Genomic DNA, 144,179 nt, shown 5'->3' on the forward strand with positions numbered 1-144,179 from the left:
GAGGTAATTTACTTTTCTTAATAATATGACTCCATTATTGTTAAGATAGAGATGAAATTGAAAATGGAAGGGCAACTGTGAGAGTTTTGAAAGAGAATGAGAGACAAATATTTGGGGATTACAAATAGAAAAGTTTGACTATAAACTTAATTGTAACCAATGACTACAATTTCACCAAATATCTTTTTATCGGGTGTGAATATTGATAAATTCACCTTTGAATAATATTTTCTTCTTATACCCTCCATACGTACAAACTTTTAGAAGATCAAAGAATGATACCTATATTGTCAATCAAATTTTTAAATTTTAAATTTTTGTAGTTTAAATTATGTGCAAAAAAATAAGTTTACGAAGATTGAATAATAAAAAACATATGATTGATACAAAATTTGATACGCATGTTAAGATCATAAAAGAACATGCCATCTAAGATTTTCAAAATATAGGCATATTAAGTTGTAGCCATTATTTGTCCATAATAAAATATTTATTTTAAAAAAACTAAGATATGCATATAAATGATGAAATTTCAAGCTAATTTTGTCAAATAACATAATTTTAGAAAAATTGTAGGAAAAAATATAATGTCAAACTTATTTAGTTCTATAGTACTTTTTTGGAACTCAAGTCAAGTGAAATAAACTCGAGTTTCAAGTATTATGTTCAAGGGAAATGTTAACCAATGCTTTTAGAGCATTGGTTTATGAGCTTTTTTTAGAAACATTTTATTGGGAGAATGATAAAATAATAAATATTGTTGATAGCTTTTTATATTTCCCATGAAAGTGGTATCAAAACTTTTCTATTATGGTTATTAACAATTGTCTAAAAAGCATCCGTTAACATATCCATTTAATTAGATTTCCCTATGTTTAATCAGATTGCTACGTGAGCCTATAATGCTTGCTTGAAACTTGAGTTTCGCTTGAAACTTCCAAGAGAGTGTTACATAATTAAATAATTTTGACTGGAAGTATTTCTCTTAAATTTTTCCTAAATTGTGTTGTTCGTCTCGAAAGGAAAGAAAAAAAAAATTGAAATTTCATTATCTATATATAAAAAGCGTCAATGGGCAATGAATAGTGTCTTTGGTTTATTCAATGGGTGAGCTGTTCTTCTCCTTTTTTTTTTCTTTTTTTTTTGAAGTACCCCAATTTAGTTTGAGTTTAGTTTAGTTTTTATTTTTATTTTTTAAAGATCTTTATATGCTTACTTTGTAAATTTATGTTGTAGACATACAAAAAGTGGAAAATGTATATGTAAAAACAATCAATGCTTATAATTATAGTGTTTGGTTTATTCAACTCAACATCCTTATAGCTACAATGTTTGTTTTATTCAACTCATGCTGTACTGACCCTTTTTTTTTTTTTTTTTTTTGTTAACATCGTCGGATGAGTTTTTTTATTTATTTTTTTTATAGACATATGAACTGTTAGTTACCCAGTTTATATACAATAAGTTAGTAACAGAGCAAATTGTCACAATATTTTCATAATTATTGAGGTGCTAATTCTTTATAGGTCAAAATAAAATATTATACTAGAATCAACTGTAACTAAAAATAAAGTTATTATGGAAAAAGAAATGATACATTCACAACATATTTCACAACACTTTCATAACAAATTATAGGTGGTAAATTGCTATTGGTTTTAATTTAAAATTACCAATGAACTTACTTTTTTGCCCACCAATAATAACCCGTAACAACTTATTATTGTTTCATATACAGTTTTCTTGGGTTGAGTTTTTGTATTTTTTTTATTGTATTTTTATCTTTCGCACCAGTTTAAATAAAAAACACATAGTTTACACTAAAAAAAAATATATAGAAACTTAAGATAAAAACACTTTTCATCCTTTATGTTTAGGGTAGTTCAAAATTCCTCTTTGAACTATAAAATCAAGTAATTTTTCCTTTAATATTTTGGAAAGTGTAAATATGTCATATTATTATTCTCTAAATTAAATCTTAATGAAAGCTTATGATTCTTAAAATATTCCATTGTATAATGTCTAAAATACTCCCACCAAATTTTAACATCCCAAAAATTTTCTTAATGTGTTTTGAGTTTTAGATAATAGCAATGCTTAGAAAGTTGTCGGGGACTTTTTTCCGATAAGGGCCAAAAATATGATATTAGCCCAAATCTCCCCTTGGGTTCTTTAGAAGTGTTTATTATGGAGAATCAAGCCCAAAATTCCAAATGTATAATGAACAAAAAGCTAATGGTGCTTTGACAAGAGAGAATCAAAAAGCTAATAAGAAAGGTGTAGAAAAAGCATAAAAACATAACAGGTTTGAAAGTTCAACCCACAGTCACCGAGAAGAAGAAATTGAGAGAGGTTGTGAGGAAGAGAGGGAAGGTTCCCCTATACCCATATTTCCACCCCTAAGGTTCATAATTGTGAGAATGTTTCTTGACTCAATGGGTTTTTGCTCTCAATTTTCAGCTTTATGGGGAAAATGTGATTCAACAGGTCTGAAACTTCGACCCATGGTCACCGAGAAGAGGAAATTGAGAGAAGTTGTGAGAAAGAGAGGGAAGGTTCCCCTGTACCCCTATTTCCACCCCCTAAGTTTCAGAATTGTGAGATTATTAACTAGCTGAATGGGCTTTTGCTCTAAAGTTTCAGGTATGTGGGTAGAACGTGGTTCGTTTATTTATGAGCTGAAGAGAGAGTTTTATATAGAGTTTGGGGTGTTGCTCTTGACTGGTTTTTGGGTAGTGGAAGAGGCTTTTATCCCCTATGATACTTAATGAGGAATGAAGAAAAGGTTACTCCAGACCGTCCATGATCATCCACACCAGCAGCCGTCCAGAAGAAAGCACTAAGACGAGGCCAACGCCCATGGTCGTCCATGGACGAAAACGCACACCATCACTCGTCCTAGGAAAGCGCCCATCCCTGTCCTGAAAGGGTTCGTCCATAAGAGGACCCCTGGACGAGATCTTTACACTTGGAATTACTGAATACATTTCACCACTCCACAACCTACGCATAACTTCTAATGACCGTTGAATGAGAAAATACAACTCATAAACGGTTGTAGAAGTTATCCCTGAACCCTCGCACCTCCTCAAATCCAGGGGATGTTACAATCTCAATAACTGTCCCTAGAACACTATATAAACACCCTTTCAGACCAGAAAAAATGTACGTTTACATTTCCCAAAAAGTTGGAACTCCAAAAATATAGAGAGAAAACTAACTTTGCCATTGGAGGGTTCTTGGCCGGCGACCCCGGTCACCTTTGATCGTTTTTCTTTGTTTTTCAGGCCATCGAGAAAGCAAGTGGTCCTTTCAAGTCCGAAGCATCCAGCCTATTGATTTTCTTTGCATCATTAGTTGGCGCCGTTTGTAGGGAAAAACTACTTTATTTGCTATTCTTTTCGTTCGACTATCTGTTTTTGTTGTCAATGATTAGCCTTTCCCAGACAAAAGGTTAAATGGTTCGAACAAGATCAAGGGCTACCAGCCCAGGCCACCAGGAGAGTAGGGATGCTTCTAGTAATCCCCTTCGCAATCGCAGGTCAGTGCCTGTCATGCAACCGCCTTCTATTCAACATATACAATCCATGGCTGCTGCTATGGCAGAACTGACCCGTCAGAATCAGGAGTTGAATAGGGAGATTAACCTTAGGAAGCAGCGCCAAGATGGGCACACAGAGGGACGAGCCTAGAGTCAGGAAGGCGGAGGAGAAAATGTCAAGTCCGAAAATCAGACAAGGGGTACCGCTTCAAGAAGAGTGCCACACTTGGAAAGAGAGATGGACCAGATGAGAAAAGTCATGGATGAGATGAGGGAGAACATGAGGCGGGCAAACCCAGTGGATGATATGGTTCACCGAACGGACTCCCCTTTCACGGCTTCCATCAACAGTTATCCTCTACCTCCGAAATTCAAAATGCCTTCCTTGGATTAGTATGATGGAAATCGTGACCCGTGTGACCACATTGCTACTTTCAAGACGACCATGCACCTTCAAGGGGTCCCAAACGAGATTATGTGCAGAGCCTTCCCCACCATACTTAAAGGACTAGCACGAGTATGGTTTAGCTAAATACCCCCAAACTCAGTGGGATCGTTTGAAGAGTTGAGTAAGTTGTTTGTCAATAACTTCATTGGAGGGCAACGCCACAAGCGTTCCTCTTCCAGTTTGCTAACCATAGAGCAAGGGGAAAACGAGAGTTTGCGGTCCTTCATCATCCGATTTAATAGGGAAGCTTTGACAGTAGAAGAAATGGATGACAAGTTATTATTGGCCGCCTTCCATAATGGGGTCAATTCTGACTTGTTCATCTATAAGCTTTACGAGCAGGAACCACAGACTATGGCCAAACTCATCCATTCGGCCCAGAATTTCATGAATGCTGAGGACACTATTAGAGCCAAGAAGAGAAAGAGAGCAGAACGCTCGGAAGTAGGCCACCAGCGTTACTCAGATCAAGGACCTTGTCTAAAGAAGGCCCGGGTAGACGAGAGGAAAGACAAGGATGGTAAGAAGGCAAGTTCCTCAACGAGGAATCAGCAATACACGCCCCTAACTATGCCACTAGAGCAGGTTCTTATGCAGATCAAGGATGATCCGTCCTTGAAGTGGCCGAATAAGATGAAAGGAGATCCTAACAAGCGCAATATGAGCAAGTACTACCACTTTCATAGAGCCCACAAGCATGACACGGACGAGTGCTTTGATTTAAAGCAGCAGATAGAGAATCTCATTAGACAAGGAAAGCTAAGGAACTTCCTTGGACAAGACCAGAGAGATGAGAAACTGAAAGCTAAGGTGGAAGAGTCATCACAACCCCCACTAGGAGAGATAAGAGTAATTATAGGAGAAAATTCGACAACGCAGTCATCCAAGTCGAGGAAGACATACCTGAAGGTGGTGCAAAACATTCAGCTGTCTGGACGACCTCCTAAGACGAGGGAAGTAGACGAGCAGGCCGTTACGTTCACGGATGAGGAAGCAGGACGACTTCACCACCCACACGATGACGCGATAGTCATCACCCTACTTATTGCCGACTACATGACTAGGAGGGTGTTGATAGACAATGGCAGTTCTGTAGACATTCTGTATTACCCCGCCTTCCAGCAAATGAGGCTAGGATGAGATCAGCTTCGACCAATGAATTCACCATTGGTAGGATTCGGAGGAATGAAGGTGCAACTAGTGGGCACCATCATATTACCGGTGGTCGTTGGCACATATCCACAACAGATTACCAAGGAGGTAAATTTCCTTGTCGTTGACTGTGCATCGTCATATAATGCAATTATTAGAAGACCAACTTTGAATAGTTGGAAGACGGTAACCTCTACCTATCACTTGTCCATGAAATTCTCGACCTAGCACGGAGTGGGCCAAGTACAAGGAGATCAATTGGTCGCCAGAGAGTGCTACTTAGCCATGCTGGCGACAGACGAGCATATCCAGGCAATGAGTATAGACGGGAGAAGGATCGCAGCGGAACCCACTGAAGTGTTAGAGGACGTCCCTTTGGACGAGAACCCGCCTGAAAGGTTCACCAGAATTGGGGCGAGCATGGAAGAAGGGGCAAAGCATGCTTTGGTCTGATTTTTGAAGAAAAGCCTCGATGTCTTTGCATGGAATCATGAAGACATGCCTGGCATTGATCCAAGTGTTATTACTCATAGCCTTAACGTGTGTCCCTATTCAAAACCAGTGCGTCGGAAGAAAAGGGTTTTCGCTCCTGAGCGAGACAATGCCATCAAGGAAGAAGTACAAAAGTTGGCTGCCGCGGAGTTCATCCGAGAAGTTCATTATCCAAATTGGTTAGCGAACGTGATCATGGTGAAGAAAGCCAACAGCAAGTGGCGAATGTGCGTGGACTTCACCGACTTAAACAAAGCTTGCCCCAAGGATAGTTACTCATTGCCACGCATTGACCAGCTAGTGGACTCGACGGCAGGTCACAGAGTGCTTAGCTTCATGGACGCCTTCTCAGGTTACAACCAGATAAAGATGGATAAAGCGGATCAAGAAAAGACCTCATTCATTACAAGCCAAGGGCTGTATTGCTACAAAGTGATATCCTTCGGTTTGAAAAACGCTGGGGCGACTTACCAAAGGCTGGTTAACCACATGTTCCGTCCTCAAATCGGGCGAAATGTGGAGGTTTATGTAGACGACATGTTGGTGAAAAGCCAAGACGAGGACAATCATCTGGACGACATTTAAGAGACTTTTGATACACTGCGACGGTACAACATGAAATTAAATCCAAGCAAGTGTGCTTTCGGAATTTCGTCGGGAAAGTTTTTGGGGTTCATGGTTTCACATAGAGGAATTGAAGCAAATCCGGACAAAATCCAGGCGATACTGAATATGGAACCACCGAAAAATATTAAGGAAGTCCAGTCTCTTTCCAGACGAGTCGCCGCCTTTAACAGGTTTGTGTCGAAAGCTACTGACAAGTGTTTGCCATTCTTTAAAGTCCTCAGGAAGGCATTCGAATGGACAGATGAGTGTCAAAAGGCCTTCCAAAACTTGAAAACATATCTCATGACAGCATCATTGCTGAGTCCGTCTGTACCTGGAGAAGAACTGTATTTGTACTTGGCGGTGTCCCCACATGCAGTAAGTTCGACGTTGGTCAGAGAAGAGGGGAGAATCTAGAAACTGGTTTATTACACAGACTGTGCGATGAGAGGGGCAGAAGGACGATACCCGATGATGGAGAAGCTAGCCTTTGCCTTGATTACGGCTTCCAGGAAGCTGAGGCATTATTTCCAAGCTCATATTATCAACGTCCTAACAGATCACCCCATAAAGAAGGCAATGAATAAGTTGGAAGCTGCTGGACGATTAATACAGTGGGCTGTTGAACTTAGCGAGTTTGACATCAGATACCTTCCAAGGAATGCGATAAAGGCACAGGCATTAGCAGATTTCATCGCAGAGTTCACCCCTGACCAGGATGAGCTAGATAAAGACGAAGGAGTTGAAAGGTGGGTTATTAATGTAGATGGATCGTCCACACTATACGCAGGAGGGATTGGAGTCACACTAAAGTCCCCAGAGGGTGACAAGCTGGAGTACGCGGCCCGTCTACAGTATCAAACCACCAACAACGAGGCTGAGTACGAAGCACTACTCAAAGGATTGGAATTGGCTAAGTCCTTGGGGGCGGAGTCGATAATAGTTAGAGGAGATTCTCAACTAGTCATCAACCAAGTAAATAGAATGTGCGATACCAAGGAAGATCGGATGAAGAAATACCTCAGCAAAGTGAAACGACTTGCACGAAAATTTTCAGCAGTAAGTTTTGTTCAACTCCCTAGGGAGGAAAATATGGAAGTAGATGCCTTGGCAAAAGCAGCTTCGGCAGGAGGAGTTACGGACGAGTACGACAACGTCCAATATATGCCAAGCATAGACTTTCCGTACATACAGCAAATAGGAGGGGGAGAAAATTGGATGAGTCCAATAGTAATTTATCTTAAAGATGGAAGACTTCTAGAAGACAAAGATGAGGCTAGGAAATTGAGGGTCAGGGCAGCCAAGTGTGTCCTCATAAATGAAGTGCTGTACAAGCTAGGTTTTTCTCAACCTTATTTAAGGTGCTTGGCCCCTGACGAGTCAAACTATGTTTTGAGGAAAGTTCATTCAGGAGCGTGTGGAAATCATTCAGGAGCGAGATCACTAGTCCATAAGATCGTCCGTGCAGGCTACTATTGGCCTACAATGCAGGCAGATGCTAAGGCCTATGTCAAGGTCTGTGACCAGTGTCAACGCTTTAGCAATGTCTCTAGACAGTCGTCAAAGTACCAGACCCCAATGATGGCCCCATGGCCCTTTGCACAGTGGGGACTGGATATCCTAGGTCCCTTCCTCATGGGAACCAGACAAATGAAGTTTTTGGTCGTAGGGATTGATTACTTTACCAAGTAGGTAGAGGCCGAACCCCTTGCAACAATCACTCAACAAAATGTTAAAAATTTTGTATGGAAGAATATTCTATGTAGATTCGGAGTACTTAGAGTACTAGTATCGGATAACGGACGTCAGTTTGACAACGCACCCTTCAGGAAGTTTTGCAATCATTTTGGGATCAAAAATTAATATTCCTCACCCTCCCATCCACAGGCGAATGGACAAGCAGAAGTAGCGAACCGATCCCTGCTGAAAATCATCAAGACTCGGCTCGAGGGGGCAAAAGGGATATGGCCAGACGAGCTACCAGGTGTTCTTTGGGCCTACAGGACGACTGTACGAACTTTGACAGGAGAGACCCCCTTTAAGCTAGCCTACGAAAGTGAAGCTGTCATACCGGCAGAAGTTCATATGGCAAATCATTGAGTGATAAAGTATCAGGAGAGAGAGAATGGGGAACAACTTCGTCTTGACCTCGATCTTATTGACGAGGTAAGAATGGATGCGGAGCAGAGGACAACAAGGTAGTTGCCCATGGTGAAACCTAGACAATTCAGTGTTGGGGACCTTGTTCTCAAAAGAGTCTCCTTAGCAACTAGGAATCCGGCTCATGAAAAATTAGGACCCAATTGGGAAGGACCCTACAGGGTAATCAACTGCAAGAGACAGGGGTCATACTACCTGGAGGCCCTGGACGGACGAAAGTTAGAGCACCCCTGGAATGTGGAACACCTGAGGAAGTACTATCAGTGATGAACTTGGACGAAATAATCCAGAGGCGTGGTTGATACTATGGGCAACTACAGCTACAATTTGTGTTTACTTATACCTACTGTTGTGTGCTTATTACTACTATAGTGTGTACTAAGAATAAAAAGTACACTAGTTCTTAAACTTTTGCACCGTCTACAGACTAGTTCACCAAAGACAAGGTTATGTATTTTCTTAAGTGTTTCAATAAGGCATCAGCTTCTAAAGCGTGCCATATTTGTGGACAATGTTCATGTAATGATATGGTTTGAATTTCTGATATACTTAATCTAGTTTCCATAATAATACCCACAAGGGGGGTAAAAGCCTAAGACGAATGAAAATCTCTGGACATAGGCATACTCATCCAAGCTTTCCTTTAAATGAGTATAAAGCAAAAATAAAAAGCCAAGGCCCACTCGTCTAAGAAAGAAGGCAGGCGTTAAGGCATAACGTTCCAAAGACGAGTAGCTAGCCAAGACGCCTCAATGTCTTAGGACGAGTAAAACATTAAAAACATTATAAGCTTCTTGCGAGAAGACGAGTAATAATTGCCTAAAGGACAAGCAAAAGTAATGCAGTCATCATTATTGTCCTAAGTGGGTCGTCCATAAGGAAATCACATAGACGATCATTCAACACTTAGAACACTGTTTAAAAGACAATAGCATAAATGGTGAAAATAATGGATAAGCTCGTCCATACAATAGGTGACGGATAAAGAAAAAATATTCTTTAGTCTAAAAAGGGTAAACGACCACCGTCCAAAAACCCTTATAAAATAAGCCTTAAAAGGCAATTGTTAATAAGCTCGTCCAGAACACTCTAGACGAGGTAATTGTACTCGAATACATTTTTTTTTAAAAAAAGAAGGGGTCCAAAAACAACGGACCAAAGAGAAAAGCAAAACAACAATAGCACTAGTTTAAAAAATTGTCTTCAAGAGGGGGGTCATCAACGTTGGGGTCGTCCTGAGATGGTTTGGTGGTGGCATCGTCCTCAATGTTAACATCGTCTGAGCCTGTTTGGAGGAGAGAACTTGTAGCAGCACCAAGGTTGAGTTTAATGGTGCTAAAGTCAACTCCAGGAAAGTTGTCTATAGCATCCATCCTAAAATCTTCAAATCTTGCTGCATAGTTCGTGTCCAGCAGGTCAGTAAACTCCTTGGACGCTTTGAACTCCTCCACTGCCTCGTCTTTAGCTTTCTTGAGGAGAAGACTCAGCTCGTCATTCTTCTTTTGAAGAAGGTCAAGACGGTCGTCCTTCGTAGCAGCATCGGATTTCAACTCCCCCACCAAAGCACTCAACCCCTCAGCCTCGTCCTGCAGTCGTTTTTAATCTCTTCTATTCTTTTCTCTAGAAGGATCCTCGTCCTGTCCATCTCCGTGGCTTGCCTGGACGCATCTATGAACTTCGACATTGCCTACATGGAAGATAAGAAGGTTCAAGAGATAAAAATAACAGTGGATAACATGGCTAAACCAAGACGAGACAAAGATGCTCACCTTAAAAAGGTCGTGGACACCGGAGTGCTCAAACTCCTTCAAAGACATGTCGTAGCACGCAGCCACGTCCTCGCTTGTTACAGCCTCTTGGAATCATTCCCAAGCCAAATCCTCATTCTCCAATAAGTTTTTAGAAATCCTTTGAGGAGGCTGGGACGAAGCAGGAGCAGGGGACTTGGACGGAGCGACGCCAACAGGCGTAGACGAGTCGATATCGACGACTGTGATGGACGGTTGGGAGGAAGGAGGGTCAGGCCTGGCAGTTTCGGGCCTGGACGACCCATGCTTAGTCGTTTTTCCCCGACGACTGGGTAAGCTTCCCAAGTCCAAATTTTTGGACAAGCTCGTCCTCTTGTCTCCAGCAGCAGGATGAGGCTGAGGTTGAGCTTTAGGTCTGGCTGTCACATCAATCACCTCATTTCCCTTATTTTCTTTCATGGTTGCCATTCCTGAAAAACACGTGCACATATATAAAAAAAAAAAAAAAATTTAAGTAAAGCACTCACGTCTACGGACCGTTTGCTCGTGCGCGAGGGCTTCAACAGACGGATTAGGGCCAAGTCCCCACCTGTGCAAGCGTCGAAGATTCACCAACGAGTGAAAATTTCTCTCGGGGTGTAGACGAGCCCTGTGGACGCGGTCATGGTGGAACTTACTCAAAGAAGGACGTCTAATAGCTAAAAAAAAAAAAGAGTAAAATTAAGGTTAGACCACTATTTAAGGATAAAAGATAACAAAACAAATAAAAAAGAATGAAGGAAAAACACAACATACCTTCTTGACGAAGGTTCCATAATTCTCCAGTATAAGGGGCAAATACATCTCTACCAACCTCGATAGGTTGCCCCGCCCAGAAACCAGAGACAAAGAAAAATTATGTCTTCCAGTTTTTGTCAGACGAAGGCAAAGACTTAATCAACCTACAGTCATTGCCCCTAGCTGTAAACTGATAAAAGCCTAAAGATTGACTTATCTCGGAGGGTTTATAACAGTACAGAAACTCGTCCACGGTGATAGGACGGTTCCCATCAAATACCTCCCTCCATAAAACTTGCATAGAGACAATAAGTCTCCACGCGTTGGGGTTAAATTGACAAATTCCCAAGCCCAGCCTAGTGAGCAATTCCCTAGCGAAGGCGTTCAAAGGAAATCTAAGCCCCCCTAGTAGGTAAGCTTCGTAAATACCTATCCCAAAACGGGGTTGGCAACACCATTCCCCTCGGACGGCTAACCTAGGATTCAGGTCGTCTGGGATTTGGAACCAACTCCTAAGAGCGTCTAACCTCTTCTCGTCCGTCTTAGAAGGGATTCTCATATCACAACTATATACAGTTTCTTCTTCGTCCAAAGGGGAGGACGGTGGGACGCTCGTCGAGGTATCATCCCCAGAGGCTGCCCTTGTCCTAATATTTTCCTGTAAGGTTTCGACGGGAATCCCAGGAACACCAGAGGTATATTCCTCTGTTGTGTGGCCACTACTACTACTACTATCGTTACTAGAAGTGCTATAACTAGAAGAATCATAGTACTCGTCTATGGCCTTGTCTACACTGTCGCTAGACGAACAGGTAGCCATTGTAGATGTCCTAAAGCTTAAAAAGGAAAGCTTGAGAGTGAGAGTAAAGGGAATACCTAGCTCTAGAAGAAAGATACTAAGGACGCTAAGAATACTCCTAGACGAGGCGATGGATGAGAATATCAAAATAGAAAATCTGGAAAAGTGAGAGGGGCACGAGAGGGAAACCACTATTTATAGGTAGAAAAGTCTCAGTGTTCACAACGTCGAGACCAATGAGACAGCGACACGTGGCATCTGCCTCGAAGAGGTAAGTCGACGTGACCAACTGCCAATGAAAATGTGACACGTGGTACGCTGTTTGAAAAACAAATAAAATAAAAAATAACAATAATAAGTGTACTTGGAAAACTCGTCCTAAAGTCTGGTGATATACTGCATGACCCTGGACGAAGGGGCAACTGATGAGGAATGAAGAAAAGGTTACTCCAGATTGTCCATGATCATCCACACCAGCAGCCGTCCAGAAGAAAGCACTAAGACGAGGCCGACGCCCATGGTCGTCCATAGACGAAAACGCACACCATCACTCGTCCTAGGAAAGCGCCCATCCCCGTCCTGAAAGGGTTCATCCATAAGAGGACCCCTGGACGAGATCTTTACACTTGGAATTACTGAATACATTTCACCACTCCACAACCTACGCATAACTTCCAATGACCGTTGAATGAGAAAATACAACTCATAAACGATTGTAGAAGTTATCCCTGAACCCTCGCACCTCCTCAAATCCAGGGGAGGTTACAATCCCAATAACTGTCTCTAGGACACTATATAAACACCCTTTTAGACCAGAAAAAATGTACGTTTACATTTCCCAAAAAGTTGGAACTCCAAAAATATAGAGAGAAAACTAACTTTGCCATCGGAGGGTTCTTGGCAGGCAACCCCGGTCACCTTTGATCGCTTTTCTTTGTTTTTCAGGCCATTGAGAAAGCAAGTGGTCCTTTCAAGTCCGAAGCATCCAGCCTATTGATTTTCTTTGCATCACCAATACTATTTTGGTGTTTTGACTTGGGCTGTTTTTGTTTAGGAAAGAGTTTGGTATGCTTTTAGCATGATTTTGGAAATAAAGTGGGTTTTCTCTAATTGGTTGCCTTTGGTCAGAAATTTCAGACCATTGGAAAACTCACCTAAGTGAGGGTTAATAGATGGAGTTGGCCAATGGAAGCCAACTATGTTTAAAGGAAAAAAAAAGGGTTTGAGTAGAAACTTTGAGCCACAGTTACCCAGAGTATAAAAGCTGTTTTGGGGTGAAAATTTTGGATACAAGACCTTTTCCATGAGCCTGAGGTGCTACTAGTGTCCCTTGTCCACTTGGTAATACGCATGAGCTGGGCTTATGTAAAAGATCTGAAAGGAACCGACTCATACCCTCCAAACCAGACCTCCTCAATTTCCTCCAATAAGTCGCATGAGCTTGGGCCATGCTTAAAAGAATAAAATATAATATAATACATGAATTGAGTCCACAAGGAAGTCGGGTTTGGTTGAATCGGGCTTGTAGAAAATGTGTCGCAAAAATGGGTATCAACAAAAGTTGAAATGGTAATATAAGATGTTTTATTTATTACCTAGAGAATATTGATTTTATAGGTTTATCTAATAGAAAATTCAATGACACATGCCTTTGGTTTTTTTTTTTTTTTTTTTTTCTTTTATTGCCTAAAATGGGTGTTCATTTAAAACCTAAGCAAGCTAAACATTGGACTTAAACTCATGTAGAATGATAAAGAAGAAAATATACTCATGTCGAATGATAAAAAAGAAAGTATAAATGACAAAATTTTCATTGTGTATGGTTAAAGATATTTGATAAAGAGTTTCATTTATAGTATATAACATCATTCATTATAAAAATTTAAATATTGTGACAATGTTTTAGCAAAACTTAGTTCCTTATTGTTGAAAGATGATAGTGTTCATTATCATTCTTAGAAGCTTTTAGTGAGTAGATATTGCCTTTAAATAAGTACTAAAAAAACTTATAATAAAATAGATAATTATATGTTAAATAGCTGGATCAAAATTCTTATAATAATAAGATTAATTTTGTATGAAATATTTTTCAAGCATATAACTTAATACTTCTTCAAATATAAATTTTATCGCCGGATATTAAAAAAAAAAAAAATTAAATTAAAACAAATAGTGGCAAAGAGAAGAGTGGAGAGTCGAGAGAGCAAAGGCACCATGGTGCGGAAAAACCAAACCGATAGCAGCGACGATGAAGACGACACCTTCTATTACCGCTACCCTTCTTCCTCTTCTTCAAACCCAGCATCTACCACAACCTCAAAACCCCAACATAACCCCAACACCAACGATAACAGAGCCGCCAAAACCAAAACCAAAGGTGGGTCTAAAGGGCTAGCCCCATCAAAATCAACGCTCTACGTATCAAACCTAGACTACACCCTCACCAACTCCGACCTCCACACTCTCTTCTCCACCTTCGGCAAAATCGCGCGCGTCACCGTCCTCAAAGACCGCGTCACCCGCCAAAGCCGCGGCGTCGCTTTCGTCCAGTTCGTCTCCCAGGACCACGCTCTCTCCGCGGCGCGCCAAATGCACGGGAAGATCCTCAACGGACGAACCATCTCGGCTTCCATTGCCGCCGACAATGGCCGAGCTCCTGAGTTTATTCGGAAGCGCGTGTACAAGGATAAGTCTCGCTGTTATGAGTGTGGGGACGAGGGCCACCTTTCCTATGAGTGTCCCAAGAATCAGCTGGGTCCTAGGGAGCGACCTGTTCCGAAAAAGCCACGTGGCGGTGGCGGTGGCGGTGGCGGTGGCGGTGGCGGTGGTGGGTTTCGGATTGGAGATCGTGGTTATGATGATGATGAGGAGGAGGAGGAGGAGGAGGAGGTGGTGGGATTGGAGGATGATAATTGGGCGTCGGTGGTGGACGGTGGGGCTAACCAGCGGTTATTGACTGATGGGGTTGTTGAGGTTGAGGAGAAGAAGAGGAAGAAGAAAGTTAAGAAAGCTAGCTACTTCAGCGATGAGAGTGAAGAGGATGAGTGAAAAAAACCAAATTTTGTTGTGTTGGGTATGCTTTAAATGTAAGTTTAATTGAACCTCGCTGGTTTATTTGATGTGCTTTAGTTGTTTGTACTTTGTTTGAATGTTTCCATTGGAATTACCAAGAGATGCCAATTGAAAATACGCCGGTTTAGATGGTAGTGGATGTCAAGTTAGGGAGTTTTGTATCGTTTGTTAGTTTTGATTTTTATCATTGACATATTTGAATGTGCCTGAATTGTGAAGATTAGATAACTTTTGGTTAATTTTGCAGAGGGTGGTTCTTTGAATGATGGGATTATTGTATGTAGAGCTATATATGATTGCGTTGGGAAACCATAACATTAGATTGGGGGAAATAGTTGAAATTTTCTGTACTGTACTCTTAGTTGTCTGGAAATTGGATATAGTGGGGTTTATTCTTTGTAAACTTGGAGTTACAGGAAGTTTGTAGGTATCAATGATTAATGGTTTTGTTGAGCAGGCATGTTACAGGAAGTGTGTCTCCTATCTTATGGATTGCTGTTTTAAGTATTGCTTTGCCTGAGTTGACTAGTCATCATGAAATACCGTCAACTCTTTGTGTATTAGCAATATATCTACAAGTGATTCATTAAAACATAAGCTTTCCCCTGTTCCTTCTTTACTAGTCTTTGTAGAAAAAGAGGTTTGAGTGAAGTTTTTAGGGAGTTCTCTTTCTCTGGGTTATATGCATTCTTTTTAATGTGGTTTAGATGTGTTTGTTTGGTTAGGGATTTCATATGTAGCTTGCAAAGAGATGTTATGTTTGTTTTCAGAGGCCTGAATAACAAACCAAGCTACTTGAGCCTGGGTCTAATTTGCTTGCTCAAATGTTTTGTTATTTGGATAAGTTTGATGCTTGTTTTGGTTTATTCCTTGAAACTTATGAACCAACTTTGTGTATGATATAGATGGTGACCTGGATGTTACTGCTTGCTCAAATGGCTAGGTTTGGGGAAATATATGATTTAGAGTCTACAATAGGGGATACTGGGTTTAGGTTTGTTGATTGATTAGGATAAACTTAAGAATGACTGAACTTGAGTTGTTTTGAATTAACCACTTTTTCTAAACAAAAAAGAATATGGTAGTAGTAGTTAGTCCTCTTTATGAGTGGTCCTTTGTGTTGGGTCTCATAGATAGCAACTCTATTAATTCTTTCATAGATTCGATGCATATGTAGATAGTTTTCCATTTGTGATTCTTTAGGCTACTTCGTGACTATTTTCATGAGGTAGTCTTGTTTCAATAAAATTAATTTTACCTATCTAAAAATAATACGTTTGGATGGGGAGTACAGTAGAAGATAAGATTTTATGTATTGACAATAGGTTGTACGGCTAAATACTGAGGAAGTTATCAGATAAAACATTGGTAATAATTAGTACACTTATGCTGCTAATATCAGGATTATCAGATATTGGGGCTAACCAAACCAACTCACTCTTTTGCAGGAGACATAATGCTGCATGCTGCTCATCATATTCTCCCAGCAAGGTTGCTTAAGACTCTGCTCTGAATTCTCAACAGAGCACATTTGTGGTTGCTGTCTCATGGCCAGTGTAGTTGAATATTGATGCTCTGGCTTAAATTATTTTGGATCATCTCAATTTTTTGGTTTTCTTTCTATGATGATGTAGGTGGTCCTTGTTCAGTCTGAAGTGTGAGCAGTATGTAATTTAATAGATTCTGTCATACTGTGTAAAAGAAATAAAGAAGCACAAGTTCTAGTGATTAGGGTTATTGTTCTTTTCTTTTTTCCTTTCGTATCGAGGCCTGTAGGATAGTAAATTCATGTCCTAGAGCAGCGGTCACAGTGGACATAGAGATGTGTATTCAAATTACATTGTACGCAAAGGAATGCAGGACTTCTATCAACCTTTACAATAACCGCTTGTCTACTGACTAGCTTGTAGTCTTGTACCTTTTGGCTGGTACCTACATTCATAGTGCTGACCTAGAGAAAAAGTTAAAGAAATTGTTAATTAATTAACACAGTTCATATCTTGTTATTGGATGGCGGCTTTGATTGGGTAAGACATCCATGTTCCACAGGTTTTGTGACTACTGATGGAATAGAAATTAGAAAGACAGGAATGTGTTTGTGTTTGTGTGTGTGTATATATATATATATATATATGATGGGTGAGCAATTTTATGTAACATATTTGGATCATCAAGCCAAAAACAATGTAAAGACAAGGTATCCATTTCAGCTTCTAGAGTTGCTTGAATTTTACACGTGCATTGGTGTCAACATCATAAGAGGATTCGGATATCATTTGAAGTTTTAATGACGTACAAAGCTTCATATTTACTTGTATGCTCTTTTCCTGCGATAGAACATAAGATGTTTTTCTAACTGAAAACTAGATGACCTTTTGCCACATCACTATATAAAACAATCGATCTCATGAAGAAAAGTGATGCTCTAGCAGACATCTGATTTGGATATGCCTATGTCGAACTGGGTTGCTTTGCAGTCTGCATGAAAATAAAGTATAGCATCAGTAACGAGATGAGATGATAACATAGAAACTCACATAGATATCAGGGAAATCTTTACCAGCATTTCATGGTCCCCCATAATCTCTTCTATCAACTCCTGGAGCGGCTTATCAGCACTATTGGGAACAAGTGCTGCAAATACGGCTGGTTCTAGTCCTGTATAAAAGGACAGTTTCAAATATAATACATAGATGGAAGCTAGCACAAGATATATTTATCAGGAACTGTATAATTGATTAAAAGAAGAAACACTGGAAATATGGTTTATCGCCATTAACTGTAATGATACTTAATAGACACAAGGGGTCACCCATTGAGAAGACCAAAGAGTCCACTTCCCTGAGCCAAATCAGGGTTTAGGAGGAAGGGGCATGTATGTGTATGTGGCAAACATTTGTCTTCATATAAATATACTGCAAAATGAAGTTTTGCATTTGGGTTTGGGTTTGGGTTTGGGTTTGGAGCATCCCTGTACAAGAAAACCACATGAAGAAATTGCTATGACTCTATAAGTTCACCCATATGAATTAAATGCATATACATATTCATCAAAAAATTTTTTTAAAAAAATGCATGTACATATGGTGGAGATAGATCTCTGTTCCACATATACCCAGACCATAATGCTCGTACTTGGTAACAAGTTCCAGATTTCAACATCCTTTTGTATCGATGCATCTGACATTCTTTCCATTTTAATTTTATTTATTCCTTCATATTAAAGTATTGAGATTGTAGTTTCTGGAACTTCAAAATTTTCAGGAAGCCCCTCTGGTCGAGTCAAAATTCTCAATTATGACTTCACTACCATTCAAAGTGAAATGTGAAGTTTACTAGCTTCATCTGGGGTTAGGAAAATTCCAATACCAGTTTCTGGAAAGGCATCGATCAACACCATCATCTCCTCTCCACTTAGACCAGATAAGAAGCAGATCCGTGGCAGTGACTTGGCTACCTGCAGAAGAAAATACACTGGTTACATGCATACACATATGAATACCAGTTAGAATTTAACAAGTTTTATAATCTGAGATGGTCCTTCATTTTATTAGAACCTAAAGCACTGCCTTCTCTTTCTGGGAGGTATTGGCTTCCGATCAATAGGTGAAATGCTTTGACTGCATCATTATTTGGTTGGTTCACATAATGTTGAGAAGAGAAGTTTTTGGCATTTGATGCTACGAAAATATTAAAAACAAGTATTTAGTAGTTTACACTTTCCATCCCAGTAAATAACAAAATTCAACAAATTGAATAATGAGATATTTATTTAGATACTAAGATGACTTTCCCTTTGTAAGAGTTTTAAGAGAAAAGATGTACTCGTTTGATGGTATAACAACAAGATATATTGAATCAAATGCTATTAAAACATGATTGGATTACTCAGCTTCCACTGAAACATGTTGGTGGCAAGATATGATAGGCAGGACATGGTAAAAAATTGACCATAATAGAATTATCAACAAGAAAAAAGTGAGTAGCAAGTTGAAGAAATCAACCTTTACTGCTTCCAAATGGGGCTGCCTCGTATTCATTGCTTCCCAAAGGGGACGAGTAATCATGTCTTCAGTACAAAAAATAATCTACAATAGTGAGCATCAAGCTCATTATAGAGATTAGGAGCACATTTAGACAAAATCATGTAAGTCTTAAGCATGGGGTTATGGTACTCAATATCTTCCATAGTTGTATAAAGTGAAAATTTCAAAATAATTAAGTCAGAACAGGATATCAATGGAAAAAGTTTAGAAAAAAGAAACAAATGATTTTTACGATTTTCAGGTTTACCCCTATCTTGAAAAAGTTCTCCATCAAGCTCATATAAAGTGAACACAAAGATATGGTATAACTATATACCTCAAGGAATTCACCATCCAACTCTTTCAAAAGCTGTTGTATCTGCATGAGGAAAACAAAAAAAGAATTGTAGTGTGGGTTAGAACCAATTTCTTGGGCATTAATATTTTTTAAAAAAAAGTCCTACAAAGAGGCAAGTAGCCAAGCACAGTCTGCTTCCTTAAATGAAGATTCATCTCAAAGCTGCATGGAAGTCATTCCTAAGGCTTACAAATTCAAATTCAGGCACCATATCTTCACCTTGACAATTTTCCTATCCCCCCCTTAAAAAAAATCATACCGGTTCACCATTTGATATTATTACCTTAGAAATAGACCTCGAGTTATATGATCATAATGATACGTGCTAACATGACCACTAAAGAGTGACAGAACTCTCTTTAAAAAAAATTATTATTATATATATTTATTTAAATAATTGGTCAGAATACCATTATAAATACCATGAGAATAAACAAAAGATCCCAGATGCGGCACTTCTTACTATATATGGTGAGCATAAATGGTGTTCACAGATTTGGTTGAGACGGAAGAGAAAGCTTAAGTTGAATGTTGAACCTTATAACCTTCAAACAGAGGTGCAAAATACCCCTCCAGCCCCCCCCCCCCAACCCACACACACACGCAACAAATTTCAACATGTCATTTGAGTCAAAGCTTATTGGACACAATATGCATGAATTTTAATATGAAAAAATAGATATTTTGTAGCAAATAATGGTATTACATTGATTTACACTTATAATTGTACAAAAGCATTTCCTAGAGCCTATTCAAATATTCACCTAATGTATCGAATAGTGGCAGAGATGGCAAATGATGTAAGAAACAAAAGATTACCTTCATGGCCTCTTCCACTTCAAAACCCAATAACAATAAAGCCTGCAAGTTTGAATCATCAACTTCAGTAGGATTCAGAATATGATCCCATCTATTTAGTTATTTTAATAACCACTTTTAAAACAATGTTTATGATTTCCCAGGTAACAAGTTCTGGTTGTGTTTATAACTTATAAGTATACATGATCCAAAAATAAGAGTAACTACTTTCTTTGAGGTACTGTAAATTCTAAACTGAACAACTTAATATAGAAAAAGATCTAAAGTTAAAAATATCTTTCTGTTTCAGAAACTTGTATCTTAGAGCTGATACACAAAGCAAAACCACATAGCATATACGATTGTCTTAAAGTATTACTAATAAGAGCATGAGCAATTTTTGTCATCACATAGGAGAAAGTAAGAATTTTACAATTGAAATGTAACTAACCAGAACTTACAGGTGGACCATATCTGGGATCCTCAGCATTCAAAGGTACAAACTTTGAGTCTTCAATTAACTCACCAGGAACTCCTGTAAGATGAAGATAATAATCCAAAAAAAAAGGTAGCATTAAATTTCAAAGAATATAAATAATGATTATAAGAGGTGTTTAGCAGAACCAAATGAAGGCAAAATCTTACTTTGTCACAATAATACTTCAAAGATAATGATTTCCGTGATTGTTTATGTCTATTTGCGTATGTTTTCTATGGCATGAGAATGAGTGAGTGTATCTCAAAATGGTGTTTATGAGTAAGTCTCGATTTAGAAATAAAGATGCAAACTTTCCAACAACCCAATTCCTCTTCTTGTCTCTACTGACTTTTCAATTATTGCCTGCCCTCTGGGAAGAAGTGATAGCAGCATCAAGAAGCTAAAATTGTTCAAATAATTCAAATCCATTCTCTAATGCAAATGGCTCTCAAAGAAACAAACAAAATTGCATTCAAATACTTCCTTCTACCCCTTAGCCTTCCTACATTGTTTCACTTATACAACCATAGTCCCTGCTCCCAAATCCTCCAAACACTACATCATAAATTACCAATTGCCCCCAAAGCCTAAGCTGGTTGGAAATGATGAGTTTAATCATTTAGCTATTATTCTAACACTCCCTTTCACATGTAAGCTCAGACTCCCCCTTGATAAATGGAGTGGAGACAGTTCAATTTCAGGACCATCTGCTCCATACCATGATAAATTTCCAATTGTTCCAACAGCATAAAGCATTAAGAAAAGGTAAATTTGATCATTTAACCATTATTATAACACTATGTATTCAACTTTAAATGGTTCAACTTTGCAAACAATCAAGAAAATGCAAAATTTAACATTATTAAAAGGCTAAAAGCTTAACCACTAAAGTTTAACACATACCCATCTCCCAAAATACCCTCCTAAGAGAAAATAAAGACAAGAAATGAAGAAACTGAAAAGGATAAGCCCACCTTCAGAAGAAGATGCTTGTGGTTGTGGGAAATGCTTGAGCTTCAGCTGATGGGTGTTGTTTGAGGATAAATATGAAACAGTTGAAGTATGTGAAGGTGAAGCTACAAAATGGTTTATGGAGACTGAAGGGGCCCATAGCGTACGAGAGTACAGAGAATGGTTTGGTAAAAACCCAAGCACGGACGCCATGATGAGACTATGAGTCTGAGACTGTACTTTTTTCTTTATCCGGAGGCAGCTAAACGAACTCGTACATTGTTATATGTTTTTTTTTTTTACTTCTTATTGTTATTGATGAGCCTATTCTTGTTAACTTGCTATGTCAGGGAAACGACCCACCGTATTGATACATAGTGGGTGATAGATAAAGCATTGTCGTACTCGTATAACAATTAACAAATGAGTTAATGACATATAAAGATACTCGAGAAAGAACAAAAACAATCACTTAGCAAACTTAAGAAACCAATGGTGTATTTTGATCTATTTTTTGAATGTCCTCCGGATAATAGAAAACAAAAAAAAAAAAATTACTATTATAATGAAATATTGTAAAAGATAAATATAATTTAATAAGCAAAACACAAGGAAAATATTGAAGACTAACTCTAAGTTTGGTTTTAGCATCACACAAAACTCGGACGAAGTTGGGAGAGGTCTAACTTGATGAGACAAGTTATGAGAGTGAATCTCCCTCATTTACATAAATTTACAAAAATGCCATTGAAACTCATAACTCATAACTTGAAAACAATGAAAACTTGTTCTCAGTTTCCATAACTCAAACTCAATTTTTTGAATACTGAATTATGGAAATTGAGTTACAGAAACTAATCCAAACAAACTAAAATGGGGTGGGCTCATGAAATTTGAGAATTGAGTTATGAAAAGTGAGAATTGGGTGACGAAAACTTGCAAACTAAACATAGCAAAAATGTCTAATTTCGTGTATATAATTGAATGTTTCAAACTCATAAACCACTCCCGGTAATAAAATGTTTCTACTCGTGAAATTTTCATGGTATTGGTGGCTAAAGTTATTTATCGAGATCCGTTTCAGTTGTATATAGTACTCCATAATGCTAATGAGAAATTCTAGCATCTAGTTCAGGGACAATGTTTTAGATGACTAAGGAAACTTGGGGTTTGAGTACATAGAGAGAGAGAGAGACTGAATATTAACCTGACTGGTTAGTTGTGACTTGTGAGAAATGGCATACGTGCTAGAAGAATGTTTGCTAGTAAATTGATAGGCCCGCACTCGAAATGCTAAAGCCATTGCATTTAGCTCATTAGCATAAGCCCGAGCCTAATTTTACTCCGCGTGTAAGCCAAGTCCCCTACTTGTACTAGAAGTCTATTAGTCTAGGGTTTAATCTATTATATATATATATATATATATATATATATATACATGTTATGGTTCATTGTTCATTGTAACACTGAATTTGTACTATATTCTAATATATTATTGATGTAACTCTTTAAGTTTTCCTCCGTGGATATTGGCCATTACACTAAACCATGTAAGCTTTCGCATCCATACTAGCATATTCAACATGATGTATCAATACTAATATTTAATATGGTATCAGAGCCATCTTCCTATAGCCATGGTTTTTTGTTCTTATAGTGTATTAAAAGCAATTTTTGTCTTCCTTAGTGTTTCTTCACTACATTCATTTTCTTTGGCTTTCCACTGTTGCCATCAAAACTCTCCAATATAGTCATGCTACCGTTAGAAGTCGCATCAACACTGCAAGACTATTGTCTTTCTCAAACCACCATCACAGAGCCAAACTTCATTCAATGAATCTTCTCAACCTTATCAAATCTCAAAGTTTTATCAAGCTTCCATTTTGAGTTTGAGAGGGGGTGTTAAAGATATATTAGTCCATTAGCATAAGTCCTAGCATAAGCCCAAGCCTAATTCTACTTTGTGTGCAAGCCAAGTCCCCTACTTGTACTAGAAGCCTATTAGTCTAGGGTTTAATCTACTATATATACACACATGTTATGGTTCATTATAACATAGGATTTATACTACATTCTAATATATTCTTGATATAGGCAGTTAGACTAAACCATGTAACTTCCGTATCTATACTAACATATTTAAGAAGTAGTATTAATGCTAACATTTAACATTCTCTATACAAAAAAAAAAAAAAAAAGGAGAGAGAATGGACCGAGAGAAAGAGGGGAAGAATGAGAATATTAGGGAGATTAACAGCAGAGATTCAAGGATTGTTTCCCGCTCCGGCATTGGGAGAGAGAGAGAGAGTATTTAGATGGGTTTGTTCAAGGTTGGTGTTCATGGGCTTCAACCTAGTAATTTGTTCAAGTTCTATCAAAATTTGACAGGATTGAGATACTTTGTCTACTGCGCATCACAGAAGTACCATTCATGAGCAAATAACTATCGAACTCAAGGTGATATCAGATGGCTTAGCAGAAAGCCGTAATCGGTTATGAATACAGAAAAAACACAAAACAGACTTTTCTTTTGAGAAATTTGAAAAAACACAAAACAGACTTTCTGTTTGAGAACTTCGTCTACATCCACTCCCCTTGAATGACCCCATGATGAGGGTTGAAATGTCTTGTAGGTCAAATTACAACGCAGAACAATAGACAAACTAGAAACAGAAAGAATATACAGAAGCATATAAACTATACAAACATTAGGCATCATATTCTCAATGGTTATTGTTGTGAAATCTTCAAAAAACGTCAAGATACCACATTACAAGAGACTAGAGTTCTTTTTCATCCCAAAGTTGAGGTGTGCACGAATATTTACAAGCGTAGTAAGAACCCAAGGAAACCATATACTGATTTGCTCTGACATTGAGGTCAAACAGAGCTCTGTGTAAGATAACAAAATAAGATGAAAGAACAATGCAATCACATCTCAGCAATAAATATTCCAGTATCATCAGATGGCACTTCAGTAAGTTTTCCCTGAGTCCACCTTATCAGCATCTCTAATGCAGCTTTGGGCTGGTCCATAGGAACCATGTGACCCGCATCGTGGACCTGTTTATTGTTTACATATATCACGCAACTATGTCAGCACTGGCAACCAACAATTAGCCATTGGTAGGTGAGGTGTGCGCATGGTGTGTGTGTGTCTGAGAGAGAGAGAGAGAGAGAGAGAGAGAGAGAGACCTTAAGGAAACTGAGAGGTCCATGGCTTTTCAGTACTCCAGCTGTTGAACCATTGACTTCAAAATGAACTTCAGGGGATGCTACAAACTTTTGCTGACCAGACCATTCCATAGCATGAACCCATCTTGAGTTACCTACTCAAACAAAATTATAATCCAGGCTTGAATCACATCCCATACAATTGTTATTGGTAATTCTTTAACACATTAGATTCCTAACTTACAACATGCTGGTTTTCCACTAAGCATAAAAGCTTACCAAGCCAGTTGCATATGAGATCATATTCTCCAGCATACACAAGCAATTTGATTCCATCCTCAAGAAGCGTAGGAATACCCACTTCGAGATTCCTCATCCAGTCTACCAACATGGCCTGATACACTGTAGGGCTACACGACACAAAGTCTAAATCCCCAACTCCTAGTGCATTCCTAACAGATTCCTGGTTTAGGAACTTATCCATGTTTGAGAAATCATAACAGAGGGGCCCCTCACACTTCTTTCTAATGTCATAATACTGCAAAGTAAAAATATTATCGCTTGTCAAATTTGAGGTCTATCCAGGTGTCAGAATGCACATAGTTATGAATGTCAAGAGGTAATGGAAATATGCTTCTGTTTCAGTAAAAAAAAAAAAAAAAAAAGGAAATATACTTATGTCACAAATAGTCTATATTTTCAGGTCTCAAGTCTCATTTTCAATACCAAAAAAAAAAAAAAGGATATTCCCATCTTCTACAAATTCTTCTGTTTGAAAGAATCATTCTTTATATTTTTCATTAAAAGGAAATTGTCAAATTCTTTTTTGTGCAGAAAACATTTTAAAGTAAGGATTGAAAAATTAATTACTCATCCCCACCCCCCCCAAAAAAAAAAGAATTGACAAATTGCAGTACCATGATCAGACTTAAAGCACTAAATGAAGAATAGAATGAGTTATCTTACATTGATGTCGCCAGCAAGGGCAATGATGCTACTGAATATAGTATTACAAACAAAATATGAAGCCACACAAGAGATTGTACCATCAGTGCCTGAAAAAAAAATAAAAGTTTAACCACAGTGCAGAGAGAGAGCAAGAGACAGAAAAGCAGTACTAGCCAACCAACAAGAGGCTACAATGCACAAGCACAAATAAAAAGATCAACACGGTATCAAATTTACATTAGGGGATATGCCAATCTAACATGCAAACTTACCACAAAGCTTGATCGCGGTTTCACAGACTGGAATCACCTTGCTAATGCGATTGTAAGCAGTTTTTGAAATCAAGCCCATGTCCAGTGCATAATCAGTGTAAGCTTTATATTGGATTGCAGGGTCGGTAAGTCCATTACCAATGGCAAATCCCTGTTAACCATTTAATTTCAGGTCAACTGCTCAGGACAGTTAGAATGACCAAGTATAAACTCTAGATCATGTTATATCAGTCATCAGTGACAGACCTTTAGGTTTATATGAATTCCTTCGTTAGCTTTGTTTCCACGGTGAACTCGAGCAGCAAAGGCAGGGATGTAGTGCCCAGCATAAGATTCCCCAGTTATGTAGAAGTCATTCTCTGCAAATTCAGGATGCTCCACAAAGAAAGCCTGATATCATAGAAAGAGCTCATTGAGTCAAAATAATACTTGCGTACAGTTACAACACGGTTTTTTATCCTCTCTCATCTCAACAGTGTTTTTTAAAATAATAATCCCAATGATGTAAAGTCCAATTAATTCTCTCCTTACAACATTATAATACACAAACGAGTCAATCAAGAAAAACTTTTACTGAATAGACAGACACACCTGCAAGAAGTCATAAAGGTCATTACTAACACCATCTTCATTGTGACGGATGTCGCGTTTATCAGAAGTATAACTAAAGCCAGTCCCAGTTGGCTGATCAACATAGAGGAGGTTTGAAGCCTGCAAAATCAGCAAAAGAATTTGTAAATTCTCTTCTAGATAGAAGACTTGACATGTAGACAGTGGCTACATGTCAAAAAGGGAACACCCATCTAATTGTTATACAATATTAACACTTCCATGTTAGCTTAAACTAATACAACTTATAACCATAGAAATAGAATCACATCTCAAAGTACAAAGAAAATAGATACCTTGTCCCAACCGTACTCGTTCCACACAAGAGACATGTTGTTTGCAATAGTAAAAGGACCATTTTCATAAAACATAGCCAATTCACTACTACATCCCGGCCCTCCGGTCAACCAGATAACAACAGGGTCTTTCTTGTTGGTGCGCGATTCAAAGAAAAAGTAAAACAACCTGAAAAACATCAAACCAAATACTAAGAAACAGTAACCAAGTACCCAAAATAGACACTTACATACAAACAAACATGAACAAAATTTTGGTCCCAATAAATTACAAACAGCTGAAAAAAAATTAAAAAAAAAAAACCTTAATTCCCTCTAAAGTAACATTTCACTATTACCACATGTGAGACTTTGTTATCGAATCAAATTCATTTCCTAAACCGCCTACAAATAAATTTACCAAATTTAAATTGGTTTCTGCCTATAATTTGAAAACAAAGGAACACAAATTAGGAAATAATTAAAGAAACCCATTAGAGTAATAAACCACTGATTTATTTTAAATTGATGGTAATCATCAGATTAAGATAAAAACAAAAAACTTTACGGTTCTAAAACTCGCAAAAAAAATTACATGAAAAAACCAATCAGAGATTGTTAAGGAAAATCTAGGGTTTTAGAAGATTGACCTAGCGGCATGGGAATGCTCGATATCGTAGTAGCCAGCGTGGTGGCCCAAATCGTCGACGGTGACTCCAGAGCCGACGAGGTCGGGAAAAGCGAACCGTTTCTCGACGATCTTCTTGGGTTCGGCGGAGGAGAAACCTGGACGGTCGACGACGTTGATTTTGGTTTTGGGGAACAAATTGAGTTCTCTGATAAACTTCTCGGCTTGGACCGATGGCAAGTTCGACCGAGATATATGAATGTCCTCGTTGAAGTTGATCGAGGAAGAGAGAGAGAAGAGGGAAAGGAAAGTGAAGAGAAGAGAGAGAGAGATTGTTGAGGACTCCATTTCTGTGAGATTTTTTTTTTTTTTCCTCAGAAGTGAGAGAGAGAGAGAGAAATGGAAATGCTTATATATTTGTGAGAGTGAGAGAGAGAGAGAGAGAGAGAGTGTACAGGTCACCTGTAACAGGTGAGGTGGCGGTGACTAAAGTATCTAACGGTCTACTTCATTCGTGGGCTGTTAGTTGCGGGAGAGTCGGTCTGGGTCGGTTTATAACATACAAAACGCAGGTTACGGTTTCTTTTACTAGACTTTTGGGGTATTTGACTATTCTTTCGGTTTTAAATTTAAATTTTTTTAAAAGGTTAATTCATAATATTTTCATTACAAATTTTAATAGTTGTTAGTAATTATAATTTAAATTTATTATTTAAATTACTTTTTTTTTACTTCTAATAACAAAAAGTAATAACATTTCACTTACGAAAAATTATACAATTTTTTGTTTAAAGAGTTAAGTTTTTTTGGATATATATTACTGTTAGTTTTTTTAATATTTTCTCCCCTCTTTATTGTGTGTATTAAAAATACTTAATATTCTCAAAAGAAAAAATAGTGAGTTAAAAATGTTTAAAATCTGATTTGTGTATTCAAGAGTTAGACTCTTTTAAATATACACTATTGTCAAAATTTTTAAAAACCTTCTACTCTTTCCCAACCACGTCACTTATGCTTTATTCTATTTATAAACTCCTATGTATTTCAAATTTTTGAGTAAATTTAACAATTTTTTTTTTATCATAGGCATAAATATTTATTTGTATTTTTTTGGGTTTAAAGGTATTTTTGGGGGGGTTGGTAACGGTGGTGACGTGAAGGGTGTAGGAGAAGTTGCTTTGGGTTGCAGTTGCAGGAAGAAAAGGAAGGAGGGATGACGTGTGAAGTGGGCTACTGTTAAAAAGAGTGCACGTAATTAATAAGCTTTGGTTTAAGAGATTCCGTTTTGGGTCGTTGCTATCTAGGCTGAGAGAACTGTCTTTTTGCAGTGGAGTGGGCAAGAAGGTCGGTACAAGTGTGAGATATTAACTAGGGAAAGGATTTAAAAAAAAAAAAAAAAAAGCTTTTCATGACGTACCTTGCTTTGCTTTTTATTAAAGAAGTTAAAAAAATGGAATGTTATGTTTGTTTATTTATTACGTTAAAGATTTTGTTTTTCCTGCCAACTTTATCACATTTTAAGATGCTTCACACCGAAAATGGTTGTAGAAAGAAAAAAATAGTCAGAAAGTAAAATTTATTTTAAAAATATTAATTGATATCACTAATATAGTTGAAAAAGAAATTGTAGAATAATATAGTTGTCATATAAAATGAAATAGAAATGTTAAATTGTAATTTATTTTCCAAACTTGGTTTAATTTGCTTAGTTTTCCTTTACAATTTTTATTTTGAATCCGTTTATCGTTTTAAGATTTTTTGTTCACAATAACTTGATTACTCAAAACAAATTAAGAATATAAATCAATGTAAGAGTATTAAAAGTATAACATATGCTTAGAGAGATATTCATAAATTATTATTCGTTGCAGATTGTCAAGAAGTTATCTATTATTCATTATAAATTGTCATGAAGTTGTAAGTATATACGACTATAAAGGCACCAATTTGTATAAGTAGAAATTTGTAAATATTCATTGAGTAGTAAGGAAGCGTGTACTATTGATAGAGAATTGTAAGTATTCATGATTTGTCATGTTACATCCTCTCTTCCTATCTAAGAGGTGCAAGCCATTTGTATAAGGCAACGAAATTTATAAGACTTTTTCTCTATAAAACTTCCTTTCCCCTCTGCCTAAGCAACTCTTTTTTTGTTTTTGTTTTTTTGCTATGTACTTTGTAGGAATTTCCAACTACACGAAATTAGTGTGATTTACAAAGGCCACCACAACTAAACAACAAAAGGAGAAAAACAAATCCAAATTTCAGTCCATTAGTAGAAGCTATGTTTAGTAGCCTTAGCTTTGAAGCATCAAATAACTCTAATTTTTTGTTGTTGTTGTTGTTATTATTATTATATATGCGTGTGTTATTAAATTCCCCTCATGAAGTCTTTTTTTCCTCTCTCTCTCTCTCTCTCTCTCTCTCTCTCTCAGTTTTGGTTTGTGTTAATACTTGATTTTTTGAAAATAAAATTTTGAGTTCATATTAAAACACAATCTACATGGATATAATATTATTGTTGAACTTTCATTATTAGCGAAAAAAATATAATGGTTGAACTTTTTTTTTTTTGAGGACGTATAATGGTTGAACTTGAGTACTGACAATTCCTTATATTTGAAGGCCTCAATAGTCAAGATTCTACCAAATGGAAAACATTGTGTATTTAAGTATCATAAAAAAAGGCAAGCATTAAAGTTTCCAACCTAGACCACAAGGTGCGGATGGATTAAGAAAAAACAAAAGAATGCAATATTTTCTATAGACTATAGTGTTTAATTATAATTGCTTGTTATGTCAAGAAATGCCAACTACCAGTTCTTACATCAGAGACCCCAACACCACACATACACACCCGGGAAAAAAAAAATTCTTAATTCAGAGAAGGAAAGAAAATCAAGAAGCTGTTGAATAAAGAAAAAACAAATAATCAGATAAAAACATGAAGATTTCAGAAATTCATTTTTATTAAAAAAAGAAAAACTTTGTTAGTATTTTTTAAAATATCATACACAAGATAGCATATAATGGCATTTGCTAAAAAAGTATCATCTGTTCATAATATGGTAAGCTGAGTTTGAAGCCCTACAATCTCAAACAGAACAATGGGCTAGAACCCTAATGATACAAACTCCTTTTTCTCTAATACTTTAGTGGCTAAGCAAGGAAAACAATAGGAAAAAATTACGATCTCACTTTAGCAAGCCGTGCTCTTAACTCTTCCAGCTCTTCCTCATCGTCTGCTCCCTCAGCAATAGCTTCTTCCTGTGAAAATCCATAGGGGTCAGTTCCTTGGTTTCGTTTAAAAAAAAAATCACATAAAGTTATGAAGAGAGTAATTTTCCACATACTTCTTGTGAAGTACTAGCTCTCTGGGCAGGTAACTTTGTCCTTTCCTTCCTGACAGCTTCTGGAAGCTGTGCAGCCGTCTCACCAGCTATTTCAGTCAGGACCTTATCAACTTCTTCTTCAGTTTCTTCTTCTATATCTTCTGAATCCAATGCAGTGTCGACAGCATCATTCACAAATTCTTCAATCACTCCTGCCTGAATTAAAAAATAAGTGTCACTTCTACAGAATTCAAGAACATATGACAAAAGTATATACTTAAAAGAAGATCAAAACTGGTGCTCGACAGTGAATGTTCTGAAACCTTAGTATGTAAAAGGTCACTCACTGACACATTATATCACAGGGACCCAAATTAAAGGGTGTGTCAGACTGATCTTTTTGCATATCATTGAGAGAATTGAGCAATAATTTATTCATTCTCACATGATTATAAGTTAGATGGCCAAGAGCCTTGCAGCTTAGTGGTATTGCTTGGTCTTCTTTATGAGGAAGACCAAGGTTTTGAATCCCCCTCCCCACTTGTTGTAACAATTTAATTATAGAAAAGAATGATTCTATGCTAGATGACGTTTGAAAACAGTCAAACTTTGCAGGATACATAACAAACATTCTTCTAATAAAAATGATCTCTTCTCCGCCAAAATGTTTAATATGTAAAACAAGAGAAGTCTAATCACATAAGCTAACTTAAGGAGCATATAAGATTGTAACTCCTAACAACATTAGTTAAGCCAGATTAAGCACTTAGCACATTAAGTGCAGTCAAGAGATATTCTAACATGCCATTAACACCACTCCCAGTGGAGATTAAAATGGTTATACACTGAAATAGTGACCATCAGAAGAACAAAACACATTAGTTTTCTTCCCGCTAAACCTGTCAAAAAGTATCATTGTTACCAATAAAGAATTTGAATGATTACTTGTTCATAGGTGAAGAGATACCTTGGTCATTTCTTTGCTGAATTCTTGCATTGTGGATGCCATTTCCGGAGCTTTCATGAGGTTATTGACAAGTTTCATGACCTCTGCACTCTTGGACAAATGACCAACAGTACGAGAAATTGCTGCAAGTTTCATGGCACATTGAATTTTTTATTTCACTGAAATTATTTCAAAATATTCTTGCAAAAAAACTAAAAACAAGCAAATACACAATCAATGAGAACACAGTACAATTATAACTAAAAGAGATTGCTACAAGTGTGACAAAGCCCTTCACTGCTGACATCACGTCCATAGACCACAACATAAATTTACACACAAAAATGGTAAGGGATTCAGAATTCTATAACTGATTTTCCTTATATATTGAGTTTATACTAAAGAAAAAGTCATTAGTGAATATCTAAAGAAAAAGTCATTAGTGAAAATCTCCATTTACACACATAAGTCATTGCTTATCAGCAATAAAGTATTTCTCTGCAGCTAGAATAGTCATAAACTAAAATGGTGGACTTTGATACTTTCCTTCAATGTTCAATTTGCAGGCCAGTCGCAACACAACTATACATGTTAATTGATCTCATTATTCCTTTCTCCTTTCTCCCTTCTTTCTTTTTAATTTTTTTTCTGAAGAGAAACAAAGGAAGATTTTCATATTGGAGTAAAGTTCTTTCACTATTTTAGAGATGTCATATTACAAACATGATAGAAGTGAATTCTTTCTTAAACCATATATTGACTCAAACAAAATGGTTTCCTCTAAATTCTACCTACTACACCCTCTGGTTAAAGTTTGTTATTTGTCCTTGAATAAACTATCATAAAAGATGTCTAACAGCATGGCTTGCCATCAGTTGAGAATTTACGCTCCTGCACTGATCAGGTATGATATCACCAACACATGGGAACATAGTTTGCCCATTCTTTTCGAAAACCATTCTTACCAAAATTTAGCATTGATGTACTAAAATTCTTAGAATCAACATGTAAATTTTTACCTTATTCTGAAATATAAGCCCTCCAAAAAAGAAAAGAACAATATGGAGTAATTTTCTTCAGTTGTCAGTCACAAACAACGTTCATCAACTTGATGCTTAAAAACAAGGTAAAGTCTATTTTTCACATGACCATATACATGCTAGGGATGACAATAGGGTGGCGCAGGGTCAGATCAAAGGTCCCATGTCCCCTTTCAGGGCAGGAAAGACCTGTGTAGGGCAGGAGCAGGGCAGGTCAGATTCAGGCGGGTTTGGAGGTATTTTGTCATCCCTAATGAGTTGGCTTCAACATTAATGAGGTAGAGATGAAACATAAAGGAGATGGATAGTCATGAGGATGCTAAGAGAGAGAGAGAGAAAGCAAGAAATTTAAGGGATAATAATAGAATATGTACCAAAAAAATTATAATTATAAATAGATGTTCAAAAAAAGTATATATAGGAATGTAAAAAAGGATCAAATTATATAAAAATAATAATTTAAATATATAATTTAAAACATATATATACACATTTGGGGGGGGGGGGAGAAAGATGAGGCGGGTAGTGCAAATCCCGCCCCTTGCCTGTCACCTCTTTGGGGTTGAGAAAACCCGTGCAAGGTAAAGTGGGGCAGGGCAGGTTAAGCGGGGTGGAAATTTTTGCCATCTCTAAATTACATGCTTTGATTAGATTTAGAACTTGATAACAATAAGGGCTTCACAGTGAGGGGTTATTACAGGGTTCTACTTGGCAATGGTGACCAATCTTTCCTTTGGAAGAGCATATGGAAATCAAAGATTCCATCTAGAGTTGCTTTCTTTAGCTGGACTGCCACTTTCGGGAAAATCCTGACGATTAACAATTTATGGAGAAAGAAAATATGGCCTTTGGATTGGTGCTATATGTGTAAACTCAATGGGGAATCAGTTAATCACCTTTTACTGCATTGCCCTGTTGACATAGAATTATCGGCTATGGTTTTGGGTTTATCTGGAGTTTATTGGGTGATGCCGAAGACTGTTGTGGATTTATTAGATTCTTGACCAGGTCACTTTAGATGCCATTGGAATGGACTTTTGTGGATGTCTGCTCCACATTGTTTGATGTGGTGCATATGAAGGAAGAGGAACAGTAGGAGCTTTGAGGACACAAAAAGGACTATGCCTGACCTTAAGATTTTTTTTTAGAACCTCATTGGATTGGATGTCAGTCATTTTTTTGATAAGTAGAAAAGGGGATGTGAAATTGGATGCCAGTCATACATGGTCATTCTTTATGTTCTGTCATTGATTTATTAGATTCATGTAATTTGTGTGTGATTGTTTGGTCCCCTGCTGTATACTCCATGTATACAGGGTTGACTCTATTTTTATATCAATAAAGATTGCATTACTTACAAAAAAAAAGAAAAAAAGAAAAATGTTTAGATAAGTTAAGCAACATACCAACACTTTCTCCAAGGTGCATTGAGATTGAATTTAGTTGGGCTTTATTCTCGTAAAGGCGATTCACAGCCTTTCTTGACATCACAATTTCCTTTGCAAGTGCCTGGATTTAATTCACACAAGAATTTCAAAAGTAAAATAATGGAAAAGATGAAAGCTCAATAATAACATTGTAACAGTAGTAGACATTCAATGTAAGGTGAACATCCAAGCATTCCGTGTGGCTAAACCTAGACTGACTGAGATGCATATGCCCACATAAAAATTGAACTTAGACACACATGCAAGAGGGATATAATACTCCATCAGTCCTTTAATCTAGGAAGCACGGACAAGGACACGGGTATGACATGGTGACACAAGCAATTTCTGAAAAATTATAACATAAAGCTGGTACGACATGGATACAACACAGGTAAGACACCCTAAATGAAGTGCCCATGCTTCCTAGCCTTTAATTTACCCTTGCAATCAGGACAGTATTATTCCTGAAACCAAGAAAGAAAGAACACAGACAAAAAGACCCGCTGGACCACATAATTAACTGCATTTCCTTTCAATTACATAACCTGTTCACAACCCACAAATCCTTCAAGGAATCTATGACTTTAGGAACTTTTTAAACTTAGGAACAACCTAAGACAACACTGATAGAGTTTGAGAGCACATCAAACATACCAATCCTTGATTCTTCTAACAAATCTTAAGTCATCATAACAGTTCAATATTTCCAAAGTCCCATCTTCCTTTCAAAGATCTTAAATAAATATACATACCCAAAAAAAAAAAATTTGTTTTAACACAAAATGAATAATGGAACCATCAGGAAAGAAAGCAATAAAATTGACAAATTTACCTTTGCTGAGCCCATGTCATTTCTCTTGGCAGCCTCTCTAATTGCTTTATGCACACTCTTCTCCTCTCTCTGAACATCTAGAAAAACCAACCCACGAAAATTTTTTTAGACAAAAAATCCATCATCAAAACACAAAATCGGACAACCCCATCAATCTAAAAATCCAATCTTTGAAACCCATTAAACCAAAACAAACAAAAAAGTTGACGAATTCAAACAAAATTCAGTAATTTCAACCAAAAAAAAAAACCCCATAAATCAAAATTTACATTACTTAACAAAAAAAGAGAGAGAGAAAAAAGAGAACATGCCTCTGATCTGTCGCTCGATGTTGCGGCACTCTTGGCGAAGGCGTCGCTGCCAACCTCTCAATTGCTCTTGTGGGTTAGCTTTGGGCTTTAACATGCTCTTAAATTTGTCCATGTTTTGTTTTTGTTTTTGTTTTTTCTATGCCTTTCAAAGAAAAGTGAAGAGGATTCAGAACTCAGATGAACTAACTAAAAAAAAAGAGCTTCAGAAGATGATATTCTGCTTTGGATCAAATCTCAAAGCATCTACTCGTTCTCATTTTCCGCGTTTGTTTCCTAGGAAAAGTATCTGGTACTTTTGCGGGAAAAAGGAAAGGAAAAAAAAAAAGTCTAGCCGGGGTCCAGGGGTGGCTGCGTTAGAACGATGTCGTTTGTTGTTTAACTTTTTATTTTTTTGAGAGAGTTTCATCCTATGATGTTCACTATAACTTTTTATTATCAGACCAAGACACTAATCAATTTTTGGTGTAAGCGAAGATTGAACCTTAGATCTCTTATTCAACAATTAAAAACTTTAACAGTTGAGCTAGTTGAAACTCATTATTTGTTGCTTAACTTGGTTATAAAGCAACTACGCCGTTTTGCTACTTTTATGTTTGGTTCCATGAAAAAAAAAATTTGACTATAAAATATCCCTCAAAAAAAAATGTTTTCAAAGTATTTGGTTGTCTTTTAAAATATGATGAAAAACATTTTTTAAATAGATTTTATCATTTCTCAAGCACATATATAATAAAAAAGGAAAATTTTAGATAAAAGAAATTGTGATTAGGGACTGACGGTGGCGGTCACCAACGACAATGGTTGGTCATTGGAGACGGGAAACGATAGTAAGAGGGGGGGGGGGGTGTTGGGGAATTGAGGTTTAGTTGCTAAGTTTTGAGTAAGATGAAAATTGAAAGATAAAACTGTATTCTACTATAAATGCCTTTATTTTATGATCAACCGGAAAAACAATTTTTGGTTGATCAACATTTTCCGTTGCTGTAAACACTCATAAAAGGGGAAAATATTTTTCCAAAATCAATTTCCATCAAACCAAATACAATTTTTTATTTTTCCTTTTTGGTGCTTTTCTATGGTAGCCTCTGTAATTTATTTTAGTAGGAATAGAATCCAATTCAATCATAACATGGTGTTAATCTCCATCATTCTTTCATTAATATTAATATAAATTGAAGGTTAAAAAGCATTGGAAATAAAACAATTTTAATCCTAATGAATATCATATCACATAGATACCGTTTAAGATTTATTAATAAGTCTACTAACATAATAAATTTTATTGAAAATTTCAGACTTTCTCACATATACTTAATACTTACTACCTTAATTTACTAGTTCACTTGCGTCGATCACAACACAAAATAAGAGAGAATTTGTGATTTTTTTTTGTTGTTGTTGTAATTTTTGGTAACCTTAGACTTATTGAAGATTATAAGTTTTTGTAAAAGTTGGTTATTGGAAAACATATCCCCCTTTTGAGTCTAACCAATTTTAACCAATTTGTGAAAGAACCAATTTCAATAATTCTAACTGTGTTAAAAATTTGATTTTGAAGAAACTATTTTTTCACTCGGATATAAATTCAACTCGGTTTGGGGTTTAAAAGTTTAGCAATTTAGACTTCATATATTCAGCTAAGGAGATTTATATCATACCAAACTCAAGAAGATTGCCCCGATCATTATCGACACGAATACCGCTTTTTGATGGGACCTCGTCTCTAAAGGCTCGGAATTTTAGGATGACATATTAGGGTGAAAGTCTTTGAAGGTTTAAGGTTGCTAAGAAGATGATTACCAAAAAAAAAGGTTGCTAAGAAGATTGGGAACATTGTTTCACACCACAGGCAAGGGATAGGCAATCCAAACTGCCCATTTGAATGTGCTGGGCAAGGTTAAGGACGTAGGAGATTCAAAATGGCCCTACTTACTATAGACTATTTTGGGATTTGATAATTATATCACAAGATTTCAGATTTAATCCATTGAGCCCATTATCTGATGATATACGTACTCTTATTATCTTGTACAGTGTTGAATTTTATTATAATTTATACCATATTAACAGCCTATAGTGACCAGTGATGACTAAATTCAAAGATCTTTTTCTAATAAATACAATAGTATTTAAAATATTTAATGTTCACTCTATAAAATTTGATTTTTATTATAAGACACCAAGAAATTTCTTTTTTGGTGTAGACAAAATTCAAACTTAAGCCCCTTATTTGATAATAAATTTTTTTACTAATTGAGCTACCTAGAACTTAAAAAACCATGCTAGTTAGAAGTTGTGCAATTATCCAAAATTCAGGTTGAGATCATCAGGGTCTGACTAATATTCGTTGGTTAATCCAAAAGAATTGCTCAAAACCAACGCAAACTCAAGTTTCAGACAAATTTATTCAAACTTTTTGACTTCTGTCTCTAAAAATGAACAAAAATTACATTGTTTTACTAATTATAGAGTATACGTGGCATCCTAGAAAAAAATGGAAGGGTTTGAAAAAATCAATGAAGTAAAAACAAATTTTTTTACACTAATAGCAAAAAAGACTAGAGAGACAATAACATATTTCTAGGATTACAAATAACAGAATTTTGTTCAAACGATTACAAATAACAGAAGAATTGCAAAGCATGTTCCTATAGGTAGTATTTTCCTGATGATGCAAGTGACAAATACAACACAATTTCCTTCAATGGTTAAAGCTGAATGAGATACATCAATATCTGAGAGCTATAATTGAGAGCTATAATGTTCAATAAAATGTGAACTTCATAATTCTAGAGGAACTCCCCCCCACCACCCTCCCCCACTTTCTAAAAAATCCGACTATATGAGTTGTGTTAATTCGAAGTAAATGGAACAATTGGCTACAAGAAATAGACTGTGCAGTTGGCTGTAAGTGTTCAAGTGTATCCACCTTCCATCAGTCTCCATTCCATCACTCAAATACTATCAATTAGCTATCTAGTCATAAAGGCCTTCATCATACCAAATATCAACCAAGAAGTCTACCATCTCCTGCACAAGTGACCAATCAACCAGATTCACATAAGCACTTCCAAAATCATAGGCGCGCATAATTAAAGTGGCAGTTATAATACAATCTAGACATCCCTTGTCCTAAACTGTAACTACAAATTATTGGTTAGAAATATTTTTTGGGGGTAAAATGGGTAACTCAGAATCAATTTAAAGACATAAATGTGATCTCAGCAATCACCACCAAAAAGAATAAGTTATGCAATGATGTGAGCAGTTCTATCTTTTGCTCTCATTTTGATTTTCAAAGCTTCAAATCTAAGACTCTCTCTCTCTCTCTCTCTCTAACACAAACAAACATGTGCACGTCAGCACCTTGTGCTGCTGTTATAAATAAAGAAATATTCAATACAGGAACATTACATGCATGTATGAATTGTGTGTGTTGAGAAGCTTACAGGTAGAGGAATTCGCTCAGGAAAAGGCTCATTAGTCAAGAGCAGATCTTCATATGCCATAGACCAACTGAAACAAGAAATTTTCCAGATATCTTTCAATCATGTAACTACAGAAAAATGACATTGGAAAAAGACCGTGATGGCCAAAAATATTGAAACAGTCACACAAAAAAAAGATGCAAATATAAGGGATCAAACCCTTGGCTCGGTGGTTCACAGCCATGTGCTCTAATCCTTTGAGCTACAAGCCCTGCCTATATCTCAGGAGTACCCTAAGAGATGTGAAAGCACATCTCACTTTATAAGAACATTATTTTCAGAGGTGTGATGTGAAAAAGAGTTTCATAATTGGGTTTTTGAACAAGAGGACTTTTTCATTTTTTATATATATTTGTAGGTATGTAAGCAATCTTTTTTTCCTTATCTAAGCTGCAACAGGATCCTCATTTGGTGACACTAGGTCTGATAATGAAGATGAATAAAAAAAAACTCACCAATAAGAAAAAAAAAAAAGAAAAAAAAAATAGAGAAGCTGAATCATCCTTTTGTTTTTGCTAGTGCCATATATTTTTCTCACAGTTGGTTTCTAGCCCAAGAAAAGGAGGGTTGTGGTCGGTTGACGGCTAGCGTACAATTTAGTCAATCTATTATGAATCACCATTTTGTTTATACTCACTACCTATGCTTCAAAGAAGTAAGACCAAAAAAGTAATTTTGAGTTTGCAAGTCCACAGATTTTAGTTCAGGCTTCAGAATAACACATCCCTCAATCTCAATGACTATTTGCTTATGATTCTCAAAAAATAAAAATAAAAGACTATTTGCTTAAATAGTAAAATGTCTTTAAGCATATAGATAGTATAACATCTTTAACATTGACTACTGTCACTGATCCCATTGTATCAAAAGAAGCATTGGGAAAAGTATATACCTTATAATTGGGTCCTTTGCCTTTCTTTTTGGTTGTCGAGATGGATCCCCCATCCACTTTCTTCTACTCTCTTGCCAGGAAATTGCAGCTACATCACACATTCAGCCTGATTACTCTTCAGAGAACAATATTTGAATAATAAATTTCAGTAGTTATAAAAATATTTAAAAAATGCAGAATAGAAAAGAAAAGGCAACAGTAAAGTGCACTCTTGGTCTTCATAATAATGTTGCTATTTCATGCTTATTCTTCAAATGTAGCAATGTTACACTTCAATGTTTAACTTCATTTCAATTTCACTCTTTCATTCAAATATGTTTTGGTCAAGTTAACAAAGTTAAGTCATAAGAAAGTCATGTGACGGAAATTGCCATTTAAGGAAGTCATAACAAAGTTATGCCTATTGGCCCACATCAATAGAATTTTGTTTATAAGCAATCAAAATTTATTAGGAAAAAGAAAAAAAGAAGGCAAAACCCTAGTATATGGGAGGTATACAAGAAAGAAAAGACAAACTAGGATATAATTTTGCATTGATAGAGCAAAAATTAGCAGTGCGAGCTTCCTAATAATAGCACAATGTCAAAAGAGATGACTAATTGTCTCCCCATTTGGTTTGCACATGTAACACCAATCAACAATGATTATCTTGTTGATGAGGTGCCAGAAAGCAACTCCTCTCTAGCAATTAACCTGCATGTCTTGCTGGAAACTGCACCCTCTCCCACATTGGTTTTGATCATTGAAGGATTTGGATCTCCAAGTCTGATAATGTACAATCTCACTAGTGACTTTTTGTGAGAATATGGCAGGCTTGGTTCTCATGGAAGACTAGCTATTGAGTTTTGGTAAGGGAAAAGTGACAAAAATGGGAAGCTCTACAGCACAAACCTGACAAGGTTTAGGCATGAGCTTGGGGTAGTGGTGGGCCACAGGAGAAGTAGGATTGGATGGTGTGGGGTCAGGGGTTGGAAGGGTTGAAGGAAGAGGAGTGAGAGGATGGAAGGGAGAAACCTCTTTCTTTGTTAATTAGAAATTATACAATTTAATTGAACTTAAAAAATAAAAAATAAAAATTAATTTTTTAATTAACTAAACCATGTAGACTATTTGTCTCCACCGAATGCACGTCAGCAATTTTAGTCACATAGCTAACATATGACTTAACTCCAATACCTTTTTTTAAATGGATTTGGACCGGAGGACTAACTTGAAACAAAGCTAGAAATTGGAGGAAAACATCACTGCAATTGACAGAATAGGATTATGATACTACATATATATGATACTACCTTGTTTTGTGTTTTAACTTTTAACTAGCATCTTCAGCACAAGATCACCCAAATCAAAAGACTTACCATGATTGACAAATACGGAAGTGCCCATATCTTTTTCTTTGGACTGATTTTCTTTATCAGTACATGTAGAATGCTCTGAAGGTTGCGTCCTATTGCGACGGAAACTTCCAGTATTTTGCTCCATTGTCTCCGAACTGAATGAACATTCCCTTCTGCAATGACACAATGGAAGTTGACAACAGTTCCTTTTAAGAAGCCCTCTTAAGGTTCTATCAACAGATATGGCCATGTGGAATACAGGGAGGTGACAAAACAGCTAATGCTCAACATAAAGTAGCTCTTCAGTGCTATGGACATGTCAAGGAAGGAAAGAAAGAAAACAACATGGAGAATCTTAACATGAAAACTATACATGTTAGTAAATTATGAAATGTGGGAAAACTTGGTAGATTCTCCCAAAATGAGAAATTCATAAATCAAGCAAAACATAAATTTTACATATGTTTGATTCTAATTTTTCATATTAATTTCTAAATGTTTTCACAGAATGTGCAATTTAATTGCAAACATCCCAAGAATTTCAACACCCCGGCACCCTAGAAAAGACAAAGATGACATGAGCTCCATCTTATGAACCACATTTTCCTTATTAGTAAATTCATAGTTGTTATTAATTCCCCAACAGTAGCAAACTTGTAATTAAGCTTAATGACAAATTAACACCCCCCCCCCCCCCACACCCCCCCCAAAAGCACCAACCCCACTACTTATCCAAAACAACAAAAAACCAAAAAAGAAAGAAAATGCCAATGCCAATGGCAATAGCTATTACGCCTTCATTGGCCAAAGGAAATGCTTGGTACTATTCTTTGAAAGATAATCATTCACGAAGTTCATTTCTACCTCCATCACTGACTCCTTCTTCATTTACTTTCCCAGAAATTGGTTTTTCCTTTCGGTAAGAACTTCCATCCAAACAGATATCACTGATCAGTTCACTGAACCGTATAATCTGATTTTCATCAAATTCCAAATAGATAAAAATGACTCCCAAGGCCACCCAATACCCCAAATTTTGGATCAAGTGTCAAATGTCCTGAGAGATAGAAAGTTTCTTGAGATAAAAATCAGACTTAGAAGGTACTAAAGCTACTTCTCAATACAACAAGTGTATCATCCATCGTCACACTGCTAGTCTCATTATTATACTCTCTACAACCATGTAAAACTTTTTCATTTTTTTTTTTTTTTAAAAATCTCAGACACCTATGCATCTCCACAATACAATCTAGACCATCGCTCATTGTCCAATTAGCCTCTACTACTTGCTAAAGATAGAAAAATAGTAACTTCCCAACAAGCAACTGCAAGCATTAATTTTCATACTTTCTATCTTCTATAAACTCTGGCACATTCAAATGCAAGAACCCATTTCCTTGTTTGACACAAGCACAATTTATGGTAAAGCTAAAGCTTTCATTACTCTCCCCATCTATAACTAATAAAAAAGCTTGACAATCATTGCTTGTTCAACACAGATCCAAATGTTAGATAAACAGAGCGGATTCCCTTTTCCACATAACCCATACCATGTGAAAACCAAAATAAAAAATAAATACAAATTAACCCACCAAAAAAAAAAAAAAAAACTGTCATATCCATTCATCTCTGAGCTAAGATTCTAGACAAATTCCTTATCGAAAATGTCAAGCATTGTTTACAAAACCAAATTGAAGAATTATTTGATTCAAGAATTCATCTTTTAGTTTCCAAGATGCAAATCAGAAATCTTTATTCCTTTACCAAATTGATTCAGGAATCTTGAATCTCATATTTCTCAATTTCAACTTAACATTTAACTTCTAAGTTATAAATTACCTGAAAAAACAAAACTTCTGCAAGAAAAACGAGGAAGAAGGAAACATCACCAAGATTACACACAACATATTTAACTTTTAATAATAAAAATAAAAATAAAAATCTAAAAACAACAAGTACGAGCCTAAACCCATGATTCTATTTCAGGGTTTTTTGCAATGCATTTAACCATAATAGTTAAAAATCACACAAACCCATATCATATTTATACACAAACCTTATACTAGTGAAGCAACAACTTAAGAATTAAAATAATAATAATAATATAACCAAAAAAAAAAAATTAAGCCATACCTTGTCGTGCACATTTTACAGAATCATTTTCTTTTGCAGAGAAATTGATACAGAGAGAGAAGAGAGAAGAGATTTTAGAGAAATGGGTTTAGGTGATAATAGGAGACAGAATTAGAATTAAAATATAAAATTTGTGAATTTCTTTGTATGTTTCGTGTTTGTTTTATGTTTTCCACAGGTTTCTGAATTCTATGTGCCTTTCTGACGTGGATGTGTCTGGAATTGGATAAGTAGGCCATATATAGGTTTTTATATCTATTGGAATGGCAGGAATACCCTCAACCTACATGGAGAAAAAAATTAAAAAAAGTAAAATTTAGTGTAACTTCAGAGGACAATTTGGTCATTTCGTGTTACAAAAGGGAAGAACCTTGCTTGCATTTGGGATTTTAATATTTTACTTTTTAAGGAAAAAAAAATCAGTTTTTATGTATTTTATTATTGCACGGCCAACATCTATGCCGCATGCCTATCCAAAAAAAAAAAAATCTATGCTGCATGTGTTTTTTTTGAGACCAAGCTCTTTATTTTGTTAAATAACTTTTCTAAGATCAAGCTAATACTAATAAACAATCTTATTTTTTAAGGCAAATAATAAACAATCAAAAAGCTATAATAACCTTATCAAAAAAAAAGAAAAGAAGGTATAATAAAGTTCTTCTGTAAAAAAAAAAAAAGGTTATAATAAAGGTGTAGTCTTTTACTCTTTTTCTCAAAAAAGAAGAAGAAGCTTTTCGTGAAAAAAAAAGAAGAAGCTATAATATATTTTGCGGGGAACTTTTTCTTTGAGGGATAATTGCTGCGGGAATGGAACCAAACCTTCAATCCTTAATTTCTAAACTTGTTGGACCAAACTCTTTCACTTAGTTTAGCTTGTCTAAGCCTATAAGCTTAAATTTCTCTTGTAAAATTATGACTAAGTTATTGATTTCGATAGTGAGATCCCTTTTAAAACATTTTATTGCCTTATTTAAGATGCGTTTGTTCTTGGAAGGTGCATATAGTAGAATTCCATAATAATTCAAGAAGTTGTTCATAACTTTGAGATCAGAAGGAAAGGGAGAGAGATGTTGGGGATCGAGGTGGATATGCAGTGTGCCTATGATAGGAATGAATGAATTTTTTTTGTTAGTTGTACTATCCATTCCAAGTTATATATGTGAAAAATTTGCCAAATTTCATATCACAAAAGTGTGTAATGTTGAATAGAATTCAGTCATCTAGAGGTTTAATTAAGACAAGAAGATCCCTTATCTGCAAAAAATCTTGCATTTAGGTTAGTAGTTGTGGTTGCATTGCAATCAAGGAAAGGTTCTCCAGGGTAGTTGTTGAAGGGTTGTTGATGGCACGAGCTTTCCTCTAGTGTTGTGACTATGTCTAACTTATCTATCTAACTAGTTTGACATTATTTGGGTGAATAGAGATAGGAATGTGGGGCTCATTTGCTAGCTAGGTGGGCTTCTCATTGTAATGTGATTGGCTGTGTGATTTCAGAGCAGCGGAGGCCATCCATGAGGAATGTTGTGTTTAAGCCCTTGTTTTTTTTGAGAGTGCATAGGTACATAAACTGATAAACCCCCATTGTTGTTTTCCTTGTTTTATTTATTAAAAAAATCATGCTAATAAATAAATAATAAGTTTAGAGACGTGTAACTTTTCATATATGAAAAAGATTGTGGAAAATTTTGTATCCCTATTACCATCAATAAAAATTTCAAACATAGTTTGCTACTTGTTTTGAAAATAAATATTTTTTAATAATTAATGTAGAAAACAATGTGAAAATGACATGAATTATCAAATCATATATTTCATCTACTATACTATATAATAAAAAAATGAGGTCTTAGAAATTATAGTTGTGCCAAGTGACTATCTTCCCTCTCATTAAATATTAAAATAGTTTATCTTAGATTACAGTTTATTACAAACATATCAAGTGATTTATTAGTTGTTACAATAGTTTATTACTTAAAATTTCAAGAAAGCTTGAATTCTACTCCAATTAAAATTTTAATATCAAAAGTTTCAAATGATTTAGAATTAAATTTAATATTTATTTATTTTTATTAATTATGTACCATTATTTAGTGGTAAAATGAATGTGATTTTGTCATATGGTTCATTAAATAAAGATAATTAAATTTACTTTAGGTGAGACTCTATTAAAATTTTAAGTGGCTCATTGATTATTAAATTAGTTTCCATAATATAGTAAATATTATTTTTGTTTCCATATAATGAATATATATTTTTTAATCTCACGGGCATGCTACTTGTGCACTCTAAAAACATATTGCATAAAAGTTATTCTTAAAGAAAGTTTGTTTTTCCGAGATTTTGATTTTGATTTTTTTTTTGTTTTGTTTTGTTTTCAGTTTATGAAAATACAAAATAATTTTAAAAAATTGTTTTTAATATACAACCAAACATAACCTTAGCTAACACGGCAAGTAACATAAGTATAACGAACTTGGGCCAATAAGATTTTGGTCTTAAGTTCAAGTATCATCCACTGGTGAGCGTGTTAGTGCATATCTTTTTCTCAATTGCTTTAGGTGCGTGAGAATCGCTTCATCCCATACTTATTTTTGTTTTCTACAAAAAAAAAAAAAAAAAAGAAACTGATATCTTTTTTTTTATTAGACATGATCATGACATTTCTTATTATATGTTATATTTCAGTTGTACTATCTCCTTCGTAAGATTATGCATTAAGCATAATTTTCAACTCTGAAGATCGGGGTGTTGTCAAGTTTAGTCCGTACGAGATACAAAGCTAATTATAATCTAAACGAAAACACAAACCGACCTTAGCTCAGTTGGTAGAGCGGAGGACTGTAGTAGGTTTATCCTAATAGATATCCTTAGGTCGCTGGTTCGAATCCGGCAGGTCGGACTTTTTAATTTTTTAAATTTTTTTTAAAAATAACCATCATAAAATAACTCAATGCTCCTTCCACTGAACACAGAATATTACAAAAGTTAAAATAGAGATGGGCTCAGGCCCGTTGTTTTGTTTTGTGGAATAAAGTCAGTATTATTTTAAAAATATAACAAAAAGATGTTTAGATATATGGCATTTTTAAAATTTTTTTATTATATGGAAGGAGCAGTGGACATTGTTGACGTGATTGCTCTAAATAATTTTTTCGTAGGTCAGGTATTTTTCTTTTATTTTTGTCTTTTAGGTTGGATGTTTAATGAAGACATTATAATATACGAGTTGTAACTTTTTCATTTCCCTGTAGAAAGGCCATTGCACAAATTTATGCCGTGTGGCTTTGGAATCAGAAATATGCTTTTGCTAAGTAATCATAGTATATGGATCTATAAATCTACTGGTAGATAAGGCAACCAAACTATGGAAGTGAAGTTTGGGCTTTCAACAGAAACGGAGTAATTAAGATGGTATATTTTAGAATAAGAAGTTTCACTACAGAAGTAAAGTTTGGGCTTTCAACTGTAAAAGAGCAATTAAGATATTATAGTTTAGAATAAGAAGAAACTTGGAGATAGTGCGTGTAAAGACATGATTCAAACTAGGGTGACAATTATCATTATCAGGGGAGTAAAGGAGACTTGGATGAGAAAAGGATCTAAGTCTCCTTCCTACCATTTAAATTGAATTTCAATTTCCTCCAAATTTTAACTAAATCTTATCCCCCACTTGGATGCTAGTGTGCATTTGGTTCCAAATTAAAAAGTCAGCTTATTTTACTATTCAGTTTATTTTTGTTACTATTTGTAGACTCCACTGCACTTTTTGGTACTATTCATGAGTCTCATGAGTCTCACTGTATTATTTCAGCTAACTTTTACATTTATCTATAGTACTTTTAGTAAAAAGTTTTTAGTTTCAGTAAAATAAACAGATCCTAAACAGACTTTTATTATGCATTTGGATGGGCTTATTTTTCATTAGTTTATTCAATTTATTGGGTAAAAATACAGTTGTACCTTGAAAAATGTGATACTTAAGACTTGTATATTCCTTTTTAGCATGAAAATAAGTTTAACAAAAACAAAAGGTAAATGGATTTCAGTGAAGAGAATGAAAAGTCAGGCCATCTCACTTGAAGCAGAAATATGGTTTAAAAAGATAATTTCCAATGGCCTAATGGCATGCCTTATCCTATGTGGGTTAACTTCTGGTGCTCGATTCAATCCTCCTATGTACACTTGAAAGGAAAAAAAAAGGGTAAAAAAGAAGTTGACACTGTCAATGGCTAAAGAAACATATTGAAACATTGAGATCTTTTTCTTTTCTTTTTATTTATTAACACTTGAAGGAACGCATGCACCATCTAAACAACTGGGCATGTCTACAACCTAACAAATTAAAACCTCACATCTTCTAGGCAAACATGCCCTCAGGCTATCATGGTACTACCTTTCCTTTTCTATAATGCTATTTACAATTTAACAGCCATCTCCTCCTACTTATACTCATCAAATACTCAAGTGGAGAGTACTCACCATTAAGTGTGTTGTGCTCAGAAGGTATACCGGAAAGCCAGGAAGCACTTCAATCCATCTGAAAATTTAAGATGATCAGTGTCATGAATGATTACAAAATAATACATCAATAGAGTTGTCTTTATCATTAAGATGATCAGAATGAGTACAAAATAATAGATCATTAAGATCATCTTTATCACAAAAATCATTAGTTCATCACTGAAGATGGGGTAGAGATGAGTTTTTCTTTCATCATGTTTTATTAACAGAAAGTTACTTTTATCCCCTCTCAGTATCTTTTCCAATGCTTCTGTTAAAAAAAAAAAAAAAAAACCCTCTTTGGCATCTTTACATGCCATATACTCTTCCATGGGAATCTTACATCATTGGATCCACGGAGAGTTTCACATCAAACTTTCCATTGTTCTCAATCTCCACTCCAAGCAATCATGAACACTACCTCTAGGAGTACAGGAATATAGAATGATAAAGATATACTCAACTGACTCCAGCTCTCAATTATTGAACTGGCCAACAAATCTAAAGTTCCAAGATGTGCTTCCTCCTCCAAGGATCTTGTCAGAATCTTATCAAATTTGTCAACTATGGAGTACAACTCAGAAACATCTCTTTTCATGCATGATCACCACTCCAAGAATCATGCCAGAATCTTATCCTATATCCACCTCCAACCACGAGTAGTGTAGGTCACAAATCTATCCCATCCTACTCTTACACTCTTCCACAAACCATACCTAAGAGTAATTATTAACATGTGGCACGCACACACAAAAACCACACCTAGGAGTAGTTTGAGCCTTCTGCATGGTCCAATGGCCCTAATGCATCCCCGTATTTCGTCCTGATCAACCTCTCTCTAGAGATGATTTTCCTTCTCTCCATAACAAAGTGGAATACGTTGGTAGACTGAATAATGTACTCTTCATCCTTTAGATAAATACATGGGGTATGGAGCATGGGAAACAATGAAAGACATGTATGATACAGCAGGTAACCTTAAGGAGTGGCGGCAAAGCTCTTGATTGATCAACGCAAGTGAACTGTGCCTAAATGCTTCATAAAACTGAACTGATCTGCGAGAGGAACTGATGGTTGAGTAGGCTTCCCCTTTCAATTCATGGAATGTCATCTAGGACACTATGGGAGTTTGTGTGCCTTGGTAGGAAAGAGATCGTTGAACTATAGCACAAGATAGACTTTCCTTGATGCAATGGGGTCAACCTGTTAACAAGGTAAGGTAAACCCAATGGGAAACATAAAACACGGGATATTGCTTTCGCTTTGGGTAGAAGACTATCCAAAAGGCCAAGGTAATGAAGCCACGGAAGATTGATTTGCTATTACTTGCAAATTTGCTTATTCAAGAATTATTTTATCGGGTACATGTGTGAAGTCCAATTGAAATGAAAGTCATATGGTTTTAAAAGTCAAGGTATGAATTTTTTATTTGGGTTTTTATTTTCTTAGTTATTGCTGGTTTTTTAGTCAGGGGCAAATCTGTAATATCTGTGATTCCTCCAAATTAAGGGTATTTTGGTACTTTAGTTGAGTCTATAATTTTCTAGGATATCCCAAGTATCTTAAAAGGAAAACAAACAAGGAGATGGAGTTGATTAATAAAATTATTGAGTATTTTGAGAATTGAGGCATGTCGGCTTTTGTATGTTCTTTTCTCCTTTTTTTTTTTTTTTTTTTTCTCATCTCCTTTTCTTCTTCTCTCTCTTGTGGTACTGTTCATATAGCCCCTGAACACCAGAAAATCCTCTGTTTTCCTTCTTCCATACAACCCCTAATCAAACCCTTCCTTTTACCCCATACTTTCTTCTATCAAATAACCATCAAACAACTCTTCAAACCAATTTAATTTCTAATACAAACTCCATAACTTTTTCTACAACAACTCTAAACTTTAGATCCACAAATTCACCTACCTCTAACCCACCACAAGCAAACGGACAAATTTCCAATTTGTTGTATGTCAAAAGGCTCACCCAGGTGAAAGAAAGGGGGAAGGGGCAACCTTTCTTCACTAGAGCAACCGCAGTAAGGTTACTTGAAGTGAAAGTTGGACCCACTAGGTTCTTCAATTTTTTTTAAAAAGAAATGAGAGACAAGAAAACATCTTTTTTTTATTTTTTATTTTATAAGTAATAAAGAAGTATATTCAAAAACACTACCTTATGCAAAAAAACATAAGGCAGAGAGAAAATTATAGAGAGATAAGAAACACAAGAGGGGAAATGAGAAGGAAAATAAACCAATTACAAAGGAGAGAGCTAAAGAACATGGGGAGAGAATCACTAAAGGTGAGTCCTCAGGCACTAAACCAGTCGAATAGAGAGCCACTGAAAGAAGCCAATAACTGGTCATCCAAACTTTCCATGTCCTCAAACGCCCTCCTATTTTGCTCCCTCCAAAGACACCACATTAATCTCTTTGATCCAAAACTCACGATCAGCCAAAAAAAAAAAGAAAAAAAAAAGAACAGTTGTAATACAAGACTTCACTGTTTTCCAAAACTCATTCCCCCTAATAAATATAGCAAGCAATCCTAGTTGACATGATCATATGACTTTTCAATATCAGGTTTGCAAATCACTTGCAAACGACAGCTCTTAATTTTGCTATCCAGACATTCATTAGCCACTAGAACAAGTCCAAAATCTGCCTCCCTCTCACAATGGTGTTTTGGGGTTCAAGGGTTAACAAATGAGATGAGGAGGAAGAGGAACAGTAAGCCAAGTTGGTCGTGCTTGAGAAAACACTCAACAAAGCCTTAATTCAAAAAAGTTGAGCAGAACCAATCAGATATTAATAGTTTACAATCTAAAAACAGAAAGACTGAGATATCTTGTTTCCATTTGTATAGAAAAACCAGATATAGAAGTTTTGCAGCAGAAATTAAAGACTTTCAGTGATAAACATACCTATTCACATGTACTTTGGAGAGAAAAGTTGCAACTTGTCTTTACTAATGCAACCAAGTAAACCTGAGCCCTGGGAATGTGCATACTTCACGTCAAGTATAGGAAGTTGATGTGGTTTAAGATTCTGGCTGTCAGATAGATTTGGCAATGCCCTCAACCTCAATCCGTGGGTCACTTCATCCCCATATGCAAAAATTGGGTAGCAATTTTCTATGTTTATAATTGTAGACTTTGTCATCTGAACATAACTTACATTGGTAGACGTAGATACCAATTTATTGTAAAAGTTACCAGCTACCCTTTTGACAAGAACTTGAGAACCCACAGTATTAAGAGCAGTGGATGACTGTGAAGATTGAGAACTAGTAGCTCCATTTGATGCTAGGATCTTAGGATGATATGAAGCAACAATGTCATCACTTGAGGGGCTATAAGCAAGTGACATGCAAATGCCTTGATCCTCCAAACCAGGAACTAGAAATGGCCTTCAATATATAATACGAGAAATGTTAGAATATGTCCTAAACTTTTCCCAAAATTCGGACTCTTACTAAAAAGATTTATTTATATATTTTGAAAACATAGGCTTTCAATGCTCCATAATTTAATAAGTTATATTTTGAAAACATAGGCTTTCAAGTGGACTTATATATGGTTCAAAAATACCCTCGTTAATGAAGGGTAACTTAATTTAGAAATAGGATCATAAATGTCAAATAACACATTTCATTTTAAATTCAAAAAGAGAATTCTTAAAATTTAGGATTTTTTCCTTCACATTTATAAAAGGAACTACAAAAATTACAGTTACTGCTTATTTCTAAAGTTTATCATTTTTATTTGTTTGAAAAAAAAAAATTCTAAATTATAATAGATGCAAATTATTAACTTTACTAAAAAAAATAAGAGTCTCTGAGCGCTAGTGTGTGTGTGTGTGTATATATATATATTAAAAGACATTAGTATTTTTTTTTATGACATGTAACCTCACCAAAACAGGGCCCTTTGGACCCACTATTGGGAAGTAAACAATGGATACACGACCCCACCCACCAAAAATAAGACAGTAGTACTTCAAATGAGTGTTTGCATATATATTTTTTTAAATATCAAGGGGAGCCACTAAGTAAAATGTACACATACTTTATAATTTTTATTAATAAAATAAAGGGGGAGGGAAATTTTTTGAAAAGCCAGAGGGAGCCATGCTTTGGCGAGGATGGGCAGCATTGGGCTTTAAAGGAGACTTGAAAGGCCCAAAAATATGTTAGTTATGGGCCTGGTTCCAAGCCCACAGCTAGAGGTTTTCCAGCATCCAAACAAGCCACTTTGGGTCCCACTTTGTGCTGGAATTAAACCCTATTTGTTACTAGACTCTGGTGCAGGGGGCAGAATCAATTTTATTTTCAGAATTTATTCTTTTTTCAGATCACATTTTTGAATTTTGATTTTGGTCATTAATGTCGTTGAAGATTTTATAGGATGTAATTGTGGCTTGATGTAATCCTTGGAGCCTAATTTATTATTTTTTTAATTTTTAATTTGGTCTTTTATGTTGTTGAGGATTTTATGGGATGTAATTGTGGCTGTATGTAATACTTGAAGCCTATTAAAAAAGACTCCAGGAATGGTTTGGGGCAGTGCAATTTGAACAAAAGTTTCTTATTAGAAGCTAGGTGGTCAAGCCTAGGGTTTGCCCCATTCTTTCTATTTTCTACCCATTCCTTTCTGCATCAGACTATGGCTTAAGAAAACCGATCTAAATGAAATGGATCACTGCTGGCAGCAGCTAATTGATATGATGAAGAAGTCCTAATGGATAAGGGACTTATCTAGATAAGGATAAAAAATATGATTGGCTGGGAAGAAGGTTAACTTTCAATACAATTCTACCATCCCAGACCTATAATTAAGAGAGCTGTATTTCAGAAAAGGGAGTAAATTCTGTGTGAAGAGATGGCAGAAACTCTGCTGGAGTTTTGTGAGAAAATTCTGCTATTACAAGAGGAAAGTTGTAAAAAGAGCATGAAGAGAGAGAAAAATATGATGGGAGAGTGAAAGAAGAGCTTGCAGGTTGACATGACAAAAGTTAGAGAAATTCAGAAACATTTAAGGTGTGTTTGGATATCTCTTATTTGCTGAAAATACTGTAGCAAAATAATTTTTAAATGTGTGAATAGTACTGTGGGACCCAAATTTACATTAAAATTTGTGTTTGGATGACTTTTGTGGGTCCATGAACAGTGCCATGGGACCCACATTTTTTAAGCAAAACGCACAAATGCACAAACGCAACGCTTAGTCGTTCTCTCTATCTATGCCTAGTGAACAAAAAATTGTTCTTTAATTTAACTATTTTGATCTTATTAATTCATACATCTCTTTCTCATATTCTCTTTCTTTAGAATTGGAGGTTGCCTTTAGATGCAATGAAAAATTTCTTCTTGATTGGAAGTCAAACCCTAAGTAAAATATATGTGTGTGTGTGTGTGTGTGTGTAATACCAACAACCAGTGAGATTTCAAGGCATTGCTAATTGTTAAGCTAATGACATCCTTAGGAGGTTTCACTTTGGAAATTTAAATATTTCTATCCCTTTCCTCCTAGAACATTCAAAATCCTTTCCTGCTCCTTCAAAATTCAATAATTGAGGAAACTGAATGCAGATGTAAAGGGATTGTTTTCTGGGCTTTAATGCTTGAAACCAACATGCTGCCCCTTAGGATATCAAGTACTCTGCATGTTTGTGAACAACTTCGAATATGAGAAAACTTCTTTTTTCCAGACAGACCAATTTTAGGTGAGGAAGTTGTCAATCTTTGACAAGAGAATTAATAAAAAGCACAAAAAAAGATCATGCAGACCATAAACTCCTAAAGATAGCTACAATTGGCCAGCAGGTGACTTAATCTATAATTAACGATTGTGGTAACCAGGAACCCAATACTATGTGTTTCTTTTTTGCTTTCATTTTCTTTGTTGCCAAGAGGATAAGTTGGTACATCAAGCATACAAAAGGGGAAGGATGTTAACATTCGTTTGACCTAGTGATGACAACGATGACATTCACTAACTACAATCCATAGTATCTACTGTTCAGCTTTTAAGTAAAGATTATGAAACCAGATATATGTCTGTACTCTGTACATGGATTGGAATTATTACTTTTTGTGATGGCATAAGAGTGCATCCACTAACTGCAGCAGCAATACTTCAGGATGAAGAAAGTGGTTTCAACCAATGAGCTATAGCTCAACTGGTACTTCCTTGCCCTAGAATAATGGGATGGAGGGTGGGATCTTGGGTTTAAAACTCACTGTGTGTGTGAGTAATTTACCCCAAAAAAAAAAAAAAGAAGTGTCACAAAAACTCCCTTCGGTATTGAGGTTTATAAATTGTTACATCTCTGTAAAATTTAGTCATAGGTTTGAATTCATTTTTATGTCAATGCACGCCATGCTTGAAAGTGCATGCATGTCAATAATTGGCTGAACTTGGATATCTAATAGACTACGTTCTTCATGGAAATCTGATCTACTGATGTAAATCATGCACATAAACATGGTTCAACGCAAATAACATATTTCATGTATCTTAATGCTCTCCCTAGTTTCTCCATACAGCTATATAGAGCTTTGCTACCTACAGTTTTACATGTTTTCTTCTCTTTGCCCCCATCTCTTGGGAGATGACACCAACCTAAGATGTGTGTTTAGACAAGGTTTCATATTTTCTGTTAAGTTTCAAGAGAAGGTGCCCACTAGTTTCATAATGTTGCCAACACCATCTTTCCTCCATGAATTGTATCTCACAATTATAAGGTCCTATTCTGTTATAGCATATTATCTGAAACTTGATGTGTTTGCCAGCTTATATTTGTGTTCCAAGAGAATAAAAAATTAACCTTGCATATACGAATACAATAACTATGTGACAATGATTCATTTCCAAACTACCTTCAGATCTCTTATAACAGAATGTAAACTTCTAAAATACAAAAAATTTAATGCACAAATTTTATTAGTAGCTTGAGATATATGCATTCATTGGCACACTATAGTTCAGATGACAATTAAAAGTCATCAATCGTTACACATGAGGTTGACTCTTCAACTGAAACACTAAGTAATATGGGATGAAGAAAAAAAAATCAATGGACTGAACTACTGAAGTTCATGTCTGGGCAAGGGATTCTAGATCATGTCACAAGGAATCAAGTTGAAAGTAATGGGTCAACAAGCAACATAAATCAGTAGCTTGAAATAAATGCATTTCTCAGCATGAGATAATTAAGATGATAAAACAAAAGTTATGCATAATTAAGCATACAGTTGTACTCTCTCAACCGAAATTAAAATGGATATAAGATGAAAAGAAAAATATCATTGGACTGAACTTAATGACTGGAAAAGGCAATAAATTTTATAAAATTCATCAACAAGGAGACAAATTTTATATATTAAGATTCAAATTCAAGATATTAAGTCACAACTAAAGCAATTAGCAGTGCAGCCTCCTGAATGAATTAGCAAAACAGGCACAGACCCAAGTAAATAATTCTGACATGTTTTTATAGACCAACCTATCTGTGGCACAACCAGTGTTCCACACACATGGGCCAATGGAAGAAGCAGTGAGCAGTTTGTGAGCACCCTGACCAAAAGCTGGGTTGTTTACAAGGGAGTATATAGTATGAATGGGCCGGGAGGTCAATCCAACCATGCACTGTAGAGGATTTCTGGTCCGACGCATATCAAATGTCAAAAGCATACCATTCTGAAAGATTAATCAGAGTGAATTTTATAATTTCATCCAAATCAAAGTACTTGAATCTTATAAAATTATAATAGCACAATACAATATAAACCATGAAAAGTAAAATATACGAATTGCCTACATCTATTTTTTTGGGTAAATTACATAAAAAGCCCAAAGATTTTATCCTAGTTTCAAATTGGACTGAGTTTTTAATATCATCAATTAAAATTACATAATTTCCTTACTGTTTCAATTTCCCCCATCCATAAGCATCCTTCAAATGCGAGCAACTGAGAAGTATAAAATCCAAATAAACAACCAGAAAGATTTCGTTTTATAAATTAAAATCCGTCACCACCTGCATGACCTGACCCTTGATTCTCAACTTGCCCGTGAGAGAGTTGCAACATGGATGAAACACAGAAGATTAGAGAATTTCTTTTGAGGTGCTACAACCTGAATAAGAGGAACCTCCCTTAGCGCCTACAGAGATTAGTATTACAATCAAAAGAGGAGAGAGCTTTTAGGTTTTCACAGTCCAAGAAATACTACACCATACACTGGTTTAGACTGTCATTCAATACTACAACCACTGAATTCAAAAGTGTCCCACCCTTCACCAACTTTCTCAGGCTTCTCTTGTGGTAAAGAAGTCTTTTATTTTTTTGCTCAATGTTAAGAGGTCCTTTGCTCTCCTTCAAAAATAGCTATGTTTCATAGTGGTAAAACACTCATTTTAGGCTTGGGGTATGGCACCAATGGTGGAGGCTAGAGCACTTGATGTTCTTTGGTTGGTATGCTTTCATACTATTGGGGCTAGAGATTGGGCTTTTTTTTGAAAGTTATTCCTTTTGATAGATGATAAAAATTTTGTATTAATATTTTTAAAAATCAAGTACAAAAGATCCTGGAAACAGTTAAGAATGGGTCCAACACTTGTTGTGAATTCAGGAAATTGGTCCTAAATTTGTGTTATATCTGGTGCTGTTTTAGGGAGAAAAATTAGGAAGTTAAGAGGGAGTGTTGGGTAGGAAGGGAAGAGGAAAGACAGAGGAGGTGGGGAGGGAGGAGAGAGTGGTGGTCACTGGTCAGCACTAGAGGGTTTTTTTTTTTTTCCACTTCAACTTCATAACAGAAATGGCATCACTTTACATGTTTATTTGGTGTTATGTACAAGTCACATGGGCTCATGGATGGGGAAATTGCAATGGAAGGAATATCATGTGGTCTTAATTCATGAAATTAAAATCTTCAAGTTCAATTTGAAACAAGGGCAAAACCTTTGAGTTTTTTTATTTATTTTATATATTTATATTTTTAATGTAATTTCCCTCATTTTTGTTTTAATATACAAAATAAGTACATATCAAGCAAAGAAAGGAAAAGATTACAGGTTGATCTGTTACAAAACAGAGATGAGATTCATAACAAATCCTCAGCAACAGGAGAAAAAGATGCAATATGATTTTAACTCTCTTGACAACAGTGAGCACCAAGGACTCTAAACTGTCATTACTCTTCAAATTATGCTAACTACATTATCAAGGATATATTTTTTTAAAAAGGTCATAGTTAAGTGTCAAACCTGTAAACCAGCATAAATATAACTTGGGTTGTTACTATCCCATGAGCATGACCATGCCGGGTCCTGGAAATGCAATGTTTATATAAAGAATTACGGACCAAGCAGAAATAGTGTAGCAGCATAGGAAGAAAAGGAAAGAAAATAATTGCATAATGCAGTGTTCGCCATTATTTACACCGTAAAATATAAATGAATTCTTTCAAGAAATACCACTTATTAAATCTGTTGCAAAATACGTCCAACAAAACTAGATTAATTATTTGTAAACCCAGAGAGAGAGTAGAGTACCATAAAAGAGATCCTGAAAAATATTTAAAGCATTCAAGGGGAAGCCATCAATTAGTTCCAAACCTTAAGAGTTAAGATAGCAACTAATTCTTCCCCAATATTTTTAGTTGTACATTTTTTTTTTTTTTTGCCTTTTTGTGTCTGTTATCCCTTAGTAATACTTTGTTGCTCAACCAGAACTTGCAAAACATAATAGCCTCTAGAAAAGAATCATTACTGTTAGATATAAAATTTGTTAATGCCAGTGAGAATAAAGTGTCAAATTGCTGTTTCTGTGTTAATTACTGTTTTAGCTATTCAGTTATTTTCATCTTTGGGACCCACATGTGAATCCAGTTTGGCGAAGGTCTATCTGATGTTGAAGGTTGCACTTGAAATGAATTTAAAGTTAATTAAGTTTCTTATTTGAGTCATAGATTTGAAAAATTGGAGGTATTTTTGTCCTCAGTGGTAGAACAGTAATTTTCTGCAGTTCCTGACAGAATTTTATCTTCAGTCTGACGGTTTATTTTCATAACTAAGCCTGACATTGACAACAAAAAAAATTGTCCTTAGTATAAACATTCAATAGACTATGACTTCCTTAGAAAAAAGAAGGCAGTACTATCAAACTTCCATCTTAGGACTACCTTAGCACAATCTATCTTTTGCATAAGCAATGTATATACAATCTAAATAAACCTGATCCCTTCATACGACATTAAAGGTTAAGTGGCATTCCACATTCCAGTCCCTGTTGCAAGGTCTGAATGTATCACATATATGCTATGGATACTAGACTCCGTATATGGTTAGAACAGTGGTTGAATGGATGTTTCATGGATACCATGTAACTGTACACTTTTAAACAAGGCAACCTTTGGCACAGCTTTTCATGAAATTTTAGAAAGAACTATAAGGTCTTAATTATTTTAAGGCAATAGCAATTCCAAACAAACTATATAGTAAAATAATTAAGACCATATAGTTGAATATCTAGTAAAATATATAAGAAAAATGATTTAAAAAAAAAAAAGGAACATGAGCACTCTGTTTTCATGCACTGGCATTTAGAGAAAGGAAAATGAAGTTGTACCGGCAAATCATAATTGATGACTAATTCATTGCTTCCATGGCTGAAACAACAAAACAAAACAAATTAGCTAGATTCCAAGAATATATGTATATAAAAGCACCAGGCTGATGAAAAGATTACCTAAGAATGGATAATTTCTTCCCAAGTGAAGCTAAAAGGGTGAGTCTACCACATGGGGAGACTCGTAGATCCTTAATGGCCCTTATTCTTTTAGGAAGCTGTATATCTTCATTTTCATGAGGACAGATCAAGTTAATCTGTGAAACAAGAGTTCACACAAATTAAACTAAAGAGTCAGACAAATAAACTCAGGTGCATACACGTTACAAAAACCAATTTTCTCCCTCAGTTTAAGTAAGAGATATACTTTGTTGAGCATATGTGTCCCACCCATCCCAGAAATCCTTCGAGCAAGAATTAGAATTTGGTAAGAAGCATCCATATCAAAAAGTGTTGCGCCTTCTACAGCCAACTCTTGCTGACAAAATTAAAGTTGCTTCATTAAAATCATAGAAAAGAAAAATGTCAACACACAAAGAGAGTAGTCCAAATAAAAATTCAAAATATTGACAAAGCATTTGGAATTGAAAACCACAAACAAGACTAAAAGAACCAAACCAAATAAACTTTAAGATGTGATAATGCAAAGGACAGGATCAAAACAATGTAAAGCATGCAGCAGGATTGTATGATATGTAATGGTACAAAAAAGCATCCTCTTTTAAGACCCAGGCAGTTAGAGCAAAGACAAATTTTTTTAGACATCCAAAAAGAGAAATATAGATTATTTTATGAGATGAAGTAAGAAATTGCATATCAGGGGCTATTATATATATTATAGGTTTAAATTACTAATTTGGTCTCTGAATTATTTGACAAATTCAATTTAATTCCTTCACTTTCAAAATTAAGGCAATGTCATTCTTGATGGATGACAAATTAGTACCAGAAAAAGGATGATATTGACTTGATTTTAAAAATTGAAGGACTAACTTGAAACAATTAATAGAAGAGTAACCAAATTCAATTTGCGCAGTAGAGTGAGGACCAAATAAGTAAATTTTTTCACATTTTATTCTGGGGATAATTCCCTCGAATCTCTTTATCCTTAGCTACTTGTGCGTTCAGCCAATAAGGAAGCTTGTATTTCTGAAGTGTTAAGTCCTCCTATTGGTGATAATGATAGAGTATGGAGCTTAAGATTTTATAGGGAATTTAATGATTGGGAGTTGGCGGCTTCCTATTCCCTACTTCACTTCATTCAATCTTGAATTCCTAGGGGTGGAGGTAATGACAGACTTTTTTGGTGTCTTAATGGAAGTGGAAAGTTTGATGTTCGGTCTTTATATCATAAGATTCAAAATGTAACTTTGGAAAGTAAAGGTTCCTAAAAGGGTGGCATTTTTTATGTAGATAGTGGCTCATGGTCAGATCCTTACTTTGGATAATCTTATGCTTCATAGCCGCACCTTAGTAAATCGTTGTTGTATGTGTTGCTGTAATGAGGAATTGGTGGATCACCTGTAGATTTCTTGTCTGGTTGCTCATTCTCTGTGGATGTATATGTTTCGGTTGTTTGGGATTGTTTAGGTCATGCTAGGTTCCGTTGCAGACTTATTTTTTTATTGGTATCATTTGCTTGGGAAACATAATTCTGATATTTGGAATCTAGTTCCGGGTTGTTTAATGTGGAATATTTGGACTAAATGGACTCAGCGTTCTTTTGAGGATATGGGAAAATCTTTGGAACAATTGTTAGATTTATGCAAACGGACCCTCTTTGATTGGTCTCGGTGTCGAGGACTCTCGGATTGTTCTACTATCACGGATTTTCTTTTGTCTCTTAGAATAGCTTAGTGTCTGTTTGCTTTTATCCCTCTTTTTCTACATGTTCACTATCGTGAACCTTGTGTTTTTTTTCATGCTTATCATTTTTCAATAAAACTTTTTCTTTCCTATCAAAAAAAAAAAAAAAAAAGTCCTTAAATCACTTTTTTCGCAACAAATTTCGGTTTTAAATGATTATGGCTCCATTTCATGAGCATTTGATGGAAAGTGTAATACAATGCTATACTTCAATTTAGTTGCACAAAAAATGTAAAAGTTTGTTATAAAAGTAGTGGATTTGTTTTTCTTGGATTGGTAATGGGCAGCAGCCAATTTTAATTAAAATTTGAGAAAGTAAGTTAACAAATAAGAAAGAGAAAAGCCACAAGCACACCTGTAGTACAAAGCTGCAGGGAAGAATCTCCTGTTTGCCAATGTTTGAGTCAATGTGGTGTCCTACATCATCATATGTCAGTAAATAAACCACTTAATTGATTGATATTACATATTATGGCTATGTTTGATTAGCAAAACAATGATCAAACATGGGCAAAAGATAAAAGAATTGGATGCAACATAGTGAAGGGTACCCTTGGGGGAAGATTATAGATTTCAAGTATGGCGCCACTTGAGGGAGTTGATTTTTAACGAGGGGGCCATATTTTTTATAAACAAATAGTTAGGGATGGAGGGATTTGGACCCTAGATGCCTCATTTGAAAACACTAAAATGTGCCAGTTGAGATACAAGGTTCTTGGCTTAGGGGGACATGTGGTGTGGGTTTGCAGAAGAATATTAAAAAATGGGACAACTTCTCACATTTTATCATACATGACATTGGTGACGGTTCTAAAATAGCTTGACCTGTGGGAAAGACTACTCTTTAAGAGAGATTTCCTAATTTTTTCCTATTTGGTAGGGACAAAGATGCTCATGTTGTAGATTATCTATAGTAAATTAGGGTTGCTTTTTATTGAAATTCTCTTTTCATTAGAGTGGTGAATGATTGGGAAATAGAATATATGACACAATTACTGGATGACATATATGAGAAAAGCAAGTAAAAGTTCATAAAACTAAATTCCAATTGGGCAAAGTATGAAAGAAAAAAGACCTAATCTCAAAAATAGACTGTTCCTTTCCCTTAAAGCTTTTAGCATTCCGTTCCCGCCAAAGACACCACATTGTGCAAAGTGGCATTGCCTTCCAAATATCTATATTTTGATGTCGACCAAAACTGCCATGCCAGGATGCTAACATATCAATGACCCGCTGACATAACCCATGTAATTCCAAACAAACAGTTCACCATGGTCCACAACTCAGGCTAAAGGACAGTGAAGATAGAGATGATACACCGAATCCCCATTTTGTTTACACATAACACACCAATCTAAAATAATAATGACTCTCTTCCATAGAATATTTGTGGGTGTCTCATTCTTTTTTCTAATGGGGACTTTTTAGAGTTCCTAGATACCATGAGCTTTCAATAACCTTATTGTATTTTTACTTTAATTTTATTCTTTTTTGCTTGGGCTTTTCATTTGTATATTAACCATGTACTAGGGTTGCATCCCTTTCACACCTTTTTAATTGAATTTTCTTGAAGAAGAAAGACAAGGGGTACCCACTAGGTTCCTATACTGCTTGGGACACTCGTCACAAAAGGCACTTAGTTTATTTTTTATTAATGAACCAAATAATCATATTATGTGAAATCTGGGAAATAATCAATTAAAAGAAGAAACCATATGATTAAAAGGGAAGAACCTTTTTGTTGAGGCCTATGTGCAACATGTTGTTAGAGAATTAAAACAACGTCTTACTTAAAAAATTTATGTTTTAACTGAGAACCTTTATTGTTCATAAGGCAAAGGGTACTCTTGTAATATATGCATCTTTTTTCCCCTTGTTTTAGGAAGGTAGATTATCATTGGACAAGAACATTCCAGTTTGAATGAGAAAGGATTGCCTGGATTGAGTGTAATAATGGTACACTAATAAAGGAGCCATCAGTTCAGTAAGGGGCTCACTTCTAGTACCTGTTACCTCAACCAGAGTCAAGCCCTCAATTAGGCACAAAGGCAAGTGTCAAATGTCATCTTGCCTCAAGGATCGTAAGGTACTAACTAACACCTCTCCTCACTTGAGTGTCTAGCAAAGATGCACTGGTACGGATACAGGTATGGGCAATGATACGGGTATTGGTACAGGGATACAACATTGTTTTAAAAACTTAGGGTATGATTACATTGGGGATACATGTATTAATTACTTACTAATTTTTATTTTTTATTTTTTATATATTGTTAAACATTTATTTTTTATATATGGTTAAGCAAATATCACTTTAAAAGCAATAATGGATAACAAAGTGAATTCATAACCATTAAATGATGTTAAGAATAAAATACAAGAACCAAAAGAGTAAATAAAAGATAACTAGATAAGTGTTCAACATTAAAACTAATATAAATAAAAAAAACTAATAAAAAAAAAACTAATATAAATAAAAATTCTTACAAGTTCAGGCTATCTCTCACTATTGGGGGTTGGGTTACAATGGTATCCAAGTCGTATCACGGGTGTATCCTAAATGTATTGACACTTAAAAAAAAAAGAAAAAGACTGGGTATGTATCTTAGAGTTATTTGGTGTTATACCAGTAAGATATGTATCAGATACAGGTAATTGAGCAAAAATGGAGTATCCGCGCATCCTAGGTGTCTAGGCAAGCCCTTGACTACATTGATGACCAATCAAACTGATGAAAAACAAATAAAAAAAAGCAATGTTCATTTCCTAAAGTTATTCATTAAAATTAATATTAAAAAATGAAAATAAGAAGATGAAGATTACTGTTATTCTCTCCCCAGGATTCCTTAGCAGAAAAGAATCCAAGAGGCTTACTCCCCATCCCTCCTAATGTTGCATTCTCCAAATCAGCTTGCTTCTACAAAACCAAAATCAGGCCTCAAGTTTTAAGAGAAAAGAGAGAAAACTATAAACACACGACAAAATAATTTTAAAACTATTAGTCATTGGGCCTCAAGTTTTTGTTTATAGTTCTTTTTGTTGGACAGAAAAATATTTAGTATTCTCAGTTCAAAAATAATTTTAAAACATTTAATAATGACCTGTGGAAATTGAAAGAAGGATCTAGTATTCCCTCCCCCCACCCCCCCCAAAAAAATCAACACCATAGAAAAGAGGAAATCAAAATGACAACCTAAAACATTGGCATGAAATGTCACGTTTCAAATACAAACATCAATAGATTATACCTTCTTGACTTGGTGCAATTCATTCAGTAGATTATCCTGTACATCGAGCAACTTATCTTGAACATCAAGCAAACCAGCTCTCTGCACCCAAGAGAGAGAGAGAGATAGAGATTAACACATCTCAGAAGCGGTTCAGCATGTAGTAAACAAAACTATCAACAAAGTTTCTAACAATACTGTCCTAAGTATTGATGACGTAGAAACCATCTTCTTCTTCTTCTCTTTGGATAAGTTTTAGCCCCAAGGGAAGAGGAAAGGTAAGATTTGAACTAGTGACCTCCGTTTTATGAGGTATGGTTCACAGCCAATTTTGCCACCCCTTAGGGTGACATAAACCATCAATTAAAACCCAATTCACATCCCCTCGTTAACCTCTAGATATGAGCAGCTAACTTCCAGACCAATTGTGCAAGTTTTAGAAAGACTGAAGTTACCATATAAACAGAACAACCAATATACTTCCTCACATTAATTACACACAAACAACAGGTGTCACTGTACATCAAGAATCCCCCCATGTTTCCCTTCCCCTTAAGCATAGAAATTTATCACAACTTACAATAACAAGGTATGAAATATAAGATTTGTCTAGGGTTAGTTGGAGTCAACATCTAGAGTTAGTTGGAGTCAACATCTAGAGTTAGTTGGAGTAAAAAAAAAAAAAAAAAAACCTAATATCCTTTTTACTAATAAGACCTAAAATAAAATCCAATTTACCAATAAAAGTACACTTGAGTTGAGTTCTTAAATCAAATAAGATTAAATAGAAATAAAATTTTCTCTGTGGTTTCTATATCAGTTTGACTTAGGTGATGCCCAATTCAGTAACTACTATGTTGGCTTCTTGGAAGGGAAAATTCAAAAATGGAGAAATTTGGATGACAGTTCCTTTTATAGTTCATGTGGTGTCTTTGTTTGAGGATAAGGAAATAATAGGAACCCAATTAGTAGCTTTGTTTAGTGGTTTTTTATTTGATTGGTCTGGAGCATGGGGATTCACTAATACCGATTACATTCCTGAATTTATAGAGTCATTGTCTCTCTGTACGTAAATTCATTCATTTGTATTCTTTAGTCTTCTCTATGTCATTTGTAAATGGTATAGTATTTTTGCTATAAAACATATCTTACTTCTGAATCCAAATTATATCTCATGTCGTGTCTTTAAAAAGAGCATAATAGATGTACTTTTAAGGGCAAGGTTACCTTTGTCTTTTCCGAGCTTAGTAACGCAAGCTAATCACCAAGTGGGGCATTAAATTTGTTGCATGTATGTTGGATTTAATAGGGTGGGATGTGGTTTACATGTTGTTTGTCAAGAACCTTGTAGCTCAATTGATTGAAATGGAGATATCCAAGGTTCAAATCCCCCTCTCCCAACTATCAAATTATCAAAAAAGGGCAAGGAGTTACCTGTGCCACATCAAAAGCTTGCTTTTCTTAAGATCTTATATGAATGGGCAAAAAATGCCACCAAATTTCTCCACACTTACCTTCAGGGGCTTCTTAGATGATTTCTATTTCAAATGTTAACCCTTTTTTCTTTCTTTGTTCCTTTTTTGTTTTTTCTTCTTCGCTTGTCCTTCGTACACATCCCATGTTCTAGGGTAGCACTTTATTTTGAGCTTTTAAATGAAATTTAATTGCATTATATATATATATATATATATATAGAGAGAGAGAGAGAGAGAGAGAGAGAGAGAGAGAGAGAGAGAGTACTTCATAGACTAAAGGAAGTTCCCTCTGGTCTTACCTTGAAACTCTGCCTCTTGAATTTCTATAATTTTTTGCAATAGAAGTATAATTTACATGTAAAACAGTCAGAAAATTTTGTGAAGTATTCCTAGCCACATTGACTACTGTCATAGCTAATTGCCATCATAACAGTAGGCACATCATAATCTCAGTAAGATTCAGGCATAAAAGATATATGAAGATAGACCAAGACAATAACTGATAGTCTGATATGGATAAAACAGCAAAGGAAAAGAGCAGCCAACATTAGGAAGTGATGTAACTAAGCAATTGAATACGTAACTTTCTTTTGGATTGGGGGGATTACCTCATTCTTAAGAGACCTGATTTCAGTTTGAAGAGACTCAATTTTCTGCATGGGTCAATAGATTCAATTAATAATAGTGCCCATGTGCCATGTCTATCTTTTAGAATGGCATTTCAATGTATGATACATGAGCATTACCTTCTGTAGACCTTCATCATGCACAACCACAGGTGACGCAAAAAGCTTTCTGACATCCTTTGAAATACATTTTGCATTGCATTGCGGACACTAGAAAGAAGAAACGCATAGGTAAGATGCAGAAAAGAATGTACTGAAGCCTCTTCAGTAGCGGTATAGCACATCAACTAATAAGAAAAAAAAATTACCTTTGCAGGATGTCCATGGCACTGCTGAATCCATGTAATGATGCAAGACATACCATATACATGTCCACAAGGAAGACAACTGCAATCCTTAACCATATTTTTTCAATGATTGATCAATATGAATGCACACAATATCATAAACTATAAATCCAAATAAGAACAGAACAACAATTTTCACACCCAAAATAATTCACAAACAAAAGGATGCCATGCCACCTCTTCCAACACCATACTCAAGCGCTTCACAAACATTACCAACAAACTATTAGGCCATAATCGTTTACATATGTTAGTCCACTCAACGCTATTCCACCATTAAAGACAACAAAAATTTGATACAGTTCCCTAGGTTTTGTACCTTAAGTTCCCTAATTAAATTCAAATTAGCCAATAAGTATAGTTGAATTTAGTTGTTATTAGGGAAGGACAACACCATTGCATTGGCCAATGCAGCCACATTGGGGACCTATGGTCCAACCAAATTCCATTACACACAAACAATAATTGAATTAAGAATATGCATACACAGATGGCTAAGAATACTGAAATACTCAAGGTAAAGAAAATTGAAATGCCAGACCTGGCTTGGTGATCGCCTTGGGAAGCCCAAGGTTCCATACAAATAGAGCAACAAAGCCCGTCCAAGTTACTCTCACCCAACTCTTTCTTCTTCTTCTTCTCCTTCTCTTCCTTTCCCTCCTCTCCATAGCCTTGCTCCTCGGACGCTTCTTCTCCCGTAATTTGACGATCGTGCCCTTCTCCGCCGTCTATTTGCATCGGCGTGGGCGCGGCGGCGGCGTCGGAAGGTTGAGGTGGCTGCGGAGGACGCGTGAATAAACGGATCATTGTGGGTGTGGACTACGAGTATCCGATCACTGAGACTGAGTGAGAGCCATCAGAGAGAGAGAGAGAGAGAGAGAGGGGAAAGGTCGAAAAGGTCGGGTTTGGTTTTCGCGGCTACTATATACGTACCGGTTTAACTCTGGCGCCAGTTCCGCCACGTCAGCATGGACGGGGTTGTTGGGCTTGGGTCAATCTGTGTGGCGTACTGGACTGGGCCTTCATACTTCATAGTGTAACTAGTATTGTTATTGATTCCGTTCCATTTCAGCTGGACCGGCCGGAATTTTTCGTTTTGGTATGCAAACCAGTACCAGAATACCCATCGTTTTATCTCGGGCCAGATTTCGGGGCATTCCGGCCGAGATGTGAATTCCGGCCGGTACATGATTTGGCCTATGGAAAAAAAAAAATTTATTTGATGGCTAATATTATGTTATAAATTTTGTTGGCTTATTAGTTATTAATTATTATGGGCTTATGTAATGATTAATGACTTGTTATAAATCTTCTTATTATTTGATGTTGTATTGAGGTTTAAGACATAAGAGTTAAGACTAAATGTTTTGTATTATTTGATATTTAGTTATTGTCTTCTAAATCTTCTTATTGTGTGATGTTAAATAGATGTTATATTAATGTTTAAGACTTAAGAGTTAAGACTAAATGATTTGTATTATTTGAAATTTAATTATTTATTTATTAGAATTGACAATTTTATATTTTACAAGAATATATATAATTTAATTTTTAGGAACCCGAAACACCTTAAAACGGTACGCCGAAATCGGCCGGTACCGAAATATTCCATTCCACTGGACAAACCGAAACGGGTCTGAAACGGTATTAATAACAATGGTAATTAGCATAGATTTTTCTTTTTTCTTTTTTTTTTTTATATAAAAAATACTAAATTATTTGAAGATAAAATGTAAAAATAGATTTTGGATCGAAATCAAACTCAAACATAGATCTAATGTGTTAAATTTAATTCAATTTTTTCATTTCTTTTCTTATGCTTTTTTCCCTAACATAGTTTGAGTATTTTCTTAAAATTTAGGAACTTTTAATTTTAAATTAAAAGATCGTGGAGTCAATTTGATTTTAGCACAAAGTTGAAGGTTTTTTTTTTGGCATTTTTTTTTATTAATGTTTTATTTGTCTTTATAATTTGGATCATGCTTTATTTTAATTCTTAAAATTTAAACTATAATAATATTGAACAGGTTATGAAATGACTAACTTAATATGTTTACCATTTTTTTAAGATTAAAATTTAACTTTTCAAATTTTAGGTAATAAAATGTAACCTAATTCAATTTTTTTGGATCAAACTTTTTTTTTTTCCTTTTGCTTTCTTAATTACATAATTTAAAATTTTCACTAGAATCACCTTATCCTCTCTAAGAGTTATGGGAAAAAAACAAATAAACAAACAAACAAATGCATTAAAATTCTTACTTTTTTTTTTGTTGCGAAAGGACTTCTTACATCTCTTAAATTGCCAAATTAAGTTGTTTAAAATAAAATTGTCATCAATACCATAATGACAAATTAGGATTGTTATCACTTAACCAATATAGTTGAAGAAGAACACCAGCAACAACAACAACATCGTCAAGAGCTAACACGTGCTGTCAAACACACGTGTGATTACTTACTCAAACGATGCGTTTCATCTCAGCAACAAAGCAATGACTAGGTGCTTTGGAAATTAGTTATGGCATGAATTAGTTTGTTATGGTTTAGATCCTCTTTGCGCGGGAATTTCTATTAAGATTGTTAGATCTTTCTAGAAATAATTTATGTATAATCATTCTGTATAAATATCTCAATGATGTATAATTCTATAGGTGAGCAATAATAATTCTTTTGGCTTTTTCTCTCAAATTCCCTCTCTCTCTCTCTCTCTCTCTCTCTCTTTCTCTCTCTCTCTGTGAATCTGTTCTAGAACATTCCATAGATTTCTTGTGATTAGCTTGCAAATCCAAGCTTTTCTTCATGGTATCAGAGCCACAGATGGCTTCTACTACAACATCATCTTCAACCTCTGCAATGGCGTCTTCAACCTCTACAATGGTGTTCATGGCATCTTCATCTCCTACTTCATCAATTAATTTGGCCAATCAACCTCTTCTACTTCTATCAAATATGGCCAACATGATGACCGTGAAACTGGATAGTACAAACTATATTGTATGTAAACATCAAATTACCATGGTGCTTGATACTTACTCTATGTTTGAGCTGCTTGATGAGACTCAACCAATTCTAGAGAAATTTCTCAAAGATCTTTCAGGAACTGTCACAACAATTGTGAATCCTGACTATTTGGTTTGGAAATCGAAGGAGAAAGCACTGGTTACATTCATTAGTTCAACCCTAACACCTTCAATCCTTGCTCTTACTGTGGGTTGCCACTCAGCAATGGAAGTTTGGAGGGATCTTGAAAATCGTTTTTCTTCAATCTCAAGATCACACATTATGAATCTCAAAGGTGAGCTTCACAATATCAGGAAAGGTACTAATTCTGTTGATCTATACTTGCAAAAAATTAATATTGTAAGGGATAAGCTGATGGCAGAAGGAGTAATTCTTGATGATGAGGAGTTACTTCACATAGCTCTCAAAGGTCTTCCAAAAGACTACAACGCATTCAAAACTGCCATACGTACATAAAGTACATAATTGAGTTTTGATGAACTCACTACTTTACTCAATGCAAAAGAAGAGTCTCTAAATGATACTGGAGATATCAAAGATGCCTTTGCAATGGTTGGAAACACCACTCCTAGACCTGGAGGTTACAATCAATATAATCAATTCAATGGTAAAGGAAGAGGAAGAAATGGAAATAGAGGTAGAGGCAATGGAGGTGATAGAGGATCCAATACTTCTCCTCACCAGTTTTCTCCTTCACAGTTTTCTCCATATTCATCAAATCAGAATCAACAAAATTAGTTTTCTCCATCACAGACTCAAGGCATCAAGACTGAGAGACCAATTTGTCAGAACTGTGGCAAGGTTGGTCATCTTGCCATTGATTGCTATCATAGGATGGATTATGCATTTCAAGAAAAACATCCTCCTACAAAATTAGCTGTTATGGCCATAGCTTCAAATGCAGCAATTACTCAAGAACAACCCTGGCTAGCTGATAGTGCAGCCACAAATCATGTCACATCCAGTCTAAATGCACTCTCTTTTCCTAAACCTTATACTGGACAAGATCACCTTGCAATTGATAATGGACAAAATCTTCCAATTACACATAGAGGTAATGTTCAATTTCCTACTCAAAATTCATCTTTGCATCTTAATAATGTCCTTAGAGTGCTATCTATTGCCTCAAATCTAGCTTCTGTTCACAAAATCTGTCATGATAACAATTGTTGGTGTTATTTTGATGAAAATTTTCTCTCTATTCAGGCTTTGGCCACTGGAAAGTACTTTACCAAGGCAAGAGTGAACAGGGTGTATACCCTATCTACCCTAGTAAAGCTAATAATCTATCTTTATAGTCTAGAGTTTGTAATCATGTTTCTTCTACTCCTTCAAATTGGGACATCTAGCATAACAGGCTTGGACATCCTCATGTTCAAGTCCTACAATCTCTTTTTCCACAATTTAACCTTTTTGCTAATAAGTGTAATCTCATATCTTGTACACATTGTCTTAGTGGTAAATTGCATAAGCTTTCTTTTCCTAATTCTCAATTTACTGCACTTTCACCATTTGAATTAGTGCATTCCAATGTATGGGGCCCTACTCCAGTGTCTTTTGTCAATAATATCAAGTATTATGTGTTGTTTATTGATCACTATACTCGTTTTACATGGATTTATTTTCTTAAGCACAAATCTAAGGTCTTTTCTATGTTTGTCAAATTCAAAGCCATGGTTGAAACACAATTTTCTACAAAAATTAAAATTTTGAGATCAGATGGTGGTGGAGAGTATGTTTCCAAAGAGTTTGAGTAATTTTTGTTTGCAAATGGTATTCTTCACCAACTATCTTGTCCCTATACTTCCCAACAAAATGGCGTAGTAGAGAGGAAACATAGGCATCTTATTGAAACTGCTATTACCTTATTGTTTAAAGCTTCCATTCCTTCCAATTTTTGGTCTTTTGCAGTCCAAATTGCTGTTTTTCTCATTAATTTGTTACCAACTACTGTTCTACAATTTCACTTTCCATGGTTTTTAATGTACCATTTTTAACCTGATTTGAGTCAGCTTAAGGTCTTTGATTGTGCCTGTTACCCTCTTCTTAGACCTTACACCTCTCACAAACTTGACCCTAGGACTAAATAGTGTATTTTTCTGGGTTATGCACCTACCTCAAAAGGTATCCTGTGTTTTGATCCAAGCAATAATACTATGTACACCTCTAGGCATATTTTATTCAATGAGTCAAAGTTTCCTTTTCCTACTCTTTCTTCTTCTTCATCTCAATCCCAGGACACTCCTTCTTCTCCTTCTCTTTGGTTTTCCAATTTACTATATTTTCACTCCCTTAATCAGCCTTCCCTCTTAGGTTCTAATCCACAATCTCCTCCTATCACTCCTAGTCCTTTTACTTTTGATCTTCCGTTGCAGCCTACATCATCTGATATTACTCAACACTCACCTTTATCTATTCCTTCTCCATCTGTTCCTCCTTCACACCCATCAAATACCCCCATTGATCTTTCTCCATTACCCATTGTCACTATGAACCAACATCCTATGCAAACTAGATCCAAAAGTGGGATTTCTAAGCCTAAACTCTGCTATAACGCCACTCTTGACTACTCTTTCACTGAACCTCCAAACTACAAAATTGCCACCTCTTATCCAAAGTGGTGCAAGGCTATGGATGTTGAGTTTGATGCATTGTAGAAACAGCAGACCTAGGTTCTTATTCCTCTTCCTGCTAATGTGAATCTTGTGGGATGCAAATGGGTCTACAAGTTGAAGCTTCATAGTGATGGTTTTATTACTCGTTAGAAGCAATGTGGTCGATACCGTATTGGTACCAGCCGATATGTACCGTACCGGTACATATACCAGTATCGAAATACCAGTTTAAATATCGGTTGTATAGGCCATGTACCAGCCATACCAGCCGGTTTCAAGCAATATCGGCCGATACCGGGCGTACCAATCGGTATATAAAAAAAGTTTTTTATTTTTATTTTTGGTTTTGTAATTTTTAAATTTTTGTAAGGACAAAATGGTAACTTATTTGAATTAATTTATTAGTATTATTTGTTTTCTTAGTATGCAATGAACAATTAAGTTTTCTATTTTTTATATTATGTTTTTTTTTCTTTTAATTGATGCTAAAGTTTAAAATCATGAATAATTTATTCTGAATTGAGGTAATATTTTATGGTAAACTTTTATATTTTTTAAAATACACACACACATATATATATATATATATTTATTTATTTATTTATAAATACAAAAAATAACGGTAAACTCGAAACGGTACACCGGTATTGACCGGTACCGAAATATATCGTTCCACTGGTCAATCCGGTATAGCTTCCGGTACGAGATTGACTCCCTTGGTTACAAGGCCAGATTTGTGGTCAAAGGTTTTCACCAACAACCAGGTATTGACTATACTGATACTTTTAGTCCAGTGATCAAACCTACAACTGTTAGGCTTGTTCTAGCCATTGCTATGAGTCTTAACTGGTCTATGAGACAATTGGATGTATCTAATGCATTTCTACATGGTCACCTCAAGGAGGAAGTTGATATGGAGCAACCTCCTGGCTATATTGATCCCTCTAGGCCTCATCATGTTTGCAAGTTACTTAAATCTCTCTATGGCTTGAAGTAAGCCCCTCGAGCCTAGTTTGAGAGATTTACATCTTAGCTACTTCATCTTCAGTTTGTGGCTTCTTTGGCAGACACTTCTTTGTTTGTCTTTTACTCTGGCTCTATCATTCTATATCTGTTTCTTTATGTTGATGACATCATTATCACTGGCAATGCTTCTGCTTAGATTTCTCATCTTGTTTCTGCTCTCAGCTTATCATTCGATCTTAAGGATCTTGGTCCCCTCAATTATTTTCTTGGCATACAGATTACTCATACAAAGTTTGGTCTTACCTTATCTTAAACCAAGTATGCCTCTGACATTCTTCATCGCTTCAACATGCACAATTCCAAGCCCATTAAAACTCGATGCTGTCCTACTACAAGGCTCACTCCGTTTACTGGTTCTCTTCTCTCTGGTCCAACAACTTACAGAAGCATGGTTGGTGCCTTATAATACCTTACCTTTACCAGACCAGACTTGGCCTTCAGTGTGCATCAATTGTGTCAGTTTACGCAATTTCCTACTTCAGCACATTTGGAGGCTGCCAAAAGGGTTCCTCACTATGTTAGGGGCACCCTTTCTCATGGCATTTATTATTCTTGAGGTCCACTTACTTTCTCTGCCTTCACTGATGCTAATTGGGCAGGGGATCCTTTTGATAGGAACTCCACTACTAGTCTTATGGTGTTTCTTGGTTCTAATCCTATCTCTTGGTCCTCTAAGAAGCAATCTACAGTTTCACGATCCTTTACAGAGGCAGAGTATCGTGCTTTTGCTACTACTGCAGCAGAGCTTTCTTGGCTTTGCCAATTGTTCCGTGATCTTCATATTTTTCTTCATCATATTCCTGTTCTTTGGTGTGACAACGTATCTGCTATTGCTCTTACATCCAAACCTGTCTTCCATACTCGTACCAAACACATCGAGGTGGACTATCACTTTGTCAAGAAACGGGTCCTTCGTCGTGATTTGCCTATTCGTTTTATTTCCAGCAAGGACAACCTTGCTGATATCTTCACCAAGCCTTTAGCTGGTCCTCTTTTCCTCTTATTCAGAGACAAATTCATGTCTCGTTCCTTCCCCATTCATTTGAAGGGGGATGCTGAAGAAGAGCACCAGTGACAACAACATCAGCAAAACAACATCATCAAGAGCTAACACGTGCTGTCAAATGCACGTATGACTACTTACTCAAACGTTGCGTTTCATCTCAGCAGCAAGGCAATGACTAGGTGCTTTGGAAATTAGTTATGGCATGTGTAAAGGTTTGTTACGGCACGAATTAGTTTGTTATGGTTCAGATCCTCTTTGCGCGGGAATTTCTATTATGATTGTTAGATCTTTCTAGAAATAATTTATGTATAATCCTTTTGTATAAATATCTTAATGATGTATAATTCTATAGGTGAACAATAATAATTCTTTTGGCTTTTTCTCTCAAATTCTCTCTCTCACACACACACACACACACACACTCTCTCTCTCTCTCTCTCTTTGTGAATATGTTCTAGAACATTCCATAGATTTCTTGCGATTAGCTTGCAAATCCAAGCTTTTCTTCAAATAGTATGGTTTTTCTTGTTTGAAATTTTTTAAAGAAAATAAGGGGACCAACCCAAGTTCAAACGTAAGCTCTCACCTATAAAAAAGGGTATTCTAATTGAAAAGGGTTCAATATTTTACCTTTGGTAGTTTTCTTAGATAACTTGTTTATATTGGTCATTGCACCACAAGAGACAAACTTTAGGTTGTGGGTGACGAACACATTTTCATTCAATAACTTAGTCTAGGTGATGTAGATCATATATTTTCCTAGTAATCAATTCCTTTCTATTTTCGCATTTAGAATGTAATTTGGGAACAAAGTTGTGTAATTACTTTCTTTATAATGTATCTAGTAGACTAGTACCAAAGTATTGTAATCTATTCCAGTTTGACATTTTGTGTAAGGTTTTTTCTTAATTTTTTGTCGTGTAATTAAATCAAAAGGAACTCCATTGTAAACTAGAAACTAGAAAGGAGAATTTGAAACATTCCTATAAGAGTTCGAATTTGTTAAGAATGGGATATAAACCTATGTTTTATACCATCTAACAAGATATTGTCACATCAGCTTTTTACTTAAAATTCAATACATTTGACTACACCAAATAACATCTCAACAAACTCTCAATTTGGTGAAATTTATATATGGGTATTAAATTTGATTGGGTGTAGTTGTGTTTATTCTTAAATATGTGATTAGATGATATGGTATATTGGGATTGACAGTGTAAAACATGAGTTTTATACTACGTCCTTATAGAATTTAATTTCTTCCCATAAAGTCGCAGTTCTCACACGTAGTTAACTCATTGGTCACATAGATCATTTTTTTTAATATATTTTATAAATGGAATAGATATCTTCCATTTGTTTTCTTTTTTTTAATTAAACAATATAGAGGTCCTCTGTGTCTCTTAAAACTCTTTATTTTTTGAGGGGTTGTCTCTCAAAGCTCTTAATTCTTCAAATGGAAAAAAAAAGACATCTCAGTCAACCACCTCAGATCTACCTTTGTCCTTACTTGTCATTTGCTTCAAATTAAATCATATAACTTTAAAATCACATTAATTCAAACCCCTAGATCAAACTCGATTAGTTTTGGGATTTAAATTGATATGATTTTTAAAGTTCATGGTTCAACTTTAAATTAGCAAAGCTATAAGGTGTAATTTATATTTTATAACAATCTTATTAAGACTCATAATTTAATTTGGAATGATTGGATTTAATTTGAAACTTCCTTAAGGCCCCATTTGGTTGGGGCAAATAATTATTGAAGGGATGGAAAATGGGGGGGGGGGGGGTAGTTTTTTTGAGTTTTTTGGTTGGAGAAGAAACTGGGAGAGATTTTGGCAGGACTCATGTATTCTCTCATTGGGCCCACAAAAATGTAATCCCTCTAGTTTGACTCAGGTAATTTTGTTGTTGTTACTTCAGCAGATTGTAATTACATTTATGTCCCTCTCACTATAACTTTAACTACTCCATCTTATCGTCTTCTTTCATTTTCAAACACATCTCTGTCTCTTTCCACTACAATTTCCTTGTCCAGTTTTTAATTTTTTAATTTTTTTACATTGGAAACAATTTCGATCGTTAGTGTTTCTATTAAAAAACAAAACTAATTGTTATATATATATAATATACAATATTAACATTAATATAATATAACGTGTAATGTGTTAAATTTTATAAATAAATTATAATTGATAATAAATAATAAATTTTTTTTTAATGATTAAAAAAATTACTTCTTATATATTATGAATAAAGACATAAGAGTAAATTTATATAAACTATCATCTCACTTTTCCTCCTCAACCAAATAAATGAATTTTTCATCTCTCAACTTTTCATCCTCCCAACCAAACATATATAGGAGGAAACGCTAAATCTTTTCCATTCCTACCATTTTCTATTTAGATGTCCCCAAATTTTCCATTCCCAACCAAACAAAGTGTAAAATATAGGGTTTAAAATGTAATGTATCCAAAATTTATGATCTTCTTATTTGGACTATGTTTTCTCAAATTTTGAATACTACAAATTGTCAAAAAAATTACGAAACTAGTTTCACGGTTTACTTTTTCTCTTATTCCCCTTGGGTTAGGTTCTCTTAAGCACTCACATTAGTGTTTGTATAATAGAAAAAAATGTCACAATTTAGTCAATTAAGTCCAAAATTCTCCTACATCAGGTCATGCAAAATTGTGTAAAAATACATGATTACTACAATAATTGTATAAATTTACATTGACATTATTCATTTTACATTTAGTTTCTTATTCTTTATTTACATAACTTGAAGATGAAGGAAGAAAGTTGATGAAAGTTATTGTGTGCAAAGAAAGAGAAAGAATTTAAAAAATAAAAAAAATTGACATTTTTAATGAAACATAGTATAAAATATATAATATAATATATGGTATTTTGAAAAGTGGGCCAATAAAAAAATAAGTTCTTATAAAATAGAACAAAAAAAAGGAGAAAATTTACGCAAGATGACGTGAATGCTCTTTTTGCTCAATAATATTTACTCAAACAATTGAATCGCACAAGGTCATAATCAATCATTTCAAGTGAGACAATTAAGATGGTATAATTGTAGTACCAATATTTTGACTACTCCTAGAGGGGCTCCACATGGTCCCCAATAATCACAATCCCAATTTATTGGTTACGTACCAATGAATTGGAATAGTCTATTGTGAAGGACGATTACACATAGAAAAATTTCATAAAACATTTTATAATTAGTTAATAAAAGTGATCAACTATAAATTTATATCATTCTAAAAAAGAAAACTATAAATTTATATAAAAAAGATGTTTAACTGATCACAACTTATTCTTTTTACACAACTTTTTATATGCAGCCTTGCTTGTGTCGATGCGTGTGTTGTATGATGGATCTAGATCTCCATTCTCATCAGAAGCGATGAGGAAGAATTAAAATGCTAGCCCATATCATGATGTTGAAGTTTATGTTGATGTGCATGTTTGAGAAGGTGGTGTGCATGTTTGAGAAGGTGGTAGGCTTGCTTGGGTGCAATCATGGAGGATCATCAAAGCTCAGGTATAATCAGTCAACATCAACTCTCCTAAATTGAAACTTTGCTTTGAGAAGAGATGTGTCCAATTTATGTTTAAGCAACTTAAAGATGGTAGATGAAGAAATCAATAGCCTAACCAGAATTGTGAAGAATGTTTTGAAATTTCCCATTAGGGCTGCTGATATAGCCAACCCAACTAGGCACTCTATTGTAATGCTTTTTATCTTTAAGGGGCCCCAAATTAAAGCATAAATTGATAGTCATAACTTAGAAGGAATTTGAATCATGCACGTCTCTCTTAAAACTTAAAACATGAGGTATCATTTGAATTATAAAGGCATTTAATTGTAGATTTCTTATTTTGAATAAAAATAAAAAGGAAAAACGATTGAAAGAATGACAGAAAGAAAAATAAAATAATAAAGAATAAATTGAATAATGCACACTATCAAATCTAGTTATGACATGTGAAGCACTAAATCAAATAGTACTATGATCTTGTGGAACAGTGAGTTATTCATTATTTCTTCGATAAGATCAGTAGCAAGACACAAACTTTGGCTTTGGCGAGACCATAATGGCCGGTCTGGTTCAATCAACTCTCTCGCTCTCTCTCTTTGAAAACCTAACTCTAGGTTTCTCTCTCCTTTACCATTGGCTTCGTGGATTAGCTTTGGCATTTTGAAGTCCATGTGAGTTTCATATGATTGTTTTGTTAGTATATTCTAACGAAAGAATCAAGCATAGTTTCACATAACCCTTTAAATATAGTTAAATAGTATTTTAATATTGATATTTAATTATGTTAAAACGATGCAATGCACAGTTAGATAAACACAATTTTAAGGGCTGATTTTTCAATTATATGCATAATGGGTTTGAGATGGAATTCTAAAATTTTTAGTGGAGTTTTGGTATGTAATGTGGAATATTTAAATGATTTAGGTTTGAAAATGCTTTTTCCATCTGTTGCAATTTTTTTTCATAACTAAAGATATTTAATTCATCTACTTCTCAAAAAAGAAAAAAGAAAAATGAAACATATTATTCATCATAGATTTAAAAAAAATAATTTTAACATAATACCATACCATATTTTTCAAAATAATGTATTATGTTACGATTCAATATTTATTTGTAGTAGCAAGTTCTAGCTAATTTAGCTAGTAAAATTTCTTATTTTCGAATAAGAAATTTGGAGTTTGAATATCTATCCAAAAAAAAATAATAGTATGGATGATCTTTAGAGCACTCACATCAGTGCTTCCAAAATACAAAAAGATAACGTCTTACACATTTTACCCTAAAAACACCTACATCAGTGGGTGCATAACTTTGAGATTTTGATAAGTGGGTTTTGATTCTTTTTTATTCCATGTTTGATCAATGGATTTTGGGATTTCATATGTATTTGGGTTGAACGAGGTTTCAGGTTTTGGGATTTCATATATGTATTTGGATTTTGGGTTTTTAATTGGAGGTTGATTGCTTGATGATGATGGTTGGGTGGGTTGATGATGGAGGCTGGTTGCTTGATGATGGTGGCTGGGTGGGGTTGATGGTGGGTGTGGATTGATTGTTGGTGGTGGCTGAGTGTTGATGATTTTGGGTTGTGTTGGTCATGCGAGAGGGTTAGAGAGGAGTGTCAAGGAAATAATAAAAAAATGTAAAAGAATGAATATTTTATTGAATAAATGTTTAAAATAGATAAATTGATGTGAGTATTTTGTAATAGTGGGTGTGTAAAATGAAAAAAAGTAATTTTTTTTGTGTGCAAAATAGACAAATTTTTTTTTTGTGTGCAAAATAGACAAAAATTTTACATCCACTGATGTAATTGCTCTAATAGTGAATGATAATTTTGGAATCTTAGTTGGAATAATAGATTGAAACTGTCTTTCCAATGTATATATTCAAGAGATATTAAATTCTATCCAAGACCAACCACACGAAAACAACTAGTGTGGACTGTGGACGATTATACTGGCGGTGACAACTCCAAAGAGCATGGCCAAGAATCCAAAGCTTGAGCGACATGCCGACATGCTTGGAGAGTCATCACACTTGATGAGGGAAAAGAAATGTGTACGTAACTGCTTGATTGTGTATTAATTAATACTGTCGCATAAATTAGGGCACTTCTACAAGTTGTGGTCACACATATCCATAAGAAAAAACTGGAATAACCAGTCTCTAGCTGTTATCACTAAGATTGAGAAGTTTCCCTGCTTGAAATAAAACTATAGGTTTGTGTAACATTTTTGTTGAAATAAAAGTAGCCGAATAGATACAATGAGAGTCAAACACCTTACTGTATAACTTATTGTTGTACCATTTTTATATTATATAATTAAAATGGATTAATATGACAACATAAATATAATGTTTGCACCAATACACTTATAAGTCTACACTACTCATAGGGTGAAAAAAAGCTCAAATAATATATATATATATATATATATATATATATATATTTTACACAAAAATATAGAATGGTAAAGGATTTTTTTTTTTCTTAATAGAAGATGAAATTGACTGAGTAAGTGTTTATAAAAATTGATTTAGAAAACCTATTGCTTTTTTTGTTGATGATAAATCCATAGTTAGGAGTGGAGAGATTTAAACCTTAAATTTATCTCCATTGAAAAAATACAATAAAATATTAATCAGTTAAACTACAAGATTCTTAACAGAAAATTCATTGCTAAAAATGGAAGGATTAAAAAATTAATAATGAATTTTTTTCTGTCTTACTCCTTTACTCTTTTTGCCAGGAATGAGCATGAATGCCTCTCTCTCTCTCTCTCTCTCTCTCTCTCTCTCTCTCTCTCTATATATATATATATATATATATATAAAATGAAGAATATATTTTATTTTATTTTATTTTTCTATCAAATCTGAAAACTTCATTAATCGAAATGTGGAAATGTCATATTTTTAAGTTTTAGCACATGAAACACGAAAGTATAGAAGTAAGAATTTATTTTTATTTTTATTTTAAAGAAAAAGAAGGAATGTAAGAGTATCATTGTCCGTTGCTGCAGATTATAGTTGACACAGTTTTTCTTATCCAGTGACAACTGACGAATTACTTTTTTTTCTCCTTTGTTTTTTGCTCTGACTATTCTCACAAATCAAATACACGTTGTACCTTTGTATTATTGTTAGTGGCACATAAAAGGCCCATCAATCTTTTTTTTTTTTTTTTTGTTGAGATACTCATCAATCTTGAAAACAACGGCTATTTGGCAGCAACTATATATATATATATATATATATATATATATATATATATATATATATATATATATATATATATATATTGATGATGAAAAAAAATCACCAATCAGTCACAAGGACCCCGAACGCTCGAAACAAATCCTGCACAACACAAAAGAGATGACCTAACAGAGAGTACCGGTGTAGTGCCGGCCAAATACCCTCCGAAGATCAAATTAGAATTTTACTCAACTTTAGAATGCCAGAGCTGGGATGAATTATGCGTACCTTGCTTTCTGAGGGTTCTTGGGTTTTTATAGTGGTGTAGAATCAACCTCCGTTTCTTGCGCACCAAGGCATTTCCTTATAGGGAAGATCATCCTTAATGGGCGTATATTACAGAATCTTTTCCTAGTTAGAATTCTTCTCATATTAGGATTCTTAAAGTTAATCGTGAGACGCTAGTCAATTCCATTTAGGAATCCTTGGAGTTTAATCAAAGCAGATGGCTGCCACGTGGCCCTTAGATATGTCTACTGTGTGTTCGTGCACCTTGGACCCGTCCACTCTCGGCCAATCGGTCCAATGCCGTCATGTTTGTTCAAGAGTATCTGTCATCAATCTTTTTACCCTCTTCAGCTGCCCCTTCACTCCTTAGGTCCATCACCTACTTTGCACGGATCCATGGAGTGACGGCTTGATTTTGACCTTGAGAAGTGTGCGTTGATTGACTGGCTAGCCTAGGGTTTTTAATGCTGTAGGGGCATGTGGCTAGCTTTAAGTGGTGGTTTGCTTGAACCGAAGCGTCCTCTCGTCTTCTGCGCTGTTCCTCTATATATATGTTGCTTGCTCCTTTCATTTTTGCCTTTTGGAAACATTTTTACTGATTAGGGCACTTCCGTCCACTCTTTTCTAACCGTTGCCTAGTTGATTTCGTATTACCATCCTTTTCGGCCTTCCGTCGCCCTTCTCATACCATCAAGCTATGAGTATTCTTTCCTTTTTCTCAAATTTTCTTCTTCCTTTATTGAGTGTGTCGATCCATTGTCAGTGTAGACCTAGAGTCTTAGGTTTTCTTTATTCGTCATTTGTAGGTGTGAGATGTCTAGTGAGGCATTAAGTGGCCAATCGTTTGTCCGCGATGGAGTGGGCTACGATGAGATGTTTCTGTCAGGTCAAGCAGACCCCGGCACCTCCAGCGAGGAGAGGGAACCGTCAGCCAACTCTCCTCCCAATACGGAGGATGAGGTGCAAGATGAGGATGGGTCAAGGTATGACTCAAATGATGACCTAGATGGCATAGACCCTCCTATCTAGTCCGTCATATGTCCTGATGGGTTCAGGGAATACATCATGCTCCCTTTGTGGACAGTGAATGACTTCGTTTCTACCATCAAGCTACCACACTTCAACACACTTAGGGAGAAGTATCAGATACCTAACAACATATCTATCCGTCTACCCTTCAAGTCAGAGAAGTGCTATTATAGGGGTCTTGAAGACGTTGGGGTGTACGAGCAGATGCTGAAAGTTGGGCTTCGCTTTCCGTTGAGTGCTCTTCACCGTCGTCTTCTCCAATATCTGGGATTGTCCGTCTCCTAGATTTTTTCGAATGCCTGGAGGGTTTTCTTAGGTGTAGAAGTCTTGTACGGGGTGATGTCAAACGGCGCGCGACGTTTGATAGTTGAAGAATTTTTCCATTGTTACCGTCTTTCTGAGATTGCCCAATCCAAGGGGATGCATAGTTTTCTCCCACGGAGTCCGGTACTTAGGTTAGTGTGCGAGACCCCGGACTCTAACAGGAACTAGAAGGGTCGTTACTTTTTTCTCCGTGGGGACAACTGGATGGGTCGTTCAGGTGATCATGGGTATATGCCCGTTGATACGACATGGGGTATAATGCCCCCGTCTGGTATGTGTTCGTCCTTGTTAGGTTTTATCCTCATATTTTTGATTGGTGGTTCTAACCATCTCTCTTTTAGCTCGGGACCGTCCACAAGTTACCACCGAGCAGTTCGATTTTCTAGAGGAAATTTTTAAGACCACTAGGCTGTCAGAGAGGACTTGAATAAAGCTTGTCACTTTGGATACCCTTCATTGGTACTGTGACGGTCCAGAACCCACCATCGCTGCCCGTTGATATGACACACAAATTCGCAAACGCAAGCCTTTAGCTTGTTGTGCTTGTATTATTAATTACCGTCGTTTTTACCCGTCCATTTTTGCAGAAATGGAAGATGCTAGGAGAAGGGTAGTCATCAAGTAGCAGGTTGCTACTAAGAAAAAGCAAGGTGGTGATCTTGCCCCCAAGACAGGCTCAAGTCTCCCGTCCACTAAGAGGCAACCGTTCGAGAAAATTGACCGTCACAGCAAGAAGCAGAAAGTGGTGACGAGGCTGGCTGCTGGTCAAGCTTCCGGCGTATTTAAGTTGCCCCCAAGCTTAGGTTAGGTAGGGGTAAGGGTCTGATGGTTAATCTAGACCCCGTCAAGGAGAAATCTCCCATCCTGCTTCAAGAGGATTCCTAATATGCCCTTCAACAAATTGCCTCCATTATCAAAGAAGAAGACTATGAGGATCTGGGTAATCATGCTACTGAAGCGATGGGGGAGACGACACTGTTCAACCTTACCCAGGTTTGTATCTGTCATCCGTAGTTCCATCAGCTTGTTTTTGGTGTACGGGGTCCTGATGGCAAAGGGATTGATGGACCGTTGTCTTTCCCACGAGAAGACGTTGGAACGTGTCTGTACGAAGGCAAGTGCAACGGAGGATGAGTTGGCGGAGTTGAAGGCCTAGAAGCTCTGTCATGAAGAGAAGCTGAAGCTGTTCGAGCAGGTTCGTGGTGAACTGAAGAAGCAGGTGGAGTCACTGAAAGAAGCCTTGGAGGAAAAAGATGATAGCCTCCGTCATGCAAAAGTTGACGCTATTAGAGAGTACCGGGACTCTGACGCCCTTCTAAGTGAGTTGGGTACCTCTTTTGCTGACGGCTTTGATGACTGCATCTGTCAAGTCAAGGCTTCTTTTCTTGACCTGAACATCTCTCACATCACCATAGATCCTGAGGGTCAGATTCCAACTCACCCTGTTGACACTGAACCGACGAGCTTTTTGGTGAAGACCAAAGCAAAGGCGAAGCCCAAAAGGTCGATGCGAAGGGATCCATTGAAGATGATGCCCGTCAACCTTCAACTCAAGAACCTGATGGCAAGGAGAAAACCATTGTAGTCTCAGAGTAGTACATACCCTTTTTTTTTTTTTGTTTAAGTTTCAAAAATGTATGGGAGAACAGCGTATTTAACTTTTTTCAACTGTTGTCTTTTGTAGACATTTAACATATGTATAATGCTGGCTCATTTGTTTCTCATATGAATTTGAATGAATTTTGCCCTTCTTATACTGATCTGTCTATTCAAATTCATTCTTCATATAATTATCCGTCCAATTTATGGACGACATATAAATTTCATCCTACTCTGTCCAAATTAATAGACTTGGTGAATGTATCTCGTCCTTTTAGGATGATCTGTCCAATTTTGTGGACTTAGTGAAGGAATCTCTTGCTTTTTAGGATAATCCGTCCAAATCATGGACTTGGTGAATAATCCACCCTTCTTAGAATGATCTGTTCAATTTATAGGTTTATAAATGAATCACCCTTAGGATGATCCATCCAGTATATGGACTTGTAAATTTTATCCTTCAGAGGATAATCCGTCTGATTAGTAAATTTCATCCTTTATAGGATCATCTATCCATTTTATGGACTTGATAAATTTCATCCTTCCTAGGATGATCCGTCCAATTTATGGACTCAGTAAACTTATCCTTCATGGGATGATCCTTCCATTTAATGGACTTGATGAATTTCATCCTTCCTAGAGCGATCTGTCCAATTTATGGACTCAGTAAATTCATCCTTCATGGGATGATCCGTCCGTTTTATGGACTTGATGAATTTCATCCTTCCTAGGATGATCCGTCCAATTTATGGACTCAGTAAGTAAATCCTTCATGGGATGATCCGTCTGTTTCATGGACTTAGTATATGAATCTCAGCGGAAAACATTCAATGTGTTTTAAATAAAATCTTATTATGATGGATAAGTAGAATATTATTCATAAAAAACAAGAAAATTGCCCTTTGGGCACTAAGAGTACTGTAGAAAAGAAAAACTAAAATTGTTGAAAAAATAAACTGGAAATGAGTGTGATGTCATCGTCTACTGGTAATACTTCTTCAGGTGCTTAGTGTTCCATAGGTGATTCAACTTTTTCCCTTCTAGTGTCTCCAGTAGTACGTTCCCTTCCTATGCTATGAGGTGATCCTGTACGGTCCTTCCCAGTTAGGTCCTAACTTTCCCTAGGATGCATCTTTTGTAGCGCTGTTTACTTTCCTTAAGACAAGATCTCCAACGTGGAAGTCCCTATGCCTGACTTTAGAGTTGTAATGCTTCACCATAAGGTTCTGGTACTGTGCTAATCTTTGCTCGGCTGTTGCTCTAACTTCGTCCTTCAGATCAAGCTGTAAGCGCATGGCTTCATCATTCTTGCTCTCATCATGGGTCCCAAGTTGGTAGCTTGTAAGCCCTACTTCTGCTGGGATGACTACCTCACTACCATATGCCAGTCGAAACGGTGTCTCCCTTGTTGGTGTCCTTACCGTTGTCTTGTATGCCCATAAAACACTCGGTAATTCATCCAGCCATATGCCCTTTGCCCCCTCGAGCCGAGTCTTGATGATTTTGAGTAAGGATCGGTTCGTGACTTTAACCTCTCTGTTGGCCTGTGGGTAGGCGGGTGACGAGTAGTGGTTCTTGATCCCTAGTTGGGAACAGAAATCTTAGAATGCGTCGTTGTCGAATTGCTTTTCGTTGTCTGAGATAAGCACCCTTGGTATACCATATTTGCAAATAATATTCCTCCATACGAAACTTCAGATATTCCTCTTCGTGATAGTGGCCAAAGCCTCTACTTCCACCCATTTAGTGAAGTAATCAATGTCAACTACTAGGAACTTCAACTGCCTTACCGCTGTTGGGAAAGGGCCCATGATATCTAACCTCCATTGCATGAATGGCCATAGGGCCGTCATAGGGGTGAGCTCTTCTGTTGGTTGCCTTATGAGATTGCCAAACTGCTGGCACTTGTCGCAGGCTCTGAAGTATGCGTCGACATCCTTTTGCATTGTTGGCCAGTAATATCCTGCCCAGAGTAGCTTATGCACCAAAGACCTTGATCCAGAGTGATTTCCATAGATTCCTTCATGGACCTCCCTTATAACGTAGTCTGCTTCTTTAGAGGCGAGGCACCTTAGGTAGGGTTAGGAGAAATCCCTCTTGTATAGGACGTCTTTAATCAAGATGAATCAGGCCGCTTTAACCTTCAACTTTCTCGCGGTCTCCTTGTCGTCTGGTAGCTCGCCGTTCTTTAGGTAGGCGGCTATCGGGGTCGTCCAACAACGTTCATTGCTTACCTCTTGCACGTCAGCATTGTCTATTAGTGATGAGAGTTGAACGAAGGATAATACCTGGTCGGGAACGATCATAGGTTCTGTTGAAGCTGCTTTTGCAAGTCGGTCGGCACATTGGTTCTCCTCCCTTGGGATTTGACCCAACCTGCGTGTCTATTGGAGGATCTGTCTATATGGATGCTCCACATGGGAACTTCCTCTGCCCACTAGTCTTCTATGGGAGTGAACTCGGCGATGAAGTCAGCTACTACCTGTCCCTTCACAGGAGTTCGTGGTCGGTACCTTATGTCAAACTCACTCAGCTCTACCGCCCATAATGCCATCCATCTTGCAGCTTCGGGGCTACCCATAGCTTTCCGTAGGGGCTTATCTTTTAGGACAGTTATGGTATGTGCTTGGAAGTATAGCTTGAGCTCTCTTGCTGCGGTCACTAATGCGAAAGCTAACTTTTCCATCTGAGGGTATCTTTCTTTAGCTCCTCTGAGCGCTCGGCTTATAAAATATATGGGCCTTTGCACCTTATCTTTTTCTCTAACAAGAGCCGTGCTAACGGCCGCTGGCGAGACGGCTAGGTATAGAAACAACTCTTCCCTTGGCTCGGACGGGTTGAGTAACGGCGGAGAAGAGAGATATGCCTTCAAATTTTTGAATGCCTACTGATATTCGTCTATCCATTCAAACAATCTCCTTAGTGTGCAGAAGAAAAGGGGGCATTTATCCGTCGCCCTTGATACAAACCTATTTAGGGCTGCTATTTTACCATTCAAGCTTTGTACTTCTTTTACCGTCTTTGGCGGGGCTAGTTCCATGATTACCTTTACTTTCTCCGGGTTTATCTCGATACCCCTTTGGGATACCATGAATCCCAAAAACTTTCTAGCTATTGCCCTGGACACGCATTTGTTCGAATTTAATTTCATGTTGTAAGACCGAAGAGTGTTGAAGGTCTCCTGGAGGTCGCTCAAATGGTTGGACTCCTAGATGCTTTTCACCAGCATGTCGTCTACGTAAACTTGTACATTTCTTCCAATCTGGTGTGCGAACATCCTGTTCATCAATCTCTGATACGTGGCTCCTGCATTCTTGAGTCCGAAGGGCATTACTTTGTAGCAGAATAGCCCTTGGCTTATAACAAACGAAGTCTTCTCTTGATCGGCTTCATCCAACTTGATTTGGTTGTAACCAGAGAATGCATCCATGAAGCTTAAGAGTTCATGTCTTGCGGTTGAGTCTACTAGTGTATCAATACATGGGAGCGGGTAACTGTCCTTAGGGCAGACCCTATTTAGATTCGTGAAATCTGCACACATTCTCCACTTTCCATTGGCCTTTTTGACCATCACTACATTTTCCAACCAATCTGAATAGTATACTTCACAAATGAAATTCGCTTCTTGTAACTTCCGTACTTCCTTGGCTATGACTTTGTCTCGCTTCGGGGCGAACACTTGCTTTTTCTGTCGGACGGGAGAGATTGAGGGTGATACATTCAACCTGTGGATTATGATTGACGAGTCGATTCCCGACATGTCCTTATGACTCCAAGCAAATACGTCTTGGTTTTTCCTTAGGAATGTTGCGAGTGCTTGCCGTACTGAATTGCTGGCCGAAGTACCTATTCTCATGGTCCGTTCGGGCCTAGAATCATTGAGGGGTACTTCTTCTAATTCTTCCACCGGTTCTACTAATGTCCGCTGTTCTTCTGTATTCATGGTTTGTAGGTGGTCGTCCATCTCCATCATAGCTATGTAGCATTCATGAGCGGCCACCTGATTTCTGCGTAGCTCTCCTACTCCATACTCTGTAGGGAACTTGATCATTAAATGATAGGTCGAGATCACGACCTTCCATGAATTGAGAGTGGGTCGTCCGAGGATGGTGTTGTAAGCAGATGAGCAATCGACCACGAGGAACGCCACGTCTTTAGTGATCTGCTGGGGTAATCACCCACTGTCACAGACAATGTGACAACACCAAGGGGGTAGACCCTTGTCCCTTCAAAGCCGACGAGTGGGGCGTTCGTCGGAACCAGTCGCTCTGTACCAATTCTTATCTGCTGGAATGCATGGTAATAGAGGATATCAGCCGAGCTTCGATTGTCAACCAAAACCCGTTGCATATTGTAATCTCCCGCTCGTATACTGACGACAAGCACATCATCATGCGGGTGGTGAAGACGTCATGCATCCTCCTCTGAAAACTCGACGATTGGGTTATCAATCCGCGTCATCTTCGGTACAGATACCGTCTGCTGGACACTCTGAACCATCCTTAGATATGTTTTACAGGGCTTTTAGGATGGCCCCACAGTCATTGTGCCCCCAACAATCATTCTTATGTCTCCTATTGGTGGTCTGGGGCGCTCGTTTTCCGTTTGGGAACCTGGTCTTGTGGTGGATCTGTCTTTTCTTTGTTGACGAACCTTTGTAGCTTCCCTTGTTTGATAAGAGCTTCAATCTGTTGCTTCAAGTCGTAGCAGTCAGCCATATCGTGGCCGTGATCACAATGGAAACGGAAATATTTGTCCCTTGACCTTTTGTTTGGGTCTCCTTTCAGCTTGTTGGGAAAAGTTAGGGCTCCTTCATCCTTAACTTGTATTAGCACTTGGTTGATTGGGGCAGTCAGCGGGGTGAAGCTTGTGAATTTTCCCATAGGTGGTTTGGAGCGTCTGTCCTCCCACCGTTCTCCAGTCCTGGCCATTTTCGTCCTTTGTCTAACTACATATCTTCCTGTCTTTCCCTTTTTTTGGGCTTCTCTTTTCGGGCCAGTAATGCGTCTTCCGCGTTCATGTATTTGGTCGCACAGTAACACACCTCTGACATGGTTTTTGGGTCATTCTTGTATAAAGAAAATAGCAACTTACCCTTCTGTAACCCATTGGTGAATGCTGCCACAAGTATTTTGTCGTCTGCTTCGTCGATTGAGAGAGCCTCCTTGTTAAAATGGGCTATATAAGATCTTAGGGTCTCGTCTTCCCGCTGCCTAATGTTCATTAAGCACGCGGTAGACTTCTTGTATCTGTGACCCTCGATGAAGTGTGAGGCAAATTGGGCGCTTAACTCCTTGAAAGTGCCAATGGAGTTGGGTGTCAGTCTGCTAAACCAGATCCTTGCAGGTCCCTTCAACGTAGTAGGGAAGGCCCTGCACATAATCTCGTCCGAAACTCCTTGAAGATGCATTAAGGTTTTGAAGGATTCCAAGTGATCTAAGGGGTCCTTAGATTCATCATAACTCTCTACCTGCGGCATGCGAAATTTCGGGGGAAGAGGGAACAAACTGACGGACGTTGTAAAAGGCGAATCGGTTCTCTGGACCAGGTCATCAAGATCGCTGGATACTCGTCCTCTGAGGGCGTTCATTATAAAGTCCATCTGCTCCTTCATCATCTGCATCTCAGTGACTATGTGAGGTGGGACGATTTCAGAGACAGATGGCCAGCTTGTGTCCTGCCGTTCCGGTCTACTTGGAGCGTTGCTACCTTCAGGCCCTTCCTAGTTTCTCTTCTCATTGCTTGTCCCTTCTTGGTCTTCCTCCTGTGTACCAAGGCCTGCATTCTTTTGCTGCAACTGCTCTTCCAAATCATGATTCTGCTTGGTTAGGCGTTCTACTGCCGCCGGGGGGGGGGGGTTTGAGCTTGTCTCTCCAAGGCTGTGGTGTGCGGTTCGTCGCCCTGATTGTTGTTGGTTGTTGCCATCGAACAAGTGAGTACCATGCAACTTTTGTCCAGGAAGCGGCACGTATGGCTTATTCCAATTCTTTTCCCACAGACGGCGCTAATTGATGAAGACAAAAAATCACCAATCAGTCACAAGGTCCCTGCACGCTCGAAACAAAACCTGTACGACACAAAAAGAGATGACCTAATAGAGAGCATCGGTGTAGTGCCGGCCAAATACCCTCTGAAGATCAAATTAGAATTTTACTCAACTCTAGAATGCCAGAGTTGGGATGAATTATGCGTACCTTGCTTTTTGAGGGTCCTTGGGTTTTTATAGTGGTGTAGAATCAACCTCCGTTTCTTGCGCACCAAGGCATTTCCTTATAGGGAAGATCATCCTTAATGGGCGTATATTACAGAATCTTTTCCTAGTTAGAATTCTTCTCATATTGGGATTCTTAAAGTTAATCGTGAGACGCAAGTCAATTCCATTTAGGAATCCTTGGAGTTTAATCAAAGCAGATGGATGCCACGTGGCCCTTAGATATGTCTACTGTGTGTCCGTGCACCTTGGACCTGTCCACTCTCGGCCAATCGGTCCAATGCAGTCATGTTTGTTCAAGAGTATCCGTCATCAATCTTTTTACCCTCTTCATATATATATTTGGTTTGATACAAGATAGAATTCTACTCTAACCTAATCTAAGTGCATATGTGTGTGAAACTCCCTCTTAGAGACTTGAACCTCGACCTTTGCCCCTAGACCCTACAAATAATTATACTTGTGAAGTGATCATCACACCAAAGGTGTGCAGTGGTGACAACAACTATTTCGGTTGTGCTTTCCCCTTCACAATGCAATAATTATAGAATTTAGTGGGTGTGAACTCTACATGCTTATATTCAAAGTATATACATGTATGATTTTTTTTTTCTATAAAAAAGTATATACATATATAAAAGATATTATCCAAACTGAGCTCTGCCACAAGATTAAAGTCAGCATTAATTAAGTAATGAATAATATTTGATTGTAACAGCTTTAAATGAATTTATATTTAAAAAGAATAATGCTAGAGACACAAACTATTTTAAATCAAATTTTACAAACTGCTTACGTGGTGAGTGATTATTGATAAATGGAAAAGTGATATTAATGGTGAGCCTTGATGAAAACCAATAAAGGGTCAGCCACATCAACATTTTGTAAAAGTGTTGTAAAATAATTTGTGTCTGTAGTATTACTCAAATAGAAATATTGAATATTTGAATTTGGTTTATGAAATATTTTTAGAAAATTTTTATATGGAAAGAAAAAATTTTTTTTTGATAATTTTTTATATTTCCCATAAAAGCCGTATCAATTTTTTTCTAAAATTTTCAATTAACGAATATTCTAAGAGCACCTGATTGATAACATAACTACATAAGTATATATATATATCCCTTAAAAATAAGAAGGAAAAAAGAGAATACTATGTGAGAAGGTTTACTTACAATAAATGGAAAAGAGAAATCTGAACAAAGTCCACAATTCTAGTTGATTAGAAAACTCCTTTTCCTCTATTTCTATCATGACTTATAGGCTTATAGCAAAGGGTTTGGCTTATCTCTAATACTTTTTTAACTGGAATCTTCTTCTATTTTAATGAGAAATTGCTACATCATCCACTAACTAAATAAAATGTGGAGATTGAAACTCAATATCATTTGCTATTGAAACTCAATATCATTTGATTGCATTACGCTCAATATCATTTACATTTGTTATTTTTATTTTATTTCAAACACAATCCAAGCTTGAGTTCACCAACAACCTTAATCATATGTTCGAGCTTGTATTGTTAAACATATAATTAATATCAATAACTAATTGAAATTATATTACTTTGAGTTTAGACAGAATAATTTTTGTTTATGAATTAATAAATAGATTCACCAACCTTGTATTGCTAAAAAGATATATAACTTTTACTAAGAAATGGAATTTTTACATTATTAATAATTTATAAATAATAATTTAATATCTTAGAAGCTTGTTTTCAAACTTACACGTACAATCAAATCAAATCTATATATGTATTTTTTTATGCATGTAAATATATAAACATAGAATATTATACATACTTAAAAATGAGTCTTATACTCCTGAGATTATACAAAAAAAATTATTATGTTTAATTTTGACTAATTTAACAATCGAACCTAAATCTGATTTCAAGCTCTCATTTGTTAAATAAATTAATATAAACAAAATTTTTCCTTAGTCGGGATATAGTTGTTCATAATTAAATTGATACATTTAAAACTCTATCTCTCACAAGCGCAGCACCTCATGTGTTGGTGCCCTTTGTTTGTGCTTATTAACTTTCTTCTTATGTTTATGCAATTACCAAATAATTATATTTTGTGTAGATTTCACTACTACTAATGCTAACATATAATTCTTTGAACACAATATGGTGTTGGTCCAACCTTATAACATTGAAACATTCAAAAGATTGATGCCAAAATATGTATGTATGAAAATTATAACGCTTTTCTACACTTATATAAATTTTTATTGCAACTTAATAACTTCATTACATTTGATTCAGAAAATGAATAAAATAGAAAAATCGCAATTGTGAGAATTGCTTAAACTTACATTCCTAGCAGAATGTCGTACAAGTACTCTTATAATTTTAGGGATAATTATTATTTTACATTCAATAATGTACATACTTTTCCACACATTTTACATATAAAGTGAAAAATTGTGGAAAATGAGAAAGGTAAAGTAATCACAACCTTAATTTCTATCAAGACTAGGACACTGACAGATTAATTTATTAATGGTTTATTGTCGTACATAAAGTCATGGTTTATTGTCGTACATAAAGTCATAAGTACTGGTGACCAATTCTATTTTACTTCCTTTGGCATCAAATAAAAACATATCTTCCCTTAAAAAAAAAAACATATCCAAATATTTTAAAGAGAGATTGAAATGCTAGGATTTAGGGAAGCAAATGCAAGAAATTCAGGATCATTCTCCAATATAGCCATTTCTTTCACATCCATGGTCACCCACGCCTCAATCCCAATACCCCATGGGGTTTCACTGAATATTATTAAATTTCTAAATGCAGGGCCAACTTTCCCCATGATACCAACCCAAAATGGCTTCCCCCAACCAAAATCAATATCGTTAAAAAACCTAAGCCAGCATGTAAACGCACAAACATCTGGTTTTGGTTCTGCAGAAAACATATCTTCCAATTGGTCAAAGTAATCGGAGAAAGCCAAAAAACCTTCATCTCCTTGCAAACTTTCCGCACTGCCACTATCAAACCCTGCGATGGATTCGTTTACAAGGTCCACCAATTCATGCAACTCTTTCTCTTCCATAGTCAAATCAGCTGCTGCGGGAGCCCACCAAAATATATTTCCAATAGAAGCATCGGACAAGTATGCCTTCATTCGTGTCCTCAAGTTCACTGCTTGGACCACTATGGTCATGGATGCCTTTATGAAACCTGCTGATTTGGCTTTAGAAGCTGCCACGCAATGTTTCCAAATGAAACATGTCAGTGCCTCAATGCGTGTTGGTTTAGGAACTAGTTCACTTTTCGCTTTGGCCCTTAGGGTGGTTATCGCTTCGTCATGGAACACAAACCTTCTTGTAACATACTCACCTTCTTTGAACCACAAGTTATCCATTGTAGCTATATACTTTTGTGGAAGTGAATCTCTCGGTGGAAACATGACTGATCCCTCAGAGAAATTTGGATTTACAACTTTTTCTGGAGACCCACTAAAGGTGGCTGCCCAAGAATGAAGAAAAGAACTCGCTGTTGCTGCATCCCCAATCTTATGTGAGCAGCTCAATCCGATTGCTATTCCACCACAATCAAAGAGGTTCAGTTGGATAGCCATTTGACCTATAGTAGTATCTGATTCCTTCCAGAAGGCACGGTACGGAACAAATAGGCTAAGTAAGTCTGTTTCTTGGTGCTTAAGGAACTCAGACATGGAACAATTAACACGAGCTTCCAGAAAGGGAACACCCGTGTCGAAATCATGGATAAAAAGATTGTCTTTTACGCTCCCAGAAAATGGATAAAAGATATTGAGGGTGTCTGAAAGGGAATTTTTAAGTTGCGTAATGATTTGGGACATGTTGAGATTGAGATCAGTGCTCATAGGGTAGAAGAAGACTGTGGGAACGTAAGTTGCGGGAGTGACCTGATCTAAGAGGGTGAGTTTGTAGGGTTTCAGATGGTGCAATGTTGGTAAAGATGGTTTGATGGTTTCTTTTGAAATGATAGTGACCTCAACCTTCATCATTTTGCCACACTAGTTACCTTGCCTCAGCAATCTCTCTCTTTCTCTCTTTTGGCTAAAGACCTTGCCTCAGTTGTCAGTGGTACTAGCTGTGTTACTCATAATGGTTTCCTTTTATAAACATCCTGGCATTGACAGAGAAACTATTCAGCAAGGGCTTGTTCAAGGAAATTTCTCAAGTGATGTTAGATGGTAGTTGACGCAATCAATAGCCCAAAAGAATGTTCAAGGAAATTTCTTAAGTGACGTTAGATGGGGAAGGATGTTTTGAATTTTTTCAGTTGGCTGCTGAATGGTGAATTAATTCCCAAAAGAATTTGCCATCTTCAAACGGTAAAAGACTACTACCAATAAATTGGTTTTTTTATTTTTATGGGTCATTCTACCGTACCCCCTCAAAAAAAGAGGGGGTACGGTACCCACCTAAATCTGAACTGTTAATTTAGTATTGTTTTAATCTTGACCGTATATGTAATTTTAATGGGTTTTGGTTACCGGTTAAACAGGTTTTACATATAAACAAAAAATCATAACATTCATCAAACTTTTCTCCTCTCACGTTTACTTCTCTCCCTCTGCTTGCTCAGCCTCATGTTTTCCTCTCTAAACAAAACCCTCAATCAGACAGCTAAAACCTTTCAAGAACCAGACGGCCGCAAGCCCATAACCTCAAATCGGCGCCGCTTCTTCTCATCCGATCCAAATTTTTGGCGCCACTTTTTAGCTTTGTCTCTTCCAATCCATCCTCAAATCGGCGGCACACTCATATCCAATCCAACTCAGCGGCGCTTCATCTCTTTCCGTATGACTCGGCGGCGCTTCTTCTCTTCCATTCTAAATCGTCAGCGCCACCCACAATCTTCAGGTTCTCTCTTTACATACGATTAACGCTGAGATGAGTTTATATTATTTCTCTAAACTTTGTGGGTATATGCTATTATTGTTTTGTTTGAGTTTCGGTTCTTATATATTTGACAAATTAATCTTTACACTAAAGGGCTTGACAGTCCACCATTGATTGCCTGGATCACTACTGCCATGTGAAACGAAATTGTAATAAGGTTGTTGATGCTTTGACAAAGAAATCTCGAGTTGAGCTGGAACTTCAGGTTTGGGTTGAAGACGTACCTGGGGACATTATCTTCGTTGCTCTGTTTGATGTTCATAGTTTTCTAAATATCCCCAAAATCTAAGGACCTGTAACAATCACAAGCCCCAACAATCATTCCAAAGCTTGGCAGCCCTGAGCCTCCATAAGTGACTAAACTTTTAAATAATCATAGTTAGAAGGAAGTTTCAGAATTTAGTTGTGTTTAATAGATAATAATCTTGATTTAGTTTTGTGAATTTGATCTTGTTTCATGGAGATTTTTTTTTTGGTTATTTTATTATTTCTTTGGGCTTGCATTAATACAAAATAAAAAAAAAATTCCCAATGGGTTATTTTTTTAGTTATTTATGCTAGGTTTCAAGGGATTCATGGATGTTGGGTTGGTATACCAAGGAACGGTAGATTTGTGGTTGAGTTAATGGTGAGGTGGGAGTGGAAGGTAGTTGGAGGGTCAAGGGTTTGAGATTGTTGGGAGTGAGTGATCCAATTTGAATTGGTGAGAGGAGTGTGGGGTGAACGTTGTGAAGTGTAGTCTGTTATTGAATTTGTGTTGTATTACTGTGGTAGACCCACTAGACAACTTAAACTAGGTGTCATACTTGGGCTTTGGAACATGTTTAATCTCCCAAAACTTTCACTACAAAAAAATCATTCTATCCCAGCGTTTTTAAAAAACGCCGTAATAGATAAGCCTGTACCAGCGCTTTTTAAAAGCACTGGTATAGGAAACCCTATTATGGCAGCTCAAAACTGGTGCTTTATAAATCGCTGCAATAGGAGACCTATAGTGGCGGTTTTTAAAAACGCTGGTATAGGATGCCCTATTGCAGCGTTTTATAACCGCCGCTACAGGTTAGGGTAATCTTTTTTTTTTAAAATTAATTTAATATTTGAAATTATCCTATCCCGGCGCTTGAAAAGTGCTGGAATAGGGTAACCCTATTCCAGCGCTTCAAAAAGTGCTGGGATAGGGTCACCCCATAAGGGAATGGAGAAAGGCCTATCCCAGCGCTTTTTTGAAGCGCTGGGATAGGGTCCCTCCACAAGGGAATGGAGAGAGGCCTATCCTAGCGCTTTTTGAAGCGCTGGAATAGGGTCAAAAAGCGCTGGAATAGGTCCTTCGTACCACTGAAAAAATTTCAGACTTCCCTCTTTTTTTTTTTTTAGCTTGGCACCACTTTGGCCTCTCATTTTTGGTCTCAGATATTTTCCTCTCACCCACCCCCCTCCTTTTCTTCCCCATTTTCATGTTGCTCTCTCTCTCTCTCTCTCTCTCTCTCTCTCTCTCTCTCTCTTGTTTTTCTTGTGTTGCAGCCTCTCCCTTCCTCTCACCCAAATCTTACTCCCTCTTCATCTCTCATGAACAGCCCCGTTAGATCATCCCTCTAGCCACCATATACTCCTTTATTTGTGCCTTTTCCCAACAAGAATTTAAGGTAAAAATCTAATCTTTTTGCTCAATTTCTTTTATGAAATCCTTTGGCTTTTGCTATTCAATGATTATTATGGTAAATACTTGATGGGTTTTGGTGAATAATGCTAGATTAGAGGGTTAAGATGATTTGGGTAGCAATGGTTTTATTAAATCCGAAAATTTCATATCATTTGAAGAGTTTTTGCTTTGATAAAAAGTTTTGGTTGATTAGTTTTCTAATGGGTATTTGAGGGTTGGTTTGCTAGATCAACTATATGGGTCTTGTTGTTGCATATGTTGATATGAGTTGATTTTTGGAAGTTTTTTCTATGCATTTTAAATGACTTTGGCAAATGTGGGTGTGAGTGAAGTGATAACTATGAATTTATTCAAGTGAATTGTGAGTATGTGCTTTTTGCATACCAAGTGTTTGATAAGTTGTTTATATGAGATTTTGGGTTTGATTCCTTGGTTTTAATTCCTTGGTTTTTGAGCTGATTCTTTGGTGGTACATACTAGACACATAAAGGCTTCTCTCTATTTAATTTTAAGCTTTTTGGATAACACTAAGTGGACCAAAAGAATTTTATAATAAGGGCTGACTTGTTGGAAGTTATCTAAAAGTGTGATTAGGATGCTGAGACTTTAGGGAATTTACTTCAAGCTTTTGTTGTGTGGTTTAGCTTGTAAGTTCATATGTGCTTTCTTTGATAAGTGTTTTACTTTGGCTAATTTTATCATGGTTTGGTAGTGGCATATGTTGTATCAAGTTGGTACGTGCACATTGTTTGCGGAAGGGAAATTAAAGGCTTTGGTTGTGTTGTAGTCCTATGAGTTTCTTGTATGCTTGTTTGGTTCCCTTTTGGGTAGGGGTACTTGTCAAATTACAAATAAAGTTCTCTTACCTTTTCTTTTGTCAAATTACAAATTATAACCTCTAACTTAAATGGACAACAAGTCATTGTTTTTATGTGGTCCAAATCAACTGGTGCCACCACCCAAAGCTATGCCTATCAATCCCTCTTTGCGCATCTTAATCATTGTTGCCCACAACCCCAACTATAATAATTAAATAGTTATATCAAACAATCACAGAAAACTTGGGAACATGTGTTAATTTTGATTTTGATTCTATTCTTGCTAATGGATTTATGAAACTATTTGGCCAAATGTGTTTAAGCAAGCCAAGAAACTGAGGATGCAGGTATGAGTGATGAGTTGGTACTTTTCGACCTTATTTATGATATTACTAAGTTCATTTGTATTATTGCTTTTGCTGTATTTCTTCTGCAAGTTTAGTGTGAAGTTTTAAATTGTGAAGGCTTAACTAAAACATCTCTAGGCATAGCATTAGTAACTTCAAAAGTTTCCTCCCTGCTACAATAGTAATATATATAATTCTTCATTACTTGTTCTATTACAAATCTTTAGAAGGTCGTGTTTTGTATATCATGGATGTTTGTAAGCAAGCTCATGTACCGGTCCTTAAAATCTCTTCAGCAAAATGCATAGGGAATTTCTCTTTTTTTTAACCTTGAACTACAATCTTGTTTTAGTCGTTAAGTTTTACCAATTACTTAGTTTTTATTTGTTGATTATTTTTCAGGAAGAATCGAAAAATTGAAGCCTATTATTGCATTCGATTGTGGTAAGGTCTTCTTATAAGAGTTCTTTCAATGATTTTTGGTTACATCTTGATGTAATTGAAATGTGAAAAGGCTAATGCATTCAGTACTAATAACTGAAAGGTTTTCTGATTTTGGTCATTTCATTTCATGGCCTATAATGTGGCCGTTTCTTTTATTAGTAGGTTTTTAGGTTATGGGTCAAATGTCCTTGTTGCACCATCCTTATTGAGTATCTAGACTTAGCTGCATTATATATATATATATATATATATATATATATATATATATATATATATATATATTCCCCCCTCTTTTTTACCAATATGGTACATAGCAGGGCAGTTCTGTCAAACTAAAGGCTTACATTCATCTATGCCAGTTCATGTCTAGTTTCTTAGCCAATCATTTCATCCTTCTCTTTCTTTATTCCTTTTAGCTGGACAATCTTTGCAACCATTGTTTATTTTAGTGTGCTAACTATTGATTGAAGTTGCCTATGGCCATCTTGTTGCACATTGATGGTGCATTTCTCTTCTCACAAATTAGTCATTTTGGATTACATTCTTTATTTACACGCTACTCATACCTACTTCTTTTGAATAAGTAATATGAAGTTTTATTAGAATGCATAGATACCTCATGCATACTAGATTACAAAAGGATTCTTGAATGAATTATAATCTAAGATTTAAGAAATCAGTAAAGTCTTAAGATGGAGGAGTGGATAAAAGCACTAGACCACTACTACAGGGTCCACAAGAAATAATTAATGTACTTATCAAAAAAGAAAAAGAAAGAAGGCTTAATGCTATTTTTGTTTGAGTTGTTGAGGTCTGGAATAAGAATGGTAAAATTGATATTTGTATGTATTTAATTTGATGCCCTTTTTCTATTTAATCATCATGTGTATATTTTTATTAGCCATTGAGTTTATTTTTATATGTTGTTGTCAGCTACTTTATTATGAAATAAATGTCTAAATGTTAGTTGCAATTAGTTCTTTATTATCTGACCTCAAAATTAAGTATTTAGCTGAAATGGAACCATTTTTTGCTAAATGACTTAATCCATGGTTTTTTTTTTATTTTTTATTTTTTTATAAAATGTATTAAATTTTTATTTTGTCAAATCAAATCTAGCTGAAATCAGAGAGTGGGATTGGTGCAATGTGGTAACATGTCATATGGATTGGTATAATCTATTTGCTCATTTCTTTACTTTTAATAGAAGAAGAATGATCATGCATCCTTGAGGCAAGTCATTTCGTGCATTTATCTTTTAATTTTTGACAAGTTAAATTTATTCTAGAGAAAAAAAGTAAAGCCACAAATCGTCAGGGGTCCACAAATCATTCTGTTACTCCTTTTTGAATCAAGCAAGCGCCTTTAACCATGAGATATGCATTAATCTTTCCACTCAGTTTGGTTGATAATTTTATTTTGCTTTGCCATTTTGTTTTATATTAAAATAAAAAACAACTCAATTCTGATTGTTGGATTTGTTATTGCCAGATTAAACATTTAGTGGCTGCTGCAATAGTATTGAAGGGTCTTGGAGTTCTTCTTTTCATCTTTGGCATCTCCCTTGGAGCAAAGCAAGGTAGCAACTAGTAAGTTAACCTCTCATTCTCTGACTACGTATGATTAAATTATTAAATAGCTCATGTCTACTTGTGGACAAATGCAAACTAGCAAAAATATTGGAGCTTATCTTTTGGTTTGAATATCTTTGCACACCTCTCCCTATTTTAGTTTATAGTTAGTTCTCTCGGTGTGCTTAGTTTAGTAGTGTCTTCTCCTTTACATGATTTTGGACGTGAAGTCACCTAATTTACGTCTTTTAAGTTATCTTAGTAGTCTATAATTTAGACTTAGATTTTGCAGGATCAGCAGCTTGCTCTAAGTTTGACTTCCTCTTTCCCTGAGCAAACCAGTGAATTGCTAAAGGGTGAGTAAAATTTGTTTCATGATACCCTACTAGTCTATAATTATATGTTAAATTTCTGTTGTGGTGGATTGTTGGTTTGGAGCAAGCGGGTGGCTTGCATGGTGATATAAGGTGGTCTACTTTTCATTATTGGGAGTGTTGATTGTCTTGTGAATGTTGTGATATTATTGTTCAACTATGTGTGAATTTATTTTATCAACTATTAGTAAATTCAAATATTCTGCTGTGGTGGGTTGTTGATTTGGAGCAAGCGGGTGGCTTGCATGGAGATATAAGGCGGTGTATTTTATATTGGGAGTGTTGATTGTGTTTTTCCTATTGTGCTATAATTATTGGTGATGAACTTGGTCATTCTAACTGGAATTTCTTTAATAATTCCATCTTTTATGTGATCATCTAAGTTTACTTTTAATCTATTGTTGGTTGAGTAATACTCATGCATTGGTGTGTTCAGTGATTAGCCCTAGGCAGACCAAGTATGGATCTAACTTGACTTAAACTTATATTTTTTAGTTTCGTGAACACTAGGTTCCTAGGTGATTGGAGTGGTCTAGTTGTAAACTTAGCCCCCAAACAAAAAGGCCTTCATATTTCTTACTGTCTTTGCCTAACGAACTTAATCCCTTCTACTCTCTTTCAATGGGAAAATTAACTTTTAACACATAGTTTTTAAGTACTTTATTTCCTAATTGCACATGCAAATGGAAGTCACAAGTAAGCTTAAAATAAATAGAAGAGGGGAAAATTTGCAAACCAAATCTTGGAAGAGACTGTCAAATGATTTTAATGTCATTATTTTTTAAGACATGTTTATTATTTGCAAGTGATTATAAAATGGGATACAGATGAATTTCCCATAGTTGATAGTTGATAGTTCCATTCTCAAATGTACTTAGAGAAAGGCTTCAACTACTTACCTAACCTGAGTTGTTCACATCTTTCTTTCCTTTTTCTTATTTGTGATTTGATTTTCTTGTTATTTTCTCATTTGGGCTGTTCTGAATTCTGATTGAAAGTAGGATTTTTCTGCATGAAGATCCCTATAGATTCTCTTAGTAAGATTCATAGTAGTGAGTAATGGTCAGTTCGCTTTTGCAGGAGTGACAGCTTGTTTGAAGTTTACCTTCTTCTTTCCGTGGTCAAACACCGGGATTGTTAAAGGATGAGTAAGATCTGCTTCTTAATTCCCTTAAATTGTAAAATAATGTGTCTACATTACTGCCCTGGTAGGTTGTTGCTTTGGTGCAAGTGAGTGGCTTGCATGGAGAGAAAAGGTGGAGTATTTTCTATTAGGAGTGTTGTTTGTTTTGTGACTTACATTTTTGAAACTCAATGTGCAATGGTGAAATCGTAGTGTAGGTGCGCCTCATAACATTCTAGACACTAGGGATGTATTATTTTATGTATAACATTCTAGACATTTGGGATGTAATTATTGATATGGTATAATTAAATAAGTTTCTTGGTTTAATGTGCTATGGTATTCTCTATTGGAAAATATAAATTGTGGCTCATTACAGTTGCTATAAAATAGGTATTGGAAAATATGTATTTTAGGTACATTACAGGTGCTAAATATTTTTTTTTTTATTTTTAAAAAGGACCTATACCAGCGCTTTTGAAAGCGCTGGCATAGGTCCTTTTAAATTTTCGTTATTCAAGACCTATCCTAGCGCTTTTGGGAATGCTAGAATAGGCACAGGCTATACCAGCGCTTTCAAAAGCGCTGGTATAGGTCTTTTAAATTATATTCATTCATGACCTATTCCAGCGCTTTTGAAAGCGCTGGCATAGGTAGTACCTATTCTAGCGCTCCCAAAAGCGCTGGTATAGGTCTTGAATGCATATAATTTAAAAGGCCTATACCAGCGCTTTCAAAAGCACTGGGATAGGGCGTATGCCTTTCTCGGCGCTTTTGAAAAACACAGGTATAGATCCAACGACCCTATACCGACTATCACTGCGTGGCAGTTTGAAGCGCCGGGAAAAAAAACGCTGGGATAGGAATTTTGACCCTATCCCAGTGCTTTTTGGGGCTATCCCAGGGGTTTTGAAAATGCTGGGATAGCCCTATTTTTTTTTAGTGTTGCCAAAACTCCACTGAGGAGGCACTTTTCATTTCCCTTTCTTGCATCCATGTCTTTGTGTATTCCTTTTCTGTTTTATATTCAATGCCATCAAATTATATCTTACTTCCTTGCACAAGCATTTAATCTTCATATTGGTGGATTCAACCTAATGTATCTTATTGGTCTTGCTTATAGATAGATGGATTATTGTCTACAAGGTCTGCACCTTGCTTTTGGCAAATCTGAGCAATCAACCTAGACAATTTATAATTAAAAAAAAAACCCTCTACCAAACTTTAATCATAGTCTTACTCCTTGTCATTTTTTCTATAATAATCTTTTAATTTGTTAGTGTTGTTAATATTTTGCTATTAAACTGTGATAGGTATATTGGACTCAGAAGCACATTTTTGTTGGGGTTTGGCATTCCAGAAGAGTAGGCATTCTCCCCTATGTCATCTTTGTAGAGATACTATTCTGGGGTATCATATCATGAATTTTGCATCTACTGAGAATATACTGGAAGTATTAGGGGGTGTTTGGTAGAGTAGTTTGACATGAAATTTTTGTAGTTTTTTGAAATTTGTGTGGGTAAAAAAGTGTGTGGAAATATGTGTAAAGTTGTTTAAAATGTAAAAATGTGACTTTGAGATGGTGTAACAAACAGACCCTTAAATTCCATTGGTATCATGGTAGCTAATCTTCACTGTGCTGAACTTAGGCTGCTTGTTCTTGCCTTGATTTCCTTGTAATTTTTTATGCTAGTTTGTTGCAGGCTAGGTAATTAGCCTTTTTATACTATATTGACCTACATATATTCTTCAGGAATTGCAAGCATAGCTCATTGGTCATTATATTGTGTTTGATGTTATTATCTTTTTAATTTTTTGTCCAAACTTTTGGAGATCATTATGAATAAATTGAAAAAACAAAAATGGAATTGTTATATTTGTCTCTAATATTCACTTGCTAGAAGATTCTTCTCTAGTTTTGATTATTCAAATAATAATTTAATAACCAGCGCTCCTCACTCGCAATGGTTATATTATGGATCCAATATAGGTATTATCCCTCTCACTACTCTTATGGGAGATTTGATTACTCCCAGCTTGTATATTTGATTACAACCATCTTATCAAGTCTGCATCAATGAAGTGTGCAGCAACCTCAACATAGAGGCTTAAAATCCCTATCATTTATCATGGTTTGACTACATGGTTTTCTCTTTGTTTATGGGTGTGTTTCTTCTGATACCTAATTTTCTTGGAGGAGAATTGGCAAAACTTGGTTCTCTCTTTGCTTTTAGCTCATCAACAGTGTTGGGCGTATTGTTGTGTTTGCTTGATCATGGGATGCAAATCCAGCTTTTGTAAAACGACTTGCAAGACATCATTTTGCAAAAATTTCATGAGCTTTATGTACCTTTTGTTTTGGCTTATTACAAAGATATGGAGTGAGAAAAAAAATCATTTCTACTGTCTATTCTTTCTGCCTATCCCCTTTACTCTACCTTCAAAACATTTGCCAATCTTTTTTCTTTTTCTTTTTTTTCAATTTAAATTTGTTTGGAATTTTTGAAAAATTTCCCCTAAAGTTACTAAAAGGAAAGGAAACTTTCAAATGATAAAAAGTCACTATGCAAATTTTGTCTGTGCTTATAAGAAAATGTATTCCATGATAAACTTTGGAAATTAGTTTTTCCTTTTATCAGTCAAATAGGTGGAAGGAATTCAATTTTTTTTCATCTAACCAAAACAAACCAACATTGTAATTAACACTATCACCTTTATTTTGCACCAAAACAATTACAAATGTAACAAATGATATAACAAAGTAAAATAAAATAAATGTAACGAATGATATATTACTACCCGTTGCAATAATAAATGCATTTTAAAAGAAAAGAAAAGGTGAGACATTGACCATGAAAATAAAAATACTTCTTCAGCTAAATACAATATACAAGTGGGACCTACGTTATGAGTCTATGAGAAAATTGTGCAAATACAATATACAAGCTGGGAGAAATGGTGTTTGCAATACAAAATGCCCTCTAGAGTTGCATAATTAGATGGGGTTATAGGACAACTACCATGAGAGCACTTGAAACATGACTTGTGGTAGGCCTGGCTCTTCACTGTCACCTGCAAATCTAGGTAAAAAGCTAGCCAACTATACACATACATACATAGACATATTTGGCTAGGCATGGTAGTGCCCATTTCTACAAGTTCCATGGATGTGTCATGGGCAACTACTAATGCTGTCAAATCCTAGTAAATAGGTCTTACAGGTGACTCCATGCTGGACAATCTTCTTGCACTTGGATGACCTTTCTGGTCTAGGACGACACTATGGACGAATCAGAGAAAGTGTAATTTTTGGTTCACCATCATATATAAATAATAAAAATATAAACATCACGAAAGTGACCTTAACTATGTTATTTTATAGGGAGGTATGCCCCTGAATGTGATGGAAGCTACCCAGGGAGATACGTAGGAAGTTAATTGGTATATTCAAATATTTGTGTAAGAAACCAAGATAATTCCAGCTGTTTTTTTTTTTTTTTTTTTTTTTTTTTTTTTTTTTTTGGTTTTCGATTTTAGATCTAAATTTTTTAATAACTTTTAAAAAATTACTATTGCGATGAGCGGTAATTAGTAAGTAAAAAAGTGACCTTAGTGATAAGACCAACTGTAAAATTATGGTCAGATGTGTTATTGGTAGTGCTTACTATGACAATTGAACCGTCAATCGTAAGGAAAAAATAGGGTACCACCGAATGTGACAAAAGTACGGTCAGAAGTAATGTTGGTATTATTCAATGTGATAATAGAACTGTCAAATTTGAGAATAAAAAATAAGGTACCACTGAATGTGACAAAAATAGAGTTAGATGTGATGTTAGTATTACACAATGTGACAATGGAACCATCAAATGTGAGAAAAAAGTAAGGGAACCATCAAATGTGACAAAAGAACGGTCACATGTGATATTGGAACAGCACAATGTGAGGATAAAACCATCAAATGTGTGAAAAAAGTAAGGGAACCACCAAATGTGAGAAAAGAACTGTCACATGTGACAAAAATAGAACATATGCAATGTTGGTACTGCTTAATATAACAACGGAACCACCAAATTTGACAAAAGAACTATCAAATGTGATGTTGGAATTACACTATGTGAGGATAGAACTGTCAAATGTGAGAAAAAAGTAAGGAAACCATCAAATGTGAGAAAAAAAGATCAAATGTGATGTTGAAGCTGCACAATGTGAGGATGAAACCGTCAATAGTGAGAAACAAATAAGGGAACCACCAAATGCGACAAAAGAACTGTCACATGTGATGTTAGAACTGCACAATGTGAAGATAGAACCGTCAAATGTGAGAAAAAAAAGTAAGGAAACCACCAAATGTGAGAAAAGAATTGTCACATATAATGTTGGAACTGTAAAATGTGAGGATGGAACTGTCAGATGTGAGAAAAAAAAGTAAAGAAACCACCAAATGTGAGAAAAGAACTGTCACGTGTAATGTTGGAACTGCACAATGTCAGGATGAAACTGTCAGATATGAGAAAAAGTTAAGGAAACCACCAAATGTGAGAAAATACCTATCACATGTGATGTTGGAACTGCAAAGTGTGAGGATGAAGCTGCAAAATGTGAGGATGGAACAGTCAAATGTAAGAAACAAGTAAGAGAACCACCCAATGTGACAAAGAATTGTCACATGTGATGTTGGAACTACACACTGTGTAGATGGAACTTTCAAATGTGGAAAAAAAGAGAGTAAGGAAACCTCTAAATGTGACAAAAGAACTGTCACGTGTGATATTGAAACTGCACAATGTGAGGATGAAACCGTCAAATGTGAGAAAAAAGTAAGAAAATCACCATATGTGAGAAAAGAATTGTCACATGTAATGTTGGAACTGAATAATGTAAGGATGAAATCGTAAAATGTGAGAACAAAGTAAGGGAACCACTCAATGTGACAAAAGAACTGTCACATGTGATGTTGGAACTGCACAATGTGAGGATGAAACCGTCAAATGTGAGAAAAAAAAAAAGGGAACCACCAAATGTGAGAAAAGAACTGTCACATGTGATGTTGGAATTGCAAAATGTTAGAATGGAACAGTCAAATGTGAGAAAAGAGTAAGGGAACCACCAAATGTGAGAAAAGAATTGTCACATGTGATGTTAAAACTGCATAATGTGAGGATGAAATCGTAAAGTGTGAGAAAAAAGTAAGGGAACTACCAAATATGAGAAAAGAACTGTCACATGTGATATTGAAACTGCACAATGTGAGGATAGAATCGTCAAGTGTGAAAAAAAAGTAAGGGAACCGTCCAATGTGATAAAAGAACTGTCACATGTAATGTTGGAATCGCATAATGTGGGGATGGAACTGTCAAATGTGAGAACAAAAAAGTAAGGGAACCACTAAATGTGAGAAAAGAACTGTCACTGTGATGTTGAAATTGCAAAATGTGAGAATGGAACAGTCAAATGTGAGAAAAAAGTAAGGGAACCACCAAATGTGAGGAAAGAATTGTCACATGTGATGTTTGAACTACATAATGTGAGGATGAAACTGTAAAGTGTGAGAAAAAGTAAGGGAACCACCAAATGTGAGAAAAAAACTATCACATGTGATATTGGAACTGCACAATGTGAGGATAGAACCGTCAAGTGTGAGAAAAAAAATAAGGGAACCATCCAATATGACAAAAGAACTATCACATGTGATGTTGGAACTGCACAATGTGAGGATGAAACCGTCAAATGTGAGTAAAAGAAAGTAAGGAAACCACCAAATGTGAGAAAAGAACTGTCACATGTGATGTTGAAATTGCAAAATGTGAGAATGGGACAGTCAAATGTGGAAAAAAAGAGTAAGGAAACCACAAAATGTGACAAAAGAATTGTCACGTGTGATGTTGAAACTGCATAATGTGAGGATGGAACTGTCAAATGTGAGAAAAAAGTAAGAAAACCACCAAATATGAGAAAACAATTGTTACATGTGATGTTGGAACAACATAATGTAAGGATGGAACTGTAAAGTGTGAGAAAAAAGTAAGGGAACCACCTAATGTGACAAAAGAACCGTCACATGTGATGTTGGAACCACACAATGTGAGGATGGAACCGTTAAATGTAATAAAAAAAAAGTAGGGGAACCACCAAATGTGAGAAAAGAACTGTCACATGTGACGTTGAAATTGTAAAATGTGAGAATGAAACAGTCAAATGTGAGAAAAAAGTAAGGGAACTACTAAATGTGAGAAAAGAATTGTCACATGTGATGTTAGAATTGCATAATGTGAGGATGGAACCGTAAAGTGTGAGAAAAAAGTAAGGAAACCACCAAATGTGAGAAAAGAACTGTCACACGTGATATTGGAACTGCATAATGTGAGGATAGAACCGTCAAGTGTGAGAAAAAAGGAAGGGGAGGTGGACTCTCATGATGAGGTGGTTCTCTCCAAGCAGCAAAAGATTGCCCAGGTTAAGGGCAAGAGGAAGACCTCCTCGGTCGAGAGCAGGGAGGATCAGACTCTAGCTGAGGCCCTATAGCAGCCTCTCCTACTGTCGAGGGATATGACTGCACTAAGGAAGATGAGGCAGCCATAACTCTTCTTGTCCCTGAAGAGGGATTTGACTTTGGTAAGTTTCTGGGCAGATCTTTCTTTCATTATGTTAGGGCACCTCCCTTATTTGACAGTGTGCTCTTTTGTTGAAGACAATAACTGATAGTCTGATATGGATAAAATAGCAAAGGAAAAAAGCAGCCAACATTAGGAAGTGATGTAACTAAGCAATTGAATAAGTAACTTTCTTTTGAATTTGGGGGATTACCTCATTCTTAAGAGACCTGATTTCATTTTGAAGAGATTCAATTTTTAGCATGGGTCAATAGATTCAATTAATAATAGTGCCCATGTGCCATGTCTATCTTTTAGAATGGATTTTAATGTATGATACATGAGCATTACCTTCTGTAGACCTTCATCATGCACAACCACAGGTGACGCAAAAAGCTTTCTGACATCCTTTGAAATACATTTTGCATTGCAATGCGGACACTAGAAAGAAGAAATGCATAGGTAAGATGCAGAAAAGAATGTCTGAAGCCTCTTCAGTAGCGGTATAGCACATCAACTAATAAGAAAAAAAATTACCTTTGCAGGATGTCCATGGCACTGTTGAATCCATTTAATGATGCAAGACATACCATATACATGTCCACAAGGAAGACAACTGCAATCCTTAACCATATTTGTTCAATGATTGATCAATATGAATGTACACAATATCATAAACTATAAATTCAAATAAGAAAAGAACAACAATTTTCACACCCAAAATATTTCACAAACGAAAAGATGCCATGCCACCTCTTCCCGCACCATACTCAAGCGCTTCACAAACATTACCAACAAACTATTAGGCCATAATCGTTTACATATGTTAGTCCACTCAACGTTATTCCACCATAAAGACAACAAAAATTTGATACAGCTCCTTAGGTTTTGTACCTTATGTTCCCTAATTAAATTCAAATTGACCAATAAGTATAGTTGAATTTAGTTGTTATTAGGGAAGGATAACACCATCGCATTGGCCAATGCAGCCACATTGGGGACCTATGGTACAATATCTAAGAAACTGTAACCAAGTTTCATCCCATTTGCCCTCACCTAGGGTGCCTCAGCGGTAAGGGAGAATGCCAAGACTAACAGTAACCCATAAGTCTCTCGTTCAACTCCTAGCTAAGGCATTTCGCAATTTACACAATGCCTGCTTAGCAGGGGCGCGTAGGCATCCGGGGTTTGTCCCTCAGGAGTCGTCCCACTGACCCATACCTTGAGGGGGTTCCTACTTCCTCATCATCGAAATAAAAAAAGTTTCACCCCTTTTTTTGTTATTTATTTATATCGTAGGGAACCTTTCTAAAGACAATTCTTTAGACTTGCTGCTAGCTAATAAAACCTATGGGCAACTGACTCCACCCGCCAGAACCAGTTTCTGAAACAAACCAAAAAACATTCTACAGTCCCCAACCAAATTCCATTACACACAATCAATAATTGAATTAAGAATATGCATATACAGATGGCTAAGAATACTAAAATACTCAAGGTAAAGAAAATTGAAATGCCAGACCTGGCTTGGTGATCGCCTTAGGAAGCCCAGGGTTCCATACAAATAGAGCAACAAAGCCTGTCCAAGTTACTCTCACCCAACTCTTTCTTCTTCTTCTTCTTCTTCTTCTTCTTCTTCTTCTTCTTCTCTTCCTTTCCCTCCTCTCCATAGCCTTGCTCCTTGGATGCTTCTTCTCCCATAATTTGACGATTGTGCCCTTCTTCGCCCTCAATTTGCATCGACGTGGGTGAGGCGGTGTTGGAAGGTTGAGGCGGCTGCGGAGGACGTGCGAATAAACGGATCATTGTTGGTGTGGACTACGAGTAACCGATCACTGAGACTAAGTGAGAGCCATTAGAGAGAGAGAGAGAGAGAGAGAGAGAGAGAGAGAGAGAGAGACGGAGAGAGAGAGAGAGAGAAGGTCGAATAGGTCGGGTTTGGTTTTCGCCGCTACTATATACGTACCGGTTTAACTCTGGCGCTAGTTCCGCCACATCAGCATAGACAGATTGTTGGGCTTGGATCAATTTGTGTGGCGTACTGGACTGGGCCTTCATACTTCATAGTGTAATTAGCGTAGATTTTTCTTTTTTAAAAAATAAAAATAAAAAAGTACTAAATTATTTGAAGATAAAAGGTAAAAAATAGAATTTGGATCGAAATCAAACTTAAACATAGATCTAATGTGTTAAATTTAATTAAAGTTTTTCTTTCCTTTTCTTATGCTTTTTTTCCTAACATAGTTTGAGTATTTTCTTAAAATTTAGGGACTTTTAATTTTAAATTAAATGATCATGGAGTCAATTTGATTTTAGCACAAAGTTGAAGGTTTTTTTTTGGCATTTTTTTTATTAATGTTTTATTTGTCTTTATAATTTGGATCATGCTTTATTTTAATTCTTAAAATTTAAAAGGTTTTTCTTTTCATTCTATATGAAAATAAATGTACCAAAGTCATTTCGTACTTTTTGCAATTATAGTAGAGCAAAAGGTGGCTTTATTGACTTTTGTCACATAAACTATAATAATATTGAAAAGGTTATGAAATAACTAACTTAATACGTTTACCATTTTTTTTAAGATTAAAATTTAACTTTTCAAATTTTAGGTACTAAAATGTAGCCTAATTAAAATTTTTTGGATCAAACTTTTTTTTTCCCTTTTTCTTTCTTAATTACATAATTCAAAATTTTCACTAGAATGACCTTATCCTCTCTAAGAGTTATGGGATAAAAACAAATAAACAAACAAACAAATGCATTGAACTTCTTACTTCTTCTTCTTCTTTTTTTTTTTTTTTTGTTGAGAAAGGACTTCTTACATCTCTTAAATTGCCTAATTAAGTTGTTTAAAATAAAATTGTCATCAATACCATAATGACAAATTAAGATTGTTATCACTTAACCAATAGAATTGAAGAAGAACACTAGCAACAACAACATCAGCAAAACAACATCGTCAAGAGCTAACACGTGCTGTCAAACACACGTGTGATTACTTACTCAAACGATGCGTTTCATCTCAGCAGCAAAGCAATGACTAGGTGCTTTGGAAATTAGTTATGGCATGTGTAAAGGTCTGTTATGGTACGAATTAGTTTGTTATGGTCTCTTTGCGCGGGAATTTCTGTTAAGATTTTTAGATCTTTCTAGAAATAATTTATGTATAATCCTTTTGTATAAATATCTTAATGATGTATAATTCTATAAGTGAGCAATAATATTTCTTTTGGCTTTTTCTCTCAAATTCTCTCTCTCTCTCTCTCTCTCTCTCTCTCTCTCTCTCTGTGAATCTGTTCTAGAACATTCCATAGATTTCTTGTGATTAGCTTGCAAATCCAAGCTTTTCTTAATGGTATCAGAGCCATAGATGGCTTCTACTACAACATCATCTTCAACCTCTGCAATGGCGTTTTCAACCTCTACAAAGGTGTCCATGGCATCTTCATCTACTACTTCATCAATTAATTTGGCCAATCAACCTCTTCTACTTCTATCAAATATGGCCAACATGATGATCGTGAAACTGGATAGTACAAACTATATTGTATGTAAGCATCAAATTACCATGGTGCTTGATACTTGCTCTATGCTTGAGCTGCTTGATGAGACTTAACCAATTCCAGAGAAATTTCTCAAAGATCTTTCAGGAACTGTCACAACAATTGTGAATCCTGACTATTTTTTCTAGAAATCGAAAGAGAAAGCACTGGTTACATTCATTAGTTCAACCCTAACACCTTCAATCCTTGCTCTTACTGTGGGTTGCCACTCAGCAAGGGAAATTTGGAGGGTTCTTGAAAATCATTTTTCTTCAATCTCAAGATCACACATTATGAATCTCAAAGGTGAGCTTCACAATATCAGGAAAGGTACTGATTCTGTTGCTCTATATTTGCAGAAAATCAAGATTGTAAGGAATAAGTTGATGGCAGTAGGAGTAATTCTTGATGATGAGGAGTTACTTCACATAGCTCTCAAAGGTCTTCCAAAAGACTACAACGCAATCAGATTTGCCATACGTACAAGAAGTACATAATTGAGTTTGATGAACTCACTACTTTACTCAATGCAGAAGAAGAGTCTCTAAATGATACTAAAGATATCAAAGATGCCTTTGCAATGGCTGTAAACACCACTCCTAGACCTGGAGGTTACAATCAATATAATCAATTCAATGGTAGAGGAAGAGGAAGAAATGGAAATAGAGGTAGAGGCAATGGAGATGGTAGAGGATCTAATACTTCTCCTTATCAATTTTCTCCTTCACAATTTTCTCCATATTCATCAAATCAGAATAAACAAAACCAGTTTTCTCCATCACAGACTCAAGGCATCAAGACTGAGAGACCAATTTGTCAGAACTGTGGCAAGGTTGGTCATCTTGCTATTGATTTCTATCATAGGATGGATTATGCATTTCAAGAAAAACATCCTCCTACAAAATTAGCTACTATGGCCACAGCTTTAAATGCAGCAATTACTCAGGAACAACCCTGGCTAGCTGATAGTGTAGCCACTGATCTTGTCGCATCCAGTCTAAATGCACACTCTTTTCCTAAACGTTATACTGGACAAGATCATCTTGCAGTTGATAATGGACAAAATCTTCCAATTACACATAGAGGTAATGTTCAATTTCCTACTCAAAATTCATCTTTGCTTCTTAATAATGTCCTTAGAGTGCCATCTATTGCCTCAAATCTAGCTTCTGTTCACAAAATCTGTCATGATAACAATTGTTGGTGTTATTTTGATGAAAATTTTCTCTCTATTCAGGCTTTGGCCATGGGGAAAGTACTTTACTAGTGCAAGAGTGAACAGGTTGTATACCGTATCTACTCCAGTAAAGCTACCAATTTGTCTTTATAGTCTAGAGTTTGTAATCATGTTTCTTCTACTCCTTCAAATTGGGACATCTAGCATAACAAGCTTGGACATCCTCATGCTCAAGTCCTACATTCTCTTTTTCCACAGTTTAACCTTTCTGCTAATAAGTGTAATCTCATATCTTGTACACATTGTCTTAGTGGTAAAATGCATAAGCTTTCTTTTCCTAATTCTCAATTTACTGCACATTCACCAATTGGATTAGCGCATTCTGATGTATGGGGCCCTACTCCAGTGTCTTCTGTCAATAATATCAAGTATTATGTGTTGTTTATTGATCACTATACTTGTTTTACATGGATTTATTTTCTTAAGCACAAATCTAAGCTCTTTTGTATGTTTGTCAAATTCAAAGCCATGGTTGAAACACAATTTTCTACCAAAATTAAAATTTTGAGATCAAATGGTGGTGGAGAGTATGTTTCCAAAGAGTTTGAGTCATTTTTGTTTGCAAATGGTATTCTTCACCAACTATCTTGTCCCTATACTTCCCAACAAAATGGCTTTGTGGAGACGAAACATAGGCATTTTATTGAAACTACTATTACCTTACTGTTTAAAGCTTCCATTCCTTCCAATTTCTGGTCTTCTGCAGTCCAAATTGTTGTTTTTCTCATTAATTTGTTATCAACTATTGTTCTACAATTTCACTCTCCATGGTTTTTATTGTACCATTTTAAACCTGATCTGAGTCAGCTTAAGGTCTTTGGTTGTGCCTGTTACCCTTTTCTCAGACCTTACATCTCTCACAAACTTGACCCTAGGACTAAATAGTGTATTTTTCTGGGTTATGCACCTACCTTAAAGGGTATCCTGTGTTTTGATCCTAGCAATAATACTATGTACACCTCTAGGCATATTTTATTCAATGAGTCAAAGTTTCCTTTTCCTACTCTTTCTTCTTCATCTCAATCCCAGGACACTCCTTCTCCTTCTCTTTGGTTTTCCAATCTACTATAGTTTCACTCCTTTAATCAGCCTTCCCTCTTAGGTTCTAATCCACAATCTCCTCCTGCCACTCCTAGTCCTTTTACTTTTGATCTTCCCTTGTAGCCTACATCATCTGATCCTACTCCACACTTACCTTTATCTATTCCTTCTTGTTAGAAAATTTAGACTCCAGTTGATAGAATTAACAAGTTTTAAACCCAAGTTGTTAATTAGATTTATTATGCATAAAACTTGTTAAAACAAACAAATATCAATATCATGTCAAAACTAAGTGCAGTGGAAAAATAAATAAGACAAGATATGATAAACCAGGAAAACCAATGAAACCAACCAGTTTCACAGTAAAAAACCTGGGGAGAAACCTTCCCGAAAAGCAATTCACTATAGGAAAGAGAAGTTTCAGATCTAGTACAAAACCTTTGTCCCTAGACTCTACAATCCCCGTAGATAAACTCACAGTAGAAACTTTCTACCACTTCAGAACCTCTGAACTCTTCAATATATGAACACCACCCTTTAATGCCCGAATCCCAGTACGTAACTAACCAATTGTGCGGATCCCAGTACACGATTTCAATCACCAACTAGAGAAGAAGATGTTGGTTGCAAAGTTCTTCACTTCATTAACAATGAAGATTAAGAAGCACTTGGTTACAAAATCCTAAGGCGCAAAGACGCAGTAGCTTCTTTTTGAGAGAATAAGGCTTTGGTCACCTTTTACATATGTTATCCTTGTATTCTCTTATGTGACGGCCTAAAAAATAAGCCTTATATATGCCTAGGGTTGTGAGAAAAGAAACCCTACACAAATACAAAAGCCTGGCCCAAAAATCAGATCTGAAAATTCTAATTTCTGTAACCTCGATAGATAGCCTCGACAGATAGCTATAAATCGAGGTTTAATGAGGCTCGACAGATGCTATCTATCGAGCAGCTGTCGAGCAGCTGTCCACCAGGTGTCCAGTAGCTATTCGCAGGTGTCCAGCTTTAGTAAACACCTTTTCTCCACTTGTTTCTTGGTCCAATCTTCATGGCTTTAATACTAGACTTGAACAACATGTTCTTTGAAGTATTAAATACATCATAGATCAATCCAAATACAAATAAAGTGCGTTTTGTCAAAAGATTAGCCAACTACATAAAATATGTCCTTAACACTTCTCCATCTATTCCTCCTTCACACCCATCAAATACCCCCATTGATCCTTCTACATTACCCATTGTCACTGTGAACCAGCATCCTATGCAAACTAGATCCAAAAGTGGGATTTCTAAGCTTAAACTCTGCTATAAAGCCACTCTTGACTACTTCTTCACTGAACCTCCAAATTACAAAATTGCCTCCTCTTATCCAAATTGGTACAAGGCTTTGGATGTTGAGTTTGATGCATTGTAGAAATAGCAGACCTGGGTTCTTATTCCTCCTCCTACCAATGTGAATCTTGTGGGATGCAAATGGGTTTACAAGTTGAAACTTCATAGTGATCGTTTTATTGCTCGTTACAAGCAATGTGGTTGATATTGTACCGGTACATATACCGCTATCGAAATACCAACGTTTCGTACTGGTTTAAATACTAGCCGTACTGGCCATGTACCGGCCATACTAGCCGATTTCGGGCAATACCGGCTGATACCGGGCGTACCGGTCAGAATAGAAAAAAGTTTTTTATTTTTATTTTTCGTTTTGTAATTTTTGAATTTTTGTAAGGACAAAATGGTAACTTACTTGCATTAACTTATTAGTATTATTTGTTTTCTTAGTATGCAATGAGCAATTAACTTTTCTATTTTTTCTATTATATTTTTCTTTTAATTGATGCTAATGTTTAAAATCATGAATAATTTGTTCTGAAATTGAGGTAATGTTTTATGGTAAACTTTTATATTTTTTATAATACACACACACACACACACACACACACACACACACACACACACATACACACATATATATATAAATATAAAAAATAACGTAAACTCGAAACGGTACACCAGTATTGACCGGTACCGAAATATATCGTTTCATTGGTAAAACCGGTATAGCCTCTGGTACGAGATCGACTCCCTTGGTTACAAGGCCAGACTTGTGGTCAAGGGTTTTCACCAATAACCAGGTATTGACTATACTGATACTCTTAGTCCAGTGATCAAACCTACAACTGTTAGGCTTGTTCTAGCCATTACTATGAGTCTTAACTGGTCTATGAGACAATTGGATGTAACCAATGCCTTTCTTCATGGTCACCTCAAGGAGGAAGTTTATATGGAGCAACCTTCTAGCTATATTGATCCCTCTAGGCCTCATCATGTCTGCAAGTTACTTAAATCTCTCTATGGCTTGAAGCAAGCCCCTCAAGCCTAGTTTGAGAGATTTACATCTCAGCTACTTCATCTTGGGTTTGTGGCTTCTTTGGCAGAAACTTCTTTGTTTGTCTTTCACTCTGGCTCTATCATTCTATATTTGCTTCTTTATGTTGATGACACATTATCACTAGCAATGCTTCTGCTCAGATTTCTCATCTTGTTTTTGCTCTCAACTCATCATTTGATCTTAAGGATCTTGGTCCCCTAAATTATTTTCTTGGCATACAAATTACTCATACAAAGTTTGGTCTTACCTTATCTTAAACCAAGTATGCCTCTGACATTCTTCATCACTTCAACATGCACAATTCCAAGCCCACTAAAACTCCATGCTGTCCTGCTACAAGGCTCACTCCGTTTACTGGTTCTCTTCTCTCTAATCCAACAACTTACAGAAGCATGGTTGGTGCCTTATAATACCTTACCTTTACCAGAATAGACTTGGCCTTCAGTGTGCATCAATTGTGTCAGTTTATGCAATTTCCTACTTCAGCACACCTAGAGGCTGCCAAAAGGGTTCTTCACTATGTTAGGGGCACCCTTTCTCATGGAATTTATTATTCTCGAGGTCCACTCACTTTCTCTGCCTTCACTGATGCTGATTGGGCAAGGGATCCTTTCGATAGGAAGTCCACTACTAGTCTTATGGTGTTTCTTGGTTCTAATCCTATCTCTTGGTCCTTTAAGAAGAAATCTACAATTTCACGATCCTCTACAGAGGCAAAGTATAGTGCTTTTGCTACTATTGCAGCAAAGCTTTCTTGGCTTTGCCAATTGTTCCGTGATCTTCATATTTTTCCTTCATCATATTCCTGTTCTTTGGTGTGACAACGTATCTGCTATTGCTCTTGCATTTAAACCTGTCTTTCATGCTCATACCAAATACATCGAGGTGGACTATCACTTTGTTAGGGAACGGGTCCTTTGTCGTGATTTTCCTATTCGTTTTATTTCCAGCAAGGACAACCTTGCTGATATCTTCACCAAGCCTTTAGCTGGTCCTCTTTTCCTTTTATTCAAAGATAAACTCATGTCTCGTTCCTTCCCCATTCATTTGAAGGGGGATGTTGAAGAAGAACATCAGCAACAACAACATCAACAAAACAACATCATCAAGAGCTAACACGTGCTATCAAATGCACGTGTGACTACTTACTCAAGCGCTGCGTTTCATCTCAGCAGCAAGGCAATGACTAGGTGCTTTAGAAATTAGTTATGGCATGTGTAAAGGTTTGTTACGGCATGAATTAGTTTGTTATGGTTCAAATCCTATTTGCACAGGAATTTCTATTATGATTGTTAGATCTTTCTAGAAATAATTTATGTATAATCCTTCTGTATAAATATCTTAATGATGTATAATTCTGTAGGTGAGCAATAATAATTCTTTTGGCTTTTTCTCTCAAATTCTCTCTCTCTCTCTCTGTTACTCTGTGAATATGTTCTAGAACATTCCATAGATTTCTTGCGATTAGCTTTCAAGTCCAAGCTTTTCTTCAAATAGAATGGTTTTTCTTGTTTCAAATTTTTTTTTAAAAAATAAGGGGACCAACCCCGAGTTCAAACCTAAGCTCTCACCTATAAAAAAGGGTATTCTAATTGAAAATGGTTCAATATTTTACCTTTGGTAGTTTTCTTAGATAACTTGTTCATATTGGTCATTGCACCACAAGAGACAAACTTTAGGTTGTGGGTGACGAACACATTTTCATTCAATAACTTAGTCTAGGTGATGTAGATCATATATTTTCCTAGTAATCAATTCCTTTCTATTTTCGCATTTAGAATGTAATTTGGGAACAAAGTTGTGTAATCACTTTCTTATAATGTATCTAGTAGACTAGTACCAAAGTATTGTAATCTATTCCAGTTTGACATTTTGTGTAAGGTTTTTTCTTAAATTTTTTTTTTCGTGTAATTAAATCAAAAGGAACTCCATTGTAAACTAGAAACTAGAAAGGAGAATTTGAAACAATCCTATAAGAGTTCGAATTTGTTAAGAATGGGATATAAAACCTATATTTTACACCATCTAATAAGATTTTGTCACATCAGCTTTTTACTTAAAATTCAATACATTTGACCACACCAAATAACATCTCAATAAACTCCCAATTTGGTTAAATTTATATATGGGTATTAAAATTGATTGGGTGTAGTTGTGTTTTTCCTTAAATATGTGATTAGATGATATGGTATGTTGGGATTGACAGTGTAAAATATGAGTTTTACACTACGTTCTTATAGAATTTAATTTCTTCCCATAAAGTCGCAGTTCTCACACGTAGTTAACTCATTGGTCACATAGGTCATTTTTAATTATATATTTTATAATTGGAATAAATATCTTCCATTTGTTATGTTTTCTTTTTTTAATTAAACAATATAGAGGTCCTTTGTGTCTCTTAAAACTCCTTTTTTTTTTTTTTTTTGTGAGGGGTTGTCTCTCAAAACTCTTAATTCTTCAAATGGACAAAAAAGACATCTTAGTCAACCACCTCAGATCTCCCTTTGTCCCTACTTGTCATTTGCTTCAAATTAAATCATATAACTTTAAAATCACATTAATTCAAACCCCTAGATCAAACTCGATAAGTTTTGGATTTAAATTGATATGATTTTTAAAGTTCATGGTTCAACTTTAAATTAGCAAAGCTATAAGGTGTAATTTATATTTTATAACAATCTTCTTAAGACTCATAATTTAATTTGGAATGATTGGATTTAATTTGAAACTTCCTTAAGGCCCCATTTGGTTGGGGCAATTAGTTATTGAAGGGATGGAAAATGGAGGGGGGGGGGTAGTTTTTTTGAGTTTTTTGGTTGGAGAAGAAACTAGGAGAGATTTTGGCAGGACTCAGGTATTCTCTCATTGGGCCCACAAAAATGTAATCCCTCCAGTTTGACTCAGGTAATTTTTTTGTTGTTACTTCAATAGATTGTAATTACATTTATGTACCTCTCACTATAAATTTAATTACTCAATCTTATTGTCTTCTTTCGTTTTCAAACACATCTCTGTCTCTTTCCACTACAATTTCCTTGTCCAGTTTTTATTTATTTATTTATTTTTACATTGGAAACAATTTCGATCATTAGTGTTTCTATTGAAAAACAAAACTAATTTATATATATATATATATATATATATATATATATATATATATATATATAAAATATACAGTATCAACATTAATATAATATAATGTGTAATGTGTTAAATTTTATAAATTAATTTTAATTGATAATAAATAATAAATTTGTAATTAATGATTAACAAAATTACTTCTTATATATTATGAATAAAGACATAATATTAAATTTATATAAACTAAAATTTTTATCAACTCACTTTTCCTCCTCAACCAAATAAATGAGTTTTTCATCTCTTAACTTTTCATCCTCCCAACCAAACATATATAGGAGGAAATGCTAAATCTTTTCCATTCCTACCGTTTTCTATTTAGATATCCCCAAATTTTCCATCCCCAACCAAACAAAGTGTAAAATATAGGGTTTAAAATTTAATGTATCCAAAATTTATGATCTTCTTATTTGGACTATGTTTTCTCAAATTCTGAATAATACAAATTGTCAAAAAAATTACGAAACTAGTTTCACGGCTTACTTTTTCTCTTATTCCCCTTGGGTTAGGTTCTCTAAAGCACTCACATTAGTGTTTGTATAATAGAAAAAAATGTCACACTTTAGTCAGTTAAGTCCAAAATTCCTCTACATCCGGTCATGCAAAATTGTGTAAAAATACATGATTAATTACTACAATAACTGTGTAAAATTACATTGACATTATTCATTTTACATTTAGTTTCTTATTCTTTATTTACATAACTTGAGGATGAAGGAAGAAAGTTGATGAAAGTTATTGTGTGCAAAGAAAAAGAAACAATTTAAAAAATAAAAAATTGGCATTTTTAATGAAACGTAGTATAAAATATATAATATAATATATGGTATTTTGAAAATTGGGCCAATAAAAAAAATAAGTTCTTATAAAATGGAACAAGAAAAGGGAGAAAATTTACGCAAAATGACGTGAATGCTCTTGTGTCAGTGCATGTGTTGGTGTGTGTTTTGTATGATGGATCTAGATCTCCATTCTCATCAGAAGCGATAAGGAAGAATTAAAATGCTAGCTCATATCATGATGTTGAAGTTTATGTTGATGTGCATGTTTGAGAAGGTGGTAGGCTTGCTTGGGTGCAATCATGGAGGATCATTAAAGCTCAGGTGTAATCAGTCAACATCAACTCCCCTGAATTAAAAACTTTGCTTTGAGGAGAGATGTGCCCGATTTATGTTTAAGCAACTTAAAGATGGTAGATGAAGAAATCAATAGCCCAACCAGAATTGTGAAGGATGTTTTGAAATTTTCCATTAGGGCTGCTGATATAGCCAACCCAACTAGGCACTATATTGTAATGCTTTTTATCTTTAAGGGGCCCCAAATTCAAGCATAAATTGATAGTCATAACTTATAAGGAATTTGAATCATGCATGTCTCTCTTAAAACTTAAAACATGAGGTATCATTTGAATTTTTAATTGTATATTTCTTATTTTGAATAAAAATAAAAAGGAAAAACGAATGAAAGAAAGAGAGAAATAAAAATAAAATAATAAAGAATAAATTGAATAATGCACACTATCAAATCTAGTTGTGACATGTGAAGCACTAAATCAAATAGTACTATGATCTCACAGAACAGTGAGTTATTCATTATTTCTTCGATAAGATTAGTAGCAAGACACAAACTTTGGCTTTGGCGAGACCATAATGGCCGGTCTGGTTCGATCAACTCTCTCTCTCTCTTTGAAAATCTAACTCTAGGTTTCTCTCTCCTTTACCATTGGGTTCATGGATTAGCTTTGGCATTTTGAAGTCCATGTGAGTTTCATATGATTGTTTTGTTAGTATTCTAATGGAAGAATCAAGCATAGTTTCACATAACCCTTTAAAAATAGTTAAATAGTATTTTAATATTGATATTTAATTAGGTTCAAACGATGCAATGCACAGTTAGATAAACACAATTTTAAGGGCTGATTTTTCAATTATATGCATAATGGGTTTGAGACGGAATTCTAAAATTTTTAGTGTAGTTTTGGTATGTAATGTAAAATATTTAAATGATTTAGGTTTGAAAATGCTTTTTCCATCCGTTGCAATTTTTTTTCATAACTAAAGATATTTAATTCATCTACTTCTCAAAAAAAGAAAAAAAAAAGAAAGAAAAAAGAAACATATTATTCATCTTAGATTTTTTAAAAAGAATTTTAACATAATACCATACCATATTTTTCAAAATAATGTATTATGTTACGATTCTATATCTATTTGTAGTAGCAAGTTCTAGCAAACTCAGCTAGTAAAATCTCTTATTTTCGAATAAGAAATTTGGAGTTTGAATATCTATCCAAAAAGAAAAAAAAAGTAGTATGGACGACCTTTAGATCACTCACATCAGTGCTTCCAAAATACAAAAAGATAACGTTTTACACATTTTACCCTAAAAACACCTACATCAGTTGGTCCATAACTTTGGGATTTTGATAAGTGGGTTTTGATTCTTTTTTTTTTTTTTTTCTATGTTTGATCAATGGGTTTTGGGATTTCATATGTATTTGGGTTGAATGAGGTTTTAGGTTTTGGGATTTCATATATGTATTTGGATTTTGGGTTTTGGGTTTTTAATTGGAGGTTGATTGCTTGATGATAGTGGTTGGGTGGGTTGATGATGGAGGTTGGTTACTTGATGATGGTGGCTGGGTGGGTTGATGAAGGTGCTTGATCTCATTGATGGTGGCTGGGTGGGGTTGATGGTGGGTGTGGATTGATCGTTGGTGGTGGCTGGGTGTTCGTGATTTTGGGTTGTGTTGGTTATGCGAGAGGGTTAGAGAGGAGTGTGAAGGACATAATAAAAAATGTAAAAGAATGAATAATTTATTAAATAAATGTTTAGAATAGATAAATTGATGTGGGTGTTTTGTAATAGTAAATGTGTAAAATGAAAAAAAAGTATGTTTTAATTTTTTTGTGTGCAAAATAGACATTTTTTTGTGTGTGGAAAATAGACAAAAATTTTACACCCAATAATGTAATTGCTCTAATAGTGAATGATAATTTTGGAATCTCAGTCGGATAATAGATTGAAACTCTCTTTCCAATATATATATTCAAGAGATATTCAATTCTATCCAAGACCAACCGCACAAAAACAACTAGTGTGGACTGTGGACGATTATACTGGTGGTGACAACTCCAAAGAGCATGGCCAAGAATCCAAAGCTTGAGTGACATGCCGACATGCTTGGAGAGTCATCGCACTTGATGAGAAAAAAGAAATGTGTACGTAACTGCTTGATTGAATATTAATTAATACTGTCACCTATATTAGGGCACTTCTAGAAGTTGTGGTCAAACATATCCATAAGAAAAAATATGAATAACCAATCTTTAGCTGTTATCACTAAGGGTGTGTTTGGTTGGGATGAAAACAGGGAAGGATGTAAAATAGGGAGAGGAAAATAAGGTGGAAAATGACATTTTTCACTGTTTAGTTAAGGGTCCGTTTGGTTGGAGGAGTGGAAAAGTGGGAGGATAGAAAATAGTGGGAGGATAGAAAATATTTTATTTTCTCTCCTATTTGTTTGGTTGGGAGTGAAAAAGTGAAGAGATGTAAAAAATATGTTTGAATAAATTTACTCATATACCATTGTTAAAGAATGATACACAATTAAAATAAAAAAGTGACAAATAACCACACAAAAAAAATTCATGTAAAAAAAATCACAACTAGTTAAAAAAAAAAAAAAAAAAAAAAACTATCACACCCAGGCCTAGAAAATCAAAAGAAGAAAAAAAGAATAGGAAAAGAAAGAAAGAAAAGGCAACTGCCCCGTAGAAGGAAAAAAAAAAAAAAAAAACAAGAAGAAGAAGAAGAAGAAAGAAGGCGCTCACGCCGAGGCCTAAAAAAAGGAAAAAGAAAAAGAAAAAGAAGGAAGGCAAAGTGGCTACCCAAAAAAAAGAAAACAAATAAAGCAACGTTACTGAGAAGAAAAAAAAAAAAAAAAAAAAAAGCAACTTGAAAAAGTGTGTATGTATATACTGGGCATTTTTGTCAATCAAGAAAAAATTTATCCTTAGTTAGTTTTCTGTCCATTTTAGAGAGAAAACATTTTGGTGGGTTAGGGGAGAAACTACTTGGGCCCAACCATTTATTTTTCTTCCTCCCCACCGAATCAAACACACTCCAAAAAAGTTTTCCCTCCTATTTTCACTTCAAAGTTTTCTATTCACCTTATTTCACTCCAAAGTTTTCCATTCACCCCATTTCACCTCCAAACAAACACACCCTAAGAGGGGGAGGGGGAGAGAAAAGTGGTGGGGCTCACAAGTTTTCTCTCCTCCCCTTCAAAATACAATCTCTCCAAATTGGAGTGAAAAGTGAGAAATTTTTTTTGACAAAACTGCCCCCACTTTTCAGGTTTTTTTTTTTTTTTTTTTTTCACTTTAACGTTGGTGTTTTTTTTTCTTTTGTTTGGTCAGGTGGTGGGTTCTTCTTTTCTTTCTTTTTTTCTCTTAATTTTAATTTTTATAATTTTTTAAGAAAACACTTTTGGATGATTCTTATGCTATTTTTTTGAAATGTCAACTTTCATTTATACACAATTTTTTTTAGAAGTATAATGTATTACTTTCTCTTTTATTTAAGAAGAACATAAATATAAATTTATACAAACTTTATTTTCAACCAAACCAAAAAAATTTTCATCCCTCTACTTTTCCACCCTCTCAACCAAACACAATTGAGGAAAACTAAAAACTTTTCTATTCTCCCACTTTTCCATCTCTCCTCTATTTTCTATCCTTTTACTTTTCCATCCTCCCAACCAAACGGACCCTAAGATTGAGAAGCTTCCCTGCTTAAAATAAAACTATAGGTTTGTGTAACATTTTTGTTGAAATAAAAGTAGATGAATAGATACAATGAGAGCCAAACACCTAACTTAATAACTTATTGTTATACCATTTTAAAATTATATAATTAAAATGGATTAATTTGACAACATAAATATAATGTTTGCACCAATACACTTATAAGTCTACACTACTCATAGGGTGAAAAATAGCTCAAATAATATATATATATATATATATATATATATATTTATTTACACAAAAATATAGAATGGTAAAGGATTTTTTTTTTTCTTAAAAGAAGATGAAGTTGACTCAGTAAGTGTTTATAAAAATTGATTTAGAAAACCTATTGCTTTTTTTGTTGTTGATAAATCCATAGTTAGGAGTGGAGAGATTTAAACCTTAAATTTATCTCCATTGAAAAAATACAATAAAATGTTAATCAGTTAAGTTACAAGACTCTTAACAGAAAATCCATTGCTAAAAATGGAAGGATTAAAAAATTAATAATGAATTTTTTTTGTCTTACTCCTTTACTCTTTTTGCCAGGCATGAGCATGAATGCCTCTCTCTCTCTCTCTCTCTCTCTCTCTCTCTCTCTCTCTCTCCATATATATATATATATATATATATATATATATATATATATAGTGAGGAATATATTTTATTTTATTTTATTTTTCTATCAAATCTGAAAACTTCATTAATCGAAATATGGAAATGTCACATTTTTAAGTTTTAGCACACGAAACACGAAAGTATAGAAGTAAGAATTTATTTTTATTTTTATTTTAAAGAAAAAGAAGGAATGTAAGAGTATCATTGTCCATTGCTGCAGATTATAGTTGACACAGTTTTTCTTATCCAGTGACAACTGACGAATTACTTTTTTTTCTCCTTTGTTTTTTGCTCTGACTATTCTCACAAATCAAATACACGTTGTACCTTTGTATTATTGTTAGTGGCACATATAAGGCCCATCAATCTTTTTTGTTTTTTTTGTTTTTTTTTGTTTGAGATACTCATCAATCTTGAAAACAACGGCTATTTGGCAGCAACTATATATATATATATATATATATATATATATATATATATATATATATATATATCTATATCTATATATTTGGTTTGATACAAGATAGAATTCTACTCTAACCCAATCTAAGTATATATGTGTGTAAAACTCCCTCCTGAAAACTTGAACCTTGACCTTTGTCTCCTACACTCCAAAAGCACTTATATTTGTGGAGTGACCATCACACCAAAGGTGTGCAGTGGTGGCAGCAACTATTTCGGTTGTGCTTTCACCTTCACAATGCCATAATTATAGAATTTAGTGGGTGTGAACTCTACATGCTTATATTCAAAGTATATACATGTATGATTTTTTTTTTCTATAAAAAAAAGTATATACATATATAAAAGATATTATCCAAACTAAGTTCTGCAACAAGATTAAAGTCAGCATTAATTAAGTAATGAGTAAGATTTGATTGTAACAGCTTTAAATGAATTTATATTTAAAAAGAATAATGTTAGATATACAAACTATTTTAAATCAAATTTTACAAACTGCTTACGTGGTGAGTGCTTATTGATAAATAGAAAAGTGATATTAACGGTAAGAAAACCAATAAAAGGTTAGCCACATTAACATTTTGTAAAAGTGTTGTAAAATAATTTGTGCCTGTAGCATTACTCAAATAGAAATATTGAATATTTGAATTTGGTTTATGAAATATTTTTAGAAACTTTTTATATAGAAAGAAAAAACAGATTTTTTTGATAATTTTTTATATTTCCCATAAAAGTCGTATCAAATTTTTTCTGAAATTGTCAATTAACAAATATTCTAAGAGCACCTGATCGATTACATAATTGCATAAGTATATATATCCCTTAAAAATAAGAAGGAAAAAAGAGAATAATATGTGAGAAGGTTACTTACAATAAATGGAAAAGAGAAATCTGAACAAAGTCCACAATTCTAGATGATTATAAAACTCATTTTCCTCTATTTCTATCATGGCTTATAGGGTTATAGAGAGTTTGGTTTACCTCTAGTACTTTTTTAACTGGAATCTTCTTCTATTTTAATGAGAAACTGTTACATCACCTACTAACTAAATAAAATGTAGAGATTGAAACTCAATATCATTTGCTATTGTGTTGGTGCCCTTTGTTTGTGCTTATTAACTTTCTTCTTATGTTTATGCAATTACCAAATAATTATAATTTGTGTAGATTTCACTACTACTAATGCTAACATATTTTAATTCTTTGAACACAATATGGTGTTGGTCCAACCTTATAACATTAAAACATTCAAAAAGATTGATGCCAAAATACGTATGTATGAAAATTATAACGCTTTTCTGCACTTATATAAATTTTTATTGCAACTTAATTACTTCATTACATTTGATTCAGAAAATGAATAAAATAGAAAAATCGCTATTGTGAGAATTGCTTAAACTTACATTCCTAGCAGAATGTTGTACAAGTACTCTTATAATTTTAGGGCTAATTATTATTTTACATTCAATAATGTACGTACTTTTCCACAACTTTAATTTCTATTAAGACTAGGACATTGACAGACCAATTTATTAATGGTTTATTGTCATACACAAAGTCACAAGTACCGGTGACAAATTCTTTTTTTTTTTTTTTTTTTGAGAAATACGCACACATATATTTTACTTCCTTTGGCATCAAATAAAAACATATCTTCCCTTAAAAAAAAACATATCCAAATATTTTAAAGAGAGATTGAAATGCTAGGATTTAGGGAAGCAAATGCAAGAAATTCAGGGTCATTCTCCAATATAGCCATTTCTTTCTCATCCATGGTCACCCACGCCTCAATCCCAAGACCCCATGGGGTTTCACTGAATATTATTAAATTTCTAAATGCAGGGCCAACTTTCCCAATGATACCAACCCAAAATGGCTTCCCCCAACCAAAATCAATATCGTTAAAAAACCTAAGCCAGCATGTAAACGCACAAACATCTGGTTTTGGTTCTGCAGAAAACATTTCTTCTAATTGGTCAAAGTAATTGGAGAAAGCCAAAAAACCTTCATCTCCTTGCAAACTTTCCGCACTATCGCTATCAAACCCTGCGATGGATTCGTTTACAAGGTCCACCAATTCATGCAACTCTTTCTCTTCCATAGCCAAATCAGCTGCTGCGGGAGCCCACCAAAATATATTTCCAATAGAAGCATCGGACAAGTGTGCCTTCATTCGTGTCCTCAAGTTCACTGCTTGGACCAGCATGGTCATGGATGCCTTTATGAAACCTGCTGATTTGGTTTTAGAAGCTGCCATGCAATGTTTCCAAATGAAACATGTCAGTGCCTCAATGCGTGTTGGTTTAGGAACTAGTTCACTTTTCGCTTTGGCCCTTAGGGTGGTTATCGCTTCGTCATGGAACACAAACCTTCTTGTAACATACTCACCTTCTTTGAACCACAAGTTATCCATTGTAGCTATATACTTTTGTGGAAGTGAATCTCTCGGTGGAAACATGATTGATCCCTCAGAGAAATTTGGATTTACAACTTTTTCTGGAGACCCACTAAAGGTGGCTGCCCAAGAATGAAGAAAAGAACTCGCTGTTGCTGCATCCCCAATCTTATGTGAGCAGCTCAATCCGATTGCTATTCCACCACAATCAAAGAGGTTCAGTTGGATAGCCATTTGACCTATAGTAGTATCTGATTCCTTGCAGAAGGCACGGTACGGAACGAATAGGCTAAGTAAGTCTGTTTCTTGGTGCTTAAGGAACTCAGACATGGAACAATTAACACGAGCTTCCAGAAAGGGAACACCCGTGTCGAAATCATGGATAAAAAGATTGTCTTTTACGCTCCCAGAAAATGGATAAAAGATATTGAGGGTGTCTGAAAGGGAATTTTTAAGTTGCGTAATGATTTGGGACATGTTGAGATTGAGATCAGTACTCATAGGGTAGAAGAAGACTGTGGGAACGTAAGTTGCGGGAGTGACCTGATCTAAGAGGGTGAATTTGTAGGGCTTCAGATGGTGCAATGTTGGTAAAGATGGTTTGATGGTTTCTTTTGAAATAATAGTGACCTCAACCTTCATCATTTTGCCACACTAGTTACTTTGCCTCAGTAATCTCTCTGTTTCTCTCTTTTGGCTAAAGACCTTGCCTCAGTCGTCAGTGGTACTAGCTGTGTTACTCATAAAGGTTTCCTTTTATAAGCATCCTGACATTGACAGAGAAACTATTCAGCAAGGGCTTGTTCAAGGAAATTTCTTAAGTGATGTTAGATTTTTTTTTTTTTTGTTGATAAACACTGATGTTAGATGGTAGTTGAAGCAATCAATAGCCCAACCAGAATCTCATAAATGAGGAAGGATGTTTTGAATTTTTACAGTTGACTGCCGAATAGTGAATTAATTCCCAAAAGAATTTGCCATCTTCAAACAGTAAAAGACTACTACCAATAAATTGGTTCTTTTAAAAAAAAAAAAATTTATAATTTTTTTATAGAATAAATTGGTTTTCAGATGTGCTAGAAGTCGGTCATTAATGGGTGTTTAACTTTAAATGGGACACTAACGACGTGGTATGGTGCTGATTTTTATTTGTTTTCATCCTTTAAAAACAATTTCACGCCATTTGATATTTAAGCCAATCAACTATTGATAAAGTTGTTTCTTAAAAAAAAAAATTTTGATAAAGTTCCCTCAAAAAAAAAAAAAAACTATTGAAACCTATTGATAAAAGTTTTACCCAAAAAAAATTGATAAAAGTCGTGACTTCCCATTAACTTTCCAGAGAAAATAAAGGAAAAAAAATTTCAATTCTTAAGCCTGAAAATAAAATAATTCCAAATATATATTTTTAAAATTTTTAATTAATTAAGAACATGTGAAACCTATGTGGCAGTTTAAATGATATACAAAATAATATTTTAATATCAGCGGTAGAGACTGGATTTAGCTCATGAAGCCAAACAATTAGAGGACCTAGGTCCAAATAGCCCAACACAATGAATTTGTAAAGAGTAGGTTGTAAGACTAAACTTCTATGGCTTAGATAACGTTCACTATGAGCCAAAAATAATAAGGAAGCCAGGAAAAATAGAATGAAACCACAATATTGTGCAAGAAAATTCTTCTCAGCCAAGTCCTAGGAAACTAGTTTTTGAATATATAACTATGAGACTTGTTTACAATTTCAATTCTTTGTGTTACAGTGTTTTTCTTTTTTATTTTTTCAATCCCCCCTCTCTGGGGGAACTTTTGTCTTATATAGACCATTTTAGATGATTCAGGCCTTCTATTTGTTGATCATGCAGGTCACCACTCAAGTGTTAGTCCCATCAGGCACCTTCCCAGAATTCTTGTGAGATGTAGCAACCAAGGCAGCACTGTTCAAGGGTATTCTCCACATAAATGTGGTAAGGAGGTTTGGTGGGATGCATTAAATGGGGTGGTAGCCACCATCCCTTCAGCATGTCAGGGCTAACCCTCACTTCTAGCCCATTTCTCTACAGTGCGTCCTCTTCTGGTGGCGTACCGCTGACGTGGCCCCCCATCTGAGGGTGGGATCTCCTTGGAATTGCCCTTGCCTCCTCGGCGTATGGCACGACCCGTGGCAATGCTACTTTACCAAACTGCTGCACCCCACAATAGCCCCTCAAAATGCCAGTGTTTCCCTCTTATCCGAGGAGAAAGAATGGGCTTTTGAATTGAGGTGGCTGATCCTACACATTGCCCTGCTTTCCCACGAGAGAATGTCGTTTCGCCTGTCTTGTAACCACTCCTAACGCTTCAGAGTCCGCAACGCTTCATTAAATGCTCTAGGATGCACCTTGTTCCTATGTCCTACGGTGAGATGGAGATCTTATGGTTGGTATTTTTCCTCGAAATTTGGGCCGGGATAACTCCCACCCAATTCTGCCTCCTATATAAGGCGTCTGGAGATTTCATTTTTCCCACTTTACAAATCTTCAAACTCCTAAGGCTTCTTATTCTCTTAAGCTCCCAAGATTTCCCAAACCTTTCGATTCTTGAGAAGCTCTTGAGGCGTCCCCTATCCTTATTTTTGTAAGTTCTTTGTTTTTAGGCTATTTTCCCCTTGGCCAATCTCCTTAGCCTTCTTATCTTTACTTCTTTTTAGTAAGTATTTCCCACACTTTTCTTTAGTCTGTCACGATGGGTAGGTTCACTCATTTAGCTGATTCCGTCACAGGTATGAAGGGGTTTAGGGCCTTGTATCAGATCCCCTGGGACGTCTCCTTATGGTATTGCCCCCTAGGCGGATGGATCGACCTTCGGAGGGAAGGAGAAGTAGTTATCCCCATGATAGCCTTTATAAAAGGCGGGATGAGGATACCCATGCTAGGGATTTCTTGATAGCCCATAGGCTTTGCCCCCACTAATGTGCGCCCAACCTATTTAGAGTACTGGGCAGTGTAGACGCTCTCAACGAGTAGGTAGGGTTAGACCTCTCCTGGCATGATGTCGTTTGGATGTACGAGTGTCATTCGCTTGCGGATTTGGGATATTACCTTAAATCTAGGTCTCCCATTGTTAGGCTTGTCTCATTCCTGCCCAAGTCCAACAAGGGTATTAAAGATGACTTCCTGATCCTCTCAGGTGACTGGCATAACGACCTCTATTGCCTAGTTCGAGTGGGAGAGCCAGGTGGGGTACTTTAGGCTTAGGCATTTCAATGAGGGCATTAGTTCTTTAGTTTTACTGCTTTCTTCTTTCTTTTGATACATGGTCTCTTCCTGGTTAAAGGTTTCGCTATTCTGACCAAATTTTCACCTCTCGGCTATTTTGTAGACAAAAGGTATGTGGCGCCCAACATCAACTTCATCAACGTTGCAGACCTCAATAAAGTTCTAAGGTTCGAGGTATTTGTAAGTGAGGACAAGCAGTTAAGAGTTGTCCACCTTATTCTCGGCTTTGAGCCATTGTCCAACATCTTATAGGACGCGGGCAACTCAATTAGAGCGGGCGATCATCGTTTAGCTTGGATAGATGTTACGGTGCTAAGATTTTTGGCCTGAGAAGACGTTGCGCTAGTTGAGTTGCCCTCCCAACGCGTCCTTCTTGAAGTAGTTGCTTCGAGAGAAGAAACAACTTCTTCGCTACAATCTCTTGGTAAGGAGATAGACCAGCTCCACCTTGAGGAAGAAGAAGAGGATTAGAGAGAGTCCGTGATCTTAGTCTCGGACTCCGAAGAAGAGCTTAATAGGTCCTCTAGCATCCATACATCCCGGTTCATTGTTACGCGGATGGATGACAGCTCGGAGGAAGAAAAGGGGCCTGTTTACGCTTCTCGTTGATAGGAATAAGGGGCCGGCGGCCAAGGGCACTTCAAGGTCACAACCCCTATCAGTTCCCCTTCTGCCTCCCGCCCCCATGGTCAACCCATTCGTTATGCCTCTTCTGAAGAAGAAGAGGAAGGAGAAAGAGGTTTTCGAGGAAAGGGAGGTGGACTCTCGGGACAAGGTGGTCCCTTCTAAGCAGCAAAAGACTCTGGCTGAGATGCATCCTCCGAACCTGGTGTGGGATCCCCGAGTGGGGCTAGAGGGGCCAGCTTGAAGGAAAAATTCTGGTTTTGTATCTCATACAAAACACATAGCGGAAGCAACAAACAAGGATCTATTTCATTTATAATTGATAACGTGCACTATGTAAATTTCAGAATTTAAGAACAAGATAGCGTACCTTGGTGTGGAGAAATTCAAAAAAAAGATTAGAAGCACTTGGGAACACTTTTAATCTTCACTCAAATTCCACTTTACGCCCAAGATATGTGGTCTCTCAATCAGTTTTTCAAAGGGAGAATGAAAGTGTGTCTCACACTCTCTCACACACCGTTTCTTATTTTTTTTTTACTAATCAAAAATTCTGTATGTTTTTCCCTTTATAACTAACTGATTATCTAATTGGGCTGGCCTATTAGGCCTTTCCAATTGGGCTTTAGTGTGTGGCTTGGAGTGGGACCAAAAAGGGACCAATGAGACACTAGCTCCAATGGGCCTTGGGCTTTTCCGTCAACTCTTGACAAGTCCAAAGTTACCGTTAATTATATTTAATACCACTATATAAATATAATTGCACTCTAGGCCTTATTAATAAATTATATCCCAAGACTTTATTATACACGTAACCCCTTCATAAAATATTCGTAGTAACACAAAGTCATAAATGTAGACTGCCACTTTGTAAATTACTACATCTTATCCTTGAGTACCCGGTTTAATCATTTAAAGTTATTCATTATATATTTATGAAATTCAATTTCATAAATATATATTTTAGTAATTTCTTACTAAAGTGGTTAGGCCTAACTCTCTGAATAACTGAACTCATTAAACTTATCTCAAAGGAATATTTTATATCTCCATAAAGAGATTATGAATTCCATCTTGAGAATATATGTTCCATCAATACTAAATGTGGCTGCCCAACATACTGAGGTTTTGACCGTCACTTTAGATCTCACTCCTGATACATCAAAGCAACTTACATCTCATGATCAGGTCCATTATTCTCTCAAGATTAAGAGTTCATGCAAATAGAAGTCGTGAAATTTATTATTCATTTGACAATCGTTAGAATAATAATAAGTCTCACAACGGTCTTGTTCAATATGTTTTAACTCTTAAAACATATCAACATATCAACTAGAAGTCTCCACTTCCATGATCAAGACAAATCATCTTAGTTGATACGTTATAGTCTTCGCAGATGAAATACTCAATTTCATCACCGACTACAAACTATAAATTCTGAGTTTACAAAGAACTTGTGATTTACATCTTCTGTGACTTTTCACATAAATCACATACAATGCATCTCATGGACTATATGATAATGTCCCATATTCATGTTACCATTATTTTAGATAATAATAAAATAACTTTATCAATCACAATATTAAGTCCATGAGATGCATTGTATGTGATTTATGTGAAAAGTCACAGAAGATGTAAATCACAAGTTCTTTATAAACTCAGAATTTATAGTTCGTAGTCGGTGATGAAATTGGGCATTTCATCTACGAAGACTATAACGTGTCAACTAAGATGATTTGTCTCGATCATGGAAGTGGAGACTTCTAGTTGATATGTTGATATGTTTTAAGAGTTAAAACATATTGAACAGGACCGCTGTGAGATTTATTGTTCTCCTAACGACTGTCAAATGAATAATAAATCTCACGATTTCTATTTGCATGAACTCTTAATCCTGAGAGAATAATGGACTTGATCATGAAGTGTAGGTTGCTTTGATATATCAGGAGTGAGATCTGAAGTGACGGTCAAAACCTCAGTATGTTAGGCAGCCACATTTAGTGTTAATGGAACATATATTCTCAAGATGGAATTCATAGTCTTTTGATGAAGATATAAAATATTCCCTTGAGATAAGTTTAATGGTTTCAGTTATTCAGAGAGTTAGGCCTAACCACTTTAGTAAGAAATTACTAAAGTATATATTTATGAAATTGGATTTCATAAATTATAATGAATAACTTTAAAGAATTAAACCGGGTACTCAAGGATAAGATGTAGTAATTTACAAAGTGACAGTCTACATTTATGACTTTGTGTTACTACGAATATTTTATGAAGGGGTTACGTGTATAATAAAGTTTTGGGATATAATTTATTAATAAGGCCTAGAGTGCAATTATATTTATATAGTGGTATTAAATATAATTAATGGTAACTTTGGACTTGTCAAGAGTTGACGGAAAAGCCCAAGGCCCATTGGAGCTTGTGTCTTATTGGTCCCTTTTGGTCCCACTCCAAGCCACACACTAAAGCCCAATTGGAAAGGCCCAATAGGCCAGCCCAATTGGAAATGTCCAATAGGCCAGCTCAATTAGATAATCAGTTAGTTATAAAGGGAGAAACATACAAAAAATTTTTTGATTAGAAGAGATTAGAAAAGAAAAAGAAACGGTGTGTAAGAGAGTGTGAGACACACTTTCATTCTCCCTTTGAAAAACTAATTGAGAGACCACATATCTTGTGCGTAAAGTGGAATTGGAGTGAAGATTAAAAGTATTCCCAAGTGTTTCTAATCTTGGTTTTGAATTTCTTCACATCAAGGTACGCTATCTTGTTCTTAAATTCTGAAATTTACATAGTGCACGTTATCAACCATGAATGAAATAGATCATTGTTCGTTGCTTCCGCTGCGAGTTTTGTATGAGATACAAAACCAGAATTTTTCCTTCATCAAATCCTCACTATGGTGAACAAGCATATAATCTCTCGTTCTCCTAAGATACTTGAGAATATGCTTTACAGCTTGCCAATGTTTTGGTCCTGGATTTGATTGATATCGGCTGACCATGCCAACTGAATAACAAATATCTGGTCTAGTACAAAGCATGGCATACATGAGACTTCCCACAGCAGAAGCATAAGGAACTTGTCTCATCATATTTTCTTCCTCTTAAGTCTTAGGCCTTTGGTCATCAGACAAAGGAACTCCATGTCTAAAAGGAAGCAATCATTTCTTGGAGTTTTGCATGCTAAACCGTTCTAGGACCTTATCTATATATCCAGTTTGTGATAAGCCTAACATCTTATTCTTGCGATCTCGCCAAAGCTTGATCCCTAGAATAAAGTTAGCCTCACCCAAGTCCTTCATATCAAATTGGCTTGACAACCAAACTTTAACTGATGAAATTACCTCTACATCATTCCCAATGAGTAGAATATCATCAACATAAAGCACTAGGAACATTACTACTTTGTCTCGATGTCTTTTGTACACACACGGTTCATCAAGATTTTGTTCAAAACCAAATGACTTGATTGCTTGATCAAATCTGATGTTCCATGACCTAGATGCTTGTTTAAGTCCATAAATGGACCTATTTAACTTGCATACCATATGCTCTTGGTTCTTTGCTATGAAACCTTTTGGTTGCAACATGTATATTTCTTCTTCAAGATTGCCATTAAGAAATGCAGTCTTGACATCCATTTGCCAAATCTTATAATCATAATGAGTAGTAATGGATAAGAGAATTCTGATAGATTTAAGCATGGCTACTGGCGAAAAAGTTTCATCATAATCAATACATTCTTTTTGTGTATACCCTTTCGCCACTAGCCTTACTTTAAAAGTTTCAACATTTCCATCTATCCCTCTCTTCCTCTTGTAAACCCATTTGCAACCAACAGGTTTAATGCCGTTAAGCGCCTTTACAAGATCCCATACATGATTGGAATCCATAGAATCCAATTCAGATTTCATAACTTGGACCCAAAGATGTGCATCTATATCATTCATTGCTTCATCATAAGTGTAAGGATTCGATTCAGCCTCTTCTGAGATAGCCTCATAAGTTTCTCCAAAACCTATAAATCTTATAGGTGACCGAACAATTCTCCCACTACGACAAGGCACCTGTGTACTAGACATTTCATGAGTAGTATCTTGTGGTGTATCTAATATAGTCACATCATCCCTAGTTTCATCCATTGGTTGTTCAACTACAGGTTCATTCATTTCAGCCAAGATAACTCTCCTTCTAGGAGTAAAATTATTCACATAGTCATTTTCCAAGAATTTGGCATTTGTGCTAACAAACACTTTATTATCCTTATAACTATAGAATAAACCTCCAACTGTTCCTTTTGGATACCCTACAAAAAATACCACTTCTGTTTTAGACTGTAACTTGTTAGACTTTTCTTTCAACACATGTGCTGGACAACCCCAAATGTGGAGATGTCTCATACTAGGCTTACGCCCATTCCACAACTCTACAGGTGTTTTAGGAATAGACTTCGAAGGTACTAAATTCAGAAGATACATTGCAGTATTTAAGGCATATCCCCAAAAAGAAATTGGTAGAGTCGAATAACTCAACATGGACCTAACCATATCTAAAAGAGTCTTATTCCTTCTTTCTGCTACACCATTTTGTTGTGGAGTTCTAGGTGCAGTCAACTGGGATATAATCCCATTTTCAGTCAAGTAATCCTTAAAATCACCAAGAAGGTATTCGCCACCTTGATCAGATCGAATGGCCTTTATGTGTTTACCCAATTGATTCTCAACTTCAGCCATAAACTCTTTGAACTTTTCAAAGGCTTCGGACTTCCATTTCATTAGGTACACATAACCAAATCTAGAGTAATCATCAGTGAAAGTAATGAAATACTCATAGCCACCTCTTGCTTGGATTGACATAGGACCACATACATCTGAATGTACTAGTTCTAGCAAATCTTAGGCTCTTCTACCCTTTGCATTAAAAGGTCGTTTGGTCATCTTACCTTCCAAAAAAGATTCGCAAATTTGAAAAACATCAAAGTCCATGGGCTGTAAAAGTCTATCTTTGATTAGTCTTTGAATCCTACTTGAATTAATATGACCTAAACGCAAGTGCCATAGATATGCATCACTAGTAGAAGGAAACTTTCTCTTTAATGATTTTACATGAGAGCTATTATCTAATTCAGAATTGTATAATTCATGTTTATTAGGAATTAAAATATAAAGACCATCCACAATATTGCCAGAACAAATAAACACATTACCCTTCTTTATTACAACATTGTCTTTCAGGATAACACAATATCCATGTTTACCTAAGTAAGTTGCAGAAATTAAATTCTTACGAACATTAGGTACATACAAACAGTCTTCCAATATTAAAACTCTAGACTTAAAACATAAATTAAACACTCCAACAGCTACAACTAGAATCTTGCTCACATCAGCCAAAGTAAGAAATAGTTCTCCCTCATTCAACTTTCTGGTCTCCTAGAACCCCTGCCAAAAATTGCAGATATGATTAGTACAACCTGAATCCATACACCAAGAATCTGTTGGATTCTGTACCAAACATATTTCAAGAAGAAATGAACTTTTCATACCCTTATTCTTGGCAGCCTTGAATGTTGGACAATTCCTCTTCCAATGTCCTTTCTCACCACAATGGAAACACTTTCCTTTGGTTTTCTTTCATTTATTAGCAACCCCTAAGGCAATTTCTTTACCATCTCTCTTAGTGAAGTCATTCTTCTTCTTTTTCTTACCCTTGCCTTTCGACTTAGGTTGAGAAGTAGAAGCTTCACCCACATTGGCTTCAACACTAGAAGTACCAAGGATGCCTTCCGCCGCCACTAACTCATTCATTAATTCAGACAGAGAATAAATCTTTTTGTTCATATTATAATTGAGTCTGAATTCCTTGAATGATTCTGGTAGTGACTGGAGTATCATATCCACTTGGGATTCTCCATCAATGTCGGCACTTAAAACTTCTAATGTGTTCAGATTAGCAATCATCCTAAGACAATGCTCCCTCACTGAACTTCCTGCAGCCATTTTGGTATTATAAATTTGCCTCATGGTTTCTTGCCTTGCAGAACGGCTTTGCTCACCAAACATCTCCTTCATACTATGCATTATGTCCGAAGCAAGTTCTACATCCTACATTTGATGCTGTAGAACATTTGAGATAGATGCTAGGATATAGCACTTGGCCATCTTATTAGATTTCTGCCAACGATCATATCGCTATTTTTCCTCAAGAGGAGCATCTAATGAAGGAAAGGTAGGACATGGTTGAGTAAGCACATATTTGTGCTCTTCAGCAGTAAAAACAATGTCCAAATTTCTTTTCCAGTCAACATAGTTGGATCCAGTCAGTTTGTTTTGGTTAAGAATAGAAACAAGTGGGCTAAATGATGCCATGATTAAATCTGAAAATAATAAACATGAATATAATAAGCAAACTGGACATTATCAATTTAGCATATAAGCATATAATATGGAACCTCAATAAAACCATAAAATAATATATGCAACGACAACCCAATCTCATATTCAATATCCCTCAGCATAGAGTGAACATAAAATACTATGATTGATTGAGAACTATTCTCATTATTAGTGCTATCATGATAACTCTTATTAAACACTAATAATATGCCATTTTACATTTAGCCTCTAAGTAATAATAGAAAGAACTCAGCCTAGAGGATACTATAATACTTAGTCTAGTGTATACCGTTGTCTAGAATCATGTGTAACCACATTTCATCCCTTTAACAGGCTTATTTTGTAGTACCATGATAAAACACCCTCCGCATGGAATGCAAAGCTCGAAGCTAAGACAAGGTGTTTATCAAACCACTATAAACCAGGAAATTCAATCTTGTAGGACCATGAAATAAATACTCTCCGCATGGAATGCTAAGCTCGAGGCAAAGACAAAGTATCTATTTCACACTGCTATGAACTAACAATGGAGGCCGTGAGATCCAACCCTTGTATCTCTCTCCCACTAGATATTTTAAATTAAAGGTTTTTAAGGTTAAAAATCATAATAATGCTAGACACGTGAAAAAACATAATCCTAATCTCATTAGAAATAAATTTCATTAAACTAACATTAACATATATAAATATATATAACGTAATAAAAACCTTTATTACATATAAAAATCCATATTATATTATATATAATATAATATATAAATTAATATATGTAATATATGTAAAGTAATATAGGTGTATTATATTATATTATGGCCCACGGTTGAATTGTTTGGTGTGCAAATTCAAGATGGAATTTATGAAGTCAAGGATTCCATATTTACAATAATATCTATTGGGTCCCACTTGCAATATATATATATATATATATACACACACGGATGGATCTTTTCCATGGCCATAAAACATGCAAGACAAAAAAAACTTTGAATAGTCAACCCATGCAAGGACATTCAAACCATGCATGCCATGAAATAACATTCAAACGGTGCAAGAGATAAGTCCAAACAGTTCATGCATTTAACAGTTGCAAAACAGTTATTTCATAAATCAATAACCGTATCTAAGAACCATAAAGACACGGCACTATTCACTTGATCTTGTCATCATTATTTAAGCGCAGGACATTTCTATGCAATGAATGCCAACCAGTGCAATTATGGTTCGCACATGACAGTTTTTGAATTTCAAAAACTGTATCCTCTACGCCATAATCACACACGGCTCCTCTTCAATAGCATTATATCCTTGTGCAAACACGGATATATATATAAGTGATGCAATTCTCTTCATTATATCTAAATGATGCAGAAAATTGAAACACAAAGATAACAGTTTTTTTTTTTTTTTTTAATTCTAAAATTCAATCACACGTTATACAATCATGATATGAAAACCTGGATATGATACCAATTGAAGGAAAAATTATGGTTTTGTATTTCATACAAAACATATAGCGGAAGCAACAAATAAGAATCTATTTCATTCATGATTGATAACGTGCACTATGTAAATTTCAGAAATTAAGAACAAGATGGCGTACCTTGGTGTAGGGAAATTCAAAACAAAGATTAGAAGCACTTGGGAACACTTTTAATCTTCACTTCAATTCCACTTAACGCCCAAGATGTGTGGTCTCTCAATCAGTTTTCAAAGGGAGAATGAAAGTGTGTCTCACACTCACTCACACACCGTTTTTTTTTAATTTCTTTTATTTCTTATAAAAATTCTATATATTTCTCCCTTTATAACTAACTGATTATCTAATTGGGCTGGCCTATTGGGCCTTTCCAATTGGGCTTTAGTGTGTGGCTTGGAGTGGGACCAAAAGGGACCAATAAGACACTAGCTCCAATGGGCCTTGGGCTTTTCCGTCAACTCTTGACAAGTTCAAAGTTACCATTAATTATATTTAATACCACTATATAAATATAATTGCACTCTAGGCCTTATTAATAAATTATATCCCAAGACTTTATTATACATGCAACCCCTTCATAAAATATTCATAGTAACACAAAGTCATAAATGTAGACTGCCACTTTGTAAATTACTACATCTTATCCTTGAGTACCCGGTTTAGTCCTTTAAAGTTATTCATTACATATTTATGAAATCCAATTTCATAAATATATACTTTAGTAATTTCTTACTAAAGTGGTTAGGCCTAACTCTCTGAATAACTGAACCCATTAAACTTATCTCAAGGGAATATTTTATATCTCCATCAAGAGACTATGAATTCCATCTTGAGAATATATGTTCCATCAACACTAAATGTGGCTGCCCAACATACTAAGGTTTTGACCGTCACTTTAGATCTCACTCCTGATATATCAAAGCAACCCACATCTTATGATCAGGTTCATTATTCTCTCAGGATTAAGAGTTCATGCAAATTGAAGTCGTGAGATTTATTATTCATTTGACAGTCGTTAGGAGAATAAGAAATCTCACAGCGGTCCTGTTCAATATGTCTTAACTCTTAAAACATATCAACATATCAACTAGAAGTCTCCACTTCCATGATCAAGACAAATCATCTTAGTTGATACATTATAGTCTTCGCAGATGAAATGCCCAATTTCATCACCGACTACGAACTATAAATTCTGAGTTTACAAAGAACTTGTGATTTACATCTTCTGTGACTTTTCACATAAATCACATACAATGCATCTCATGGACTATATGATAATGTCTCATATTCATGTTACCATTATTTTAGATAATAATAAAATAACTTTATCAATCACAATATTAAGTCATACATCATGTCATACATAATGTCATACATAATATCATACATAACATCATACAATAGGATTTAAGGGCACTAATCCTAACATGGGTAACAGCCAGACCCGGGGGCCTAGGAAAATCCCTTCGAGGTCTGCTATTATATTATCTATCCGACCTGAAATCCCTCCGCTCCAGAGGGATCACCTTAGCCTTTCCTTTTCCTTGCTGCTGGTCCTCTTCAACCCGCTTATACTCATTAATGCGATCCTTAAGCTAGCGCACAGTCCCAACATGCTTTCTTGTCAAGGACTTCCTCAAGTCATGCTTGGTGGGTAGGCCAACCTTAAAGGTTCTTATGGCAACGTCATCGAAGTTTCCCTCAATCTCGTTGAACATCTCCTAGTACCTGTCAGAATATGTTTTCAGGGTCCTCCCTTCGCGCATTGTCATGGACAACAGTGAGTCTAAAGGTCGAGGAACCTTGCTGCAAGTGACGAAGCGAGCCCCAAACGCTTGAGTGAGCTCCCTAAAGGAGCCAATAGAGTGTTCCATCAGGTTGTCAAACCATCTCATCGCCACAGGCCCTAAACTGGAGGGGAACACCTTGCACATTAGGGCCTCATTCTTGGAATATATGACCATTCTCTGGTTGAAGTGGCTCACATGCTCTAGGGGCTCTGTCCTACTGTTGTACATGGTAAATGTGGGTTGAGTAAACCGGCGAGGGAGTCTTCTTGCCTTGATTCTACGCGTGAAGGGTGACTTGGAGATTTGGTTCACCGCTCTGCTCATGGCGTCATTCCTCAGGCCTTTGCTGGACGAGCTCTTGTTGTTGCGCCTATGATGGTGCTTCTCATCCTTTAAGAAAGATCGCTGAAGGGAGTCCTTGATCTGGGTTGGTAGCTGCCATCTTTGTCATCTTCGGAAGAGTGGTCAGAATGTGAGGGAGTCCTTTTCCGCCTCTCATGGCACAACCTCCTGCATAGGCGGTCGATTTCCAACTGCATGCTTTTGGTATTTTCCTCGTGAGAGATGTAGCTCCCTCCTCAAGATTGGCTCCTGCTAATATGTGTGGTATGCACACTAACCTCCTTATCCCTTCTTTGTTCAAGGTTGAGGAAGTGGTCCTAGCGTTGAGAGCCAACCGACTCTTCCCGGTTTAGCCCCGAGCCTACCATTGTTAAACAATGAACGCCTTAAAGCCAATGCCTTTCCCACAGACGGCGCCAATTGTAGGGACTGAATTTAGGTCTTGAGCCCAAACGACTAGAGGACCCAAGCCCAAATAACCCAACACAATGAATTTGTAGAGAGCAAAATGTAGGACAAGGCTTCTATGGGTTAGATAACGTTCACTATGGGCCAAAAATAAAAAGGAAGCTAGGAAAAACAGAAAACCATAATATTGTGCAAGAAAATTCTCCTTGGCTAAGTCCGAGGAGACTGGTTCTTGAATATATCACTATGGGACTTGTTTACAGTTTCAGTTCTTTGTGCTACAGTGTTTTTTCCTGATATTTTTCTGATCCCCCCTCTCTGGGGACCTTTTGTCTTATATAGACCCTTTTAGATGATCCGAACCTTCCATTTGTTGATCATGTAGGCCACCACTCAAGTGCTAGTCCTATCAGGGACCTTCCCAAAACCCATGTGAGATGCGGCAACCAAGGTAGCATTGTTTAAGGGTCTTCTCCACATAAATGCAGCCAGGAGGTTTGGTGGGATGCATTAAATAGGGTGGCGGCCACCATCCCCTCAGCATGTTAGGGATAACCCTCGCTCCTAGCCCCTTTCTTAACAGTTCGTCCTTCTCTGGTGGCGTACCGCTAATGTGGCCCCCCATCCAAGGGTGAGATCTCAAAATTGCGCTTGCCTCCTCAGTGTATGGCAAGACACGTGGCAATGCTACTTTACCAAACTACTACACCCCACATGAGCTATGTTAATTTTTTTCATTTACTATTTAATAGTAGAGACTATTTTGACGCAATATTGAAAGGTTATGAATTAAATTGACACATTTGTAATATTAGAGACCATTTTAACCATAAAGCAAACATAGGGACCAAAATGGTAATTAACCGTTTCATTTGTTTCTTTCCTTTTCATGGTGTCATGATGCACAAGTTTATACCAATAGGGTTGGTGGTCTAGTGGTAAGGCACTTGAGCCAACACAACCTAAGTCGTAGGTTCAAGTTATCCCTTGAACATTAGCAATTCATTGATGTTTTTTATACCTTTGTATTGCATACATAGCATGGTCTTAACCTGAGAGTAGTTAGGGTACTATGGTATTGCATACACAAGGGGTCTTAGCCAGAGAGAAGTTAGGGTACTATGGTGGCATGCAGATAGGAAAACCACACTCCCCTAACCTTTTTTTTTCTACCAAAAAAAAAAAATGATACACAAGTTTATTCATAAATTCCACTTGCATTAAAAGGACCTGCCACGGCCCATAGGTCCATGATTATTATTGGAAGATTTTGCAATGAATCTTTAAGGGTATGTTTGGTTGGAGGTGGAATAGGGAGGATGAAAAATAAATGTGGAATCATCAAGAACATTTAGAAAGCTACCTCAGAAAAGTTTAGCCTCTCTAGGATTTACCTTAGTAGCTCAGATATACCTTGAACATGACCTCGACGTGCAGCCTCCCTCCTACGCCGCTGTGTCTGAGCTTCCATGGTCTGAGGTGTTAGTTTTCTCCCTCCATTCTCTTCCAATGCCAAGTTCCTTCTTCTTTGCTTCGTAATATCTCAATACTATTACCAACGAATTATTGTACGCGGGTAGAAGGGATGCTCCCTTCCACTCTTGATCCTTCTGGGTTAAAGTACCACTGCTTTGTATCCAACGATCACAATATCTGTCAAAGTGATTCAACTGTCCACACCAGTAACAGACATTTGGAAGGCGTTCATATTTGAAGGATACCCATCCCTTCGACCCATTATCAAGTGTGAAAATTCTTCCTCTACAGAGTGGAAGGGTTGTGTTTACCCTTACTCTAATCCTCATGACACTGCCACAGTCCACCTCCATTAGGCTGGACTCCTTGTTAACTTTCCCCGCTGCTTCACAAAGTTTCTCAGCAATTTCTCTACTCAAGTATTTAATTGGGATGTCATGAACTTGCACCTAGAGGGATACATGATCAAAGACCAAGTCCTTACCTGGGATACTATAGTCATACCGTTTAATCATCACCAAGTGCTTGTCGATTCTCCACGGTTTCCCCTCCATAATTTTCTCCACCTCCTCCTCATTGTCAAAAGTGCTCATTGTCAAAAATGAATAAGATGATATGATTTCCCACATTACGCACCTTGAATCCCTTCTTTGGCCTCTAGATTGGATTGAAGGTTCATATTCAAAGCTCGTTTGGTCAAGAATTTTGTTGCAATGGTGACTTTCTTCGAGCTCTCATTCTCATTCAATTTCACCTCACCACCTTCTCTATCATCCAAAAACATGTTACCCCATTTCTTGACTAGTTTTTCCATGGTTCTCGGTCTAAAGTTTGGATGCTCCAGCTCACACTATGTTTCCCAATTCCCCAAACAAAGAATCCCCATAAGCCTCCAAGTAACTATGTTACTAAAGGGACTTTCTCTACCTTACACGAAGGGAACGGCAATTCTACAGTATCAGAAGTTCAGAATGCAAAACCTCCCCTCGTGATACAGAGAAACTTTTGCCAACAGTACCTTATTCTAAACTTTTTACTAATTATTTGAGATATTATTTTATTAAATCAAACTTGTTTATTTATTGTTATATTTTCAACACTTATTTGATGGTGGTGGTCTACAGACCCACTTCTTATTTATGAGAAAATACTCTTCAAGAAAGCCAACCACATCATTGATAATTCGGGACCTACATCTAGTTTTATAGCCCAAAAAAAATCCTGACCTCATTTCTATGTTGTAACACATTCCTACATCCCAAGTACTAGCCTAGGAAATGAGACCTTCAATTATTCTGAATATTTATTTCAATTATTATCATAGTAGTACTATTCAT

The 144,179-nt window shown here is 35.8% G+C and overlaps 9 protein-coding genes and 1 non-coding gene across 13 annotated transcripts; 2 read left to right on the forward strand and 8 right to left on the reverse strand.

Moving 5' to 3' along the window:
* Nucleotides 1-13,870: 13,870 nt before the first annotated feature.
* LOC142640932 (uncharacterized) lies at nt 13,871-16,679 on the forward strand. The gene is made up of 2 exons (XM_075815253.1): nt 13,871-14,809; nt 16,244-16,679. Exon 1 carries the CDS (start codon nt 13,938-13,940, stop codon nt 14,769-14,771), a length of 834 nt encoding a protein of 277 aa, XP_075671368.1. The 5' UTR covers nt 13,871-13,937; the 3' UTR covers nt 14,772-14,809; nt 16,244-16,679.
* Nucleotides 16,680-16,978: 299 nt separating this feature from the next.
* On the reverse strand, nt 16,979-21,709 carry LOC142640933 (uncharacterized). Of its 2 annotated transcripts, XM_075815255.1 has the most exons (8): nt 21,429-21,709; nt 20,438-20,511; nt 19,998-20,039; nt 19,158-19,199; nt 18,800-18,883; nt 18,165-18,252; nt 17,356-17,453; nt 16,979-17,273 (listed from the first exon to the last, which is right to left on the reverse strand). In XM_075815255.1, the coding sequence occupies exons 1-8, from the start codon at nt 21,616-21,618 to the stop codon at nt 17,247-17,249; spliced, it is 645 nt and encodes a 214-aa protein (XP_075671370.1). In that variant the 5' UTR covers nt 21,619-21,709; the 3' UTR covers nt 16,979-17,246. The 2 variants fall into 2 exon arrangements, with proteins under 2 accessions (XP_075671370.1, XP_075671371.1); XM_075815256.1 differs by lacking the exon at nt 18,800-18,883 and having other exon boundaries at nt 21,429-21,692.
* A 2,394-nt stretch (nt 21,710-24,103) lies between these two features.
* On the reverse strand, nt 24,104-27,697 carry LOC142639294 (serine carboxypeptidase-like). The gene is made up of 9 exons (XM_075813496.1): nt 27,334-27,697; nt 26,705-26,873; nt 26,391-26,510; nt 26,046-26,189; nt 25,800-25,950; nt 25,546-25,634; nt 24,859-25,117; nt 24,601-24,734; nt 24,104-24,468 (listed from the first exon to the last, which is right to left on the reverse strand). Exons 1-9 carry the CDS (start codon nt 27,657-27,659, stop codon nt 24,337-24,339), a joined length of 1,524 nt encoding a protein of 507 aa, XP_075669611.1. The 5' UTR covers nt 27,660-27,697; the 3' UTR covers nt 24,104-24,336.
* A 2,565-nt stretch (nt 27,698-30,262) lies between these two features.
* On the reverse strand, nt 30,263-35,548 carry LOC142640477 (vacuolar protein sorting-associated protein 24 homolog 1). 2 transcript variants are annotated; one of them, XM_075814597.1, is made up of 6 exons: nt 35,203-35,548; nt 34,892-34,968; nt 34,036-34,138; nt 31,611-31,732; nt 30,665-30,859; nt 30,263-30,578 (listed from the first exon to the last, which is right to left on the reverse strand). In XM_075814597.1, the coding sequence occupies exons 1-6, from the start codon at nt 35,312-35,314 to the stop codon at nt 30,498-30,500; spliced, it is 690 nt and encodes a 229-aa protein (XP_075670712.1). In that variant the 5' UTR covers nt 35,315-35,548; the 3' UTR covers nt 30,263-30,497. The 2 variants fall into 2 exon arrangements, with proteins under 2 accessions (XP_075670712.1, XP_075670713.1); XM_075814598.1 differs by having other exon boundaries at nt 34,892-34,960; nt 35,203-35,545.
* A 2,216-nt stretch (nt 35,549-37,764) lies between these two features.
* Nucleotides 37,765-43,255, reverse strand: LOC142640478 (uncharacterized). Its single transcript, XM_075814599.1, has 5 exons — nt 43,053-43,255; nt 40,941-41,092; nt 39,583-39,670; nt 38,652-38,718; nt 37,765-38,232 (listed from the first exon to the last, which is right to left on the reverse strand). The coding sequence occupies exons 1-5, from the start codon at nt 43,064-43,066 to the stop codon at nt 38,179-38,181; spliced, it is 375 nt and encodes a 124-aa protein (XP_075670714.1). The 5' UTR covers nt 43,067-43,255; the 3' UTR covers nt 37,765-38,178.
* A 2,604-nt stretch (nt 43,256-45,859) lies between these two features.
* Nucleotides 45,860-45,951, forward strand: TRNAY-GUA (transfer RNA tyrosine (anticodon GUA)). The gene is given in 2 exon segments: nt 45,860-45,896; nt 45,916-45,951. It is a non-coding gene; the product is annotated as a tRNA-Tyr (tRNA).
* Nucleotides 45,952-47,278: 1,327 nt separating this feature from the next.
* On the reverse strand, nt 47,279-66,592 carry LOC142641513 (uncharacterized). 2 transcript variants are annotated; one of them, XM_075815946.1, is made up of 14 exons: nt 66,250-66,592; nt 65,670-65,748; nt 65,482-65,571; nt 65,344-65,388; nt 63,282-63,362; nt 62,857-62,950; nt 60,389-60,450; nt 58,535-58,645; nt 58,288-58,424; nt 58,168-58,207; nt 56,805-56,867; nt 55,044-55,237; nt 50,462-50,946; nt 47,279-47,589 (listed from the first exon to the last, which is right to left on the reverse strand). In XM_075815946.1, exons 1-13 carry the CDS (start codon nt 66,513-66,515, stop codon nt 50,466-50,468), a joined length of 1,743 nt encoding a protein of 580 aa, XP_075672061.1. In that variant the 5' UTR covers nt 66,516-66,592; the 3' UTR covers nt 47,279-47,589; nt 50,462-50,465. The 2 variants fall into 2 exon arrangements, with proteins under 2 accessions (XP_075672061.1, XP_075672062.1); XM_075815947.1 differs by having other exon boundaries at nt 65,670-65,756; nt 66,250-66,360.
* Nucleotides 66,593-88,337: 21,745 nt separating this feature from the next.
* On the reverse strand, nt 88,338-89,012 carry LOC142640162 (uncharacterized). Its single transcript, XM_075814252.1, has one exon. The coding sequence runs from the start codon at nt 89,010-89,012 to the stop codon at nt 88,338-88,340; it is 675 nt and encodes a 224-aa protein (XP_075670367.1).
* A 2,947-nt stretch (nt 89,013-91,959) lies between these two features.
* LOC142639116 (akuammiline synthase 2-like) lies at nt 91,960-93,682 on the reverse strand. The gene has a single exon (XM_075813218.1). The coding sequence runs from the start codon at nt 93,605-93,607 to the stop codon at nt 92,252-92,254; it is 1,356 nt and encodes a 451-aa protein (XP_075669333.1). The 5' UTR covers nt 93,608-93,682; the 3' UTR covers nt 91,960-92,251.
* A 32,600-nt stretch (nt 93,683-126,282) lies between these two features.
* On the reverse strand, nt 126,283-127,719 carry LOC142641550 (akuammiline synthase 2-like). Its single transcript, XM_075815999.1, has one exon. The coding sequence runs from the start codon at nt 127,705-127,707 to the stop codon at nt 126,352-126,354; it is 1,356 nt and encodes a 451-aa protein (XP_075672114.1). The 5' UTR covers nt 127,708-127,719; the 3' UTR covers nt 126,283-126,351.
* Nucleotides 127,720-144,179: the final 16,460 nt, after the last annotated feature.

Source organism: Castanea sativa, chromosome 6 (genome assembly GCF_040712315.1).
Source record: "Castanea sativa cultivar Marrone di Chiusa Pesio chromosome 6, ASM4071231v1".
In the NCBI taxonomy this organism is placed as follows: Eukaryota; Viridiplantae; Streptophyta; class Magnoliopsida; order Fagales; family Fagaceae; genus Castanea; species Castanea sativa.

Coding starts and splice junctions, on each gene's coding strand:
- LOC142640932 (XM_075815253.1), top strand. CDS start 13,938: ATGGTGCGGAAAAACCAAACCGATAGCAGCGACGATGAAGACGACACC.
- LOC142640933 (XM_075815255.1), bottom strand. CDS start 21,618: ATGGCGTCCGTGCTTGGGTTTTTACCAAACCATTCTCTGTACTCTCGT. Junction 20,040..20,437: donor ATCCCAGATATGGTCCACCT/GTAAGTTCTGGT, acceptor TCAAACTTGCAG/GCTTTATTGTTATTGGGTTT. Junction 17,454..18,164: donor CGATGCCTTTCCAGAAACTG/GTATTGGAATTT, acceptor CCTTTTATACAG/GACTAGAACCAGCCGTATTT.
- LOC142639294 (XM_075813496.1), bottom strand. CDS start 27,659: ATGGAGTCCTCAACAATCTCTCTCTCTCTTCTCTTCACTTTCCTTTCC. Junction 25,118..25,545: donor CCCTTGCTGGCGACATCAAT/GTAAGATAACTC, acceptor TTTACTTTGCAG/TATTATGACATTAGAAAGAA. Junction 24,735..24,858: donor TCTCATATGCAACTGGCTTG/GTAAGCTTTTAT, acceptor TTGTTTGAGTAG/GTAACTCAAGATGGGTTCAT.
- LOC142640477 (XM_075814597.1), bottom strand. CDS start 35,314: ATGGACAAATTTAAGAGCATGTTAAAGCCCAAAGCTAACCCACAAGAG. Junction 34,969..35,202: donor CATCGAGCGACAGATCAGAG/GCATGTTCTCTT, acceptor TGGTTTTTCTAG/ATGTTCAGAGAGAGGAGAAG. Junction 30,579..30,664: donor GAGCTAGTACTTCACAAGAA/GTATGTGGAAAA, acceptor GGATTTTCACAG/GAAGAAGCTATTGCTGAGGG.
- LOC142640478 (XM_075814599.1), bottom strand. Junction 39,671..40,940: donor TTCCGTATTTGTCAATCATG/GTAAGTCTTTTG, acceptor TGTGTGATGTAG/CTGCAATTTCCTGGCAAGAG. Junction 38,719..39,582: donor GCAAAGGACCCAATTATAAG/GTATATACTTTT, acceptor TTCTTGTTTCAG/TTGGTCTATGGCATATGAAG.
- LOC142641513 (XM_075815946.1), bottom strand. CDS start 66,515: ATGATCCGTTTATTCACGCGTCCTCCGCAGCCACCTCAACCTTCCGAC. Junction 58,208..58,287: donor AAGAAATTATCCATTCTTAG/GTAATCTTTTCA, acceptor TTGTTGTTTCAG/CCATGGAAGCAATGAATTAG. Junction 50,947..55,043: donor ACTGGTTGTGCCACAGATAG/GTTGGTCTATAA, acceptor TATATATTGAAG/GCCATTTCTAGTTCCTGGTT.
- LOC142640162 (XM_075814252.1), bottom strand. CDS start 89,012: ATGCAGATGATGAAGGAGCAGATGGACTTTATAATGAACGCCCTCAGA.
- LOC142639116 (XM_075813218.1), bottom strand. CDS start 93,607: ATGATGAAGGTTGAGGTCACTATCATTTCAAAAGAAACCATCAAACCA.
- LOC142641550 (XM_075815999.1), bottom strand. CDS start 127,707: ATGATGAAGGTTGAGGTCACTATTATTTCAAAAGAAACCATCAAACCA.